At 42.7% G+C, this 112999-nt stretch overlaps 4 protein-coding genes across 6 annotated transcripts; 2 read left to right on the top strand and 2 right to left on the bottom strand.

The window, feature by feature from the left end:
• Positions 1-4521: 4521 nt before the first annotated feature.
• BROX (BRO1 domain and CAAX motif containing) lies at positions 4522-22100 on the bottom strand. 2 transcript variants are annotated; one of them, XM_084202409.1, is made up of 13 exons: positions 21894-22100; positions 19884-20014; positions 19153-19259; positions 17553-17649; positions 16162-16257; positions 15444-15516; positions 15001-15106; positions 14344-14433; positions 13525-13610; positions 12139-12220; positions 10955-11105; positions 9372-9531; positions 4522-8907 (listed from the first exon to the last, which is right to left on the bottom strand). In XM_084202409.1, exons 2-13 carry the CDS (start codon positions 19982-19984, stop codon positions 8821-8823), a joined length of 1236 nt encoding a protein of 411 aa, XP_084058535.1. In that variant the 5' UTR covers positions 19985-20014; positions 21894-22100; the 3' UTR covers positions 4522-8820. The 2 variants fall into 2 exon arrangements, with proteins under 2 accessions (XP_084058535.1, XP_084058534.1); XM_084202408.1 differs by lacking the exon at positions 21894-22100 and adding an exon at positions 21465-21552.
• Positions 22100-51329, top strand: AIDA (axin interactor, dorsalization associated). Its single transcript, XM_084202410.1, has 10 exons — positions 22100-22339; positions 26002-26071; positions 32609-32662; positions 34624-34678; positions 40069-40132; positions 40565-40671; positions 44531-44653; positions 46834-46956; positions 47751-47868; positions 48748-51329. Exons 1-10 carry the CDS (start codon positions 22230-22232, stop codon positions 48842-48844), a joined length of 921 nt encoding a protein of 306 aa, XP_084058536.1. The 5' UTR covers positions 22100-22229; the 3' UTR covers positions 48845-51329.
• A 678-nt stretch (positions 51330-52007) lies between these two features.
• MIA3 (MIA SH3 domain ER export factor 3) lies at positions 52008-79706 on the bottom strand. Of its 2 annotated transcripts, XM_084203153.1 has the most exons (29): positions 79537-79706; positions 78731-78864; positions 73414-73500; positions 68880-71817; positions 67704-67991; positions 66013-66074; positions 64712-64843; positions 63450-63471; positions 61392-61480; positions 61166-61243; positions 60960-61070; positions 60056-60127; positions 59728-59832; positions 58814-58936; positions 58604-58721; positions 57860-57915; positions 57689-57779; positions 57441-57579; positions 55736-55837; positions 55578-55638; positions 55425-55460; positions 55266-55333; positions 54912-55009; positions 54664-54795; positions 54389-54457; positions 54187-54263; positions 53971-54042; positions 53193-53358; positions 52008-52829 (listed from the first exon to the last, which is right to left on the bottom strand). In XM_084203153.1, exons 1-29 carry the CDS (start codon positions 79703-79705, stop codon positions 52585-52587), a joined length of 5940 nt encoding a protein of 1979 aa, XP_084059279.1. In that variant the 5' UTR covers position 79706; the 3' UTR covers positions 52008-52584. The 2 variants fall into 2 exon arrangements, with proteins under 2 accessions (XP_084059279.1, XP_084059280.1); XM_084203154.1 differs by lacking the exon at positions 53971-54042.
• A 3472-nt stretch (positions 79707-83178) lies between these two features.
• Positions 83179-96224, top strand: TAF1A (TATA-box binding protein associated factor, RNA polymerase I subunit A). Its single transcript, XM_084202273.1, has 10 exons — positions 83179-83465; positions 84951-85120; positions 85945-86058; positions 87024-87222; positions 87933-88063; positions 89542-89700; positions 90770-90836; positions 91942-92062; positions 93204-93364; positions 94556-96224. The coding sequence occupies exons 1-10, from the start codon at positions 83327-83329 to the stop codon at positions 94696-94698; spliced, it is 1404 nt and encodes a 467-aa protein (XP_084058399.1). The 5' UTR covers positions 83179-83326; the 3' UTR covers positions 94699-96224.
• Positions 96225-112999: the final 16775 nt, after the last annotated feature.

Raw genomic sequence — 112999 nt, 5'->3', positions numbered from 1 at the left:
GGTTATATTGAGATTACTTTCCTACAGCCACATTGATTTCCATGGAATAATTCCTTATTTGTATTCCTGTAATCAGGTCAGGAAGAATCAAATGTTCCATTTAAACAATTTTTTTTTCCAGTCAGTGGTAAGTTTTTCATGCTCTTCTGCGTCTGAGTTCTGGACTAACTGTAAGTGAGTAAAGTAAAATTGTGAAGGAAGAGAAAAGAAGACCTGCTTTATTTATACCAACTCATTAGCATTAAAATCAGTCGTAGCCGAGACTTTTTTGCAACATGCAGGGGGAGCATTTTCAGGCCAGGTCCCTCAGCACTTCTGTGCATACTCAGCACTGGGTTCAAAACTTTTCATTGGCATTCAAGAGTCTGTTAAATTTATCTCATTTTATTAGTATTTATTTATTAACAATTTGCAAAATCAGTTGTTCCTGCACTCTCACTATGTATTATTTACCTTATCCAAAAGAAAAGCTGGACACATGAAATCCTAGGGAAGGTTTCCTCCTATAGCACCATTTAAAACTGCAGCCCCAGTGCAGGTTTCAATCAAATGCACTATTTTTCCTTGAAACCTGCCTGCATATACATCCCAACTCTGTGTGGCAGTGAGGAGCAGTCTGAAGGTTATTACTGTAGCTATGGAATATCAATACCTTCATGGCCACAAATGCAATTTCTATTTGTTTTTTAAAGCACCTAAACCCCCTATCTTTTACTTAATTATTAATTCTGTTCTGGTTATCTCCAGATATTAAAAACAGGCAAAGTGCATCCATTGGGTAGAAAGAGCCAAGTCTGTGTAAATTGTAAATCAGAACTCCCCACAACTAAACAGGCATAGGGGAACACAATTATTTGTGTCTCAGAATTCCTGCAGTAGGTGGATGCCCTTGGTTACCTCCACAGGCCACACTGCCCATGTGCACTTGGTCAGGATGTTCTCTGAGATGATGGAGGGGAAGGGGTGAAACACAGTGACAGTCCTTGATGGCTCATTTCAGGCATGTCACTCAGTAACTGTCATATTTACCTGAAACTCTCTCCAGAAAGTGTTTTCTTACCAAGATTTTTTCTTTCAGCAGGAGACAGAAGAGATTGTGGAAGCTGCAGGGAGATTTTTTATCTGCCTTGCCAGTAGAAAGGCTTACAGCATGGAGATTTTTAAAGCTGTGTTGCCAAAAGCAAATGGTTTGAATTTTAATGTGTGGCTTTGAGTTCAACATTTTCCCCTTTCTCTGTTCATTAATTTCCTCTTATATTTCTAAGAATCTACCATGTATTACAGTACTTTTCACAGGAATTCATGTAATGTGATTTTAAGCTTTATGTGGATTCTTTTTCTGGTCAATTCATTAACACTTAAAAGTTTCTGCAGTTTGAAATACAGGAGTAAGAAAGTTCTTGGTCAGGTTGACTAAACCTAGTGATACATGGCTCAAATTTAAAAAACCTGGCAAGAATGACGACCTTTCTTGGTCCACCCTTGATTAGAATCATCCACTGGTCTAACTGTGAAGTTTGCACAAACTTCATACCATACCTAATATACCACACACTGATTGCTGTCTATCTGTGTGATAACCATGGTTTTCTGCTGTTTTTATCCACAAAGGCTGCATCTGGGCATGCAAAAGCTCCTTTGTGGGTACAGTAAAGTGTAACCTTTGGAAAAAGCTGATGGGCTGATATTATGCAATGTATTCTGAATTGTATTGATAGAGTTTGCATCATTTGAACAAAAGAAAATAGCTAATTTTACAAATCATCAAGGGTTTTAAATCCTAGTGATAATCCCTTCAGACACCACCAGTAAGTATTAAAAGAAGGAGAAAAAACAGCAAAGTGCCAGCTTTGTTGCTTGAGTAGTGATTGCGTTCCAGTTAATCCATCCTTAAAGTAAGTTAATCAATCATATTAAAATTTAAAAAAAAGGAAAAAAATCTCTTTAACTTCCTAAGGAATTCAATCATTGCAATTCAAACTGTCCCAAACCAGAGATACAGACTCCAACTGTGAACTAAGGAAACAAGAGGAAAGCTTTGAGCATAAAAACAAATTAATCTGTGAAGTTGTACCAAACACAGTTCTGTACCATTCAGCTTGCAAGATGATCTATCACCTTGCAAAGAAAACCTGTAGCCTCTTTTAATTGATCTCCTCAGACTGGCTAGATTCAGCTAATGTACTATTCACTTTAAATAATCCTGCCATGGGCGGCGGGATTTGATAGACTAGTATGCGACAGCCATACACTGAGTTTGGTAAGAACCAAGTCTTGGAGATACATCACCTATATCCTGTTTGCCAGTTTGTCAAACCAAACAAGACAAAAATGGCAAAGTTCCATGTTTTATCCCACAAATTCACTACTCCGTGACTGAGCTCTCCAGACAAAAGGTTCACATCAACCTTAGTTGTGTCATTAAATGTGGCTACAGGAAGGCTCACTTGGCCGTCTTTATGAATACCACAATTCCTGTATTTGTGACTGTCTCCATTCTTAATACTGATGTTTTCCTGTGTGGAGATTTCTTGTGACACTTGTGATTTTTTTCTAAACATCCACAGCTAAAGCTCCTGTTTCCTGCTGCAGTCCTGATCGGCAGACGCTGCTTGTGTCCCACCATTCAGATGTTAATTGCACAGGGCACTGCTCTTATGGTTTTACAGAAGTCTGTCATTATTTATTCCTGCTTGGCAGCTCAGCACCACACAGCCACTCACTCACTTCCTAGGCCTGAGGGAGAGAATCAGAAAGGTAAAAACGCTGGTGGGTTGAGATAAAAGCAGTTTAACTAAATGAAAACAAAACAAAACTAAAACCAACCAAACAAAAAAAACCAAACCAAATAAAAAAACACAAAAAAGAGGGAGAAAAAACCCTTGAAACCCAAGAAAAACAACAAACTGAAGCCCAGCCAGTTTCTGAGCCAAGGGAGCCCCTGCCAACCTCCATCCCCATGGCTTGATTGCTGAACATGGCATCACATGCTGTGGGAAATCCCTCTGGTCACTGGGGGTCAGTTGCCCCGCTGTGTCCCCTCACAGCCTCCTGTGCACTCCCAGCCTGCTGGGGCATGCTGGCAGGGCAGTGTGCAGAGGAGAGAAGCCTTTGTTTCACATTTCCAGCTGCCCAAGGCCTCATCTCATGGCCTTTTCCCCACAGCCATGAGCAGGCAGCTGATGGACACAGCTTTGGCCAGCAGTGGCTCTGTCTTGGGGCTGGCTTGAATGGGCTCTGGCCAAAATGAGGTCGCTGCTGCTCACAGAAGCTGCTCCTGCAGCCTTCCCACTTCAAATCCTTGCCACAGAAACCCAGCCCACAACCCTGGAGAAACCCCAGAGACGTACACAGCATCCTCTCCCAAAGGACAGATGCCCTGGAGAGGCTGCCAGGCCCTGGGACAGAGCAGCTGCTGGTACACAGGGCAAGAGATGGTCTGTCTGTCAGTGCTCCTGCTCCATGGCCTTGGCAATGTACTCAACGGAGGGGCAGCTGCTCTCCTAGTCACAAGCATGCACGGGCTTCTGGATGCCCCCCAGTCTAATTAGAGAGATGTTCCACATGAAATGATGTAGAAGGTGTAACTTGTGACACCTCTTCCCATTTTAAAGCTGCAGTGCTGTTCTTGGGTGCACATTGTGCTGGGCAGCTGTGTGGAAAAACTGCAGGAAAATATGAGGTCTTCTGCCCCTTGGTGGCCATTGCTCCAGCAGGGTCCTGTGGAATTCTTTATCCATTCGAGAGGACTCTGTTGGTGTTGTTATGCAAGTTTTGACAATGTTTGGGGAGAAAGTATTGACTAAGTGGTACTGGCAGAAACTGGGGAAGCACGGCCAGCAAACAAAAGGGTCCAGGTGTCACAGAGGACAAGGTCCCTGACCTTGTGATTTGAGAGCAACTCAACAAAGCAAGGGCAGCCTTACATTCCAGGGGTCATCAACATGGACATTGCAAACGAGTCCTTCTTTGGGAAAGCCAGACAGAAAGATTGGAGGCATGAAAAAAATTATTAAAGACCACCACATGGCTCTGAGAGACAGATGGGACTCCCAGACACAGCAGCAGATGCATGTCTGGTTCAGATAGGGAAGACCGAGCCTGCTGTGCTAGTGAGGTTTCATCCAGAATATCTGAGAAGTTATTTCCAAATAACCTCCTTGACATAGTATAATAGAACATCCCACAATGTTACAGATCTTGGCAAGTACTGGGATTTTGCACAGCCATAAGAAATTCTGCCTAATCACTTTCTTTTTTTCCTAAACAAGAATTTGGAAAGCCCATATGCTCTCTTCCTGCCTCAGGACTTGACCTGCTTCATTGTAGCTACTACTTCCATAGGCATCCAATTCATGGATCTTCCTTATTTAAGTCTTCCTATAAGCAAGGATTAAGTATTCTCTATAATAACAAAGTTGCATTAAATTGCAGAAAGTAACAATCAAGACAGAGACTCTTTCTTGCTACCGTATGTAAAATTTTAAACAAAGAAATAAACATATTTGAAGATTGTTTATTTTAAATGGCATTCTGAAATTCGTGGCTATATACAAATTTTCCAACTATGGAGCTTAAGACTGCATGGTGACTGTCTTCAGAAAGTAAGACTGCTTGGTCTGTGATCTCAGAGCTGATTCCATTGAAGTGGGATTACTCAAAATACAGCATGACTTCTGGAAGCTTGTAATCCATGAAGAAACCAACACCAAAATAGGGAGGTCTTCCTACATAAAAAGTCAATCAAGGATACCTAGGTTGCCATGGGACCTTTGCTGAATTTGAGAGCATCACCACCAGGGAAAGGTCTGAGATAAGCCAAGGGTCACTGTTGAAAGGCCTCTACACTGCACTCACAATTTGGAGACAGGTACACACTCCAGGGGATTTTCCATGCCAGCATACTCACTGTGCTTTATTCCTCCCTCAGCTGGGCGAGTGACAGGAAAAAAACACAGAAAAAGGAAAAGAAAAACCATCTTATGCTCCTATGGTAATTTAAGAGTGATCTTTGGAGACAGAATCTTTTTAGGGATAATTAACAGGCATGAACAGGATTTATGTTAATGCTGAAACATCAGTTTAGATACCAGACACAGGGGTGGGATGAAACGTTTCACCCTGCAGCCAACATACAGAAAGTCTTCAGCTCCTGGAATTCCCATGGAAGACAGATGAGCTGCTGCCCCCTCTCATGTTCCCCAATACTAAAGGCAGAGATATGCTTCATGAGTCTGAAGCACACACAGACAATTAAAAATACATTTTAGTATTGTTTCCCATTCAAACCTTACCCATAGCACACTACTGAAATCAGTGCAACAAAATGACAGGAAGGAGTATTTACAAGCATATTGTATTGTACCAAATTTGCAAGACAAGCAAATTCTAAAGTGCAAAGTTGTCTCTATTCTACATAGACACAGGGATCTATTTTCCTGCTCGTTGTACAAACGACTACCATTGTTACAGACACACCATGGCTCCATGCTGAAGACCAGACACCATCCCTAGGCTGACAGGCAAAACTCCTCTACCAAATCCAGTGAGAGGCAGACATTAGCATGGGGCCAGGTTTAGTCCCTCAGCTGTGTGTCACATGCTGGATGGAGAGTAACTACTGAAAACTAAGGAACACGAAACATGGAAGAAGTGTATTTAAATACATGGAGAAAGTATAATTAAATACACGGAGGAAGGTATTTAAATAGAAATCCTACAAAAAGCTTGATGGTTTGGTTTACAGTAGATTAAAGACAATCACTGCTTTTCTTAAAGCACAAAACAGAGGGCCCAGCACTCCGTGTTTTATTCAGCAGGAGTTCTGTCCTGCTTCAGATGGGGCACAAATTTTCAAAGATTATTTACACCAACAAGATTTGCAGGCTTAGCCATGAGAGCCTCTAAAACCAGAGAGAGGCCACAAAAACAGGCTCTTGCATTAGAATATTAAAAAGTCACCATTCAAAATACCTCACTCTTAAAAATTACTACAGGGAGCTGTAAGAGAAGGAACGCGGCTGCTAGGTTTCCAGATAAACTGAAACTCCCAGTTCATTCACTCATATTCTTAAGCATATTGGACAGTTAATGTATATCTTATTTACAGTAATTCTTGCTACTACCCAACAGAACCAGAAGAGAAAGCTGCTCATTGCCTCACAGCTCTCTCTTTGCAAACTAAACAGTCTCCAGCTTCTTATTTTTTGGCAAAACCATCCAATGTTTGCCACAGGATTTCAGGTACAAGTAAACAAAGTTTGTCTTGAAAAGCAACACATGTTAAGTGAATTAATTTGTTCCATTATTCTATTTTTAAACTACTACATCATATTTACTGAAACAGCTATGGCACAACAGGTTACACAGCTAGGCTTAAGTAACGTCATCACCTGACACAATTCACTTGTTATGCCCCAAACTATTTACAGTGAACTTGATTCAGACAAACAACTCAGTTTGAGAAAGTGTCCAAAGAATTCCAAGTCCATAAAATAATCTTTCCTACCAAGATGTTTGGGAACAATTTAGTCATGATTTGTTAATTTGATTTAAAGATATTCCTCTATAGGAACCCACCCATGGGTAAAAGCTGCATTGGAAATGAGTCCCAGGACTGACAAGTGCATTAGCAAACAAGGGTAAGTCTGCACCACAGTTCGTAGCAGATGGAAGGGAAAATGAGGGGAGGAGGGAAAACAGGATCTAGTCTGCACAAAAAGAAAACTATTTCAGTAGAGATGTGTACATATTGACAAAGAATTCTGAAAAACAATGAGTAGCAAAAAAAATTGTGATTATGAAACTGAGTTAACTGTATCTTGATCCTTAAAGAGGGCAGGCTGAACAAATGTTGATGACTACAGCTAGAATACAGTTTTAGAATTAAAATCTACATAAGAAAACTAACTCCACACTCTATTCTGGAAAAACCTAAGCTGGTATTTTAACAATGCAAGAAGTCTAATGAATCAGCTGATCAAGTTAGGAACAGATTTGAGTAACTCTTCATGAAACATACACCAGGTCCCCATGCAGCACCAGAAGAAATTGAGCCATTTCAGGTATGTATTCTTCTTGATATTCATTATCCTCTAGGCTCTTGCAGAACAGAAATTTCTTCCAGAGAAATTCAGCTCACTTTACACTTAGTTTTATGAGCAGAACGGACAGAAAGAAAGATCCGTCGTGGGAAGCAAGGAGGTCTGCATCTGATCAACCCATAATAGCCAGCATTAAAAGTCTCTTTGCCTTTTGCATCAACAAATTTTGTAATTTGGTCCAGTATCTCAGGAAGAGTCTTGAGTTCCCTATTAACCTCCTTGGCAGCTTTTGTTCCACAGGCCTTTAAGGAGTTACACACTTGCTCTCTAAGTCTCCAAGCCCCGATAAGGATTTTAGAAGCACTGCATCACAGCATGGTGTAAAGCGAACAAAGAGTACAAAGTGAGGAGGAATGTGTTTACAGTTTACATCACGCTAAGTGCATTTGCCATCATGTTTGCTGGAAGGGTGAACATTGTCAGGCTGCTCAGTTTCTTTCTCACGTCAAGAGAAGTGCAGGAACTGGTATCCAGGGATTGCAAGGCTCTAACTTCAACACATGCATCATATGCCTTTGCATTTGCAACAAATCAGAAAGATGTTTTTGTTGTCAAGGGCGTTTTGCAGTGCTCAGCACTAAAGAATGCTGTCACATTTTCCACAGCAGGCAGAAATGGAAGCAAGTTCTACAAAATCCTTTCTTTCTCAGCCTTGACTGGGCTTGGCTTCTCTCAAGTTTTCTTCAGAAAGAGCTGATTTTAGTGCAGTACTGCAAAATCTGAGAAGCAGCACTGTTTACACAGGGCATAAAGGAAATCTAGAGCTTGGCTTCCCAGCTGTGCCATCAGCTCTTCAGCTCATCTTTCCTCCCTGGTCTCCTGACAGCTTCTTATAGACATCACCCAGATGGAAATACAGCAACTTACTTCCAAATCCATTACCTCAGCATGACAGTTTCAGGAATTCCAGTGCCAGGAGATTAGAACTGTCTGCAGCCTTCAAACTTAACAAAGCTTGAAAGATTCAGAAACTCTGAATGAATGACACAGGGATGCTTTGCTTTGAAGTGCTTCCATATTGCTTGCTGCATCACTTTCAGATACACTTTGATACTCAAGGATTTGGATTAAAGGACAGACAAAGCTAAGGTACCTTACTACAAATTCTGATATAAAAACCTTAATCTATAGAGGAAAGAACAGAGACTAATAGTTTCAGAACATAAATTGTGCTCCTGTTATGCAGAACTTGAGGTTTCCCAAGTTCTATGCAAGTCCTGTGAAATACCATATGACCATTACAAATCAAACCCAGATTTTCTTCCCTCACTACAATTAGGTGAATTCAGACACAACAAGGTGCTAAGCCTGAATGACAAAACTTGAATAAATATAACTGTTCATGCAAACTTCTGTTTGCCGAATTGGACATGATACAGCATATAAGGTAATGGAAAAACCCTCAAGCATTACAATCATGATACTTCCTTTGCTATTTGTGGGTAAAACTAAACCCACAAAAAGAAACTCTCTAGAGGCACAATAGGAACATTTAAGCCCACTCATTCTATGATATCCCACTGAAACCAAAAAAGTCAGATATAAATAACCTCCTAGAAATCCACCACAATCTTAAGCAAGATAGACACATATTAACAAAGGTAAATTAAATTAGCCTTGTAAATGAAAAGAGGAGAATCAAAAAAAGGAGATCAGAACAAAAGCCCCAGAGTCCTATGAATAGAGTTTCAAAGTGAATTCAAAGCACTTATGGCATTTAAGAAATCTGGCATCCACTGTCTTTTTGAGGCTTTATATTTGGTTCCTTCAGAGGTTTTACTTCTTCATCTGGTTTTGGTTTAGCCTGCAAATAAGAAGAAAAAAAAAAACCCAACTAAATACCACAAGTAAAAACCACTGTGTCTGCACAGTATTTATGCACAGCTAACTTTACATGTTACAATCTAAGAGTTCCCACTCTTTTCAAGGCTGAAAACTGAGTAACCCCCAAGCAAGAGGGAAAAGACAACTGTTGCAACTGTTCTCTATTTCAGCATCTTTAAATGAATCCTCTTCTAAAAAAATAATCTTTCTCTAGCATCCTGTAACGTTACAGGACTTGGTAAAAAATGAGCTGATTTTCCAGATGCTGGCAGTGCGGCAGAGGTTAATTGACTTCCCCTGGCACAACAGCAGGATGAGTTTGGGTGGTAGCCTTATGTCTGCTTCCTACACTGAGCTGGGGAGTGTTATGGAAGAGCGAAACTAACTCTGTATGATACACAGAATAAAGTCAGAGAGAAAGAACAGCACATGGGATTATCTTACAGCATCCTCCTTTGGCCTCTTGGTGAGATCAAATGCTGCAACTGTTTCAGGAGTCCAGTGTGCGTTCAAAGATGGAAACTCAAAAGGAACAGGCTCTACTAAGCCATAATTTGCTTTCAATTCCAGCTGGGGAGCCTCTGCTGGCACCTTCTGGAAATAGCTGGAACAGAATACAGAAATGAATTTAAAATACAGTGCACCATCTCTGCAAGTCTTGTTTGCAATTATAAACAAAACAACCTGAGTTTTCACAGTGGCAAGCACTGCCGCTCTCTTCCATTTCATTAAGGCACTGCCTAACATGCATTCTGCCAGCAAGGTTCACAAGAACAAAAGCAACTCCTTCCTAGTATCGTTGTTTGTTCCCTAATTGTGTGGCGCGTTTTCTCCTACTTTTTAACCATTATTCCCAGTGCTTTAATGAGAAGAGCATCTTTTGTCCAAAAAAAACCCTTCAAAATACAAATGAGGATTTAAAGTACTTTCCAAAGATGAAGAGGACAGTTCTTTTCCTTAACAGTCCTAATCTGCCATAGTGGATGATGGCAACACAGGAGGCCCCCAAAGACTGGCTACAGAGCAAAGCCTGACCCAGGGTGTCCCTCTGCTCTTGGCAGGGCACAAGGAGCTCACACACTGACACACTCTACCTCACTTCCTGTGCTGCACAGAGCTCTCCCAAAACAGTCACTGCTTTCTCTTTCCAAGTTTTCTTCTAAAGGGGACAGGGATGTGCTGAAATCTCCAGTATGCCTTTATTGTAAGCTCTGACAATGGGTATTTGAAACAAAGCAGAGCAGAGCACTTCTCTTTCTATTTGCAGTTCACTTCGATGTACTTGACCATCCTCTCCATTTAGTCAGTTCCCCTATTATGCAGGCCTTTAAATATAATAAAAATTAAAATAACAAACCTATTATGAAATGCTAAATTGTAATAGGAGGGAAGGGGATAAATAAATGAGCAAAAGAACTCTAAAGACAAACTAATCTTCATTATTTTCAACTGAAATAAAAAATTGGTATTTCCAAAGTCTTTTTGGAAGGACATTAATGAACAGAAAGCCCTATTCACAATATTAACTATACTTGGACTGCTAAAGCTTCTAGCACACTAAGTATGATCTTCACTGAAGGCAGCACTGTATTTTGACTTCCCTGCTTGCAAAGCAGAATCGTCCTACTGGTCTTCATCACTGCCCCCTCTATCCTCTTTTGCCTACTAGACCTCAAGAGACAGGAAGAGAGCGTTAGAGCAACACAGCAACTTCTGCAGATTTTGTCCTGTGCAGAAGGAAAAGTAACCAGGTGGCTGAGGAATGAGGGAAGAAAACTGCTCAACCTCTCCAGATGTCAGTCCAGCCCACCTTGCTGAACTGGCACAGGACACAGAGTGGGACAGCACAGACCCACTGCAAATCTGCCAAGAGAAAATTACAGAATTGCAAATTTAGCTTTAGTTACATGCCACACCCTAAAGGAATATAACAACTGGAGAGTAAAATTTACCATCCCATCCTGAAATAAGGCAAATGACATAATAACACTTCATGTAAAGTGCTGTACCAACCATGAGTTACTTACATAAATCCATTCTCTCTCTGGCATTTTTCTAATGTGTTCCTAATCAAATTTCCTAATTTCCTAAAGAAAAGATGTCCAGAAGGTTTGGCAGTAGTCCCAGGCCCTTTGGTTTCTCCATATTCTTTGCACAACGCTTCGGCCTTGGCAAAAACTTTGCAAGAAAGAAAGGAAATAAAAATTATTTACATGACCCTCTTAAATCATGGTTCTGCTCTACAGTGCTTCAGTCTTAGAAGACACCATAATCCAGTTAGGCCTTTTTCTTTTTAGAAACAAAACCAAACCAGCTCAAAGACAGTCAAGATTTATTGCATCCAACAAGTGACTAGGAACAAGAAAAGAAAAAGATAGCTTTTTGGGTGGGAAGATGCAGGAAATCATTCTTATGTGTGGGGCAAAATGCAACAATAAGCCCAAGAACTGTGCCACATGGTAGGGAAAAACAGAGGGTATGAAGGTGTCCACACACAGCTGATGCCCCAAACCAAACAAGAATAACTGATATGGAGTGGGAGAAGAAGCACTATTCTCTGAACAGCCAAACAGTATTTGTTTTACTCCAAGAAATACAACTTAGTTTGTTCTTAATAAATTTCTGATTTATTTTTCAAACTAATATTGAAGTTTCCACTTTGAAGATTTGAGCATTTTTATAAATTGCAGTAAAGTTATGCAGTGCAGGCCAATGGGGTACAAACAGCTTTGAAGAGAGAAGACTGGGCAGAAGACCTTGAACTACTGCTAACTTCCCTGAATATACCTTTCAAATTAATAGAAAAGAAATAAGTTACTGAAATCTGTTTAAAAATAAACAAGCAAGATCTAGATTTACTATTTAACCTCCAAAGCAGAAATGGCTGCACTACTCTAACACATAGACGAGAAAACAGGATGACCAGAGCATTATGGTTTTTTATACTGTATATTGCAGGCAGCTCAAAGCCAGTCTTTAAGCCAGGCTAAGAAGTGAAGAAGAAAATTTTCTGCAGAAATGTTATGGAAGACAGTATTTGGTAAGACCATAAAAAAAAAATTTAAAAATAGTCTGTCTCTATTCAAATATGTGCTGGATTTCCATCAGGTGACAGATAAAATCTTAATGGGAGAGCAAATTAACAAAATACAGCAAAACAGAACAGGCATGGCATCATCAGACCCTGTACTCCAGTCTCAATCACACTTACATTTTTCTGATTCCTGCAGAGATCTGATTGCTTCCCCGCATTTATCACTCGCCAGCAAAGTCTGGCCATGGTAACAGTACGCCTGATGGAAGAGGACAAAATCATTACCAACATCCCTGAGCACTGCCGGAACCAATCCCCTCCTCCTGCTCCCTACAGAAGCTGCAGCTCTTTGAACTGCCATTCCCTGCAGATAGTTGACAGCTGGGAAATCCAAGTCAAAGCACCATTCACTGAGCCATTAATGCAGTTCAACATGAACACTGTGAGCCAGAACCATAAACACTTAGTATGAACTGAGCTCTCTCAGCTCTAGCCAAGAGTAACTGAACTGCACAGAGCTGTTTGACCTGAATCACTGGCACACAGGCCAGTCCAAGTTCTCACTGTGGGCAGTGTGCAGCATCAAGCCCCAGCACAGAAAGAGAATGAACCCCAGGCAAGTTTACATAGCTAAGACTGAAAACTAAAACTACCCGAACACTCAAAAACTCCATCTGTGACAAACATCACTAAATCTGGAAATGATGCGGTGTTCTGCTGTCTGAGATATTTTGTCATAGTCCAAATAACTTTTCCACCCCCAAAAAGTCGATTCCTTAACACCCGTGCTTTAAGCCGGTATTGTATTCCAATTGAATTGCCTATTATCAGGAGCTGAGTTTAACTAGTAAACACAACAGGTGAAGGAACAATCCCATTAACAAATGCCAACCTTGCCCCCCTTCCTTTAGCGTCTGTTCTCACAGGACAAATCTATCTAAATCTACCACTGCCCAGATCACTCAAATTTAAAAAATGGAGAAGTACCACAACTCTGACCCTCCCTCACCTCTCAAACCTGCTAACAAGGCAAACAAATTTTAGCTACAGGTTCAGCCTAAGAGAAAGACAATTATGTAAACTGCTTAGCTTGGGACTTTTGTACAGTATAAAAAAGACAGATTACAGGCTGTGGCAGGCTACAAGACACAGCAAATTGAGCAGCTGAGGATCTCAAGGGCACTGCAGTACTTGCTAGGAGATCCATCAGGCAAATAGGGACAGGTCTTGGAATGGTACCTTTTGGTACTTAATGCAGTTTCTTTCAAGGCCTTCATAAAGACACTCAGCTCTGAACTGTGCCTAGGATCAGACTGTGATGTAGACAACAGAGAGCACCATAATGCTCAGCCTGAATGGCTTCAATTAAAGATCTGTGATCACAACAAATCCACACTGCTGCTATTTCACCTAGATTCACAAAAACAGTTCAAATGTCGCTGACACTGTACAATTTCTCTTCACAGTATGCGAAGAAAGTCAAGGCAATACTTATCCCCATTCCCTATGCAGCCCTTGGCAGACAGACAACAAGATGTGACTGCTGCCACCCAAAGTACTTACGTAGGCCATATAGAAACAGCTCTTCAAGTTTAAGTACTTCCTCCATTTACCTGCATAGGCTGGATCCAAACTGGATAATGTTTGATCTGTGAAAACATAGGTAAAGTTATTCTTAAGACATTTCCAAAAAGAAAAAGCCCAAACACATTAAAAGACCAGAATTCTTAAACTTAGCACTAGATCCTAACTCTAAAATATCCAGAGACAAGGGACAAAAATTCCTCCTGCAAAAGCACAGAAAAACCATGAGAAAACCACCAAAAATATACAGCTATCATGCAGATGTCCCTAGAATTCCTGAAACTGCTGTCCACTAAGTCTGGATGGCTAATTCTCTAAGTATATTTAGGTAGCATTTCAAAACTTGCTCCTAGTTTAAGTTGCAGTAGTGACTCCCATACTTCTGCAATTCTCCCACTTGCCTCAGTAGGCCCAGAGATCTTACTTAGCTGGAAGGTGGTACATAATGAACCCACTCCACTCTCCATGCTCTGCATCATGATCTGCTGCCCAAAGGCGGCTGGAACACACTCCACTGACATCAGGCCTTTTGTCTGCTCCTAGTCTGTTTTCCTTCACTAAAGTTTCCTACCATCAGGTACCATTTCCTACCATAGAACAAGATTCCCACAAAACCGAAAAGCCTTATCATAATACATGCTGATAACTGAAGCCTTAAATGTGCTAAATAAAAGCTAAATACACACTCCATATCCACCGAGAACAGCATTAGTATTGCAATTTATGGGTAGGTGAAGTATATCTGCTGGCAAGAGTGCACTAAATCGAGTCACTAAGGATACAAAACAAGACACTCACCAGCTTTTTGGTAGAAGTTGGCTGTTTCATAAGCAAGAGCAGCTATTAGGCCTGGATTGTGTTTCAGCTCAATAGCCCGAGCAATTGTCACTGAAAAATAGTTCCACACCATGGTTTAAGTTTAATTGAAATGTCCCATCACATCAAATCAGCAGAGGCATTTAGGACTTTAAAACCCCTGCATGAACAGAAAATAGATGTTGTGCAGTCAAGCAAACAGCAGAATAAAGACAGATTGTTTCTTGGATAGAATTATTCCAATTTAATACAAAAACTGAAGGAATGTTAGCCTTAAGATTAGCTAATAAACAGAAGCTGCACATATGTTAAAGTAAAAGAACTGGGAATGTCTGTTAGTCAAGCATGGTGGTGAAAAGGTTGCACAAAAGGAAGAAATAAGAAAAAGAAGTAGTCCCACACACAAGTTCTTCCGAAGTGAAAGATATTTCATATTACAATTCTAATATCAGACTGATTTTTGGCATTTCCCTTTTATAATTGTAACATAATTTTCTTTAAAAGCCACCTGCCCCACTATGCCACAGTACTTCAGGAGAATAAAAAAGCCATGGCCTTACTGCCAAGCAGAATTCATGACACCAAAGTGACCCACAAAGAGTCATTTCCCACAGCCAACCAATGTAAATTTGAAGATACCTTCTTGAGCTTCAGCTTGACACTGTATGATGTAGGAGTCTATAAGTCGAGCTTCTAAATCTCTTCCCTTTTCCACAGGTGTAATCAATTTTGGAATATGACTTTCCTAAATACAAAGCAAGTCTCAGAGTTAGTTTAGGCCCAATACCAGTGCAAAACAAGTGCTTCATTCCTAAATGGATGGGACACACTGAGTGAAGGTCCCAAGACAGTACATGACAGCACATGCAGCCCATGATATGGGCAGACAGACAAACCATTCTTCCAGTGCCACTGGGAATGAGTTGCAGGATTGAGTGGTACCAAAATACATTAACACCCTCCTGTTTCCTGCATCATTCAGGTGCTCTCAGGTAGGTGTGTATAGCAAAGGCCTCTCTAAGACAAAAAGTCAAGTATTTGGAGACACCTTGAAGAACAGACAGCAAAGAAAGTCCTTCTACCTTCAGGTGTTTAAAAATCCCAGCTGCTATCTTCAGGCTGCGGTGAACATCTTTTGCTTCATCCTCTGTTATACTGAGAAAATAGAATGAATTGGTAAAATCCTAGTTAGAAAGGGACTCTAAGTGTCATTTAGTACCACCTCCTGCTTTGGGGCACCACATTTCGCAACAGCAGATCAGGTCAGTTATGGCTTTGTCTAGCTGAATCTTAAATCCTTCAAGAATCAAGAGTCCGCTAATTCCTAAGTGACCTATCCCATGGCTGTGCTACCCTCAGGTAAAGAAGTTTCTTACAGTGTCCAATCATGAAATAATCGTATAGAACTTGCTTGAAAGAAAAGAAATGTAAGATCCTGTGATGACTCTCAAGTAAAAGGCAACCTCAGTGTTAGAAGCCAAGGATTTAGAGGTCTGTAGGGTTAAACATCAGCAGAGCTGTGATGTTAAGAATCTCGGTTTTCTACCTGGGCATTTAGAGGGGGACTGATGAAGGGTTTATTGACAACTGACACTTTCTCTGTATCACAGTCATGTGGTACTACTGCACTCGGTTTACAGAGGCAAGAAGGGATTGAAGTGCTTGTGTGTAAAGACCAAGTGCCTCCTGGAACTCCTCTGCCTGAGCTGGACATTTCCTATAGCAGGCAACCCCAGAACCTGCTAAATATTTGGTGGAGTATTGCTGCAGCAGAATTGTTAAGAAAAGAAAACCACTTACTCCTCTTTTCCAGCGAGTCTTGATGCATATTTTGTGTACCACAGAGCTACATTAAATGCCATGGAAACCAGTTCAAACACTGCATCCTGCTGGGCACTAAAGAAAGACAGACAAAACCCCCCCCCAAAACTTAATGCATTCAGTTTTGTTCTCACATCTCTCTCTGCTGATACTTCACATAGCAAAAGTCAACACTTCTCTCCATAAAACATTTTTCATTTAAGATGTCAACAATTTCCAATTCTGAACCTCCTACTTTGCTGAACTGCCTAAGAGAGACATAATTTTTTTTACTTATTCTCTTTAAGAACTCAGAATCTACCACATTGAGATGCCTATCCTTCCCTTTTGGGAACTTTTATTTTAAAACTGTAACTTGATATTTGTTTAGCTTTGGGTGTGGCTGACATTTTGCCATCTCTTTTTTTTCTTTTTTCAGTCACACTGTTGTGGAAAGCCTTGCCCTGGAATGTCCACTTTAAAGCTGTACTGCTAAGTTAATAAGTCTGTTACAACTCTCTCAAATGAATGTTATTGCAATTATTTATGTAACTGCAGACAAACAGCACATGCAAATAGCAGGAAATTTCAAAAGGTAAAAACAGAGTCTTTGAAAAGACTAAACTTGCAATTCCAAGCTCAGTTTAGCTTAAGAACTAGTAAACCTTTTAAAAAGAAAGATGTGGGAGTGGGAAGAGTAACGCTGGAACAAGTACAAGTGTGCATGACCGTGAGAAAATTAATATAAAGTCCTAATCAACAAATTTTCTTCCATGGGGAATTGAAGCTTTGAGGAGGTCAAGCACTTCTAGCTAAAGCTTGACAAATTTGTAGGCATGATTATACAACACAATTACCTCCAATAGCAAGAGACAAGTGAATAATTCAGAAAGTTACAGATCTGTATTCCTCCCAGAAACAGAAGATTTGTTTGTTTGAACCAAGAGGACATGTACTCAGAGCTTCAGAGGACAAGAACAACATCAGATCTTCAGCAACACTGGAACCTCCAAACACACAGAAGTTCCTGGTCAGGCAATAGTGCCAAATTAAGTTTTAAACTGCAGTGAGCTTTGTCACCATGCTCAACTCATCAATACCCTCAAGGCAGTTTGTTCTTTGTACTGGCCTAGCTAACTGTTCAGTTTGTAGATCAACTGAGACCTAACAGATCCTTCTACCATTATTGTGCATTCTCACAGCTTAACATAAAGGCCACTAGGCACACTTCAGAACACCTAACACAGTACAGGGGTTAACAAAAACACAGCAACACCTTTTTAGAAACTACTTTGAGTTCAAGACTTTGCTGCATTTCTGTTTCCCTTCAGGCCTGTGCACGTGTGTAACAGAGCAGCAGAGAGCAGCTGCATACCTCACCCCACACGCACCTCGGGACTTGTCCTTGTAATGTGTCTGTCCACTTGAAATTCTGAATATATCTCAACTTGCACTCTTGGGAAGAGTCATCCAGTGAAAGGATAAAACCTATGGAATAATAAAACAGGCAATCGCAAAGTAAGAAGCAGAAATGAGTAATGAAGGAGATGGATCAGTATGAATATAGACATAGATAAAGCAATGTTTCTTGCTGAACCCCTCAAAACCCCATGTTACTTCCTGGGGTTTTTATTCCTCAGTATTTTGAGAACAAAATGTGGAAAAAACCAACTGGCTACTCCAGGAAACTGCTTGCCTAACATGTTACCAACTCAATTCTGAGATTCTTGACTGTTCAAGGAAAACCTTGCAGATGTCTGCACATCCCATACGGTGACAAGTTGGGAGTGAGACTGGCCCAGGTACAGGATGGCTGAGGGTCTTTCAAGCTAAGTGAGTGGCTGTCTATGCCACCATAGTGCCAACCAGGAAACTCCAGGAAAAGCTGTCTGGTCAACAGGGAGAGGGAAAAGGGCTTCTAAGCATGGGCTCACCTAGTCATCATCTATCTCCAGGGTTACAGGAAATTGGTTATGTCCAGTAGCCCAGAAAACAGCCCCAGTTAGCGGGATGAGGCTCATGCTATGGGATGTTCAAATCTTAGCATATGAAGGCCCAGGAATTTTTTAGTGAGGCTGGAGAAGGGCCCTGCTCTGATCAGGCCTTACATACTTTAGGAGGTAAAGAGCTTGCCATAGCAGCTACTGGGGCTATACCTGTCAGTGTGTCACATATTTATAAAATCAGAAAATACTTGTTCCTTTCACATGCAGGAGATTTTAGTGGCCAAGCATGATATTTTCCTGAAGAAACGATCCAATTCTTGGCTGTTGCAACAGGGACTCTTATTTGACCCTTAGATGTGACATCAGCCTACACCCTCCCAGGAGCTCATTAAACCAATGTTTACTTCCCACAGACTAAAAGATCCCACTTTCCACAAATCAGCTGATTCCTGAAAAGTCAGTCCTAAGAAACCTGGCTGAGCACCTGACTGCTAATAGAGAGTTACACAAATATTGGCAGAAGGAAGGTTTCAAAGGATTATGTCAGCATAGCTGAACCATCTACTGAAAATGCAAGATATCATGATAATGAGCACCTACATATATACCTAAGCAGCAGTAGAAGGTAAACTTTCAACAAGTCTATGGTCTAGTATTAGACAAACCAGCAGTTTACACTGAATACTTAATGAAATAAACTAATCAATGGACTCAATTTATACTTAGGGAGCAACTCACCACCCCCTAAAAGACAAATACACGTTTTCTCCTCCAACAGGAAGCAGAATGAGGTTAAAGGCAGGAGGGCAGGGCTGCCAGCACTTAGTACTGGCAGGGTCACAAAGGATACTGAAACTTGGAGAAGGGGCCTGGTGAGCAGTCAGCACTGGTATCAAACACAGAACCCATGAAGGTACTCTCCTTCCTGAGAAGTGCAAAGCTTCTTTACAGGAGATTAGCACAATTAACATTCTGAGAACTGCCATTAAAATTGAACTGATACTTCTCTTGATGAATTAGTAGTACTGCTAATAAATCTCCCTACCTTGCAGGAGTGAGAAGTACAAGTCAGCTGCATTCTTCATCATTTCTGGATTACAACTTGAGTCTGTAAACAGCTCCAATAGCCGTGTTCGAGACAACTGCAAGTCACTAAATTAAAGGAGGAAAAAAAAACTCTAAGAAATCCTATTAAAAATGTACTAATACAGAAAAATCTTTCTTTCTCCTCTGGATACATATGACTGGACACACAGCAGTGGATAATCAGTACTCAATCTACTGTTCTTACACTAAGTAAAATAACTGTGCCTTTACCTACGAAGAGGTTGGGTGCACAGAGAGGAAAGGGAAGCAACATTCTTCAGGATGGAACATTCTTCAACATTAGAATGGGATGATGAGATGAAGAGATAAGAATAGATCTCCAAAATAGGCTGAGATCCCTTTTCATTACATTCCTATCCCCAACAGAACAGTCAGGCCCTAGGCACTTATGGACATTAAGCAATATTCTGCAGAGGAATGCACAGTCATCAGAAAGACAATGAAGTGTTTAGTCTTTTGCCTCTGCATTGTTGTAATTGGCCTTGCTGTGCACTCAGAGACTGGAGAATTCATTCTCTGTAAGCAAATGTTCTGTGTTAGCAGTGTCTTACTGCCTCCCTGCCTACAGATCTCTAGTCTTCAGCTAAAAAACTGAAGAGCAACCATTGCTTTTAAGGATTTCTTCCAAACTGTAAGAGGCAGAGTGAAGCTAGTCCCAAGTATACTTACTTGCAAACCTTGGTTGCAGCTGGAGTGGTGGCTACCCCATAATAATTAAATGAAATGGGAGCTGTAGCCTTCAGAGGGTTGCGATGGAACCAGTGGGTCATCTTCTTCCTGCAGTGTTGTTTATGCCAAATCTAAGGAGTGGAAAGGAAAGACCAGCTGCAAGAACAGGTACAACTGAGATGCTGCCCATGTCCTGGTCCTCTGCTTGCAAAAAGATATTCCAAATGTAAACAACTAATTTGAAAATAATTTTTTTTTTCCCATTTGAAATGCCAAGCTTCCATGTGCCTCGTGCTCATTATCCAAGCGCTTTGTGTGAGAATTACACTCCCTAGAAATAAAAATGCCTCAGAAAGCATTTGAAGTTAGGCAAAAAGCTACCAGCTACTTTCCTCTATGTGAGCACACACATTGCTAGGAAAAAAACCTCCACATTTGTTACCTCCTGCATAAGGCTGAACACATCTGTAAATTACATTAGAAGTATCTAAAAATCACAGAATCAACTGGGTTGGAAAAGACCTTGAGATTACCAACCTTTGTGAGAACATTACCATGTCAACTAGACCATGGTACTGAGTGAAATGTCCAGCCTTTCCTTAACCACTTCCAGGGATGGAGGTGGGTGACTCCATCACCTCCCTGGGCAGCCCATTCCAATGTTTAACAACCCCTACTGTGAAGAAATCCTTCCTAATGCAAAACCTGAACCTCCCTCGGCACAGCCTGAGGCCCCTTCCTCTCATCCTGTCACTTGATACCTGGAAGAAGAGGCTGGTCTCCAACTTGCCACAACCTCCCTTCAGGGAGTTGTAGGGAGTGATAAGGTCACCTCTGAGCCTCCTTCCTCCTTTCCAGGCTAAATCTCAATTCACTGAGATCATTATACTGTGTCTGGTCCACCTGTGGATAGCTTGTATTTGGGAGCCTTTGGTATACATGAACCTGCAACCACAAACCCTGACTGAAAACATGGATCTATTTACACACATGTATCAGACCTGGAAGGTTGCGAGGGCAGAGATAAACCCGACTCTTTCTTTTCTTTCGCTTCAATTTCAGCAGCCAAATATAATACAAGCATTGCAGTGAGTTTTACAACAGCAGTGCAGGGTGACGGAATATATTGGACACATCCCGAACATGGGAGGGCCCTACTGGGTAACACGTCACCATGAGGGCAGAAAAACCGAGAAGCAAGTTGTGCATTCTGCATCTCAAAGGTTTTCCAGACATCACGGGACAAAGCCCCGAGTGCCTGGTGTGACCTCGGAGCTGCATCTGCTCTGAGCAGGACGCTGGACCAGAGGCCCCCTAGGACCTCCATCATGCCGTGGTCCTTTTGGAATCCCTTCAGTTCATCCCTATAAAAACACTCTGCAGCTTTGCTGAGAAACGAACAAAAAACCAAAACAGACGCAAGAAGATCTGCCAGCACTGATTCCCCGGCATTGCCCAGATCCCCCAGCCCGAGCAGGGGGTTCGTTCATCGCGTCGGCACCTATCGCGCCGTGTTTACCGCGCCGGCACCTCTCGGCGTTTGTCCGTCAGGGCAGCGGCTGTCGCGCCGTGCCCACCCACCTGCGCAGCGCTGCCGTCCCCGCGGCGTCGCGGCCCGGCCCGGCCCGGTCCCTGAGAGGATCTCGAGGCCGCGCTACCCCGGCCCGGCCCCGCCGCTCCCGGCGGTACGTCACGCGCCCGCCGTCGCAGGCAGCGCCAGCCGAGAGCCGATGGCACCGCCCCATCGCGGCCGATCGCATCGACCCCGCCGCTCGCCCTCCTCCCCACCGGAGTCCCCGGGCCGCCGCCAACAACAGCCCTGTGGCTTTAGGGCGTCCCCCCGGGACAGCGGCCGCCGGCGCGGCCGGGGCCCACAGTCCTCCCGCGGGAAGGAGCCCCGAACGCCACCAACACCGGCAGGAGTGGGGACGCCAGCAAACCAGCAACGGCACCGGCCCTCCCGAGGGACGAGAGCCGTCTGCGGTGCTGCACGGGGGCGCCGGGGCTTACCTGGGGGCGGGCCTGTGGTGGCGGCACGGCCGGGAGCGGAGGGAGGAGCGAAGGGAGGAGCAGAGCGACCCCGCCCGGGCCCCACCCGTGCGCACGTGACCGGCGCCATGACAGGTACCGGGGCGGAAGTGGCGCCCTCGCCTCGGTAGCGATGGCGCGGGCGGGCGCGGCCGGCGCCGCCTCCGCGGCTGGGCGGTGCACGCGGGAGGCGCCGCCGCGCTCGGGTGTCCCGGGGCCGTGCCGCGCCGTGCCGGCGACACGGGGCTGGAGGGAGCGGCTGTACGGCGCGGTGGGTGCCCCGGCGCGGGGTGAGCATGGTGCCCTAGCGCTGGGGCTATGTCGGAGGCGGCCCGCAGCCTCCTGCAGCGCTGGGGCGCCAGCTTTAGGAAGGGTACCGACTTCGACTCCTGGGGGCAGCTGGTGGAGGCGATCGACGAGTATCAGATGTGAGTGCGGGCCCGGCACAGCCCCGGAGTCCCGGGCGAGGCGCCGGGGTGAGGGAGCGGCCCCGGCTAGGGCGGGGCAGGGCAGGGGGGCCCCGCCGGGACCAGGCCGCGGCCCCCTCGCCCCCGGGACTCCGCTGGCGGCTCCGGCCCTTCCCCAGGGCGCGGGGCCAGGTGCCGAGGAGTTCCCTCAGGGGGTGCCCGGCCGGGGGGCGAGGCGGGAGCCGGCCGTCCTGCTCTCTTGGGAGGGCGGCAGCGGCCGGCGTGGAGCTTGGAGCAACCTGGTTTGGTAGAATGTGTGTCCCTGCCCATGGCAGTGGATGGAACGAGGTGATCTTTAATGACCCATCCCAAACCAGGTTGTGGTTTTGAGAGTGTGGGCTACCAGAATGGTTCGTTGGTGGAGCCCCCGATGCGCCATTGGACCGGGATGCCGCTGTCCCATCACCCTGTTTGCCGTGGCACCATGCTTCTGGCAGTGCAGCAGCCTGGCAAATGGGCTGCCTAAGTATCAGCCTTAACCAAAAAAAACTCCACACAACCCATCAGAATGAAAAGGGGTCCATCACCTGCTTCTGTGTTGTGTCCCTGATGGTACCAGGGTGGGAGAGTGGGGAACCTGGCAGCCCCAGTCAGGTTGGCTGGCACAGGATGTGACCGCACCATCCATGAATCCTGTGGCAGCAGAGGTGTATCAGCTACAGGGCACTGATGATGGACTCCTTGGAAATGCACCTGGTACCTTTAGTCAGATGTTCTTCCCTACTACTCCATTTGCCATGACAATGAAAATTATTTCTTTGTGATTCAGGCCTGGCTTCTCCTGGTGAATTTTCTGAAAGGTGACAAGAGGGTTCACACTTGTTTGCCAAGAGAAAGTCAGCTGAAGAGATGCTCCCTGAGGGGTCCTTTAGCACTGTTCAGGACTGGTCAAGTTGGGTTCTAACCATGCTGGTTGCCAGTTCAGTTGTCATTCAGAGTAACTGGTCTGCTGGCCACATACCAGGTGGTCAGGAGAGGCTGTAATCTCATAATTTCATTCACTCACCAGGAAGGATGAAGTGTTACTTGTCACTGCAAGTTCACTGATACGCAGTTTGCTGATGTCCTTTAGAGTAGGGCAGGCTGTTACTCTACAAACCTTGGCAGAGAGAGGAAAAGAAGTTCTCTTCCAAATCTGTATCTTAGCAGAAAAAAAGAATCATCAAGAAGTAAAATAAGATATTTTTACTAACTGCTCTTACCTGAATGTCTACAAGGAGTCCAGTAGAATCCAAATGCTTTAAATTGTCTAAGCAGTCTGAGCAGTGAGTTTCATATAATGATGTTTCTTTGGAATGAAAAGTCTCTGGGCTCTCCTTCTGAGCTCTCTTCATTGAGAAGTGAGGTCACTAAACATTTGCAGACAGTCCAGTTTGAGAATTGAAGTGCAGCTTCTGTTGCCTTCCTTACTCTGTTGCTTGTGTTGGACAAGAGCTGCGATGATCTCCACACCTTGGTTCTGTTCTGACCTGGGAGCAGTGTAGTGTCTTTGGAAGGAAGCTCCTCTTGGGTGGAAGCTGCTCTTATCAGTGAGTTTCTACTAAATAGTTGTGAATAGATGAACTCTGTGGTCTGAGGAGTAGAAAGGAGAGAGAAGGTCAAGGGATTACAGGGAGATATTTCCTAGGGAGGAGCAAAACCTTTTCTGTGTGTATATTTTCTTTAATTCTGTATCTTTAGGAGGTAAATAAGTAAATAAATAACAATACCAAGCTGTAGGACAGAAGTTGCAAACAAGCAGCACAGGAAAAGATACCAAACTGTAGTTGTGGACTGACATTGCAGGATGGGTTTATGTTGTTGCCTTCTCAAAGGCACCTTGAGATGGGATGAATAGGTGTGGTGCTGCTCTTGTCCAGGTGCTGTGAACACCAGCACAGTCTGTGCTGATCCACACAAGCATCCTGGAGAGAAGCTGCTTACACAAGGCTTGCTGATGCTGAGAAAGCTTGGATTTGGGAAAAATCTGAGTCCTGATGGCTGTTGATGTAAAGCAAAATTATGTACCTCCTGTGTCTATCTGCTCAGGTCGTCATGTTATCCCTAGAAGTACAAGAAGCTTGGTACAAAGATTGGCCCTCAATCATTTGGGTGATTATTCAAGCAGGAGCCCTTTGAGCTGTCAGCAGTGGCTTCTTTGTTAAATGTCCCCATCATGGAACTTGGTCTCATCTAACTTTGAATGAGCTTCAAGGGGAATGCCAGATGCATTTATTTGGATTTGGGTGGATTTTTTTGTATTAGTGACAAATGGAAAGAGAGTTGTGTTAGTGGTGCTTGCAGAAATGTTCATGCTGTGTTGCTGCCTCTTGTGGATGGCATATTGCTGTTATGATAATGTTTTCTTAAATCATTACTTTACAATGCTCTTTCTCTGTGTCCTGTGTATCATATGGCAGGGCAGTAGGCAAGGAGTGTACTTTTGGGTTCAAGTATGTTTATGCTTTTTGTCTTTTCTCAGCCCCAGTCTTTCCCCATTTTTGAAGTGGGACAATACCACCAAGTTGTGCAGTTACCTCATCCTGTTTGGTTGTGTTTTTCCTGGTAAGGGTTAAAAGTTACAGTGGCCTCAATCAGTATGGGCATTTTTTGAGAGCTGATTTTGAGGAAAAGCAAAGAAGTTTAATTCTGATTTTTGTTCCTGTGGCTTTGACAAGAATCTGTTCTGCTGGATGCATCTTGGTGTATATATTTTATAAACCCCTCCTACAGCTGGGCCAATGCCCACAGTAGTGGTGGAGGGAAGCAGAGTCCCTTTCACAGTGCAAACTTGTGAGGTTCCAGGAGGAAGCCTATTGTGATGTCCCTGGGTTTCCCCTCAACCCCTGTCCTCCCTCTGCCTCTACTTGTAAAAAAAACATTATTTACAAGGAATGGCAACAATTGTCCAGAGGTTTTGCTTGTTTAATGTTCTCCTTCCTCCCAGGACGGAAACTGTAACTCTTCCCATAGCTTCCCTCCAGCTTCTTTTTGCTTTCTCGAGCTTTTTGCTTACTGTTACTTTCCAAACCCCTTGGTATTCCTGCCTTGGTGATGACAAGGGGTGAGGCTTGTGCTCCACCAGTGATGCTGACAGGCCCAAATATGAGTGGATCCACCCCAGCAGCCCGGGCCAAGCTGCCCTGTGCCTGGCTTCCAGTGCTGGGAGAGTGTGTGCCATGGCTTAGGGTGCACTCATCTGAGCCCGCCAGCATGTCACTTGCCTCAGCCTCTCCCAGGAAATGTGCGTGGGACTGCACCACAGTGGGTGTTCGCAGAGGCTGTGGTTTGTTATTGTAAAAGAAGGGGACTGTGAGAGAAAAAAAAGTCAGTGCTCGTAAAAGGGGCTGTTGACTATAATGACCCTCTTACCTGTTCTCCTTTCATGATGCATTAATATTTCCTGCCTAATGTAGTTGCACGCTTAGTCCGTCTTCTGGGTTTTTTTTTAAAGTACAAACTACCATGGGTATAGAAAACTTTGTTTCAAAAGACAAAAACAAAGCAAAAACACAACAGCAAAACCAACCCAAACCTCTTTGGAGTAGCAGTCTGTGAACCTTTTGGCTGACACATTTTCTGGAACTGGGGTGTGTGTGTTTGTGTTGTGTTCCCGCTTTACAATTTTCTTTTCCCCCATCCAGATTAGCCAGGCACCTCCAGAAAGAGGCACAGTCTCAGCACAACAACTCGGAATTCACAGAAGATCAAAAGGTGAGTACTGCTGTTTGTTCAGGCAAGGAGCTTGACTCATAGATGTTGATGTGTGTTATGTTTTTTTATCTTGCAGGCCAGAGCCTTATGAGACCTTTTTTTCTCTCTCAATGTACATGAACAGCAACAGAGCCCAGCGTGGCTAAAACGGTTGCTGTCATTAAATGTGAGGGATGCTCTGCTGTGCAATTGAATGTCAGGCATGCCTGGATGTTTCTCTTTTTTTTTGATTAATGTTTGATAACTTACTTATTCAACATTAGCACAATTTATGTCGTGAGTTCTGAATGCAGAACTTCTTGAACTGCAGATATTGAAGGTGTGTGAGAGGGATGAAAGCTTAACATGTTACACCTGACAGGGAAGGGTCCTGGCAGAATACTCCTTACCAGTCTCTCAGAAGGTTATTTGTTTATAATCTTTCAAAATATTGAAATTACTTTACTCCTCCCTCTCTCCCCTCAGTTGAAAAGGCTGTTTCTTGTCTCAGCAACATACTACTGCAGTTCTGTGATGGGATTTAAGTGGACTCTTGCACCCAAGCATTTAGTGCAAAATAAAATCTTTTGAGATATGAGGCCCTACTAAATTTCCTTGCCTTCTATAAAGGCTTGTTTTTCTTAGGAACAAAAAACTAGAGACATGTATTTCCAGATTTTCATGTTAAAAAAATCACTTGTTTGAGCAATGCTGTTACCTGAAAATTGAGATTTGCTAGCTCAGAGTCTCACCAATGGTAATAGGGTGCAAGAGCAATGGAAGCTGTGCTTAGGAATGTAAGTCCTGAAAACAAGTGCTGGCTACAGAAATTCGAGATGAGCTTGATGTGTGTAAAGAAGCTCAAAGAAATGCACCTTTACATAGACTCTGAGAGAGGTTTGTAGCTGTTTCCTCTGTGTGTACCAATATGAAAAGCAAAGACCTGGTCTTCCATGTTCTGCTCACCTTCTGCAAAGATCATAAAGCTCATGATTGCCTTAAACCATAATTTTAGAGAAGAATTTGGTCCACTTTTCGTGATTTGTAAGCCATGAGAGCCTTGTTAATGTTGGACAGCTGTTTATTCCTTGAATGCTTCTGCTCTCCCTCTCTTGCTGGTAGCTTTTGCCATCGTTCTCTGCTAGAGTAATCTTTACTGTGTGTTTCCCCTCTGTGGAGACTTTTGAAAATGTAGTTGCTTCATGAAGGTGAAGCTGTTAATTTCACTTCTGGAGACATCATCTCCTGTGAGTATGGGAACCAGAACCACACAGGGCTTTGCCTCCAGATGTTCCCTGAGTCTTATGAAAAGGACCTTGAACCAGACTGTGGAAGGGAATGAGGTCAGCCATGAGGGAAGGCCTGGGGGGCTCAGGAAATGGAGATAACTGACCTCAGATGTTTCATGCACAAGTGCTGTCATATCTTAAGGCAACGGTCTTCTGAAAAGAAAAAAGTAATGGGTGGTGGTTTTACATCCTAGCAGAGTGATACCCGTTTCTAAAGCTAAATAATTTATAAAAGAAGATGGCATTTTTATCACTTGCTGGTTTTTGCCAATCATTACATGGCTGATGCACTGAATCTTTGAGTCTGTTTATCAAATAGCAGTGCCTGTTTCATTAGCCACATGCACAAACCAATTCCCCAACATTTTGTTTTAAGAACACTTTATCTGCTCTACCATGAGGAATGCTAGTCACAAAAAAAAAAAAAAAGTGAGTGAAGTTTTGCTGTTCCTTAAAAAAAGCACTTAAAACTCTGCACAGCAAAATCTCTGATGTAAAGCTCCTTGCTGTGCTTGTCTTCCCTATTTCTGCAGGAGCTCATCCAGTATATCATCTAGCCAGTATGACCAATTACTGTCATCACTAATATCATTCACATGGCATGTGGCTGGAGGACTTGGTGCACACTGGGTTTGTAAGCAGTTTGATTAAATAGAAATGTATCTTCTTTCCCCCTGCCCTTCTAAAAATCAGCTACAAAGCAGTAACTTTTGCTCAGCTGTTCTCCTGCCAGTGGACCCACCAGCATGCTCTTTCCTCCTGGTTCCCAAAAATCTCTTTCCCTAATATATTGACTTTCTGAGGTTCTGTATGTTATACAAGAGCCACTTTTTTGGGGTTTTTTTTTGGTTTTTTTGGTTTTTTACTGTGGAAGAGTCTGTAACCTTCAGGGTTTGCTTATCTGATGTCACTGGCCAAGGCTATGTGCAGAATTTTGTAGATTTAAAGGCCATGAAGCTGATTATGATTATTTCCACTTGCTTGATCTACCCTCAGTGCACTTTTTTTGTAGATTTTCAAGTCAGCTGTTTTCCAAAGGACCATAAAAACTGCCGAGAATTGTTGTGAGGCTGTTGTTTCTTATTTGACCTACTCTGTGGGGAAAATGGGTTTCAGCAGTGATTCCTCTGTAGCAAGGGGATGCTACTTTCTTTACAGCTGCAGGGAAAGACTAGGTTCAGATCCTCATCCCTATCTGTCTGTATGAACTTTTACCACATTTGGGTTTATTTCATGCATCACAGGTGGTGCTACAATGCAGATATGGCCACACGAAAATTGACGGTGTGTTACTTGCTAATGTAATCATACAATCTGTTAATCTAAGAACACTTGACAGTTACCACCAGTTTCTTTCCTGGTCATCCTGTGAGCCAGTTATCATTTATCTTCTAATGCATGTATTGTTTATGGTAAGAATTCAGGCTTTTAAGTAGTTGTATCTCCTATTTTTACTCCTAAAGAATCAGTTTTGAAACGCTATATGCTACTTGCCTTGAAAGTGCAGCCTACAGATTTTGTTGTTCACTCCTGCATTTTCAAATTGTGATGGGTTGTCATCTTATAACTATTGCTGGATATAATTCTGTATTTTTTGTTCTCTTTCTTGACTTGGGTAGTTGACAGTGCTGGACTCTTCATTAGTGATTGTGAATTTTATTGAAGCATTTCTCTGCAGACCCTGTAGACAGCAGATCATTGTGTTTTGTCTCCCTTCAACAGCTATAAAGAGGCTTTGCAACAGTTTTATCACTGAGAGGCAGCATGTGTGGAATACCGAGAGATACAGCTCCTGGTGAATTTACCTCAGTCTTAACATTTTGAATACTGCTGTTCACTGTTTTACCTCCATTCTCTAAAAATCCCATCTTCATTCATGATCAACCACTGTGTTTTGTGATAGGAATCGTTCCAGATAGGTTTGGCTATGTCTGTCAGCTTGCCTCCAGCTACAGTTACTCTCACCCAGTTCTCTGTGCAATAAATGTGACCTTTAAAGCCCTCTCCCAACCACAGTTGTTGCTTCTTGTGTAACTATTTCTGTGCTAGGCTGAGTTTTCATCAGTGTTAGAAAATCCTTCTTTTGAAGCAATGTTAACTTGCTGAAATACAAGCACTGTTGAACAGTCTTAGCATGATTCATTAAACTACTGGTCTTCTAACAGCCTAAACTCTGGTTAAAGCCAAGCTCTGCTCTGGCTCTGTGTTTGTGCAAACATCTTTCCCTGCATTAGTTAGCACAGTCCTTACTCACGCAATTCCTCTGAAGAAACCTTGACTAAACTGACTTTTCCCCATTCTAATCACGAGTTTACATAAAACTGAATCTAAACTATTTTAAACTAGCTAAGTTAATTATGACTTCAGTCTTTCTAATGAGATGCAGAATGTTTTTCCGGCTGCAAAAAGGAGCCTTTGCAGCAGGGATAGTTGCAGCTGAAAATGATAGCAGTGTTTAGCTGCATTTTTAACTTTTGGGTTGGGTGTGGTCCCTTAAAGAAATAGTTATGAATAATGCCTGCTGGGACCTTGCCATATTTCAATAGATTCCATATAAAAACTATTCTTTACTATTTTAAGACTCCCAAACTCTCTTAAATTAATCTGTTTCTAGAGCCAATATTGCCCTTCAGCTCCCAGGAGCCAGAGGACACACATTTTGTATTGCTCTTTGTTCTGTGAGGGGGTTCCTAGTTCAGGCAGTTTTCAGCACACACAGTTATGAATCTGCAGGATGGGGAATAGTGGAATGTTGGATTTACTGATTAATTGACACAGGAGATAGGGGCTGAGCAGTGCTTCTGAGACCTCATTTATGGTGTGGGCTTAATGAGAGACCAGGAGGGGCAGAGCCAGGTGAAAATCTGTTTACATGTTCTGGTTCTGTGGTGGGGCATGGAGACTGTGTGCTGTGTGCTGGTACCCTGCAAACTTATAGCTCTCTTTCTGTTATGCAAGTGGAGGAGTTTTGATCTCACACAGAATGGACATGCTCTTTTCTCAGTAGTCAACACTCAAACCATTGGAACAGCCGGACTTTTGCAAATGCTGGAGCTGTAGTCAGACCTCAGAGATTCCCCTCCCTCCCCTAGGGAATGTGTGGACTCATTTCTTTTACCCATTATTTCACACCTTCCTCTTTAAGAATCTACCTTTGCAGATATATTTTTCCAGATGTTCACAAATAGAAAAAGGAGTTCCTTTTGTTATACTGCAGCTGATTAGATGGCTGTAGTGTGTTCTTATTCTAGGGACTGAGAATCTGCTTCAGCAGTGCTACTTGGTGTTCTCCCACCCAGCCTGGCAGTACATGTAAACAAATCCACAACACCCACGTATGCAGTGTTGGTCTGAAAGTCTCAAAGTGATCTCAGGACTCCGTGTGCTCTTTTCTGTTTCCAAATACCTGTGTTTTTTCAAGCTGTGCTGCAGATCCAGTCATGGGTCTCTGTTGCGTAGCAGAATTTATTTTGGGGAGGAGGGTGTTTGTTGACTGAACAATATGTCCTGTGTTAATAGGCATCACTCGCTGCTTTTTGGGAAGGTGCTCAGAAGAACTAAAGTTTTGAAAGTCTGCCATACAATGGACTGTAATAAAAAATTATGGAGATGAAAAGTCTGGCCCAGTGCCATGTTCTAACAATGTTAAGGGGAGATGCCAGCTGGGGAGAAATGGCTTCAAAAACTTTGATGAGCCTGTGGTGGCAGATGAAAATCAGATACCTGAGGCTTTTGAACGCTCCAGCTGTTGGCTCTGCCCTTGAGGTATTGATGTGTGACCTACTTATGATTCAGTTCCTGAACTCTTTCAATTTTCAGTGTGGCCTAGGGTGAACTGAAACTGCAGTCAGTTTCTTGAAATTACTGGGGGCCTAGGAACAGATTGAGAAGGATTTGTGACACCACTTTGGAGGAGAACCAGAACAGGTGATTGGGGAGACACCTCTGAAAGCATGTGTAGTTTTTATCTGCTGTTACCAGCCTCTTGGAGTCCAAAAAATATAAGCCTCCTTTTGGACTTGACTGACACTGCATAGATTGCCAGGTGCCCCTACTCTTGAAGTTCTTTGATGCTAGAATTGTGCTCTTGGAAATGCTCTTTTCCTCCCTTAGCATCCAGCTTGTGGAGAAGCTGATTTTATACTGCCTGATTTAAAAGGAGAAAATGAATTACAGGTGTGTATTTCAACTTTAGTCTTTCTTCTGGGGGGAAATATAATTTGAAAATAAACCTCTTTTCTTTGTAGCTTCATTGTTGCTGGTTTTCTTGCCCTGTAAATGTTCCATGGAGTATTTTGAGTTTCTATCTAACACTTAGTTCTGCACATTGTCTGAGTTTTTCTTCACAAAAAGGTTTTAGTCAATGAAAAAGCTTGTGATGGTCAGGAAAAATACACTGGGCAGTTGTGTCCTCTTCATGTCACTAATGGAAGTCTTAACTCCTCATTTCAGCTGGTAGTAACAGAAACAAATGTGACTTACTGGAGCATCTTACTTTGTGAGACATAAAAGCTTAAAATTGTCTTCAAAGCAAGACTCCTTGCAATGAGCTATTCTGAAGCCCTTCCCTCTCTTCTGCAGTTTTAAATGAAAATGAGAAATTACTTCACAGTTCTGCTCACAGATATTTTAGATTGCTGACAAGTTTGAATTCAGGCATATATTCCATGATTCACTCACAGTTTAAATCTCTTAAAATCACAAAAATACAGAGTTAGAAAAATAATCCACCTTTAGACTTCCTCTCCCACCAAAACCCACAGGAGTGGGCTGTGTTTTTTTAGCGCTGAGATACTGGGCTGCTGTAATGTCTGATGTGGGTGGACTTGGTCTGCTGAGGTTGGGAGCTGTAGGCCTGACTCCTAAAAGGGCAAATCAGCACAAACCACTCAGGTTCTCAGGAGGTAAAGGCTGCTTGGCTTGGGATTTTTTTTTTTTCATCCCCTATCACCTGAGAGCAGTTGAGCTTATAAGCAGTTTATGATGTGGTAGGCATTATTACAGTTTCTGCAGAGTGAATGACCCCCATCTGTGTTGTTAGGCTGTGGGAGGGGAGTTAAGTGGCAGATGTCTTTCATCTATTGTGTTTTCAGTAAATCCTGCTTGCCTATAAAAAAAGCTTCTGATGCTCAGTGGTCTGGTACTGAACAAAAGACCTGAAACCTCGGCAAAAAAACCAACCAAACAACTGTTTTTGTTTACTTTCTTTAAAAGTGTCAATGTGGGCAAATACTAGTTTCAGTACTAAATTATTTTTTTCCCATTTCAGAAAACCATAGCTAAAATTGCAACATGCTTGGAACTGAGGAGTGCAGCTTTACAGGTATAGCTCTTTTTCCTATCTGACTTCATACTTTAGCAGCAAATAACTGTAGAGCTTTTTAAAACTTGTTTACTGTCTTCAGAAATACCCAAACTTCTGTAAATGGAGTGAACACTTGGAATTTCCAGGCTGTCGTCATGATGGCCCAGGTGATTGCCTTAAGAAAGGCTGTAAGTGCTTATATGAGCATCTATTGGTGCTTGTACAGGAATTTAACTCCACATTTTGTGTCTTTGGTTCTCTGCCTCAGTTTCATCCTTCTGAACTGTTTTGTTTCTCTTCCTAACCTGTGTGCAATGTTAAAAAGATCACCAGAATGACCCTTAGACTTACTCAGCTGCTTCACAATCATAACAGACCACAAAGAAGAATGTGTGTGTAGAATGAAAGTTACTTTTTAGCAGTCATGAAAACTGACAGTGTTCTAGGAAAATGTGGGAAAACAATAATTTGTAAATTACTCTTTGGGCTTTTTTTCTGGACTGAAAGTAGATGTAATGGGACTGGATATCGTTTTTTCTCAGCACATCCTTATCCCCAAAACAAAAAACAAGTGAGAGAAATTTCCAAAAGGCCATGGATGGGGAAGGGATAAATCAAAGGCTGGGTTAGTGGATTACCTCTTTGCCAAGAAAGAGTGCTGACAGGCAAATTTTGCATCAAGTTACTCCCAGGACCACTAGCAAGTACTTCATGTTGCTGGACAAGGTGCTGCCTTCAATTGTCTGAAAGGCTGGTTAGAGCATGCTGGACTCATGAGGTGGGGGCTAACTAGTCTCGAGGCTGTGTAGAATTCAACAAATTATTTGTTTACCTGCCATTCTATTTTGATCTGACCTTGGGGTGTTTGAAGAATGTTTCATTTGCTTGGAGTCACTGTGACTTTGAGGAGAGCCTGCATGTTCCACTATGGAATAGCTTTGTGGGTCAGATCTCATCTGGAAGCAGCAGTAGAAGCTGCAGCCATGTCATAACCTGCCAAGCTAGAGAGATGGATGTTATGCAAGACCAGCCTTCCTTGCTGTTGATTCCCCAGCAGTAAGTGAAGGATTTTGCAACCTTTTGAGAGGGTACAAAAACTTCTTGCCCGCTTCACTTTGGGGAGGTTATGGTTTCTTAGCAGAGGTTAAAGCAGTTAGTGAATGTTCTCACCTTTTCCCACTCTCCTGACACTAAGGGTATAGCTGCCTTAGTATCTTTACACAGTCTTGCAGACAGTACCTATTCACTCTTGGACAAAATCAAGAAAAAAAATCTTACTGGACCTTAAATGTTGAAAACAATGGGCAATCTTAAGGGATGCCAAGAGTGCAATGACATAATAGGTAAGACCTGACCATCCACTCAGAAGTGAACATCCCGTGTCAATCCTCTTATTTCTACTTTTTATGCCAGCTCTGCCACTTGTCTCAGAAAAAACTAATCTTACCAAACTGTGGGTGAGCTACCTCAGAATTAAAAATTAAGAACTTCTCCGTTGAGTTAGTCAGATAGGCCTACTGAGAACTGTACATGTATGTGCCACAGACAGAGGAGGAAACCATCATCAGAGCTGGAGAAAAGAAAGATGGGAATTCCTCTTCTATTTTCAGTGAGTTCTTGGTTGAGTTTTTCAAGCTCATCCTGTGTACTGTAATTTCTGCTAGTGTCACAATATTGGACACATGTCTTGAAATGTGAATGTTCCTGTGTGCAGTAAGGAAGAATTAATAACAAGTTGGTTTAAAAATACTTATCTTTCATTAGAGCTTAGAATATTGGATAAGTTTGTTCTTAATAAGTGAGAAGTAATGTAGTCTCTGCCTCACCTGTGAACCTGCCTTTTGTTGTGGAGATTTTCTGGGGGCATGTAGCTTTGTAGTAACTTGGTGTGCTTGAACACAGGAAGCACCTTGCATCTTATTCTGAGATGAGGAGGGTGCATCTGAAGATCTGACTCTTTCTTTTTTGTACTGTCCTAGTCCACCCAGTCGCAGGATGAGTTTAAGCTTGAGGATCTGAAGAAGTTGGAACCAAGTAAGTGGTGTCTTTGTATTTTGAGTGCCATTTATCATGACAGGGGAAAACATGACAGCAGCAGGGATATGACTAACCGCACTGCAGTTCAACAGTGATGCTGGGTTTAGGTGCTTATTCCAAATGTCTGTTACCACACAGAGAAAACTTGATGTGTATTAAGGAATGTAACGTGAGTAATTTTAAAGTACAGTAACCCAAATGTTTCAGATAATATATTCATCTTCATTTTCAAACGAGCAATTTGGGCACTGCTAATTTTTGCACAAAATAGTATTTTAAGCTATCAGTAGTACATTGTATAATTTACCTGCACATTTCTTATTTGAACTATATTTCACCACTTTGTGGTCTTCCTTCTTGCAGCATGACATTTATTTTTTTTCTTCTAAAAATTTTTAACTTGTGCTCATGGTAGCCTCCTATCACCTATCACCTATCACCTCCTACTGTAAGGCTACCAGACCAGTGAAGGTGAGAGTCAAAGTGAGGATGTGAGTCAGTCTTTGAAGGGTTTTGTGTGATGTTATTTTTTTCCAACTGATCCTGGGTCAGGTCTTGGTATGTCAATCTAGAAATAACTTTTTCATATAGGAAGTATCTATTTATCTGCTTCATTTTCCTTCCTGTAACACTGGCTGCTTTGTTCTCAAAGCATCCTTATGATTAGAGCTTTCACATCTAAGCAATATTATCCTGAATGTTAATGTTTCTGCAATTCTCAGGGAACAGGAAATGTGGAAGAACTTCTTTCATGCTGACTGAAGTTGGTTTTATTTTGCTTATGACACAGTTGTTTCATTGAGCAGCATGTTAGGGATAAATACGATGGGTAGGCAAATGTTTCCCCTTCATGAGTGGGCTGAGCTTCTCTGCACAGGATCCTACAGGGGAGCTTGTTAAGAAGAGGAGTATTGAGCTAAGCTTCCTAGTATCTCTACCAAAACATAGAGTCCAAATGCTTTTAAACTGTTCCTTGAATGTGCAAAATGAAGGTGTGTTACAAAACTGCTGGGTCTTATGGGTGAAGACCATAACTCAGGAAATTATTTAACTGTTTGTTGGAATATTCAGTCTTCCTCACACTACATGTTGTATGTCTTGCCTCTGAATTCTGACTTAGGATTTTTTTTGTAGATTTTGCTCCTCTCTGTTTACAAAGTATTTAAAATGTTGTAATCATTGAATGACTGTGGATTTCAGACTCCATTGTGCAAATGCCCTGTGAGTGACTGAATGATGGAAGAGAGATGGGAATCTTGTCCAAAATTTAAATTATGGTGCAACAGTCCTGTTGTTTATTTTGCCCTCCATCACAGAATTGATTTTTAGCTGTCAAAAAAACTGCTCAGCAGTGTGAAGTGCATTCAGCCCCTACCTCATACAACAAGCAACTTTATTAAAAACTGAGGCAGAGTGTGTGGCCATCAGTTTTCAAATACACTGAGTTATTTTCCTTGGAGGAGAACGGGTGCTTCTACAACAACAGTTGAACTTGATGTTCCTAATGCTGCTGTCTTACTTGGACAGGTCTGGCCTCTTTCTTTCTGAATTGTGCCTTTGTTTCGTGTTTTTAAGTATATCTTGAAAAGAGTAAATCTTAATCAGGCCAATACCAGCCATTTCATAAAATCCACTGTGAAGTGTTTTAATTCGTATGTTGTCAATTTTCTTTTGCATCCCACCAGAAAAAGCTAAAAAATCTGGGCTGGCAATGTAAATAAGTGATTCCTTTGTTAGGTCAATCCATTCCATTAGGGTGGAACAAAACAGCTATTCATACAAAACAGCTATTCACACAATTTGGCTTGTTTTAATTACTTTTGTGCCTGAAGCTGTCAGAATGGTTTTGGTGTTGTTATAACAACCAGGACCCCTAGAATTACTTTTTTCTTTTCCCTTAATCTTGTGCTGTTGAGTTCTAACTTTTCCTACTTGAGCTTGCATTTCATGCAGATTGGAAAGTGAAGCAGTTAGCTACTTCTGTTTGTTTATAGGATTTGTCACTGAATAGTTTGTGCTGGAATAATGCTACAGGAGGTTCCATACATACAAATGGCTTTTTTGAGTGTGCGCTGTGTGAAGTCATTGTTAACACACTGGATTTCAAATCCATTTCTTTGTGGAAGCTTATACCAGTCTTAGAATGCACAGTATAAATGGATGGACTGGGGCATCCCTTGTGCCTGGGTGATGATTATAAGTAGAAACTGGGTTGTAGTGGGGAGCATGGTGTCTGAATTATTTTATGTTGTTTATTTAAAAAAAAATAAGTATAGGTATCAGAAAAAATCACTGTCACAGGCAATCTAAATGGACAGTGGTCTTTACCAAGTTAATGTGTCCTGATCTTCTGGCTTATGTTGATAATTTCTTTTGAAATCTTTCAAGAAACAGCTAACTGCTGATAAAATCAGACTATGAGGATGGTGAAGGGCCTGGAGGGGTAGCCTTATGTGGAGTGGCTGCAGTTACTTAATCTGTTCAGGCTGGAGGAGACTGAGGGGAGACCTCTCTGCTGTTACAACTTTCTCATGAGGGGCAGACGAGGGGCAGGCACTGATCTGTGCTCTATGATGACAGTGACAGGACCTGAGGGAATGGCCTGAAGTTGTCAGGGGAGGTTTAGGTTGGAGATCAGGAAAAGGTGCTACACCCAGAGAGTGGTTGGGCACTGGAAGGGGATCCCCAGGGAAGTGGTCACAGCACCCACCTGACAGAGTTCAAGAAGTGTTGGGACAATGCTCTCAGGTTCATGGTGTGATCCTTGGGTTCTGTGCAGGGCCAGGGGCTGGACTGTGATGATCCTTGAGGGTCCGTTCCAGCTCAGGAGATTTTGTGACTCTATGCAAATCAAAGTGACACTGTCCAAAGTCGCAAAAGAAAAGGCAACTTCTGTACAAGAGCCTGCAGAACACTATTTTAAAAATATTTCTGTTGGAAATACAGCAGAGATGGAGGCTGTGATGCTGGGATCTACCCATTAGTTGCACTTGTGGAGAATTTTCTGGGAATCATGTTCTCAAGCAGCAACATTACAGAGGGGAAGAGCTTTTTTTCCCAGAAGTGAATTGTGTTTTTGAAAATGAAACAGAGATCCAAAAAAAGCCCAAACCAACCTTTTAAAGCTTGGATGTCTTACGCAGCATTACAAGGGAAATTCCCGTTAATATTGCCTATTTTTTTTTCCTGTAGTCTGATAATTTTATTTCAATCAACTGAAGTTCATACTTATGGCAGATGCAAAGAGGATTTTCCTTTTCCTCAAAGTTTTATTGCTTAGCTTTTTCTCAGTGGCTTTGAATAAGTATATCACCAGGGTGAGTGCGGTGGACCTGTTGCTTATCCTGTTGATCTTTAAAGGAGCACTTATATTGCTGTTACAACTTTGCAAAATTTTTTGCTATTGGTGGTGAGAGAAGAATTGAAAACTTGAGCTACAGCTTTGTGCAGCAAAAGGCAGGAGGTCCTGCTTCTGAGCTGAATATTCAGCACATTTGTTCCTGGCAGGACAGGGGTGCTCAGCCTCTGGCAGCATCGGCAGGATTTTACGTGCTGTAGAGCTCTTTGCCTCTTGCCTGGGCTCATGTCAGTAGAGCTCTTTGGGCCCTCTAGTGATGCCTGAAGTGAATTAGGAGGAAGGGTTTTTTACTTATAAGGGGACCTGATTACTAGAAGAGGGGAGCCTAGCACTTAAGGACCTTTGGAAAGTGGGAGCAGAACTACTGTGCCACCTGTCTCTTCTGTTTAATGTGCCTACGATCTGTAAAAGATCTCACTTCACTGAGGTTTTCCTCCTGGCGTAGTTTCACTTTCTGTTTCTGATGTGATGTATCTCTCTAAGAGCTGGGGAATTCTGAGAGTAATAAAAATCCCCTTCTTTTCCTGAACCTCAGCAGCACTGGAAGATGACTGTCTGCTGTTGATCAGCTGCTTTTTTGATGGGAAGTGGCTGTGATTCTTCAGATTCATGTTGAGGTCTGCATTACTGGTCCCGCAGAGCAGAAGTCTTTGGAGAGAGAGGCATGGCATCAGTTTGTTCTCTCATCAGAGCTCTGACTGAAAGCACTTTAAAACTTTCTCTGTATTTATGTATTGTGATTGGCTGGGATTAGGCACTGATTAACCTCGCATGTTGTAGGACAAAAATCAGTATGAGTGAAGACTGGAAAGACTTTTTGATTTCTTTATATTTCCCAGAGGAATCATTTCTTCTTAGAGCATTCAGATGGTGTCTGGTAAGCTAATGCAGGAGCCCAGACTGCATGGGAATGTGAAGGCAGACAGGGAAGCTGTCCTGCACTGGCTAGTGTGCTCAGAGGAGCCTGGCAATGGCTTCTTAAGCATAACTGGTATTTAAGTACCTCTTGGTATTTGTGTAATCTGAACGTTGTTTGAAAAGAGTTTTGTTTTCATTCAGAAGTCTTCAGGGGAGAATTCCTCTGCTCTGAGAATGCTTATGGTGAAGTGAAGCTCTCTGAGGAGAGTCAGGGGTTTTTCTCTCTGTTGCCCCTACCAGTCTGGGATATTCATTGTCTGGTAGGAGAGTGCCTCTCCCTGCAGGTGTCCTCTTGTAAATTTTTAGACCCTTTAGCCATCATGAAATGCTTATTTCTTTCACATGTCTTTGGAAGTTTCTCTTTCACTGGTAGTTTTGTTTGGAAATGGCAGCTAAAGTTGGGATTGCTAAAATGTGAGTAAATTTCCAATGTAAACAGCAGAGCCATTCTGCCTGAAATTCTGGAAGTATAGGTGATGTCTCTGGGACTTGGTGCCCAGATATTGTACTTTATCTCTCCTGAATTTTACCAATCTGCCCAGACATATGAGGGCAGATAGAAAGAAAACACAAACAAAGGCATCACCACCACCAAACAAAAACCCCAAAACAGATGACTGAAGAAGTAGATCTCACCAAGGCTTTGTGCTAGCAGCACACTTGCTCTCCCATGGTGGCTGCCTGAATGTGTATTCACTTGTGTCAGGTCTGGAGATCTCAGTGTTTGGAGCTAATGCCAGTAATGCCACCACCCTGCTCTCAATAGCCACCAAAGATTGCTACCCTCACCCCAGGGGCTGTAGCTTTTTCTCATGAAGATTTTGGTTATTGCCACATTTATCTTCTCTGTCTGTGTGGGTGTGGTAGTAGTAAACTTGTAGTGCAGTTGCAGTTCACCTGTCTGAATGTTATAGTGATAGAGGTTTGATCATAGCTGTGCTGCTGTTTAAAATACGAGAGAAGAGGGGTGTTTTTTGTGTGATCTGAGTATTTTAAGAATTTTAATATTATTATTGTGTGAAGATGCTGTCAGAATGGACATAGCTGTGCAAAGTAGTAGAGTTAATGCTGGCTTATGAGTATGGATTTTTATTTTTTCTCTTCTCTTCAGTCTTAAAGAATATCCTCACTTACAATAAGGAGTTCCCCTTTGATGTTCAGCCTGTCCCACTCAGGTAGGAGATAACTTCTTGCACATCACTTCATGTACAGATACGTACTTGAAAAGGAGTATAGCCTGGGCCTGGTGTGTACCTAAAACACATTTCTAGAGCCATCTGCTTGCCAGACTGCTTTGTATAAACTGGTTAATAAAATACCTTTTGAACTCTGTTTGTCTAGGTACCACCAAAAATCAAGACCATACTTTTGGTAAAATCAGTACTTGGTACATCCCTACATCTCTCTGAAATTTCCAGTATCATGTCCTGTGCTTTCCATTGGTCGGAACTCCTGCAATCTCTGTCAAAGTCTGTAGGCAGAGGTAGAAATTAAGAAGTATGAAATGACATTAAAGAGCATTGTCCATGCTCAAGTGCTGGCTTGTGAATTGACAGCCAGGTGATGAGTGAGTGTTGGTCTCATTTCTTCTTTCTTGTGTTTTACAGGAAGATTTTAGCACCTGGAGAAGAGGAACACTTGGAGTTTGAGGAGGATGATGAGGAAGGAGGAGCTGGAGCAGGGTCTCCAAACTCTTTTCCTGCTAGAGTTCCAGGTAGGGGCACTAGCCTTGCCATGCCAGCCTCTGTAGCACTCTGAGCTCTGACTCTAAAAAGCTTCTTTTTCCACCTGTGATTTGAAAAGTTTGGGTGGGAAGCTACAGGCTCATGTAAACAAACCCTAATGCTATACTGGAGAACTAGAAGGGTGGCCAGTGAATTTTTTTTCCAGCAAACAGTATCTTACTGTGAAACAGTTGTATGGAGACCCTGTGAGGGTACCATCTACCTCAAATAATGAGCCTTTAATCCTGACTCAGACTCAATATTTTTATCCTGGTGCACTTTAACTATGTGAAGCATTTCAAATGTGTTCAAATGCAAGTTGTAGCAATGTTTCTCCTGCAAGGAGCAGCACATCTTTCTAGAGATGTGAGAAGTTGTTGCTGCTTATTTTTGTGTTGCATTGTTTGGTGAGACAGTGGCTTAGAGTAAAGCCAGGCTGTGAGAGGAGAAAGAGGAGGTATTGATTTTCATAGCTGAAGTCCTTGCCCATGTGAAAGTACTTTGTAGAACCAACAGATCCTAGAGAAGGCCTTCCTGAAGCTTCAGGCTTTGACAATTTAAATGTTGTATCAGAGGTTCTTTAATGTTCCTGGTTTCTTTAGTTCCTGGTGTAATTTCTTTGCAGAAGAAACAAGTTTCTAGTTTCAGAGCTGGCTGGCAAACTTTGTATTTCAGGAATGAGATAACAAGTACAGAAACCAGTACTGGAATGATGGTCAAAAGAGCTGGGGTGTTGGATTACTTATACGTGGAGAAAACAGATGATATTCAGATGTAATCCCAAGCACAGTGCTGAGTATGGTTCCTCCAGGCTGACCTGATGTGGACATGCACAGTCTACAGCTATTCATGCCAAGCTCCCAAAAAGGCTATAATATATTTGATATTGATGGCTAACATTTGCTGTATTGATCCTTGTTATTCACCATTATAAATCAATTTATGGAGATGCCTTCTGTCTGTCCCAAGTACAGCAGGAAGACTCAAACAAAAGCAGTTTGCAGCCCTGGGGTGAGCTTTATGAGCAAAGTGAATTTCCCTATCTGAAACTGACAGAGTTGTGTTGCACTCCTTGCTTTGATGTGCCCTTAATTCATCCAGTACTAACTGATCATGGTCTTGCCTTCTTCATGTATGACTTCATCATTATCACATTGCCCCATTCATCTAACCCAGGAGCCAACAAAGGTATGAGAACCTTTTAGTACATACGGTAATTTCTGTGCTCATGTTCATGTAGCTGTGGTCTTCTTCATCCAGCTCTTACTGCCAATCCTCGCAACACAATTTTTGGTAACAGTCACACTACTGGACACCTATCTGTTGGTCTTCATTTGCCTTCAGTAAGGAGAAAAGGGAAGGTCATGTTTGTTGATTCAAACAGCTCTTTAGAGGTCCTGTTGTACTAATTAAGGGATCCTGGGTTATGATGTAGCCAAGGGTAGGTGTAGCTGGATTTTATTTGCTGGAATACACCTTTTATGGGAAATCTTATACAAAGAGTATTTGTGTAGTTAGACTTCTGTGCTGTGTGGAGCTGAACTGACCAATGGCTTGCTGCCTCTAACAGCAAAGGTTTCCTGTCTTTCTCCTGGTTATATATGACTTTATTCCAGTGCTGTGCTCTTCTATAAACCATTTCACTTTGTGAGCCCAGCAGCACTTTTTTCCCCTTTCTCTGAACTGGGATTTGAGAATGGAGAGCCTGAATGCCCATGTCTTGGTGGCAGTGGGCTGCTGGCCTGGCTTACTGTCCCTGAAACCCATTTGGAGGAGGACACTTCATTTGCAGATGCTCCCATCCCCCTCTGGCACAGATGCCCTGTGGTTGTGTCTGGTGTGGCTGCAGCTTTATCCTGAAAGGCCTCAGTGTGAGCCTGCTCAGGGGCCCAGGCTGTGGTGGTTGACAGGGTGATGGTGCCCAGCCCAGGAAAGCTGTACCACAGAGAGGGCACTGACCCCTGCTCTGGCTGCAGAGGCTCCAGCATAGCCCTGCCTGGGGCTGTGGCTCATGTGAGACAGGTTACAGTCAGCTGCTCTAGTCCACTGTTGGCTTGGCTGTTTCTCCTGCTAAGGGCAGGAAGGAAATAGTGTTCCTTGGATACTGTCTGTCCTACTGTTCTCTTGTACCCTGGCAGTGACTTTGACCCTTCTGTCCATTGCAACTCTGCAATGTCACACATTCTGGAAAGCATTCTTCAAGAACAGATTAATTTCTCTTAAGCCAGAATTTTTATGATAAATACCAGGCTGAGGCATCTTTCAGGTGATTAATCTGTCAAGTGGATGGAGTGATGGACAGGAAAGCTGAAGGCTGCAGTCATTCTGGCTCTCAGGGGCCATGCTGCTTTTAGGAGACAACTGACAAATGACGGAGCAAAGGTTTGAGCCAAAGAGAAGACAGGCTTGCTTCTTCCTTCACTTAGATTGAAATAAGAAACCTATATTTGAACATCTCTTTGGGAAGGAAACAGAAAGATTAACTAGAGCATGAGCTGCTTTGCAGAAATGAGGGCTCTCTACTAAGTTTGCTCTCTAACATTACTCCCATTGCACTCAGAAGCCTTTCCCATTGCCCCGAACACTGGGCTGAGTTCTGCTGTGCTGTGTTGAGATGTGTGGACACGGTGCTTTGGAGGCCCTGAGTCTCCTCAGGACAGGAAATACAGAAACACACAGCATCAGAGATGGAAATTCAACTCTTGCACATGATTCTGAGAGGGGGATTGGATGCAGGAATGTTCATGAAATCTTGCTGAAGTTCAGCCTGTAGTTCTCAGAGCAGAATGCAAGGTCCCTCTTGCAAAGCCAGTCTTTCTTAAGACAAAATCTTTGTCGTTCCACAGCTCCTCAAGCAGATGAGAGGAAAAAATTCTGTCAAGAAAACACCCGTATTGGACTTGTGAAAGAAACTTATTACATTGTTTAGATCTCAAGCCTTAGGATAACTTCTTTTTATCATTAGAAAACCAAAACTGTAATTCAAACTTGCTTATACTTGCTTGTAAGTCTAAGTATTTTCCATCCTGGTGCTTGTTTATCCAGTACAGGAGATGGGCTTGAAGTGTGCCTGTTTTTGCTAAATTCAGCATGAAGTAACCTATTCCATGTTTGATGACAGATATATTATGACTTTTAGTGAGTTTAAACAGTCTGGACAGCGGCAATGTCTTTGTCAACACTGTGAGGATTCGTTTATACTGACCACCGAGTTTTGATGCTAGATATTCTTAATGCAGAGCTAGGGACTCCTTCCTTTAGGTAGAAGGGAACTTGGGGGATGCAAACACTCACATTTTCCCCCTCCTCTTTTAAGTAGAGGCCAGTAGTACTTACTTAAGAATCAATTTTCTGGTTCCCTTATGTTCTGTGTGATTTGCAACAATGCCATTTTCCTCCTTAATCCCCCAGTCTAAATGTTCAATGTGAAGCCAAGTCATGTTCAGTGGGGTAGGACTCCTGATCAAGTGTCTAAACCTTCTGCAACTGCAGATTGAATTCAGCCTCCCAAATTTAATCCTCAAAAATGCTATCAAGTGAGTTCCATGAATGGTTATTCTGTGAAATAACACTTTAAACAATGCTCCCCTCTATTTTTATGGCGTTAGTTTTTTATCGGTTGATTTGACTTGAGGCAGTCCTGGGTCTTTTCTGGGGGGCTTTAAAATCTGTCAAAGGATGTTGTGTGTCTGTGCACAGACATTCCCAGAGTGGTGTGTACTACTGGGATAGGAATCTTTGGAGTTTCAATGCCCTAAGAACAGCATCTTCCATGAGAGAAGATGGGATAAGTGAGACCTCTGCTGTGAGATGACAGCAAGGGTTAATAATACGCTTTACTCTTTCCAGGTACTTTATTGCCCAGATTGCCATCTGAACCCGGGATGACGTTACTCACCATCACCATAGAGAAAATTGGTCTGAAAGATGCTGGGCAGTGCATTGATCCTTACATCACCGTCAGTGTAAAGGGTAATGATTTCTGTTCTGCCTCCTCAGTGCTGCTTTGGAGAAAGTGCATTTTCTGAAGGCTCCATTGATTTTTCAATAGAGCTGAGAAAAACATTTGTTGGCACTTCTATTGTAGATGTAGGGCTTCTGCTTTAATCAAGGGTGAAAAATTCTGTATTTGACAGCTACTGAGAGGTGAATATCTGCAGGATACAGTTCTCTCTGTGCACTCAGGGGTGGCTTGTCCATGCTGAGAGCTGAGTGACTTTGCCCTACTTCTCCATCATGGCTTCTACAGGTGACTCCTAAGTACAGATCTGCTTGGACTGTGTGTACTCCCCACACTTACTGGTCTCTGGGCTTTCTGGAGGTGGGGAACCACAGCCCACTGACTCCATTCTTGCCCTCTTATTAAACTAATTTTGTAGTAATACAAATGTAATCTTACCAGGGCTTGAGGTTTAGAGGGATAGGTATGAAGCTGGGAAACAAAGCTTACAAGTGAAATAAAATAAAAAATGTGTTAGCCTGGCTTGTGAAATGCTTCAGCCAAAACCTGATGGGCTGAAAGGCTCCATAAATCTGGAAGAACCTCTCTCTCTGTTAGTCCAGGATAGGCAACATGAGGATTTCTCTGTTTCAGATGGTAGCATAATTCGTATCTTTTGAGGCTAAGATTTTTGATATTCCCACTCTTTCTAATGGGAGTATCACTATTTTGCACTTAGCAGGAAGCCTCTGTAGTCAAACCTGCTTGCCCTTGCCTTATGTTCTGCTTTACTTCAGGTTCTTTTTACAATCTTTAAATGTAGGCAGAGGATTTTTTTTTTTGTTTATCATGTAAAAATCTGTAGCTGAGTCTCTTGTTATTTTTAGTTGTGATAATGACCTTGTATGTATCCTCTTGAGATGTGCTATTGGATACTAAATGTAGGATGAAACACTTGTTGGATGTGTGATCAGTGCTTCTTCCACCAGACATCCTCTGGCAGGAGGAAGGTTCACAGCATCAAATATCCCTTGAATACATACCAGAGCTTGTAAAGCAAACATTTCTTGTTCCTTGAAGTATTTGTCTCATTGTACATTGCTAAAACTGCTGCTGTAGCTCTCATTTCCCTTCTGGAACTAAGGGAGACTCTCTACTGCTGGGCTTGCTTTTCCAGCAAGTCTCTGTTAACATGATGCTCCCTGTTTCCAAACTCATTCACCTATAAATGGTGGCTGCTGAGTATTGAGGTAGAAAATAGGATCAAAAAGTGAGAGTGTGGGCAGGATATGGATGAGTCTGCTAATGGTGTCTTTTGATACTTTTATTTCCCAAGATTTTTGGTTAGGCAAACTCTGAGGACTCATTTTTTCCCCGTTAGGAGTCTGAAGACACTTAGTAGCTGATTTCCTTGGTTTTAAGCCAAGCTGCTCTTCTGCAGGTTTGGAGAGAGGTTTGTTCCTGATGCAGCATTGGCAATCCCAGCCCGTATCATGGATGTAGGGAATCACTGGTGCTCCAGGGCCTCAGCCTGAGTTCCAAGCACAACATGTGCACTCCATACCTGTAATCTTGGCCCCATTGTTAGCAACTTCCTCTGCCAGAGGGAAAGGGATCAGGAGTGAGAGGAAAGACAGGACAAATATACCCCTGGAAACAGCACAGGCTTAGTGAGAAAAAATATTGGCTGTGCCAGAGCAGCAAAACCAGGGGCTGGTGCTGAGAGCTGGAGTCCAACCCACAGCCCTACAATGCCACTGTGGAAAACCCAAGAGGAATAATGCTTGTTGTGTCTAGGGACAAAGCAGGGCACACTCAGGATATTGTGAGCTGTGCCCTGCAGACCCTATGTGGAGGGCTGTCGTTGGTGTGTATGCCACTTGGGCTGGAGCTCTTCTGGAGTCCTGTGTGCACAGGGAATGGAATCTTTTGCTGACAGGAGAAAGAAATGCACTCTTAAAAATAAAAAGAGGGATAACTACAATTTTTTGTCTGAAATACTGCTAGAACTTTAGCTGCTTTCATGTTGTACTCAGAAAGAAAATTAACTGATTGTGAAGGGGTATGATTGCCCCTTTTTTAGGTTTTGTAGAAACATCCAGGTGTGGATTAATTTTTTGTGGCAGGATTAGGAGACACTTTTAAATCTCTTAAAGCTGAACCTTGAAGTCTGAGAAGCTTCTGCCATTCTCATGCTGTTTCTTTCCTGCAGATTTGAATGGGATAGATCTGACTCCTGTGCAGGATACTCCTGTGGCTTTGAGGAAGGAGGACACATACGTCCATTTTAATGTGGACATTGAGATTCAGAAACACATTGAAAGACTAACAAAAGGTATATGGTACCATGTGGGCAATGGAGAGAGAGGGGGAAGACTGATTTGGTGATCAGAATCCAATTTCGTTGTGGGATACAAACGCTTAAATATTATTTCAGGGAGACTAGTAATGTGTACTACAATTAGGTTAAAAACATACACAAACGTATGCATATAACAACATCTCTTGCTTTCAGAGTTTAATGGGATTTTCTTTTTCCAGAAAACTTGTTTGATTTAATTTTGTTGCAGTCTAGGTCTAATTTTCAAAGTTCCATTTGCTTTTGCCAAGGCATCCTGTTATCAAATCTCTTATGTTAACCAGGTCCAAAGTCCATAATCTGTCTTGTGTCCCTCAACATTCCAACAGTACCAGAGACCCGAAACAGGGCCCAGGAGCTTTAGGAGCACAGACACTGGGCTGCTCCTGGGCTGCTGCTGCAGGGCTCAAGATCCAGACAAAGATAAAAATAGACCTTTGCATCCTGTCCCCTTCAAATTGGTCATTGGGATGGCTTGCAGGCAAGGGAGAAATGATAAGAGATAAAAACAGAGCAGTCTGCTCCGCTACACAGGTATTGAGCTGCTTTATCACCTGCTTTGTCATTGGTACCTGGGTGTGAGCAATGGAGTGAAGAATTTGAATTGTGGAGTGTGATAAGCATTTTAAGAAGACGGTGTAGCTTTTGAGTAAATAACAGAAGTGTGGGAGATAATTCCCTTCAATTTAAGTAGAGCAACTTAATGGCAGATAATTTTTCAGATAACTCTTAGCCATAATTGCTAACTTTTCTATTCATTTTCCCTCCAGGTGCAGCTATTTTCTTTGAATTCAAACACTACAAGCCTAAGAAAAGGTTTACTAGCACCAAGTGCTTTGCTTTCATGGAGATGGATGAAATTAAACCTGGGGCAATTGTTATAGAACTGTAAGTGACTCACAATTATGGATGACAATGACAGAGGAAATGAACCAGCCTTCAGTTACAGTGTGTGGCTTGTTGTATTAAGGAAGGTTTATTGGACTCATTAGATTTGCTTCCATAAGGAATATTTTATTTTCAGTGAAGAGGGGAAGATAAAATGCTTTTAGGCAAGTAATATGGTTAGAGACTCTTCTCAGAAAGTAGACCACTATTTCCAAGTAAAATACTGGTGTTTGTAATTAAATTTTGTATGAATTTATTGACGCCTGTAGGGGAGATTTTAATTTGGAGCTTAGCCTGACTGTCAGATCAGCTATATTTAAAAAAAATAATCAACTCAGTCTTTTGGTACAGAACTTCTGCAAAGGAAATCTGATTTGAGGAATGAGATACCAATTTGCAATTAACTTTGTGAACATCTCAAAGCAGTATTGAGTGGTTATGGTGTGCATCCTCTCTTTGCTGAGCGGCTGAAGGTGTGAGGGAGGGGCTTGAGGATTGGGGTTTGGTTTTTGTATTCAAGAAGGTGAATCTTGCAATTCTTGGAAGAGTACTTAGTCTGTGCTAGTTGGAGTACTTCTGAAGTACTGAGTTACTGATACTGGGTCTCTCCTACAATCCAGAGTATTATGTTGGGAATCTTCTTATAAAAATATTACATTCACATAGGTATTGAAATCTTTCTTCTACAAAAATAATCATCCAGAGAAAATACTGTTTCTTCCTGTAAACCTACTCATTACTGTTGCTTACAGCAAGCCTTGTCAGATGTATTTAAAAGGTGAGGGTAACAAGATATGTACACGATGAGCTTTCTAGTTTGCTTTCATCTTCCTGCACAGCCATTAGCGCTTGGATTAATGCACTTTCTTGTGGTTACAGGTACAAAAAACCCACTGACTTTAAAAGGAAGAAATTGCAACTGTTGACCAAGAAACCACTTTACCTTCACCTCCATCAAACATTGCACAAGGAATGACCCCAGTTTTGAGACCTCTGTGAACTGAACCACAAGTCCTGGTAGCTGTGTAGTAGCTTTAGGCTCCAAGGGGCGGGAAGATGACTCTGTTCATGCCAGTAGGTCACATGAGACCATCACCCACTGCACAGCGCTACTTCAGGGGCAGGGATAAGCCCGCCATGAGAGTGCAAGATTTTTTCAGTAACTTCCAGCTACAGGTTTTTCCAAGAGCCCTGGTAGAGGTTGACTGCTTTTCCTAAGTTTGCTGTTCATCACTTTTTATCTTTAACCATTCTCATTTTGCCTCAAGCTCCCCCTGAGGATGGAGAGTGCCCCTTTGTCAAACCTGCAGCAATAAAGATGTGGCAGGCCTACTAACTGTTTACACGGCTGTGCTATTGTAGTTCCTCTCATCTGCATTTCAGAGTCCTCTGGAGTGAGTAGGGTGACAGAAGACTGGGAGAAGGATGAGGTGGGCTGGGAAGGAGCTTGAGATACTGCATGTGCTTTGAAGTGAGGGAGTGGAGGATGGGGGTCAGATGGGTGGCCACGAGTCCCTGTGGTCAGGTCAGGAGGAGGACAAGTGCAGATGAGAACACTGAACTACGATTGAACAGCCTTGCCTGAGTTTTGAATACATGTTACAATCTTTTCAGTCACTGTTACTCCCTAATAGAGCTATTCTTTTTTGTATCTTGTCGCAGAGTGGTTTGCAAAGGCAGATGGGGGATAAAGAGGCCTTCTTCAGGGCTTTCTCCTGGTTACAGTGGGCATTTTGCCATTTCAGTGACAGCAGGACAGGCCCTCAGTGCTGAAGTTTCATTTTTCCAGAGCTTTCTATAAAGTAGGTCTGGCTAGCAGGCTGACCCACCTTCTACATGAAACTGCTGTTCTTATGAAAACTGATTGTATGCAGTTTTCTTCATATTTTGTGCAAGTCTGGAGACTTACTAAAAAAATTGCCTTTTTATGTAAGTAGGTAGGATTATCATTTATTTTCTGTACTTTTTATTTGGTGCATAATAAGCTGCAGGACATTGGCTTATTATGACACACTTGCATTCACCTTTTGACCCGAAAAAGGGAAAGAAGTAGAACCCAATCAAATCTTTCATATATTTGCGTGGATATTTAATATGATACTTTATGGTTTGATAAACTTCTTGCATATCTAACTAGTGCCTGAATACTCTGCTATGCTAACTACAGGCCCAGCTCCCAAAATAGTGTCAATTATTTTAAACAGCCTGGATGCAGGTGAATCATCCATTCCTCTTTTCTGACACCTCACCCCAAGATGTTCCATCATGTAAGGGAAGGGATGTTACTTTTCCTTGTCCTGTTTGTCTGTGTCTACTCAGCTGTTTGGCATTTTTGGCTTTACCATATTGATTAGGATAAAAAGCTGGTTTTGAATGTTGTTCAATCTTCTTGCCTTTCTTTGCTCTGGTATAACTAGGAATGACATTATTTAGGTGTTACAACAAAAGTCAGCAACACTTTCCCAAATTCCACTGCTGGTTGGAGGGGAAAAAGGGCAGTTAAACTGTCCTGTTTATGGATCTTTACAAAATCCCACTGGTTTTAAAGCTGATGGGTGATCATCAAGATATCCCTGTGAGTTATGGAAACTCCTCTGAATGCAGCATTCTGGACACCAGACTAAAGGAGAATACCTATACTGCTGAAAACCAAATACAAATCATCCTCTGAACTCTGCAAAAGGACAAAGCAAAACATTAGTCTGTGGTTGCAAGTAATCTGAGCTTTGTCCATTTACCTGTCAGTGGTCCCTGGCTGGCTCAGGACTTGTTCTGACCAAGGAATTGCAGGATCTGAGTGTCTCTGAAAGGTGGAAAGGTTGGTCCTGGAGTTCGGTGCAGCTGCCATCCAGCACTGCAGTTGTGTGTGTGTGTGTGTCCAAGGTGAATGCTTGTGCATAGAGAGGGAGATTCCATCCAACTTTTGTTACTGTCAGCTGGGATGGGCAAGGGGGGAGACACTGAGTATCACAAAGGTTTGTATGGGGAAGGAAAGTTCCTGGACTTGGAGAACTTGACTTTTAATCATGGATGTTCATCAAAGTGTGTATCAACAGCCACCCTGCAAACTGAAATACTGTCCCTTGACATACAACCCCATCGTTTCTGCTGCTTACTTGGACCCTTCCCCACCTTGTAGACGTCTGTATTAATGCCAGTTATATGTAATGTCAACTTTGAAGTATTTTTGTTAAATACACAAGTAGAGCTTTGTATTTAACTGTTTGTGAATTAATGTCTGTTGAGCGTGAAATACTGTTTTTAAAGTTGCTTCTAGCCCTTGCCTTTTTTCTGTGAACTGTCTCAGTGCCAGGACTGCTGCTGCACACACCACAAGCTTGGGGATTGTTTTATGCTTCAGTGATGTTCCAGCTGCAATCTAAAAGTTTTACACTTGTACTGTAAGAATGTAACACCTAGATGGCAACTTTAATGGCTGCTTGTACTCTGGCAGTAAAGCTGTAATGGCCTCCCAGTAGGGTTTTTTATTATTCTGCATTGTTTTCCTTTTTTCCTCCCTCAGGCTTGTGAGAAACTTTACTCACTGAGACAGTCAAAAACCTACTATTCCAAATGCTTGCACTAACACTTGACCTGCCAGTGCAGGGTGTGTTTTGAAAGTTGTTCAGTGGTGGTAGCTGCAGTAGATGTTTACATGGTTTACTTACTCCCAACTCTGCTTTACAGAAAGCTGCTTTCTTTTTTGATGGAAGTAAAAATAGTTCTCCATACCCAGCCTTCTTTTTAAAGAAGCTGAATTGCTCTTAACCCTGAGGAAGATGAAAACTCAGTTCTCAAACTTCACTTGATGCGGTGAGGTGCTCTTGAAAGCAGAAAGCAATTAGGGAAATTCTAAGTTTCTCTAATGGAGAGGCACTGTAGTTACACAGGTCAACTCCACAACCTCGTCAAGGTTTCCAACTCTGGAAGCTGTATCCTCCATGGCCCTCATTACACAAAGCAAGTCCATATTGTGTCAGAGTAGATCAGCGTGAAGGTAACATGGTCATTACTCTGCAGCAGCATTAATTTGGCCTTGATTCAATTCTTGTTCTCAGAACTGTAGCATTCTCTGTCACATTACAGAACCAATATCCTTTCTGAGCAAAACAAGGCACTGAAACAAAGCCTTTGGGGTTTAGCAAAAGGAATTTTGCTTTTTATTATAACTTTCCTTTGAATACAGTGTCATTTGTGCTTCTGATCTCTGACCAGACATGTTTTTTAAAAACCTCAGAGTCCTCATGTAAACCCCTGACCTACAGTAACTGCAGCTCAATGATGTGATGGAGAAGGCAGGTTGGATAGCATTTTACTTAAAAAATTATTTCCACAGGAAATGATTTGATATACATTTTTAACGAAATTAGTTAATTCGGCAACTGGTTACAAAGGCTACATTGAATTAAAACTCTCCATACAGGTACTTCCTTCCTATTGCACTTTTAGAGTAGGTTCAAGTCCATCACAGAAAAGTTCTTGCAGCCCAAGTGGATGGATGAGTTTGTGATCATAAATGCATGTAAGACATCTGTAGCAAATGGTTAAAAATTAATCCTGCAAAAGCTGAGATATACTGAAATGAGACCAATGTCTTCAAACCAAGAGCCATTTCCTAGAGTTGTGCACACAGGAGCCGGGTCCGTGGGGCTGAGTGGGCGCTGCAGGCAGAGATCCTGCACTGGGGATGTGCGTAGTCCTTGGGGCCAGCTGCCCTCAGTCCCTGGGTGCCGACGGAGGCAAGTCTCTGTTGGGAGATGGAGCATAGTCCCTGGAAGCCTGCGGGGGTAGCCGAGGGCTTGGAGGATAATCCCTGGGGCCCGGAGGGCCGAGGGGACGGAAGGGAGGATGCCCACGTGCGTAGCCTCTGGGATCAGGGGGAGGTGGGAGTGGGCCAGGAGGCAAACATGGACTAGGTAAGAAATCTCTTCCAGCTGGAGGTGGCAAGGGAGGACCACAACCTAGAAGGAAAGGAAATCACGGCGTTAAATCAAGTCTTGCTTTAACCTAAACAGAGAAGCTCCTGATTAGTTCCTCAGTTTGTCATTTTCTGGAGCAGTTCTGGAGTGGATCACTGTCACATGCAGGACTTCAAAGCCCATAAATTATTCTAGAAACTTTTGGCTGCTGGTTTCCATTTTAGAGTAAACAAGGAAAAGTACCCTGGCATTAAGGAGGCTTGAGAAAACCCACCCAGTCCAAGCTTACTGAGCCAGCTAAAGCCTATGAAGCATGAGGAAGCCATATGCTTAGGAAAAGCAGCCCTGGGTCCTGCAGTCAGGCTCCAGGAAGTGAAGTGTCAGCACAGGGCACTGCTGCCGTACCTGGGGGCCCAGGGAGAGGCCGAGGCCTGAAGTGCCCCCGTGGAGGAGGAGGTGGCGGTCCTGGCAGTCCGTAGCGAATGGGTGGTGGTGGTGTAGGCCCCATCACTGGAGAGCTCATCACAGGTGTCCCAGGGAAAGGAGAGGGGCCTTTGGCACCAGCGTTACCCTGGGCAAGATGAAGTTACACCTCAGTGAGTTACTGCAGCAGACAAACACTGACACTGCTGCAACCCAACCACTCACGCAGAAGCAAACAGGTACAAGGGGGAGAGAAAAGAAAGAAAAATTACCCCAACACACTCCAAACCACATTAACCAGGCAGAAAACAGGGACAGCTACTGCACCATCATCATCCCTTCTCCCTGCTGGCACTATCCAGGAGTGAGTGGTTTAGAGAGACAAGTTTGTTTAGATGAAGCTGTACTAAAGAAAAGTTCAAGCCCTGTTGAGGTGCCTTGGTAGAAACCCCTTTGGTAAAGGACCTGGAACTTTGAATGATATATGGAATTGTGCTTAAACACCTCAAGTAAGTCAGCTACTAGGATTTTTGTTGTAGTCACTCCAAAGTGTTTGCCCACAGTCCTTAACAAGAAACATCTTATTGCCTCAATCCCACAAAACCAGAGAGCAACTGTTCATTAGAGAAGCCCTTTGAGACAGAGGGACCAGCCCTTGGTTAGTTCCACAGAGCAGTTGTTATTCAGCAGTTCAGAACACCACACCTGTTACTCCTCTCCACCAAAGCAAAATCACCATGTCTAGCCTTGGAATACTCACTGCAGCTAGTTCCATGGAGGAAGGTGAAGCTGTAGTTACACTGGGGGCTTCAGACTCTTTGGGAGAGGGTTGCTTTTGGGGTTTTTTTGAACAGCAAATAGGGATAGTGAAAGGATACAGACAAGACAGAACACAATACAGTTAAAGAAGCAGGAGGAAGTACAGTGAATCACATATTAAAAAGGCTTCCTGAAGGCTGAGGTGTTCTCAACTCACCACTCCATCAATTGTTGTGGAAGGGGAAGAGGTTCTTGGCTCACTGCTGATTAGGGACGACACAGCAGGCCCAATATCTAAAAAGAGAGCCATGAATAAGTGTCCTACCATGCCAAGGGAAGGGAAGGTGGGCTTGAAATTGCCTTTTTGAAGGAAAAGAGTAACGAGTAAGTTGCAGTTGGTTGCAGACTACGCAACTTACCAGGAACAGACATCCTTCCAGGCAGGTCTGGAGGCCTTCGTGGGGCAGGGGGGCCATCCACCATTTTACCTTAACAGAAACGAGAACCCCAGAGACCCTAAATAACACAAGCCTGAGCTATTTCTTATTAATAAAACCCTACCACCAACCACTCATTAGTGTATTAATAAAGTAGCTATTAATACCAACATTCCTAGAACCAATATCTGACCTTAGTGTTTCTGGGTTTGTAACCTAAGAGGCAGTTGTCAAAAAAGGGGAGTTTCACTGCTTACCAAATTCACCCCTCACACCTTCCCTTCGAGGAGCAGAGAGGGGCCGGGCAGGGACATCAATCATCTGTGTGGGGGATGGATTTTCTCCACTCACGGGTGATGGGCCAGAAGAGCCATCTCTGCTTAAGGGCCCTGTGCCAAAGAAATAAAACCACTCGATTTACTTTTCTACAATTTAGCACAGCCCTATATTTTTATGATGTACTGACTCCAAGACCAAAGGTTTTGGGAGAACCAGCAGCATTTACCTCGTCGTGCTGGGATCTGGCAGTCAGGTCTGCCTGGAGTTGGCTTTACAATGACTGGTCTTTGAAGCATGATGATTTTTTGGTTTACCTCTATTAATCTGATTTTGGAAAATAAAGGTCTCTTATTATTATTCAAACAACACATGTGAGTTGTATGTATTATAATGTAACAAGACAAACTGCATTTTAAAAGGTTACAGCTTTCACCAAGAAATGTTAGTTTAGCCATCAAAACAGTTTAACAGTAGTTAAAATAAGTAACTTAAAAATGCACTGCACATTCTGAGCTTCCCCCCCAGGCAACTCCCAGCATGTTCAAAGAGCAATAATAGAGAGGGTCTGTTCTGTACTTACTTCTGTCTCAGGTTGGCTGCTTCTCTTTTCTCTTCAGCCAGAGCTCTCTCAGCAGAGCGGGCAATGAGCTGGGAGGGAAAATTTTGTCAACTGCATTACTGGCACCAATGTGACATCAAATATAAACTGTTGGCATCAGAAAAGGACAAACATTCTTACCCAGTTGTCATGTGCCTTTTTCTCATGAGAAGCAATCTGAGAAGTAAAGAAGCCATTTAGTTTTTATCTAACTATCAGTATCTCCAATAACTCACCACAGAGCACTGGAATGATGCAGAAAAAGATAGCACAGCCAGCAAGTAAGAAGTTTACCTGGTTTTTGTAAGATCGCTCTGTTTTTTGCAATTCTTCTTCCATATCTTGGATCCTTTGTCTGTACAAGAGGAAAAAGGGGGAAGGAGAGATGTTTGAATAAATTTTCCTCAGTAGCTGAAATAAATGGAAAATCGATCTTCAGAAATTCAAGTTACTTGTAAACTTTCACTTCCTCGATGGCCAGCACGGCTTTTTCATCTGCAGCACACAATTTCTGCTCCTTCTCCTGACGCTCGTACTCTTCCTGGGTTAGTTTTCTGCATGGGAAAAAAAATGCACCATATAGTCCAGCATTCTCCATCTATTACAACTCAAAATCCTGCCAACGACAACAATATCAAAATCTACAATAATGTAGATTTTGATATGTAGAAATCACAGAGACAAAAAAGGGATTTTTTTAGAAAGATAGACAGAAATCCTGTCTTTTGAAACCAACAGACAAACCCTTTGTGTATAAAACCTTAAAATTACAGAGTTGACTAGAAAGTTCTCTCAGCTTCTGAGGATCTGTCAGAATCTATCAACTGCAGACAGTTCATCCCTTCAGATCCTGTAGTTTTCCTAGCAATGCCACATATTGCAATCCAGATTTACAAGGTACAAATAAGGAAATCCACTGGACTGACACCAACCATAGGAAATGAAGAAATGGATGTGTGGTGAGAAGGGACAAATTTAGGGCCAGGTGACACATTCAATAGTTATTAACCATGTGGGAAGCTTTTTCCAAGTATTCTCCATACTAATTCACTGCACAACCAATTTCCAGTTGTTTTATAACCTCATGGTTCAGTATTTTTTGATTTTTGACATTTTTCTGGAAGTATTTAAAAGGTCTATAGTGTGTTCCTAACTTACAAGAGCTACCCCACAAAACTGGAAACATTTAATTAATAGCAAATGAATTATTGCTAATAGCCAGTTCAACATAATCCATTTCCTTGGCTAAAATTCAAAGCAGTTTTCCAGAAAAAAAAATTGCCAGAAGTTCTTCATTCTAATCAAGAAGTACTAATAGGCAGTGTAACAGTCTCCTGTATATTTTGGAAAGAACAGAAATTCTTCACAGAGGTCAAGATGAAGTTTTCCCTGAAAGGTGGGTTACACTCCACCTCTCCCTTCTAAGTTTATTACACATAGATCCATGGAAATTACAAGGTCAGGCAGTTTCATTATAGCCTCATTTCCAAACCTGTGCTTCCCCAGGCCAACACACTTAAAACCATAGGAACTTCGACTGCTTCTCCATCATAATTTCAGCTTTTCTACAGAATTTAGCTGAGAATGTCCCTGAATCCTATTCTCAAATTTTCCCCACAAAACTGAGATGGTATTACAGACATTTCAGTAAGTAAATAAATTAATGAGGAATGAATACATACAGAGCAGATCCTCACCACTGGCAATTCATTCCCCTCAACTGCCATCACGAATTCAGCCTTCATTTAGCCCTTTGAGAACGCAAAATGCTCACAAGGCTGAAATACTGAAGTTTCTACATTATGAGAATTAGAGTCACCAAAGAGAAGTCAGAGTAACAGAAATCTTAATGGCCCCTATGTTCTCCTTGACACTTCTGGATGATGCAACAGAGCAACCACAGAATTTGCAGACCAAGCCACCCACTACCCTCTCCAGAAGTTAAAAAGTAGAAAGCAATATGGTGTGTGCATACTGACAGTCTTTTTAGAATCTCTGGAATGGTGGCAGAAGTAAAGAAAGGATGCCAGCTTCAGCTGTATTGAAAGAGTTGCCATCACTCATTCCAACCACAACTTCCAAGTTCTTTGAGCCTTCTGAGTGAAAAGCATTTGGGCAGTGCCCATGATACAACAGACAGAGTAAGGAAAGGCTTACTTCTGGAGTGCCATCTCCTTCTGCTGGTACAGTTCACCAAGTATCTCCACTTTCTGCTGAAGAGTTTTGCATTCATTTTCCAGTTGAGTTTTGGCTGTATGCAGTGAAGAGGAATCGTGTTCCAAAGTTTTTATCTTCTCTGTTGGAGAAGCAGTTGCAGTAAGAACCATGATGGCCACTTACACACTCTGTTTTTTTTTAAGCCACCAACAGCACTTCATCCTAAGCAGTTATTTTGCTAAACCTACCTTCTAGCTCGTGCCTTGCTGTTACTTCATCATTCAGTTTGGACTGCAGAAGATTTCTGTCCTCTTCAACTATGGATAACATTGTTTTGACCTGAAAAAAGGAGCAGCGAGTTTATGATCATAGGAATAGCAGTAATGTGACTGCAGTAATTAGATACTTGTACAACATACCCTGGAGACATCCATCATCTGCTTAATCTGAGTCCTCATCTTCTCATTCTCAATATCTAAAAGAGGAAAATATCTTTGTTTTCCCTGTTTTTTAATCATGAACAAGTCTGTGGACAACTGTTTAAAGTAACACTCCCTACACTTTAACCCCTACATCCTCATATGGTCAAAGGAAAAAAACCACCAAAAATCACGAAGTGTAAATTTCCAACCCACATACACTTTATGTGGAAAGAAGGACCCAAAAAAAAAAAAAAAAAAAGAAGGAAAAAAAAAAGGAACAAAAAAGGTTTTCAAAACCAGAGATGCAGCAAATACATGTGCAACATCACAAATGACAAACTGCCTCAATAGCTTTGAAAACATCTATTTTGGTCTTTCAGATTTAAAAAATGTGATTACCTAAATTAGTTATTTATCTGGAGGCAAGCAGAAAGCTCATTAAAAATTCATCTCAAAAATAAATGTACCACAACAACAAAGCTGAGACTCTCAGCTTGAGGAATGTTCTTAATTACCAACCTTTATACACAGTCTTTACAACTGTGTCACTACACTCATGGATTACCTAAAAGGTAATCTAAAAGCAATTATTAACCTTGTAGCCAGTTCCTCCCTTCAGTTAGGGACATTTTGTGCTTGAGGATAGAAGCTGGCAGCTCTATATGCATGGATCCCTCTTGTTCCCTCTCTAATATGCCATGAGCATGAGCACCACATGATCCTCAGGTGGCATAACCATACCTGGCAACTCTCCATTGGCCAGATCATCCTCTGGGCTCCACTCATGCCCTCTGTCATCCTTCTTGGTCTCTGAATCCATGTCCAGCTGCTTCAGCTGCATAATGCAATTGGTTAAAACCTAGTAAAGAAATCAAAGGTTCAATTGCCCTGCATTTTGTGAAGTTTGACAGAGTATTTTATGGTTGAACAAGCTGACTATAGAGAACCTACTTCAATTTCATTTTCTTTGTAGGCAAGTGTCTCTTCTATGTCCTTCTGAGATTTCTGATACAGCTGAATCTGCTCGCGGAGCTCAGAATGCCTCTCACTCCAACCTTCAGCTTCTTTTAGCAGCTGTATGAAGCACCAAGGCAAGATGATTATTTGCTGTATTTTTAGTGAATGGTGTATGCAATTAAAGTCTACTTTACTACCAGTTCTGGTGATAACTGATCACCATGGGTTTACCCTTTATCATAGATAAAGGGTAAACTTCAGTTATCAGGCTCATGGCTGTTCCACTGGCAGAACTGGATGCTGGGAATCTTTCTGCAGTTTATTATTATATGGCTTTACAAATCTGACATTTTCTCAGCTAATATCCCAATATCAAACTGCTCACACACCTCAAAATATGAGGAAATTAGTTGCAGTCCAGAGATAATCAAAACATATTTCTTAAAAAGCCACATACTTCACACATGAAGAAAGAAAACAGATATTTACAATCATTTGAAAAATAACTGTCCTGATATTCCAGGGCTAAAACTCCTCCCCATTATCTTTGCTTTCTGAAATACTTTCTGGCAATTCTTCACTGTTACCGCCTTGAGCCCGGATCCCAAGTGGCAATATCTCCATCAGGCCTTGACAACCACCTCAGCACAGACTTTCTGTGACTTTGCTGACAAAAACTGCATCAGGAGAACTGGCAACGCCTTCATACCAGAGATGGGGCTCAGATACACAAACAGCCTGTGCAAGCAGGCACAAAGCATTTGAATTTTATCATGGTAACAGAAAACATGGAATTCTGCCATGTTAAGAAAACAGAGACATGCTAAAGCTACACTCAAAAAAAACTAGGAACAAAAGCCAGATATTTTGTTTGAAAGACAAGGTTGCCTGGCCTGGGTATAACTTACCTGCTCCTTGCTCTTTTTCAGTCTAGCATTCTCTTCCTGCACATGATGAAGCTCAGATTTCACCTTTTCTTCACTCAGTTTAGCTTCATTAAGGGCTATCTGCACCTACAGATACAAAACAAAAAGGAACAAAACAAAAAGGAACAAGAAAATTAAGTCAAACTATAGGGGAGCAGCAGCTACAAAAAACCTGGTTAAATGGAAAAGAAAAAGGTACATATGCACAAACAACCTGCAACCTGCCAAGCCAGCATTTTCAATTCCATAGATAAGAATTTTCCTGGTACAAAAACCTGTGACTCTTGAGAGGGTGTAAATAATTCTTTACCTCTGAAAGCTCTGCAGAATGCATAGTGATAGCTTCCTGAAGCTTCTCCAAGGACTTCTGGGTTTCAGAGAGCTAAGAAAAAGATGAGCAGTGACTTAGTGTTATCCTGGCACAAACCTCAGCCTGAATAATTATTTAACCTGTGTCTTCTGGAAGCATAAAAGCAAAGTCAAAACATGAACAAACTTCTATTTCAAGCATGCATTTGCTGGCAGCAACATAGCACTACCTTATCGATAAGGTAAGGAATAGAAACACTCAGCAAATTCGAATCAACTTCTACCTCTGACTTTGCCTGTCTGTGGCCAGGAAGTTCCCTGTACACCTGTGCAGTCCACAACGAGAGGAACTGCTATCATTAGCAGCAACCTTTGACCAAAATAAGGCCAAAGAGCTTGTTGATACAGAAAACTGGGCTTTAAAATGAAGAAGGAGAAAACAAATATCTCTGGACAACAAGAAAGAGGGGCAGTTCAGAGATCTTCACACTTACTGTAGAACTAAATGCTGCTCTGAGTACAAGAAAATGTCCCTTCCCAAATGGAAGCCTTCAGCTTATATTGCCAAGGAACTTTCTGGCCATCTAGGAAGTATTAGATTAGCCCATGACTTGAATGCATCTGTTTATGTGTGAAAGCACATAACCACACAAGTCCATCAAGATCTTAAAAAAAACCCAACAAAAACAACAAACCTACAAAACCCCAAAAAAACTCCAAACAAAAAAAAAAAATCAACAGATTAATCCTTTGATCTTGGGATAAACCTAAAATTTAATTTAATCTCTCTTTTTTTAGGTGGGTCACCTTGTTTGTTCTACTCTATCTAATCCATCATGTCATGACCATGTTTTAGGGCGTGTCAAGCTAATGACAATGTAAGACACAAGTGTAATTGTTCTAACCTTTTTCTGTTTCTTCTCATTCTTTTTTCTCTCTGTTTCAAGCATGGTGTGCAGATTTTTCACTTTGTTATCTAGCTGCTGATTTGCTTCTTCCAATTCTTTTACAGTGTCCTAAAAAAAAAAAAAGGTGTAAAAGACCAACCTAAAGCAAAGTATTTTTATTTGTATTGCTGCTTTCAGTACAGAGACAGTTAACTTTCTCTTACCTTAAGCCCTGCAGTTTCATCTGAGAGAATGTCCTTTTGTTCTTGGGTCACTTTCACAGATTCCTTTGCTTCCTTTACCTAAATACAACAACCACACAGAACTGAGGAAATTGTCAACATTATATGCAGCACTAATAGAAAATAAAAATGTATTAAATGTTGCAATGACTGTGTAATTAAAGCAGTAACAGAAAATTAAGAAAAAAAGGACAACTCAGAGCAATACCTTTTGATCATATTCTGACAGCTTTTCTAAGATTTCTGTTTTTTCTTGCAGCAGGGTTTTAATCTTTTCAGCAAGTTGTTCTTCAGTCACTAGGAAGAAAAAGAAAGCTTACAGTAACTATACTTTATACACTGGGGGAAAAAAATCAGCTATCATTACTACCACTTCAAGGAATATTTTCAAGTAATAACTAAAGCATAAATTAGGAGAATACTAATTCCTTGGCAGTCAGCCCTTTCTGCATCTCCAGCTTTCACTTGAAGTTAGAATTGAAAACAAGACAGTACAGCCGACACAAAGCACAAAGCTCCTGCATCCACTTCACAGAAGCTGCTCCCAGAACCCAGAGCAGAGTGAGATGCTGGCTACACACAGCTGAGGAAGAGTTGACGGTGAGGATCTCAGAGCAGTCTCAGACACTCAGGGAGATGCCATACCTTCCCTAACAACCACCCTTCTGCTCTATTGAAGCTGAATGTTTCATCAGCAAAAGCAAGAGGATGAAAGCTCTGAAAGATCTACTGGGAACACAACAGAAACAGCTGGGAGACAGCACCAGTAGGTCTTAAGGAGCTGCTCTGCTTAGACCTCAAAAGGGCTGTGACCAAGCAGCAGCCTTCAGGCATGCATTTGCTTTTCACTCTAAGCAAGCCACCAATGAACTCTTAGGACTCAATGAAAATCATTAACATACTTCAATTATTTTATTGGAAGTTATTTAAAAACCACCTAATTGTTGTTGTTTTTCAAGTCCTAAGCCACCTTGATCTGGATCTGACTGCCTCAAGCACCATTTGCCTCACAGCAAACTCTGCAGCACAACAAGGAGCACTGGTTGTTCTAACTGCATCCCACAGAGTGCAATGGCAACTGCTACTCCTCCTTTCCCTCCCACACGAGCGCTCCTGGGACAGTGAATTCCAGGCCTTTCCTACTCTGTGAAAAGAGACAGCGAGTGGCTGCCAAGGTTCAAGATAGCTCTCAGCAGTTTAAGGGAAGCAGCAATCCCCACATTAGCTTGCCCTCCCAATTATGCTGTCATTAAGAGAGGATAATAGATTTTTATCCTTGGGACTCCAAATGTAATCTATGTTTTAAAGCATTTTTGTCACTGTTAGTATTCCTCTATTTTGGATAAAGATTTTAATAACAATGTGGCCTGTATCATGCTTGAAGAATATCTATTCGTTCTGACCTTTAGCAGTTTCTATAAAGCATCAAAAAGAAGAGTATTTGGGTGGTGGAATTAAATCCATGTTCCTAGATTTTTTAGGAAAGTAATTTCTGCACCACCAATACCAATATTCTTCCTGCACTACAGAAATCACCTCAGAGATCTAAGATGGGCTTTTTTCAGCTTATTAATTCTATGCTGTGTAGAAAGAAATTGCAGTATAACCACAATGAAACTAGAGAGAAATGACTGGTAAGTAAAATGTGAGGGAGGAAGAGACAGAGTTTCTATGAAGACAATTCTTCCAATTTCCATTTTTTATTCAATTATGAATTCCAGCAATCACCCTACTTTGATTTTTTTTTCTATTCAGTACACTTTAATTTTATAAACCTGAAGTTGGAGAAAAACTCATGTAAAAAGTGATGTGCTGGCCACAGGAACGCCTGCATTTAAGAGTGTCTCTTTGCAACTGCACAGCAGCCAGTTTCAGACTCCCCTCAATCCAAAAAACAAAAGGAACTAGCTCCTACTTTCTGAGCGAAACAGCAAGCAAAGGCAGACCCACTGCTGGTCAAAAAACCAAAACAAACTCTGCCCCATGGACCAGTGGTTCACATTTATGTTGAGCAAAGTGGAGCTTTTCCTTGCCCTTTACTTTACAGGTGCAAGTTGCTTTGATCAGGAGAAACAATGCATTATCAAATGCAAAATTTAAACCCTCAGATTCAACTAAGTATCATCTACTGGCCAAGCTTATACTGTAACCTTGGACTGAGCATTCTCCTTGAAAGGGAGTGAAGATGGATACTTGGTCCTCTGAAACAGTATAAATATTCAAAGCTAATGCCTAAGCATTAACTACACTGAAGAGAGAAACTTACCTTGATATATTCTACTCTTTACCTACAGAAGAGAACAAACAAACAAAAAGATTAGCCAGAAAAAGTGATAAGTGAAAAATGCTATTAATATTCCCAACGGAAAAAAGTGACCACTTCCATGCAGGTTAAAGCAGCATATGGAAAACACACCCATCACTGCCAAGGAGTGTTGAGTAACACTACAAACAAGCTTAAGCTGCTTTCTAATAAAAGCTCCCAGGCTAAAGCCCTGTCCCAGAGCCTTAGTAAAGGTCTGTTTACTTACTCACTAAAGGGATACCGGCAACTGCCCACAGCTAATTTGCACAGAAAATGAAGCCATTTTGTATCAAACCACAAACTGGCAAGCAGGAAAAAAAAAAAAACCTTTGCAAACCCCAAAAAAACCCCCAAACCCTTGTATCCCAGTTGTGTACCCTCTAAAGCAATATGTTTACATGACAGGTGCTTGTTTCGAAATTAACCCCATAAAAGATGACTTTCAGAAGCTTTTTTACACTGTTCTATTAACACTGGTTTTTGCATTTGAAACTGACCCAGTGTACTCAATACCAAAACTTAGCAAGGGAAAAAGCTATCAATATTGTTACAGAAAAGATGTAGTTTTAGTTTATTTTTGTCAGGCAAACATGAAGCATTCCACAAATTTCTAGAGCATATCATGACTAAACTGTACAGCTATAAAATAAATTTGCCTATTTGATTCTCATCTCTCAGCTCCCAAGGAAAAGCACTGCTATAGTTGAGAATTGGTGATAGACTTCTTGCTGCACAGAAAATTATCCATGTAGGAATGAGGACAAATGGAAGAGGCTCTCCAATGAGAATTAATATAATGGTTTTAGGTTTCTAAATGCAGCACCTGCAAGCAGCAGGACAACATGAAGTGGGGAGGATTAACTGTTTGTTTTGGATATAACCAGCAACATGTTTAAGCAGATGGAAGGCTTCTCATTTCAAAGATATGCTGACCCTTTCCACAGCGTTCTTTATTTGCATCATACTCCTCTATGTTGCTTTCAAAATTACCTCTTACTAAGCAATCTTCGATTACCAGCTTATAGAAAATGCTTCTTGGTACTGCAGCTTACTTTAGCTATTCAGCCCAGCATTTAGTTCCCATTAATGCTCTAAACAGAAAAAGTAAAACACAAAAGACTACATATTGCTTTGACTTCAGTAATGCTGAAACAGTTTAACCATACAAAGGACCATTCAGCTGGTGAAACATCAGCAGGCTTGCAAGCACGAAGTATACTCACTGAAAGGCAGGTTCTCCAGAAAAATATAGCAAGTGTGACAATTCCCACTAAGGCAGTTATAATAACGGGCTCCCATGGAAGTCCGTGGAAATCAGGCCCAGGACGCATTTCCTCAGGCAGCGTGGCGACAAACTGCAAACCGACAGCAGTGACAGTTATGAGTGTGCTTTCATTAAATAGGGGGTAAAACAAGCAGCCTGACAGGTGCCTTTATTCCCCTCATAAAACCAGAGAACCATCTGGAGGTTTCTTGTAATTTTTCTGCAAACTGAAAACCAAAAACGAAGAAAACCACAGAGCAGCCTAGTGCTCATACTTCAGTGCAAAACTCTTGAGTACCAGTAGGACACCTGACAGTGCCAGTCTGCCGGCAAAGAAGAGCCACACCAAAATGAGTACACACTGATGTGCACAATTTGCGCTAGATAGCACTGGTAGTTATTTGACCTGTTTCCAAATAAAGCTATAAGGATGGAAAACTATAGAAAAAAAACCCAAACAGTTTTACATCTGGACACCTGTACCAATCCAGTGCAAATGGCTCAGATCTTCTCCCAGCTGCTGCCCCTGTCAGAGGGTCATATGACGTGAGTCTCCTCCTCTACCTGGAGGTCAGAGAGCACCTGGGGAAGGTGCGAATGCTTGGTACTCGTTAAGGGGCTCACAGTGACATGGCATGGCGCTCAGGAAACAAACTGTGCGAGCCACACGGAAGCCGCTGCCTTCTCCCTTCCTTTCCTCCTACTTGCCCCCTCTCTCCCTACCTTCTCCACAGCCAGCAGAGGCGGGGGGAACAGAAAGGAGAACGCACACCTGCCCCTGCAGAACCCGGCCGGGGGGCGAGCTCTCCCCGCCATCCGGGGAGGCCGGCAACGATCCCTGACGCCAGCGGCCGCCTCCGCTCCCGCGGGATTGCCCCACATTACGGGCCGGGGGCGCGAAATGCCAGCCGCCCTCACGGCGGGGTGCGCCGGTGGGACCGCCTCAGGGGCCCGCCTCGCTCGGCGGAGGTGTGTCACCGCCCGGGTCGGGCGGCCGAAGCACCTGCGCCGCTCCTCACGGCCCGCCCGCCCGCCCGTCCGCCCGCCGCCGTTTCCCTGCCCTCACCTGCAACAGCCTCCGCCGTCCCGAGGGCTCCACCACCGGCCACCCGCTGCCGCCCGCGGGATCCATGGCGGCCCGGCAGCGCCAGGCACACGTCAGTCCTCCTCCCTCCTGCCCTCCCTCACTCCCTCAGGCCCCGCCCCTCGCGGCCTCCCCGCCCCCGCCCGCGTCACTCGGCGCGCGCCGCCGCCACTCACTCGCCGCAGCAGCTCCCGCGCCTCGGCCAGGGCCCCCCGCCAGGCGGCGCCCGCATCGGTACCTGCAGGGCGAGAGGGGAGCGGCGTCACCTCACGGGGCCACACGGGAGCCGCCTCGGCCGCCGCGCTGGAGCACGGCCCCCGTGCGCCGGGCCGCTGGGGAAAAAGGCAGCCAGCCCTTGGGAAAGTGCGCTGATACTCCACAGGCGGCGTTAGGTGGGGTGCCGCAGGACAGGACACGGCTGTGCGGCGGCATGGTGCTGAGCCTGCCTCAGACAGAGCATACCCATCTCCAGCCGTGAATCAGAGCAGCACACACTCTTCAGTTCCTAACCGCGAATCCTTCCGATTAGTTCCCGGCAGTGTCACAGAACCACAGAATATTCTAAGCTGGAAGGGACCCACAAGGACTGTCAAATCCAACTCCTGACCCTGCACAGGACATCCCCAAGAATGACACCATGTCAAATACTCCTGAACTCTGTCAGTACTCTGTAAGTATGGCAAAAGCTTTAAACCATCTCCAGCTCTGCCGTGTCCTGAATACTGCCCTCTCCTCTTGCGCCTTCTTCTGCCACACGTCCAGGCCAGCAGGTTCCACAGCCACCTGCCCAGCCTGTTTTCACATTGCAGAACAGCCTCTGTGACCAGCCATTCTACCATCGTCCACCTTGTTACTTCCCAGCACTTCTACCAGCCCTCCTAAGAATTCCTGCCAAGCAGCATTTAACCACAGTTAAGGGAAAAAAATGGAAAATGGTCTAAAATACAGCTGAACATCTGACTGCTTAACCAGTAAGTTATCCATGAGCCATTTAAAATTCCTTAATTTTCTTGGCATTCAACCTAGAGCTTCCTTCAGATCTTAGAAGCTGCTCAAAAGCACTTGGCCCTGGAGATGGTACAGCACCTCAGCAATGTACAAAAACTAATGAAGACGTGCCTGGATTTTCCTAAATGCTCAGTGGAGAGAGAATTATTAAGCATAATCAGAAGTGAAGGAAGAAAAGCAAACTGAGAGTAGCACTGAGAATACAGTCAAAGATTGTTTCATACCGAAACAGAACCAGGAAAGATGGATCCCTCCTTGGCATAACGATGAGACAGCACTCCAGTTCCAGAGGGATAAGGCCTCAGCCAGAGGGAGCCAAACATTTCTCCTACTCCAACACACAGAGACATTATTGAGCTGCCTGAGAGGGAAGCTACACACCACCTTTCCTGGAAAATAACATGGACCAGAGACATGGGCTAAAAAAGAGGGCACACTGTTCTGCGAGCTGTTCTGTCTATAGAAAGTGACCTTTATACTGTCAATCCCTGCAAAAGAGGATGAAACCTGGCCTGATGGTGTGCTTCCAGGGATTTCTGCTTTCTCCACTACCATCCTGAGACACAGTCCAAAGAGCTCTAACTCTGACACTCACAAGAGCACTTTCCTTTTTCCTACACAGCAAAACCATAGTAGAAAAACTGCTGTGCTAAATTTTGTACAGCCATTGTACATAATATTGTACAGCAATACAGTACTGCCACTAGAGGGACTGTCACCAATCAGGGAAAGCCATGAGGATTACAGCAACATAAAATGAAAGTATCAGTGAAAACTCCTGCTATTTGTCTAAAAATCCTTTAAACTATGCATGTCTTCAAGAGCAAAAGAACAAAATAAGCCAATTCTGAATGGTTACCTTCAGCAATGTGTTCGCTGGCACTCTCTCCTGAATCAACTGACCCAAAGGAAGTATCTTCCAGGAGTGATCCTCTTTCACTATCATACCCTTCTTCAGCTTCTCCATTATCTGAGAAGTTGGCCTCTTCATGCTTAGATGGAACATTGACAGCCCTCTCCTCCTCCTCTTCAATAGGCTGTTCTGGCCTCTTATCTTCAGTGAGCTGCAGAAATTCCTGATTGCCCTCATCAATGGTATTTGGGTTTCTGGTGGAAACACTGTCATATTCAGCCTCTTTTGCACCATCTGTGACAGAGAAGGAGATATGAATTAAGCACAGAGCTAATGTGTATTATTTACTCTCAGCTACAGTGAAATGCTGCCTGTAACCAAGCTTTCGTGACACTTTTTAAATATTTCAGCTTGTGTATTACTTCCAGTATATTCTCAATCAACTTTCAGTAATATCTAATTAAATGTCTGTATGAAATTCATGCAAGATATCAACCACTGACCTTGCAGTGAAACACTGCAAGGTGAAATATTTGCATCATTCGTGACCTTATCAGAAATCACATACTTAACATGTATTACTGTAAGAGGAGCCTGGCTAAAAGTGTATCTTAACCCAGTAAGTTTGCAAAAGACTCTACCTCTGGTTCTTGCCCAATCAAAAGATGTTTGTTTGGTATTGCTACTCATGCACTCTTTTATGAATGTGGGCAAAAATATGATTATAAGGACATCCAAGACTTTAGGTGCCTGGATTTAGTACCTGAACTTTGCATTAATGACCAGATCTCTCACAATCAGGTGATAATTAGTTCAGGGGGAAAAAAAGCCCTCCAAAAAATTCTGCAGGTTAGTATATGTGAATCCCTGTTTCTTAAGGAGATACAGACTTGTCCCGAATGGCTCCTTACAACCATATCCATGCATGGATCTCACTTCTCTTACACAGAACTTGATCCATAAGAACAGGTGTGCTGAACTCAGTATCTTCCCTTAGGATTTGTCCCTGAGCCACTCTCATCACAATGCTAAAACTATGCATCAAAAATAAGCAAGATGCCAGGTTATTGCACAAGACCTCTTTAGATTCTACTTGCGCACTCTCTTCTTAAAGTTTCTCTGTGTTAGTGCTGCTGCTAGTACTTCCATTTCATCTATTTATTAATTGGTTTAACCTCCTACCTTGAATGTGCAGCTGGTCATCTTCCTGTTCTGGAGGAGAAGCAAGTGGGACACTCTCACCAGCAGATGAATATTTACTTCTTAATGAATATATTAACTCTTGAATATCATCCATCAGTGCACTCTCCTCATCATACAAATCCATCTCCTTCACCACCTCCTCCTTATTTTCTACCACCCTGGAATCCAGAACTTTTCCTACAACATCCATAATGCTTGATTCTGAAAACTCCAGTATCTCGTCCAGAGCTTTCTCTATGTCTTCATTATTCTGGCTCGCCTTCTGAGCAAGCTCCATCTCCACCGTCATGTCATGGAACATGGCTTCAACCCTAACCACGTGTTGGAGCCCAAGGTACTTCTGTAGGCGCATCACGCGCTTTTCATCCAGGAACTCTCTCATTATTGAGAGCTGCTTCACAGATTCACTGAAGTCTGTTACCATGTCACTGGTGGCTTCTAAGCTATCTGCAGGGCTGGGGACATATGCAGATTGCTGGTGGTCGTTTCTTGTTTGCTCTAAATTTTGCACCTCTTTTGAGTCTTTCTGTGAAATGCCCTCTGGGAGAAGATCTTTCCTTTGGTCAAAGTCATTGCTGTCTTTTGTGTGAGGAGATTGGAAATTATGTTCTTCCACAGCTGATGGTTCCTCAGGTTCAGAAGACTCCTCATCAGCTTCCGTGACATGCTGCATCTCATCCAATTTAGCATCTTTTCTTACTGATACGTCAACTTCTTTGTTCCCAATCTCACTTGCATTTTGCATGCTGATTGTTCTGTCCTCCTTAGGGAATGAGTTTGTTTCCTCTCTTGTTTTGTAAGTAGGATTTGGGGTTCCTGAAACAGCTTTGCTGAGTCCTTCTAATTCAGGATTTGTATTTTCACCACCTAGTGTATTACCCTGGGCATTTGCAGCCCTTGCTTGTGACAACTTTGCACTTGCTGCATTCTCATCTTCCAGTAGCTCATCATCCACTTGTTTCAGGTCAGGGTCATCTTCAGCATCAGATTGCAATTCTGCTCTTTGTGTTGTTTCTTTAGCCAAATCTTTGTTAAGATTTCTGTCTGATCCTGCATCCTCAGGATGAGCAGTTCCTTGATGAGCAAAATTATCTGTATTAGTGTTCTGCGTAGTGCTTTTTGATTTTTCTTCAGGAGAACTTTTCTCAGTGTTTTCTTTAAATGCTGGCATCTTGCCAGGATTTCTTGAAAGTTTTTCATTCACATCTGCCTCTGAATACTCAGTCTCATTTTCCCATGGCCTAGGTTGCTCAACAGCTCCACTATAGCTTGAGTCTCCTTCCTTTGCAGGGGTTTCTTTCAGGTTTCTCTTTTTTATTTCCAGTTCTTTGTTAGAAGAGGCAGGATTTTCATTTTCATGATCAAATTTCCCTGCTTGTTTTACATCTTCTTCATGTTTGAGAAGTTCTTTTTCCACAATAGGCATTCCACGCTCCACTTTCTGTCTCAAGAGGTCAATATCTCCTAGGTCATCTTGAGGTGCATTTTTTACTTCTTCCACTGGTTTGGCTGGAACATCAACTGGAGGTTTGTTCTCAGCTTCTCCCTTCTCCATTGTTTTCTCCCATGGTCTTTTGTACTTTAAATCACTTTCCAAGGACTCCTCCGAGGTATCGTCCTCAAACTGTTTCTCACTTTTCTCTATTGGAGCAAATGGAACTCTTTCATGACTTTTGTTGATATCATCATCAGATGGTTCTGAAGCATCTTCCTTGTTTTCAAGAAATGATTTGGACTCCAGAGCACTGCCTGGAGTAGGCAAAGCATGAGGATCAGGCACAGCTATACCTTTCAGTGCTGCAGAATGTGACTCTCTTCCATCAGTGAGCTGCTCTTCCAACTGTTCAGTTTTGTTGGCTTTTTCTTTTGAACTCAGATCACCTGTACCCACAGGTTCCTTTCCAAGGAGTTCTTTGGACACATCCTCAGGCTGAGTTGTTGCTGGTGCTTCTCTTTTACTAATTAGCACCACCTCCTCCTGTTTCTCTTCTGTTTGTTTAGATTCAGACCTGTCTACACTTACACTACCACCCAAGTTCCTGCTCTTACTGAAGGCATCCTCAAGAATTAATGCATCTGAATTGGTTTCCTCCTCATTGTCTCTTTGGTTATTTAGCTTTGTAGCACCCTTTGCACCTTCATCAGGTTTGTGATTTTGTGACTCAACGTCATTGTTTCCATCATCTTCTAAATCCACAGGGGATGTAATTTCATCCTCTGCCATAAAAGACAGCAAAGGGATTTCTGCAGACTGATCTGCAAACTCTGGCTCCTCCTCTTCATTGTGAGGATTAATGCTCAAATCTTCATTTAAATCATCTTCCAGTGATGTAACAAGGCGAGTCACTTCATCATCTGATACAACAGCATCAGCAGTTGAGCCAAATTTTGTTTTTAAGTTCATAGAGAGCTCTCTGTTTAAAAGTGTATAGGCATTGACTTCAGTCTCTTGGTCAAGTTGGCTGGTTTCACCCTGAGAAATACTAGTGTTTTTGGTGTTTTCACTTTCTAGCCCTTTTAATTTTCCATGTAGCATTCCTTTTAAGTGCTCATGTGCAATTTGATCTCCCTGAGAGTTTTCTTTGTGACTATTGACACTGGAGTCTTCCCCAGTATTTTCAGTTCCTTCTGTATGAGAATTGTCAGCTTTGTCTGTCAAGACAAGGTTTTCCTTTTCTTCTTCAGCTCTTCGCTCAAGATTGTCTGTCTCCAAAGCACCAAGGGACTTTCTTCCATCAGTCTGTTCAGCTTCTTTATCCTTCTCCATTTCAATTCCTTCAGCTGGTTTTGTCCCTGGATCACTCGGTTCAGTTTCCCCTTCGTTTGCTATTGTCTCTTGCAATGACTTCAGAAGTTCATCCACATTATAATTATCAAAGTCATCCCTTCCTCCATCAAAGCAAACAAAGTCTGTTTCCTGAAATGAAAAACAACATGCAGTCAAAAAATAGTATTTTCTTTATAGCAGTAATGAGACCAAAAACATTTACCTACTTAAAGAGAGATGCAGCAGCAAAGTAAATTATGTTAATCACATAGAATTAACCCCTTAACCAAAGCTCTCTCTGAACCAGTGGAGGTTTTACCCAAGGACTCATAAAAAAAATCTAAAGAGATTTTGCAGGAACAAAGTGTAGGGCAGCAATGGAGGTGGCAGTATTACACTACACTCATCACCATATGTACTGAATGAAGAACAAGTATATTGCTGAATGCCAGTGAACTAAAGAAAACAAACGTTGCTAAGCTTGTGTGTCACAACCTCTGTTAACTGCTGTCCCCTTAAAGGACCAAGTCCTCCAAGCAGGAGCTCCCTGTCACACAGTTTCTGAAAAATAAATAGAAGCAGTACGAGACACAGTTTCATAGAACCATAGAATGGCCTTGGGTTGAAAAGGGTTTAAAGGTCATCAAGGTCCAACCTCCTGCCATGGGCAGGGACATCTTCCACTAGACCAGGTAGCTCAGAGCACCCTCCATCCTGCCTGTGAACACTTCCAGGGATGGGGCATCCACAACTTCTCTGGGCAACTTCTTTCAGTACCTCCAAAGAATTTCTTCCTAATATCTAATCTAAACCCGCTCTCTTTCAGTTTGAAGCCATTCCCCTTGTCCTGTTACTACATGCTCTTATAAAAAGTCCCCCTCTATCTTTCTTGTAGGCTCCCTTCAGGTACTGGAAGGCTGCAATTAGGTCTCTCTGCAGCCTTCTCTTTTCCAGGCTAAACAATCCCACATCTCTTAGCCCTTCCTCATAGGAAAGGTGCTCCATCCTTCAAAGCACCTTGGTGGCCTCCTCTGGACTCATTCCAAGAGGCTGATGTCCTTCTTGTGCTGGGGACCCCAGAACTGGATGCAGCACTGCAGGTGGGGTCTCACCAGGGCAGAGCAGAGGGGCAGAATACCCTCCCTTGCCCTGCTGGCCATGCTGCCTTGGATGCAGCCCAGGATTCGTGCGGCTTTCTGTGCTGCAACACACAGCATGCCTAATGCTACAGCCTCAAAAAGGCTTTATTGACACAACTCTGGAGTTGCTGCTATTAGTGCATGAAAGCCAGTCACGTGTGAAAGGGTTGCAGGACCAATTCTAGAATCAAAGGGCTGAGTGTACCCAGTTTTGTTTGCTTCTGACAGTACTTTAAACTTGGAAAGTTTGGAAAAGAAGCCATTTTGATTACACACCAGAAGGCCTATGCACAAGCCAGCTAGCAGGACATATAGAATTCAATCCAAACAGAATTCTTTAGAAGAAAACCATAACATTTGAGAAAAGGAAGGTCAATGCCCACATTTTGGGCTGATGCTTTCACACCCATCCACATACAGAGCTGCACAAACATTCCACCCCAATACATACATGTGCACCTCTGCAAGTATGTAGCTGCTTACTAACAAAAAGTTACTAAAAATCACTAGCATCCCAGATTTCTTCCTTGAGAATTTTACTGAATGCCGAGGTAAGAAACAGTAAAACCCCAACTGAAGAAAAAAAAACAGAACAACTAAGACTTACATCTGTTGGTAATTCTAGCTCCTCATTGGAATAGCTATGATTTATTTCAAGTAAATCCTTTGGAAAATATCCAAAATCACTTCCAACCTGCAAAAAACCAAACACGAATGCAAATCAGTAAAGAAGGTTTACAAATGACATGACTATGTAAAAAATTGCAGACACCAGTAGCAAATATGTTGAACTGACTCTCAAGTATTCCAAATACAGTTTAACACAGCGAATAAAAGAAGACCAGTGATGCTTTGTTTATGCCAGAGTTTTCACTGAGGTTTTACATTTCACAACAGCCTTATGAAGCTGGTTTAAGTTTTACTGTTCATGTTTTAAAGCCTGACTTACAGCAACTTATTAGGAGAGTTGGGAATAAATCACAGGCCTTCTGACTCAATTGCTTTAACTGCTATTGTGCAGGCACCAGAGGCACCACACATACCTCAAGGATTTTCTCAAGTAGCAAGCAGAAGAGGATCTTTGACTAATAAGATTTACATCCACACACAATATTATAGCCCAAAATATGCTCAACTTGGAACTTATGGAAAGAAATTCTTAAAGCAGATTGTAGGGAAATGCAAAATTGCATCATTTTAACATACGGAATTAATAATTTAAAAACCTTTGTGGAAAATACACCCCTCCTCCTCTGTGAATGCATTGTTTCTCTTCAGTGCCTGACACAACCAAAAAATCAGTCACAGAATGGTGATTTTCAATGTGCTAAGGCAAGTCAAACAGTGGAAGACAAGAATCTCTCTTATCACTCACCAGATATGATCTACACAGAGTAATGCTCACACTTAAGAGTTCTGAGAACAGCTGTCAAGAAGCCAATATTAATAGCATGCAATCACTACACTGATTAGATAATTGAGGTAATTAGAGTCTGGTGGAAACACCTAGAAAGGTACAAAGTTCCTAGACAACCAAAATATCTGGGGGAAAAAAATAAAGTTGGTCATTTCCTCGATCATTTGTTACAGGAGATGACAATTGCCAATTTTCTTGAAGAGTTTGTGTGGAGAGAACAATCAGCTGAAGTTCAAACTAAAAAAGAAACTTGGTATGGGATATTAGGGATACACAGATTTATTGTTACACTAATAGCACTGAAACAGGTTAACCTTGCCTGAATCTTTCTGGATTTACAATGGTATTAAAAAAAAAAAGAAGAAGAAGAAATTAGTATCTAGTAATTAATATGTCCTAATAAGGACTTCCTTTTTAAACTACTTCTCATTCAGATCTTACCTTCCATAGTTGATATCTCTGAAGTTAGTTACACAAGTATTAAGAAACCCCACATTGTTCCCTCCCCACCTTTTGTAAACACATATTGCTCTCTTACTGAAAACAGATCATGTATGCATGATTATTATTGGGAATTATGTTTACTATTGGGAATTACCAATGGGAATGGGAAATTCATTTAGACAAATCAAAGTAAAAGCTTGTCTTTGTATAGTACACTAGAGTTTAACTGTAAATTAGCTTATTTCTCTCTCTAAACTTCAACTCCAGTTTTTAATGATCTTTCTGAAAACAAAAGTTATAGCTTCAAAGCCTCCTTACAGACTAATCTCTGTGACAACCATTATAATTAGGCATCACAATTTGAAACTCCTTTACTGCAATCTAATCTGCTGACCATACAAGTCCTCTGCAGTGACCCAGTTTGCCACTTCTGTGGTTTATAAGCCATATGGAATTTGCCTGCCCAAAATTTCATCTGCTTCTCTCCTTACAAGTCCTCTCTTGTAAGAGGGAAAAATGCCTCATTGTGCGAATAAAGGAAACATTCATTCTCTACAGACATGACAGAGGAAAGGCATTATCAATGCCAAGTGTATAAGGGAGAAATAACCACTCTCTTCCCAGCTAAAAACTTGTGTATGGACAAAACATGTGGCTATGTGTACAGCATCTGGCCCCCCGGTGCCCACATGTCACAGGCAGCTGCTGCAGATTCACTGAACAAGAAGTGACACTCTCACATCATCTATCAGAAAACAGACAGCTGGGGAAGATGAAGGTCAAATCTTTTTAATCTTAAAGCCCACATCCCTAAAGCACAGGCATCACAGGTAACTAAAACTTCAGAATACAGGGCAAAGAAGAGCTGGTTTGCACCTGCTGAGCATTGGCAGTGTTAAGGAAACATAGTATTGCCCTGACCCTCTGAGTTCTCCAGAAATACTGCCTTCCTGTTTCACTTAATTTTATCCATCCTGTCTTCTTTTCTATTAACCTATGTACAAGGTTTGAAAACAAACAAACAAAAACAAAGCAAAAAACAACAACACAAAGAAGCCACAATCTGCAGTTAAGTCAATTTCTTGTAATATGAGGCCAGAAATGTTTTTTTCAACCTTGAATTAAAAGTATTAAGTTAATCCCTTTGCCATAAGATAAAATATTCTTAAAGTATCTTTCACAAAATGTTTTGTGAAAAAGCAGCAGGTTTTACTTGGAATGATCCGAAGTACTTCTGGATTTTCGGACCCTGCTAAAGCGAGGGCAGAATACAAGAAAAATGCACAGGAGTCTATACAACAACTTGATGGTGTAACCAACACAAGATTGATACTGAAGAGGAGACTGATTTACAGCAGAACATTGTGCAGAGGACAACAAGAGCACCTGATATGCTCTCTCTTTTGGCTTTGGGGGAAAAAAATCAAGCATTTTCCTGCAACTGATGTATTAATTCCTAACATAAAACTACTATTAAATAATGGTCATAGAGTATTTTCCAAGCATTTGGCTTTGCTTTACTATTGAGGTTTAGAGAGCTCTGCTAAAAACTACAGGCCATATAATGCATAGTATACATATTACAGCTGGGTTCCAGAATTTTTTCACATGCAAAATACCCAGTGACATAGTGTGTGCTCTGTAAGCAATTTAATATTCAAGACTGGCATCATAAAATAAAGGAGCTATTTTGTCAAAATACAACATGTTTGCTGGCACAGGGCAAAAAAAAATCAACAATGGCTTGAAAAGGGTGGAATGAATTAGAAAAGCAAAGGTAAATAAAGCCTAGTCCCAACTGCTATAGATTTTTCAGCCTTGGTGAAAGGCTTATTAGATCATATCTGTTTGGGTCAGAAATACTATTGTATTTCTCATGCCTCCTTCAAATTGATTTTGGAATTAGAATCTGTATTTACGACTTGTTTGAAACAAGCCCCAAGTTGCATTAGTTGAAGCTTCTCATACATACATTCCCTTGAACTCTGCTCACACTTCACAATCAGAACTCCAGTTAGCCCTTGATTTCATAGCTTCTATTCTGCCCTAATAAACCCTCTCCCAAAAAAACCCCAAACTTTGGGGAATGAAAAAAGGCAGCAGGGTACATGGATGGGATCAAATAATGCACACAAAGCCCACATGAAGTCATGCAATGAGATCCCAAAAGGGCCATGACAGAAGGTAGCATGCCTTCCATGGCATTGGAATTCTTTTAATGGCAGACCTCACTGGGTAGCCTGGTTTGAATTAGCAAGCAGCAACAGCTTCCCCCTGGCTCCAAGACTTCACACAGCAGACATGGCTGGCCTGCATAAATCAAGCTGTCCAGCCAAACCTGGCATGAGAAATCAGGCTGCCCAGCCAAATCTGACACAGGAAGTCACGATACAGAGATCCCAGTGCTATCTGTGAGTCAGGGACAGGGGCAGCTGTGCCAGTGCCCTACTCAAAATGCAAAGGCAGGCACCTCTGACCCTGCTGCAATGCTTCCATGCTGGTTGTTGCAGTGTTAGGATTAATGCAGCAGTAGTCAATCCAAGAGGAAAAGAAATAAAGGTTATAGCCACTAACCAAAAGGAATCAGTCTGGCAGCACTGCCCTAAAAGGAGCACTGAAAATCGTGTAACACAGTTGAAAAATGACAAAAAATAAAATGGAGCTTGGCAATTCTTCCCAACCTGCCAACTGCAGCTTTTACTTTAAACTCAAAGCAAACATCCTTTTAACTTGGAGACACACCTAACTGTTGCATGAGCTGCCTATCAGTGAATAATTAAACTGAATATTAACAAAGCAATTACCTTAACCTGCTGTCTGATCTTGCAGCCTACATTATGCCTTGTTAGAGGATGCAAAATCGGCCCCACGCTGCTACTCTGCATCTTGAGAACTGGCAGCCCTGGAAACCTGTACCAACTAATTACCCAGATTATTTATGGTACAGTACATGTCAGAAGGGAATTACCAGCATGATAGAATTATTAACTCTTTAACCACGTGCTGCAGTTTTTCTGTTCACTTCTGTATCCTTGTAATTGGATTCAGCTCCTACTGAGAGCTTGGCTGTCCACGCCCAGCCTGAAGTGGTTACAGAAAGTGATACATTCTGACTTTCATTAAACCACTGGCCCTACAGTCAACACCCTGGTGTTTCAAGCACCCGAGACCACTGTCAAAATTGTTTATCCTTTGCAGAAAACTAGAGTAAGCAAAGAGGTTGAAGTAAACAATTTAGACACTAAAAAGGATGTAAGGGAAACATGGGGAGGAAGCAACAGGGACTAGGTCTAAGCAACCTCTGGACTGCCAACATTTTCAAGGGAAGCCCAAAGAAACTGCTCTTCCTCCATGGTATCTCAGTTCTGCCTGGGCCAGGCAAATGAGGTGCTTACAAAAGTCAAGAGGAGCTTTCTATGAAGTAACTGCAAGTATGGGGATGTTTCTTCCCTATTAGCAGAAGCCTCTCAGATTGTCCAAGGATGCTGACTCAGACAAGGCCACTACTCTGCAAGCTACAGCAGAGCTAAGAGAGACAAACCTTTTAGAAATCAAATTTACCCTAATCCTTCCTAGTTTTACTACTTATTTTCCCTCCAACTCTGCATGCAGCTTAGATAAAAAGGGGAAGAAGGCAGATGAATATTAGGATGAGAAGCACAATTAAAACATGCACATTCAGTGATCTTTAGCAGGATTACAGAGTGCAGGATAAGACCACGTCATGGGAAAACACAAGCACAGGCTTAAGCCTCCCTAAATGGGAAGGGAGGCTTAGCTTCCAGGTGGCCCTGTTGCCACCACCACTGACAGTGCTGTAATAGGAGGTTTTCAATACAAAGGCAGTTTTCTAACAGTTTTTAGACACATTAGAGTTGCCCATTTTTCACAGCACTCAAGGTTTGATCAAACCTCATCCCATTTCCCACTAGCCTCATGACAAAGCAGCATTCACTGTGTTATTTAGCCATGTTCAAAACTCCAAGCATTCCCTTACAAGGCAAAAGGACTGAAAAAAGATTACCAAGAAGAGCAAACAGAAGAAATGTTCTACAGTACTTACGCTTCCAGCCCAAAGCTCAGTGGATTCTCCTATTAGTTTATAATATACATACACTGCTTCTCCCTTCTTAAAATTTACAAAGCGACAATCTGGACCTTTAAAATCCTGCACGGCCTTCCCTCGGCACATTAACACTGTCCAAAGAAAACAAAGAGAGGAGTATGACTTAAAAAATTATTTATATTAAAACTCTTTGCTAACTGGCAGTAAACAAGACCTCACATGCACCACTGCTGTTTTCTAGATTGGGTCAAGAGATAAGAAAGTAAATTGAAAGTATAACTAATAAATTAATAAAAATATAACTAAATTGAAAGTATAACTAAGAAATTTTTAGCTATAATTAACACAAACAAACAAGCCAAGTTATAACTAAAAAAAAAAAAGGCAAGTTATAGCTAAAAAAGTAAAGCAAGCATTCTAGTCAAGACAAGGGTTTGACAAAGCACGGGAAAACTACACTTCAGGGGTGAGCTATGAAGCTGATTATTAATGGTAAATCAGAACGATGACATCTGTGTCCCAGCGAACCGGTCCTGAAATTATCCCAGAGAACACCCAGAGAGCGGGTTTATCAGAAGAGGGCTCTGCAGTAGGGGGAGAAAGCCACACAGGGAGCTGCGGGGATCTGAAAACTTGGCCAAGCAGAGAGGGACGGCGCGCGTGGGCGTCGCGTTCCCGTTTCCCCGAGTCTCCCCAATTTCCGTGCCAGAGCCGGCGGAAGGAAGGAGCTTAGGGAAGAGCGTGCGGGAGGCATCTTCGCCCACAACTCCCTGCCGGGGCCGTGCCCGCCGTCCCCCACTCACTGCTGCACTCGAGGTCGGCGCAGCGCTTGCGCTCGGCGAAGCGGCGGCCCAGGCCGGCCGAGGCGGCGGCGGCGGCGCAGCGCGGGCTCGGAGGCGGCGGCAGCAGCAGCGGCAGCAGCAGCAGCAGGGCGAGCAGCAGCCGGGGGTCCGGCGGCGCGGCTGCGGCCATGTCGGAGAGCGCCGCGGAGGGAGGGAGCCGGGCTGGGAAGGAGGGAGCAGACACGTCAGCAGCGCCGGCGGGAGGGCGATGTGGCGGGGGAGGGACAAGCCCAGCCCCGCCGCCGCGGGAGGAGGGCAGCACACTCCCTGCTGGCGGCAGGATCCCGATCCCAATCCCGGTCCCGAGGAGGCAGCACTCCCGACCGCTGCGCCGAGCAGGAGTCCGGCTACCTTTCCTGCTTCGCAGGCCTGAAAAGAAGAAAGGTCCTGCCCCTTACTTGAGCGGGTTTCTCCAGCTGAGGATCGCTGGAGTAACAAGAACCTACAGAAAGGTTGTAGCTGCCGCCCTGTAAGGACACGACACATCCGAACAAGCACTTGGCTGCTCTCCCTCCTGCCCTGCTGAGCAGTTATTTTCTCTGCTGGAGAGAAGCAGCTGCCACTTTCCCGGTGACCTCCCGAGAGTTTGAGGTTACACCTGCGGTGCAGCGGACGGAGGACCTCATTCAGCCGTGATCCCACAGGGGAAAGTGCTGGGTTTCACAACGAGCAGCCGAAAGCTTCCCCGACAGGCTATCCTTGCCCTTCTGTAGCTGCAGCTTCCACTTGATGGTATATTTGAAGTGTTGAATGTTTGCAAGCCGAGCTGCTCACAAGTGTGCCTGTGCTTACCATTGCCTTTTCTTCACATCCATCACCTTAATATTGCCTCAGAGATCTAAAATGGCAAAATGACAGCAGAAGTTGCAATGCAGATGAACAAAACTTCTCTTTTCTCCTTTTCAGACCCATGTTATTTGTTCAGCACAGTAGCCTGAGTAGACAAAAAGAATAAAAGATGCAGGTAAGAAAGGACAGGTGATGTAAGAGAATCCTCTTGCTGGTGAATCAAATGACTACATTTTTTGTATTTTTTTTCTACTTTCCAGAGCAAATTCTGAAGCTACTCCCAAAATGAATAGGCACTCACAGAACCGATAGTCAAGGTGAATAATTTTTTTTAAATTTAATGCGTGTCAAAGCAGTGGAGGGTTTTTTCCAAGAGCTGTTAAAGAGCCCTTTTAAATGCTACATCTCAAGACTTAGCAATCACTGTTGCTATTTGCATGTGTTCCTCTTGCACCCTCATGCCTATTGATTTTCGCTCCAGACTCTCATTTCCAGAGTTTCATTGTACAAGGCCTTAGATCTAGGCTTAGTTACTGCTGTGTAATCTCTGAAAAATGTGTGTTTCATTTTCAACCCCCACCTAGAGCACTTTAATATTTTAATCACACTATGAAAAAGAGTCAAGGTAGAAACAGGTGTTGGTGCCTCTTCGCCCAGCATCCCATGGACACCCTGGCATTTCTTACAGTCCTGTGTATCCCCAGGAACCACATGCTACAGGAATGCAATGATTCATTCACCCAGAGCTCACCTGTGTTCTCCAGGCCTAGCGCAGCATAGGGGCTGTAGCCCTCCTGCAATTTTGTTGACATTTTTGTGTTTCACATCTTAGAGAATGAGGTGATATCTATTTGCCATCACTGATGTTGGCTGATTAAAAGCTCTAAGAAAGCCTAACTCAGAAAATCTAGAAGTTTGTACAATTTACAATATGGAAGTAAATTCAATCAAGTCACATTTTAGGATAATTGTATGAGTGAAAGATAAGCATTCTTTCCTCAACATTAATATTTCCTGTTGTGTAATGCTCACAGTATTAGATCCCATTTCTTGTGAAGAAAGACCTGTTTGGTTATTTTCCATCAATACAATTTATGAAACTTATCTTTATAAAAGACCAAGATAAAAGGTAATTGTGTCTGTGGTTGTAAAGACAAGGGCAAGTAAGGGATATGTGAAGAAAAACAAAATCACATACTTCCTGTATAAATCACTGCCTTTATTGTACAATACTGAGCAGCTTGCAGTTGATACATATATACAAATTTACCACTGCAACTGTCAAGTAGTATTTCAGGCTAATAATGTAGCCACTTATTAACAGACCTAGCTTTCCTCAATGTGTGAAATAAAAATATTTCACTTAGTTCAATTTAGATATTTCAGGCAAAATTTCCTTCCAGTTTTCAACCCCAATCTTGGAAATATGTATTCAGCTATGAGTGTAGTCCCACTGTACATGAGGTATCTAACATTCACCTACTCTTAAAAAGCGGTTCTCCTATCTCTTCTGTGCTAAAATATCTACTAAAGTAGCTGATACTCATTGACAAGACCAGTTGGCTAAGTTTACCTAAGGATTAGGAAACACTCACTTATGTATGACATAGGAAAATAAAAATAACAAGCCAAAACTAAATGTTCTTGCATGCAAACATGAGAACTTTAACCAAAAAATGGGGGATAAGTTTGATTCTGAAATTAGAATACTGAGCTAAGAGAAGATCAGGAGTGTTGTAGGAAGTGACATCAAACATTGGGGAACACCAGTGATCAGAGAGGCACTCACACAAGGTACAAATTATAAAGGACAGTCAAAGAAAATGGCAGTGATAAAGATGTGGTGTTATATAAAATTTTATTGTCATCAATCAAGTAAGTTAATTATCCATTAATAACAATAATTATGAACTGAAATGCTGGCCTTTATTGGAAGAACACAGAATTAAAAGTAATGAAAAAGCAAAGGGAGACTTCTGTTTTCCTCACATTGATTTATTAAATACCATATTAAGGTATGATATTGAGCTTTAAATGCTGTACACAACTGTTCTGCCTTGCACTATTGCCAACACTGCTTATTGATCACAGCTGAACCAGGACACTGCATCACAGGAACCTTTAATCTGAGCCAGTTTATTATTTACTCACTCTCCCATTCCAGGACAGTTCTGGAAAAAAACCAAACAAACAAGTCTCTGAGCTCTTATGCGGTAAACTGGACTTTACACACATCAAAACAGTCCGGGGCAAACTCAGTTCCAAAGTGGTTTAAAGAAACAAATTCCAGTACAGATTTGTATAACTCAGATGCTGTGGCTAAGGCAGACCAATGCCCAAAATGCAGCAGAAGCACAGGTAACATCGTTGCTCTACAAGGCACCGGATTTTGATTCGGAATCTCTTTCTTCTGTAGAACGTTATGAGTTACAAAGGAACAGGAAAGTAGCAGTACAGCTAATGGAAAGGGTGACAGGAGGAGCTCGCTAACTTTTCTTTGTAACAACCAGCGCATTAGCCGCGGTTCTAGTCGTGCTCTGATTGCGGTACATCTAGAAATAAACACCTCTCTGCTACACCCCTGCACAGACCCAGCTACCCGCCGTGCTCCACCTCATCTCTCGTGCTTCACCCTTGTCCCGCACGCCTCATTTCCCCACAGGCGGGGGAAGCACCGAAACACCGCAGGCACCATGCCTCACCATGCCTCCCCTCCCCTCACGGCGCCCGCTCCGCCCGGCCCCCTCGGCGCGCATGCGCGGGGGCCGCTCCCGCCTGCGCCTCCCGGGACGCGGCGCCTGCCGGGATTTCCTGTCCCTGCTGCCTACGGGAGGTGCCGGCCTGATGGGGCGGCCCGGCCGCTGCTCGCCCGGTCCCGACTGAGCCGTGCGTTCGGCTCGGCCGGCGCCTGCCGCCCCCCTGAGCTGCAAGGTGAGGTCAGAGCCCGGCTGCCCGCGGCGCCATGGACAGCTTCCTGGAGGATTATGAGGAGGCGCCATCGTTGGTAGTGGGGGCGAAGAGAAGGAGGAAGAGGAGGAGCCCCGCCAGTCAGGCGGCCTTGCAGCCGCCCCTGCAGCTGCCCTTCCTGCCGCAGCAGCCGGGTAAGGGGGGAGCGTCTGTGCGTTCTCTTTGTGAACTCCTTCGTGCTGCCCTGGGGATGGTGGCAGAGTTTCAGCTTCTGTCCGCCCAATCGTCTGCTCGCGCCGGGAAAGAGGTTCGAAATAACCGTAGTTATTTTGTGAGCCGGCGGTGTGCCCTTGCCGGCAGCAGGACCCATGGTATCATCGGGAAGAGCAGTGCCAGCAGGTCGAGGGAAGGGATCGTGCCCCTCTACTCAGCCCTGGTGAGGCACATCTGGAGTGCTGTACCCATTTCTGGGCTCCTCAAGGCAGGAGAAACATGGAGCTCCTGGAGAGAGTCCAGCGGAGGGCATCAAGGATGATTCGGGGTCTGGAGCATCTCTTAGGAGGAGAGACTGAGGGACCTGGGCCTCTTTAGTCTGGAGAAGACTGAGATGGGATTTCATTAATGCATGCAAATATTTCAAAGACAAGGGCTAAGGGGATGATGCCAGACTTTTCAATAGTGCCCAGCATCAGGACATGGTGCAGTGGCATAAACTAAAGCACAAGAAGTTTCACCTCAGCATGAAGGAGATCTTTACGTTGAGAGTGGCAGGGCACTGTGCCAGCTGCGCATGGAGTTTGTGGAGTCTCCCTCTGGAGAGTTTTTCAAATCCCACCTGGACACCTTCCTGTGTCACCTGCTCCAGGTGACTCTGCCTTGGCAGCTAGTTGGACTGGATAATCTCCAGAGGTCCCTTCTAATTCTGATGGTTCTGTGGTTACCTGACTTAGCCATTGTTTGAGTTATTCCTCTGCCTACAGCATCTAGATAGAAGGTGTCTTGGTGAGCTCTTCGTGTGCCTTGCAGGTGGCTTTTTCTGGATGAGAATTGTTGTAGGGTCATACAGCTGTGAGCTTTAAACACACTTCATAGGAATGAAGTTTAAGTTTCGTGCTGATTTCAGTATAAATTGAACTACTATTGATATAAAAAGACCAAGGGGCCTCTTTGCAGCCTTGTACTCAAATGAGAATAATTCTCTACGTTTATCTTTGTGGGAATTGTTTAGCCTTTGGTACTGGAACAGTATGTTTGTGTGCATGCAAATCTGCAGCACCGTGGCATCGCAAACTTAAGTGATGACTAATAAGTGAAGAGAATAGCCCCCAAAATATGACAAAATGTACTGTGAAGTTATCAAAGCACCATGGCTCCCTGATTCTAGTAGGGCAGTAGTGTGACATAATTGGCTATTCACTGTTTCAGGTGAATGGAAATTTCAAGCACAGCTATGTGCTGCTTATGGAAAATGTCATTCCATATCACATTTCCAGCTTGTCCCATAATCTTTCTTCCCTGTTCATCTTCAAAACCACAGAGCTTAAGATGACTTTCTGTAGTGTCCATACAAGAAAGATGCTGAAAGGGAAAGCATGTGGCTATCTGAATAAGGGCTGTGACTGCTGTGGGCTCAGTTGATTTTTTTTTTGTTTGGTTGGGGTTTTTTGTTGTTTATTTAGTGTCTTGCAATGAACACAAGTTAAACTTCAAGAAGAGCAAGGAATCATGTTTAAATTACATTCAGGATGCCTTGCTACAAAAGCAGTGGAAAAAGGCTGCAGAGTTCCTGACATGCTATGTTGAGTCACTAGAAAAGGACTATTCCAGAGAACACATTGGTGCATCAGAGGTAAGCCCATGTTCCTTATCGGAATTCTTTTACAGTTGAAAAAATACTTGCAAAGCAGCATCCATATACATTAGGACCAACATCTGTCTTAATTAGCTAATCACAGGCTTGATTTTTTTTTTAATAGATCCTTGTCACAACAGAAGAAGATTTGGCTTGGTATAAGTGCACTCTATCAGCAGTGTATCTATGAAAAGTCAAAGTAGTCCTCTAAAATGGGAAAGCGATAAATGTGTTTGGTTCTGGCATGTCATCAGTCAGAATTTGTTTGCAAGTTGGTGTCTTATTTAGGTTGTTATCGGCTTTTCCAGGAGCTGCAAAACTCCTTGCAGGTGTTGAGATGGAAGCAGGTGGATGGAAAAGGATCAGAGTTTCAAATAAATGGAGTACTTAAGTATGGCTAGCTTGCAGACTTTGGAGACAGGTGCATGCAGTTGGGGAGCTACATCAAATTGGAAATAATATTTGCTATTAAGTTCAAGGAGTTGTGTATACCTGGTGTCTTAGTAGGATCATATCAAAAAAGAACATAACTTTTCAATGAGGGGAGGAGGAACACTCTGGCATGCAGTTTTCATAAACTCTTCTGGAGTGCTGCATTTATAATGAGTTATTCTGAACCACTGAATGACTCTAAAAGTCCTACTGGATGAGTAGGTACGTTACTATCGCAGTAGATAATGCTTTGTAGTATTTTTTATTTGCAGCTCAAATGTACATTTTTCATGTTCTACAGTAACTATAAGTTTAGTAAGACTATATGTGATGTCTGTTGCCATTTTTGTACTAAGGTTGGTTTTGATTTTCTTTCTCCCCATTAACAGATGATTTGGAGAATAGGAACGGAAATTTTGTGGCATCATTCCCAAAGCAGGATGAAAGAGTTCAACTGTTTCATGGAACAGATGAAAACTTTAGGAGTAAAAAGGTACTTGAAGGTGAGTGTACTTAAAGCAGCCCTGATGATTTTTCACATTTATCTGAACACTTACTTGAATATTAATTTCCAGATCTCTTTTGAAATGTTCTACTGACATTAATGTCAATAAAACTCAAACCCAACATTTGAATTACCAATTGCATCATATTTTAAGGTCATTTTATGCCTAACCTTATCTCATTTGGTCTGTATGTTTGATCACAGATGTATGTTCTCAGTCCTTAGAAATGCTTAAAAACCCTTTAATCTTTTAATTTCAATTTGAACCAAATCCATTTTCATGCATGTCCCAATGACATATAAATACTGCCAAGTTTTATTTTCAGCTTTTAATTTGACCACTGTGCTACTGACTAAACTTTTGCACTTAAATTTTGCCTCATTACCCTCTCACTTTTTGAGTAGCTAATCTGATTATAAAACTGTATGTTGTGCACACCTGTGTCACACAGTTGTGGGTTTTTTTTTTTTTTTTTTTTAAGGTTTTTTTTCCCCTCTGGTGGCTCATTCAAAACTATATTGTTGTTTTCCTTGGCTGTTGCGCACTTGGGATGGTGCTTCTGTCTTTTATACTGTTTTTAAAGGTCTTCAAAAGAAGTTCCATACAAGAGTTTTCTGGAGCTAACTGAAGGTTTAGGCTTTTATCTTATCATGCCAAATCAACATGGTAGGATGGAAGGACATCCATCTTTCAGGTGCTCTGAAAAATAAGCAAATGCAGCCCAGCTGGGTTTCCTCAGGTCATTTTTAGATCTTCTAAAATAGGTACAGCACATGCTAAAGACAAGCAGGTTTTTGAGACAACATAAATAATTTAAATTCTTCATTATGTGTCTTGGCAATATTTTATGCATGTCAGCAAATCTCCTCTTTCTCTGCACATGTGTGCAGAACTTTGCTGTATTGCTTAGAATCTCTGCATTTGAGTGTGGAATGCTGTGTTTTGGACTGTTTGGGTTGTAGGTCTGCTTGGAGCATGTCTTCCATCTCCTCTGTAATGGGCAAATAGATGAAGCCTACCAGAACCTGTCCCTGGCAGAAAGCTGGAGGTTTGGAGAGCAAACAGCCATTCAGGATAAGGAAATTAAGCTGATTCAGGCTTACAGGGGACTCTTGGACTACTGTAGCTGGTCTAAGCAGAAGAAATTCCTGTTAGAGCATGGTAAGTGTTTTTTGGATTGAGCTGTAGCTTCAGCTTGCTCATGCAGATGCCATGGTGTGCAATGACATCTTTTCCTTTACCAGACTTCAGTGTGTGATGGTGTGTCTGGTACAAAATTCTGCATCAGCAGTGATGGTAGTGTCAAATTAGCACTTTCTGAAGTGCCCTGAAATGTTGTTCTGAAACTCTTTCTCCCCATGTCCAGCCAGCATCACCTAAAATAATGATCAAAGGAATGCATTCCCTTAAAGCACTGGTTTAATAGGTGTGCAAGTGCATGATTGCTGCTGGAATGTTGAGTGATAGCAAAACCCTCAACACTTCTGTTTGAATTTCAGTTTCCTTGAAGATGTGAAAGTTGCTACATGTGTCACATGTGGTTCTATGTATGCCTACTGACAGTGTTTTATCACTTGCACTAGATGTCTGTTTCTCTGAAAACCAGATGTTGAATTTGGCTTATGGACCTGGTGCTGGTAGCATCTTCTCTTGGCCTCCTACTCATTGTGCTCCATAAGTTGAAACTGATTATAAATTTGAATGAGGAACAGTGAAAATGTCTTGTTTCAGTACTGAGGAGTCTTTTCTTAAAAGCTCTCCGACTGAAGTCCTTGCTTAGCAAAATGCGATCATCCCTAAGGTGCAGCACTTCAAGATCCCTGTGCTTGGCAGAGTTAATAACTTTGTGACCTTCCTTTGTGTTTTGGTAGGTGAGGATGGATTTGCAGACTTGGCTGTTGAGCAGGAAATGCACGGTTACTTCCGGAAAGCAGCAGTGAACTTGAAGGAGATTATTAAAATACCTGGAGTCTGGGATGTCTTTGTGAAATGCTATGTGGATGTAAGGGCATGTTTTACAGATGGCTTTCTTTTGTGTTTCCCTGTTTAATTTTCATTAAGATGCCCATATGCAGATTATTTTCAGTGTGTGTGAGTGAAAACAAGTATTTCAAAAGCAATACAACAGCGTACTCCTGGTAGAGCTGCAGAGCCTGAGCACAGTCCAAAAATAACTTTTATCTGTTCATTGTCAAGAAAAAGAAGTAGACAAACAGCTTACATGTTTTGTTTTTGTGGGGCTGCAAAAATTGGAGCATAGCTGCTTTAGTTCAAATTCCTGAAAACACTTTGATTTTTGGCAGAGCAGTATTTTCTCTGGATACATGAAATGTTAGGGATGCCAAATATGCAGCCCCTCTCTGTTCTGCTTTGGGTTTTTTAAATACCTACTTAGGATTTGTAACCAAGAATTCGTAATTTTAAAGAGATCTTTTACTTTTTGTGAACACTGATAAGCTCTGACTTCTCTAAGCACGTGTCTTGGTTTGGAAAGACAGGAGTCTGCTAAGGAGGGCAAGAGCCTCCCTTGAAATGGAAAACGTAAGCTCTCTCTCTCTGAATTGTTATAAATTTGAAATTAAGGGGGGTTCTCAGGCAAGATATGAGAGCAGGAATAACAGTTGTTTATTAGGGAAGAAAATAAAAATAAAATAAACAATGTGGTAAATCAAAACAACACTGACAGAGTGAGAATACAACCTGACACCCTGTTGGTCAGGGTGTTGGTAGCAGTCCAATTGGAATTGTGGCTGCAGTCCTCCTGGAGTGTCATGTGTGGTTCTGTTGGCGCAATGATCCTGTAGAAGGGTGTATTCTTCCTCTGAAGACTGGAATAGGCAGCTGTTCCTCTGGGAATCCAGTGGAAAGGCTGTTCTGCTGTCCCAGAATCTCAGATTATATCTAGTTAGGAATGCTTGGCTCCTTCCTCTGGATGGAGCGTCTCACAATGGGATGCTGTAATTTTATCAGTCATGCAGTGACAGTCAATGGCTCATTAACAGATGATATCTCTCTGGAGGGAGGATGGGTTGTGGAAGAGATAGGAAAACTGCCTAATTAACAGAAGATAACTGCCACACCTCTAACACGTGGCACATAGATTACACATTGCTTGGCAATCTAGGACATCTCAAGATTTTTCCTTGGTGCTGGCGTCTGCCAAGTTCTGTCTCTAGAGATACGGCAGGTGCCTTCAGCATCTCTTTCCAGTGAGCAAGGGATGATAATCCTTTGACAATTAAGTAGGTATTAAGGCATTTTCTCCTAGAGTAGCTTCTGTGTGTGAATTCTTGTCTCTCTGTCCTGGGAGTAGCAGTAAAATTAAGATGGGCGGGTATGTAATTATCTAATATGCATTATCTAATACACTGCGCTCTTATATACAGACTGTGCTACTGGATGGCTCTGTGGCAGTCCAGAATTAACTGTAAGAGTTTGGTTCCCTGTATCTGACAAACTAATGACAGACTTAACTTCCAGTTGCTAGAGTTCTATGGAGATCACAATGAGGCCCGCCAAGTGTTAAATGAATATGCCTACAACTCCAAGTTCCCTGCTAACCCAAATGCCCATGTCTACCTCTATCAGTTCCTCAAGAGGCAGGGTGAATCAAAGAAATCCCTCATATCTGTTTTGAAGGTAGGTATCCCTTAGGAGGAGATACAGTCTGGGTCAGTCATGGGGTGGTCTGACAACTTGCTTGAGCTCTGTAACGTTATTTATCCTATTGTATTTGTGGGAAGTAGTGGGAAGTTAGTGGAAGGGAGGAGAATCCTTTACTGTCCTTGAATTCCAGTTCTTGTTTTGCTTTTAACTGATACATCATATCACTTAAAGGCAGTAAGCAAGCTCAGAAAACATGTTCACATGGTTTCAGAAGTCTGTATCAGCAAACTTGTGCATAGCATGCATTGATTTCTCTTACAGTTTGATCTTTACAATATTATACAAATCATTAAAGGCCTCTTTCACCTATTGATCCTGTCTAGCAAGTAGTTTCTTTGCTTGTTTTCAATGAGCTGTACATTAAAGCTAAAAGTGAATGTATGCTGGTTGTTGGCAGACAAGACCTTGTTGGGTTAAGCTTTTAAATTCCTGCTTTCCTTGCCCTTGGTACTCCTTGCAAACCATGCTTTGCCACTTGATGGCACTAATGTGCTTTTGTTAGTGCAAGTGTTGTTTAAAAACAGGTTTGTAAGGCTGTTTTGTTTGTTTTAGACCTTGAAACTGTAGCAGATTTGCATGAAATTCTCCTCTGCATTTTAGCAGTGCCTTTAGACATGAGTGTCTTAGAAAACAGAGATAAATCATAGAAATGGTTTGATAAGTCCAGAAACTGATCCAATGCACAGAGCAGTGTACAGGGGAGCTAGAACTGTCCTAGGGAGAAAATTACATTGCCTTCAAAAAAGGGGACACTGGATATGGATTTGGGCTGCTCCTTCAGAATGTTGTAATTGCCAGAAGCAGTGTTTGTCAGCAACCATCAAGGTATTTCATCTGTGGTATCACAGAGCAGTGTCACAAATGTGCAAAATGGACCTAGAAATCTATTCTTTATATCAAAGTACCAAAGTACCAGATTGCTTAATTTTCTGAACTAAAAGCGCCCAAAGCTCTGAAGCCCATGCTTTTCTTGGCCAGGTAAGAGTCTTCAAAAGCTTTCACATTAAAATCACCTATCTGGGTTTTGTCTTTTATTTTTCAGATCTTGCATGATATTGTTCCTTCTCATGAACTAATGATAGATTTTAATACCATGCTTCAAAAATCAAGTAAGTCTTTACCCTTGTTCATTTCATTTATAGTAATTTCAGAGAACTATTCTGGATTATCCTACAGCCTTCTTTCTGCTTTTGAAATGAGTTTTGTTTCTTAAGAAATAATCCCAAAAAACCAAGTCAAATGCCATCTTTTCAATCACCATAACCTCTTAAGATGGATGTATGAGCAGTCATTTACAAACTTGTGTAAACAAATGCCTTTTTTTATTTTAAAGGCTGAGCAAAGCAAGCAGTTGGAAGGCACAGGCAGGATCTCAAAAACAACTTAAGTTTTTTTTAGGCACCCTACTCCGAATTCCAAGGTCTACATTCCATTTTTGGAATCTGTATTTAATTTATTTTTTTCTTTCTTGGAATACATCTATTCTTTAGTTCATTGTTAATGATCAAACAACAAAATTTTCCTTGTCTTTAAGGGAGCATTATCTTCAAGCTGGTAGAAAAGTCTTCTAATCTGAAGACTATTTTTTTTCCATGCTGATCAATTGTATTCCAAGCTGTCTCTCTTCTTGTGGCTTGGTATGTCTCAGCAGATCAACAGATTTGTGAAATGTAAATGAATAAAGATTGTTCTCTCTTCTGATATGATGAGGGTTAATGGTTTCAAACTGACAGGGCGGTTTAGAGGAGATTTTAGGGATAAGTTCTTGATTGTCAGGGTGGTGAGGCACTGGCACAGGTTGTCCAGGGAAGCTGCGGATGCCCCGTCCCTGGAAGTGTTCAAGACCAGGATGGCTGGGGCTCTAAGCAACCTGCTGTAGTGGAAGGTGTCCCTGCCCATGGCAGGGGGTTGTAACTTGATGATTTTTAAGGTCTTCTCCAACCCAAACCATGATTCTTCTTTGGGAGGGGGAAAAAGAGACCTTTTGTCTGAAACCTCCCTTTTTCAGTTCATGTGTGTCACATATGCCAACTTTTCATAACTAATGAGAACAACCTGGAGTTTTTAAAGAAATTTATACCAATAAACATAACTTATGTCTAAAGTAGCAGCATGGGGGGGGCGGGCAGAGTGGAGAACTGTATTTCACTTGTGCCATACTAATGAGTTCATCCTGATCTGTGCAATTCATTAATCAGCCTCATCTTTTTCCAGAGAGAAGAAAAAAGCGTCAACTGGGCCTAGAAGTTATTTTTGCAGCCTTGGATTATGCTGGCTGGAAAGAAAACGCAAAAGCATGGAGCTGTTTGGCAAGACAGGTGAAACAAATTGTAATGTAAGTAGCTCTGATGCAATGTGTTGAAACAATTTGTCAAGTCTCTACCTTTGGGCAGTGGGCACAGTGACCCTCTGTGCTCTAACTTTACCTTCATTTTTGTCTTTCATACACAACTTCAGAGTATCTTGGAATATACTGGGCAGTTTGATCACTGTGTGGGAATGTCCCTTCCCTGTTGTAGATAGTTTTATAGAATCCTAGAGTAGTTTGGGTAGGAAGGGATCTGAAAGATCACCTTGTTCCAGCCCCCCTGCCATGGCAGGGACACCTGCCATTAGAGCAGTGTATTGGGCTGGATGCCAGGCACCCACCAAAGCTGCTCTATCCCTCCACTCTGCAACTGGATGGGGAGAGAAAATATAAGTGTTCATGGGTTGAGAGAAGGACAGGGCACTCACCAAATACTATATTGGGCAAAACAGACCCAGGGCCTCACCATCAGAGAGAAAAATTTCTTCCTAATATCTAATCTAAACCTGTTGTTTGCCAGTTTAAAGCCATTCCTGACCCAGGGCCTCACCATCACAGTGAAGAATTTCTTCCTAATATTTAATCTAAACTGGTCCTTTTCCAGTTTAAAGCTGTTCCTCCTTGTCTATGTGTACCTTCCCTTGCAAAAACTCCCTCTTTGTGTTTCTTGCAGGTTCCCTTGAGGGGCTGGAAGGAGTTTGTGTTGCTGAAATGCTTGGTTTAAGGGTTTAATTGCCTAACAGTAATAACTGTTTGGGACGAGTTAGTCTTTGAGTATGCCTGGAGTAACACAAACCTTTCCTAAGGACAAAGCAACCCCTTCATACTACTCATTTGTTGACAAACCTGGAGAAACTTCCATATTACTATTGACAAACTGGCAGACAAGTGAAAGGCTTGCTTAATTTCAGACCATAATCTGTGCTATTGCCAAGGCTTAATAAAACTGCTAGAGTTCACTTCTAGCCTCACAAGTGTTGCGAGGGATTAAAAAAGAATTGTTAGTTTTATATAAAAATGCTTGTATTAATGTTTTGGCATAAAGTCAGTGAGTCTATGTTGGCAATTTAGGAGATTTGTAGCAAGCTGATTATAACATTCACTGTCTCCTAATAATCTTTCCATTACATTTTAACCTCTTCTGTAATTTGTTTAACCTTTTTTTAAGCTGTGAGAAGCATCTTGACTGGATCAAGCAAGAGTGGAACTCCAGGAAGGACTGGTGGCCAGACTTCCATTTTAGCCGTTACTTGGCAAAAAGGAATTGGCAGGAAAATAAAAGCCTTTCGTATGAAAAAGCTCTGGTGGCTGGAATTCTACTAGGAAAGGGTATAATTTTTTTTTCTTTTCACTTCATGGAACAGAAATAATGTCTAGTTCTAGCCCTGATGACATGGGATGCAGCTGCTCTGCTGCCTGGAAGAAATACAGTTTCTTTCTTTTAAATAAGATTCTTGTCTTTGAAGCTGAGCATGAAAGGTGTTTAAGTTGGTTTGATATTTAACATGAGGCAGCTGGTCTTATCGTGGTTTAGAATTCAGTTTTATCTAGCCTTGTTGAGCAGCCACAATACTATTTGCCTTGTTTGACCTTCATACTATAACTCCAAAAAATGCACAACACCCTCCTTAGGGAATATTGTGAGGACTGCAGGGAGTTTGCTTGCTGGATGCCAGCCTGGGAAGTGTCTCAGCAATACTGGGTGTCAGCTGGTCTTTAAGGACCATGGGGATGTTGTAATGCAGGAAAGAGGAGGGAGAGTCTGAATGAAAAATATCATCTATTTGGTAAGAAGGTGAAGATCATTACCTCTTTAGTAGCATTATTTGAAATGCTGCCAAAACAAGGGGAGGATCAGGCCAAGAATCAGCTGCTAAATTGAGAATGGGAATATGGTGGAGACAATGGCTTGTGGACTGGTTTGAGCTTCTGGTTGGTGGGCAACATGTTCATTGTCAGCTTTTCTATAACTTTTTCTTCTGCACTTCATAGAACAATTTCTCATAGAACAAACAGAGCTTCATGTTGGAAGCTCTTTGAATATTTTTTGTTTGCTTTCCGTAGGATCAGATACCTCCCTATTATTTCGAGATGACAAATAAAAGCATTCCAGTTCAGATTTTTTTTAATGAAGTTTCAGTACTTGTCTCAATGTGAGCTTCTGTTTTCATTACCTAGCATAATAAATTAATATATGCTTATGTATGATAATGTATGATATCAGTGCTGCTTTACACTCTTGAAATTTTACTTTCTGATCTAATTTGCAGAGCAAAAATGAAAAAAGTATTGTGCAAGATAACAGGCATTTAGATACATTTAGAATGTTTGCTGGGCTAAGTGAGGATAGATTATTTAATGCTGCAGTTATGTCTCTAATGAGCATGTCTTGGATTTTAATACCTTTGATTACTGAAAAAATTCTTAGCTGTTTGCATATTATTTAAACAATGAAGCATTTTGTATTTGCTTGTATCATAGTGTAATGTAGTGTTGTGGTTTTTTTTTTTCTTTCCTTAGATTGCAAATACTTCAAATATGTGTCACACCAAGGCCGTAAAGCTCAACTGAAAAGGTTTAGGATGCTGAAGAAGTTTGTGACTAGGCACAATTCTGTCTACCTGAGAATATCTGGTCCTCCAGATTCCTCTGTTCAGCCTTGATGAGAAGGTGTCCCTAAGGTTCTTAGTACTTTTTCCTCTCTGTAAAACTGACTTTTGTGTTGGTGGTACTCCAAAATCTTTAGTCAGACCCTCTTGACTCAGTACTAGACTTTTTTAAAATATATTTATGTAAAACCATTTTGGTTAGTATTTATTTTATAATAAAATGAATGTAAATCAAGTGATAATGTCTGAAGAAAGAATTACAGAAAGAATTTCTGTAATGTTACTCTAATATTTGTGTGACATGGAAACAGTGTTGATTTCAAATACATCTTAAAAGAGCGGAGGCACAGAAATACTGAGAAATTCTCTACCTGCTGGAAGAGACTTATTTTTGCAGTCATGCCCATGAGTTGAAATATGCAGTGTTGCTGTGTCTGGAAAGCAAATGTTCATGTGTTATCACAAATGAGAATTCCAGTTTGCTTGAAAACAACCACAAAATTGTTTCCAAATACTACTTGTGTTTTAATGCTGTATCTGTAGGATTCTGGAGGGTCAAGTGCTTGAACCTCCCTCTGGGATTTTGGTCTGGGTTCACATGGGTCTTGTGAGAAGTGCCTTAAGGCAACATGTCTTAAACATTAAGTGAAATACTTGCTGTAACTATGTTTTGTTAAAGGCAATTACTCATCATTCCCAACCTTAGCGCTTGTTTGCTTCTGACTCCCTAAGAATGCTGCTTCCTCACTGTGTAATGGTCAGGGGGTGTTAGGTTGGATGTGGGGCACGGGGCAAGGAGACAGAGAGACAACTCACCCCCGATGTTCAATGTTCATGTGGCACAGAAGAAGTTTATTTTCCCAGGCTACCCTTTATAAAGACTCTTAAAAGTCTGGATATTCTCATTGGTCTGAACTCCATGCCCCCTCAGGATCTGGCCACTGAAATGCTTGCAGCTTTGTAAGAGATCTGATTGGGAGAAGCTCCTGTCAGTTAATCATGGGACTTGGTAGCAAGCTCATATGTGACATCCGTTAATATATCGCCCTTCTTTGTTAAATAAAATTTGTAATTTGTTTTCTGTTACCCATCTGCAAGGGCCCTTTACAAACAGGACAACAAAACAGCAATAGCATGGCCAAATTTGCATGGAAGCTGCAGCATTTCTGTTCAGTATGTGTTGGGAGAGAACTCAGGCCACAGGCACAATGCTTATATGTTACAACTTATAAAAACCAAAACCCATTCAACCTTTAACCCATTTAACCCTTATAGAAAAGCCCAGCTACTAAAGACAACCTTTAACCCATTTATCTCTTGAAGAACCCCACACCCAGAAAACAATCTGTAAACAGAAAAGCAGTTTGTAAACAGGAAGATACTTGGTAAACAATTCAAGTCCTTGTATTGACTGTCCATGAGGTAGGTAGTCATTTGTAATCCATTGTTCTGTTGAAGAGACTTCAGAATGCTGTCCACTGTCCTTTACCTTGGATTTCATAGGAATATTGTACTGTTCTATGACTTATTATAAAACATAAGAACATGACACCACCCAAAATTAAAAAGGGGGGGTATGACATCCTTTCAGTGTCTTTATATTAGACTTTTTGTAACATGAAAACCTTGATTTATCAGGAGGTAATGTGGTTGTAATGCTTGTAAGGAAGGAAACTTGGTGATTGTTTGCCTCTTCACCATCCATTTGCTAGCAGCTGCTGGCTTGTCACTTGTCTGGGTGACTGTGTCTTGACCTCAGCTGCTGAGACCTGCAACGTGTGTGCTTGACTCCATCTCTTTGGGCAGACTTGACCGTCTCTGACCCTGTGGTGCTGCACTCCCGCCTGTCTCCCTGCACTGCCTTTTTCTGAGCGGCATCTTTGCAAAGGCTTCTCCCATGCTTTGCTTCTGAGTTCTGCAGCCTTCTTTGGAGGCAGGCTCGCTGGGGCTCTGCTCCCTCCCGAGGTATGGCTGTGTTCCACGGAGGCTGGAACAGGGGCAGGCCCACTCCCTCTGGAGGTGCGGCCAGGCTCCACACAACCTGGCTGTATTCCACAGAAGATGTATCGGGGTGGGCCCCCCCGATGTCAGCTGGATGGCGGGCACTGCCTGGCAGGCCCCATCGACCACCTGGCGCGGAGTGATGGCTGCGGGACTTCTCTCGCTCCCGAGGGCTTGGAGCGGCCGCATGGCCCAGCAGCCCTGGGAGGGAAGAAGCGCCCACCATGTGGTCTGTTCTCCCCGAGCAGGGCGGCATGGTAGCGCCTGAAGTGACTGCATTGTGATTACAGCAGTCTGGGGAGAGCTCACGGCATCTTGGAGATACCGGGGCTGTGGTGGCTGCCATCTCTCTACGTGGCTGGATTTTGCAATCCATCCTGCCGGCTCCCTGGAAAATACCGGCATCTGCTGAGGTTCTCCCACTCCCTGTGGAAACAATCCCTCTTTTTTGAAAGAAGACAATCGGTACCTTCATCATGGAGTCTTCTGGTCCTCATATCCAAGCTCCCATGGTCTCAGTTGTGATCTTAGTCCACAAAACCGGTTTTTAAACCCTTGAAGCACTTTCTGCTCTCTGCTGAGGGTTTTTTTAATCACTGTCTGACCAGTGAGTCCCGGTTTTTCACCAAAAATCCAGTTTTTACGCCGGTCCAGCTTTTATGTCATTCCCAGCTCTCAGGATGTATTATTCCAGGCTTTTATGCCTAATAATTCCCACTATTATGCCTGACAATCTGGCTCTGAACACTGTACCAGCTTTTTGCTGTCTGTCTCCTTTGCTCTGTGCCAGGCTATGGCTGAGTCCCAATCACTTCAGAGGTCACCATGTGTAGCTTCATAAGAGATCTGACTGGGTGAAGCCCCTGTCAGTTGATCCTGGGGCTTGGCAGCAAGCTCGTATATGATATCCAGCAACAAGGGGGTTGTGTTGGGGATTTTCAACTGGGTTTGGACTATTTTAATTTAGATTGTGAAGCTTCAAAATGTCCTTCCCCAGCATCCCACAAGGTGTCCCTCAGCCCTGGGAAGCAACTCCTCCTTAGGTGAGAGAGATGATCTAGACTTGCTCCAGTGTCCATCTCACAGGAGTTCATGCCTGAACATGGGTCTAAAGCTGTCCTGAGACAGCCCTGGCAGGCAACCAGGTGTCCCTTCCCTGGAGTCTTTATTTGGCTTCGTGCCTGTTATTGTGCCCCCTCTGCTCCCCTGAACTTGGGAAGATGGATTTTGATGGGCTGGTGACTCTCCTGTGATGCCTCTGAGAGCATCCCAGCAGGGTGTTACTTGGACTTCCCCCTTCCATTATCTGCCTGTGTTCCTTTGTGAGTGTGAAAAACGCTAATCACTTGTTTTTAAAATTTTAAAAGTTTAATTGTAATAAAATGGTTATAAAAATAGTAATACAATTAGAGTAATAATAATTTGGACAATTTGAATTAGGACTATATGAGACAATAGAAACAAAGAGTTATGGACATCTGGGTACCTTTTTCTGGGCAGCACAAAGCCTGAAAAAGGGTTAGTATTTCTCGGGGGGGCAGTGGGGGAGATGAATGTGTGTGAATGAGGGGCGGGCTGGTTGTCCCAGACCTGCCAAGTGAGCGCGGAGTCTCCCATGCTGCGTTTCCGTCTTTTCACGAGAAAAGCAGCCAGTAAAGAGATGAAGCGAGAAATAAGAGGAGTGAAAGAATCCCCCGGGGCAACTGGGACTGGGTCTCAGGGAGGGGTTGGACCCCTCGGAGGTAGGGAGCAAGGTTTCCTAGCCCAATCCCCTAGGAAAGGGGCCCCTAAAAACCTGCTGGGTTGAGGAATTTACATTTGAAGAGCATCCAAGAGCAGGGTTGAGCAGAATTCTGCCAGAGTGAGGATATACCCAAGAACATCCAGGGCTGGACAACACAGCTAGATTGAGGGATGAAAATTTTGCCCAACAGCATCCAAGGTTGGACAACACAGCTAGATTGAGGGATAAAAGATGCCAAAGAACATTCAGGGTTGGACAGCACAGCCAAAAACATTAAATGCCCAAGAGCATCTGTAGGTGTACCATACCACTGGGTTGAGGGACAGAAAAATGCCCAAGAGCATCTGGGGCTGGACAACAGGGCAGGATTGAGGGAAAAATACCCAAGAACATCTGGGGTTGGACAACACACCTGGGTTGAGGAATATCCAATAGCACTGGGACTGGCCAGTAACACCTAAACTTGTAATAAGTGATGTGAAAGTAAAAAGTACCTTATAATTGTCTTGTTGTGTGAGTCACACACAAAATCAGCCTCAACTTCCCAGGCAGGTGGGAAGCGGGGGGCAGTGGAAAGAGGAGTGTGTGACCCGCAAACCAGACTATTGTTCACGGGCAGGTGGGGCTTTGGCTGAAGAGTGTGAGTGACCTGCAAACCAGGCTATTGTTCCGGGGCAGGTGGGGGCTTTCACCAAAGGCTGTGTGTGACCTGCTGTCACAAGCTGACCTTGTGAACGGGTTTCGTGATGGTTCGTGATCTCAGAGTGCAAAAAGAACTGACACGGTACAAGGGCGTTTGCGGTGATAATCAAAGCAAATGCACTTTTATTAAAATAACCACAGCAAAAATGCCTTGAGAAAGGATTGGAGAAAAGGGAAAGAAAAGGAAAAAAAAAGGGAGGAAAAGGGTATATAGCTACCAAACGTGGGAATGGCGAAGGTCTTTCGGTGTCCAGCCGATGGAGTTCACCAGTTCACGTCCAGGGAGATCTCAAAAGTGCAGCTCATCAGGATCCTAATTATACACTTTTTTGATGGAGGAAGGGAATGATTTTAAAACTGAATCTATTGTATTGGGAAAAAATGGTATTGGAAGAAGGGTACACACAGTCCATATCTCAGTGGGCAAGAGCCATTGTTTTCATGGTTGGTTGCTTGCACCTGCAACATCCATCTTGCTTTGGTCAGCTCGCCTCCCCCCGCACACCTATCCCGGGCTGGGGGCTTCAGTCCCAGTCCTTGGAAAGTGTGGGAGGGGCCTTTTCACATGGGGATTTCATGTCTCTGCTTTTCTCTGGTTAGGTGGCTTCCTACATCTCAGTTTGTCTGTCATGGTGGGTGCAAACGGACAGAAGGGGTTTTCTTCGAGGGACCACTCCTAAAACTCAGGAAAAGTCCAGCCAGTCCTAAAACTGGGGGAGGAAAAATCCCAGAGCTATTGTTGCCAAAAGGTCAGAATGTCCTTTTCTTCTCCTGGAGCACAGTGTAGCATGCAGCAAAACACACACCTGTGACAGTAGTAGCTTAGCAATGCTCTCCAGTCATCATGCCCTCCTGGCTTACGAAGCCCTGTGGACAGGGGGATATTCAGTGGTCTCTCAATGACAGTTGTGAGGCAGTTGAAGGATATTTCGGACAGACTCTCACACCTGCAGACCAGGCTATTGTTCCCCAGCCAGATGGGGGCTTTGGCCAAAGGCTGTGTGCGACCTGCAAACCAGGCTAGTGTCCCCACGGGCGTGTGAGGGGGCCGTGGCTGAAGAGTGTGAGTGACAGGCAGACAGCCTCACAGGTGAACGGGCGACCAGAGTCAGGGCCCTTCCAGGACGCCCGGAGATACTGAGACCCGGAGGCCAACCCCAAGGTGAGGGGGGCCACAGGGACCCGAGATTTTCCGGCAGTAAGGATCCACTTCGTGTCTTGAGGGTGTGAAGGAATGTGTGCAAGTGAAAGTGAGTGAATGTAGATGAATGAAAGTATGGGTAATGTGGATTGTGCATTTTAAGCCTTACCATATCTCCTTGGAGGGACGTGTATTGTATTGAAAAGTAGTGTGAGAAAAAGGGTTTTTTTGTGTGTAAGTAGCTGAAAGAAAAGTGGTATTTAAACTGTTAGTGGAAGTGAGAAACAGAGGCAGGGGATGAATAGATAAGATCTTGAAAATGGAACACAAAACCAGTAAGTTGGATACAGGGGAAAAGGGGGGAATAAAAGCATACTAGAAGAGATATCCCCAAGATAACCCTTTGGGAGTTAAGTTAGCACACAGAAACACAACTCCTTGCAAAATACAGGGTATGCAGAAGTTGATGAGAGAAACATGCATACTATAGAAAAAGGGAAATTAACCTTAAACTAGAAGGCTCAAACTCGTGAATTTATATATACTTTAAAAAGAGCACTAGAATATTTAACACAAAAGAAAGGAGTTATATATCGATTCAAGGTATGCCTTTAGAGTAGCACATACCTTAAGAAAAATTTTAAAAGGGAGATTACTTAATTCAAGAGGAAAAGGATTAGTACATGAGAAACTTAGAGGTTTTAGAGGCATTAAAATTACCAAGAGAGATAGCTATAGTACATATTAAGAGACACCAAAAGGTAAAGACCCCCGAAATAAGAAGAAATAATCTGGCAGATCAGGAAGCTAAAGATGCAGCAGAAAATGAAGATGAAAGAGTTAATATTAACTCCAAATGAGGAAAAATTGGAAATTCCAAAGTTTAGGGAAGCAGAGAAAAAGGAATTAAACAAGATAGGTGGTGAACAAGATAAATCAGGGAAATAGAAACATCTCGATGAAAGACAGTTAATAAAATGCTTACTAGGGAATATTAGAAGACATGCATCAGAAAACCCAGTGGGATACTCAGTTAAAGGAACATAGTATACATACAAGGATACATAGTTTAAGGAACTATGGGTGCGCTGAGATTTTTGGAGTAGAAAAAAAAGTAACTGAAAGATGTATAATTTACCAAAAGATAAATAAAAGGGTGATGAGAAAAACAACATGAGAAGGTCGTGAGTTAGCTCGTCGACCATTTCAAAGTATCCAAGAAGAAGTTTAGATTTGCTAAATTCTAGATTTATTTCTAAAAAGCCGTTTAATCCAGAAGAAAAAGAATATACCACATGCTGGGGGGGACAGAGACTATTAGAAAATAACATTTTTAAAAAGCAATAAAAGAGAAACGGTGAAAGAAAAAGGCTGGGAACAAAATATTACCTCATCCATTCCCATTTGTTCCCCCCACTCGTTCGCGGCTGCACCCCCCAGCCCCTGCGCCGGCTCCGGCACTGTCCGTCTGTCCCAGTCCGGCCGCCCGGCCCGCGGCCGCTCCGCTGGCCGTGCCAGCTGGGGTGGCTGTTATGAACAAAAAAAAGGTTATACGTTTTTTTAATTGCAAAGCTCACAACTGAAACCAAAAACTGCCAAGTGGGAGTCCTAACTATTCATGTTTTAATGTTCTATTAACAGTATACTTTTAACTACCTGTTCTCCAAAGCTGCTGGGCTGCCCCGGAGTGGTGGGGCCCGACCCCACCTTCGGCGCGGTCCCGCCCGGGCCGGGGATGATGCGGGAGCGGGGGAGCGGCCCCTCCCCAGCGCGGGTCCCGGCGGGGCCAGGGGAGCCCCCACGGGCGGTGTCAGTGAGGACCGGCCCGTCCGGGAACGGCGGGCTGACCCCCCTGGGGCACGGGTCCCAACTGAGCCGGGGAGGGGGCACCCCGGGGATAGCACGGGGGGCAGGGACCAGCCCCGAGCCCCTTTCCTGCAGGGACAGCTGCTGGGCATAGCCCGCTGTTTCCCGGGAGATGGCACCCCGACAGATTGGTATGCCAATGTAGTTGTTAACACTGTATTGTATCGGTATCAGCCTGCCTGGGACAGGGAAATTACTCTTTCTCGGTGGGACGGGAGGGTAACATCAGGAGACATGTAAATGAATCCCAGACCCAGGGTGCAACAGGGTGAAAGCCCTCAAACTCATCTGATAAAACCCCAAAAGCAACGAGCCAAATCAAAATTGAGGGATTAGAGCAGGGTTGAGATGTCAAGAACAGAGTTCCGAGCCTGCAGGGATGCTGGAAGCCTCAGTCACCCCTCACCCTGGCTAGACCACAGCATGAATGAGGACCCCTGGACTGGCAGACAGAAGGACATGGGTAGATCCTAGTAGCCTCATGAGGATGGGACCCCCTGCTCTGCCCTTCAGGGGGCAAAGCTGCTGCACTTTCCTTCCCGTCTGAGGCATTCCAGGGAGCAGTGACAGTGGAGCCGTGGACCTGTTGGGTGCCCCCATACTGAGCTGATTGCTTTTAATAAAGGCATCAAAAGGAGAAAGATCTCCTGCCCATTCATTTTCGTGGCGGTCTGTCCTGCTGTGCGGACTGTGGTCACCGCTGGGGTGTCTTGCCGGTTTTGTCTCTGCCAGATCAGCCACCCTTGGCCATGCGGGGGTTATCCACGCTCCAGCTGGGTCTCGCCCGTCCTGCCCCGAGCTCTGCTCCCTCGGTAATCACAGCTCTGGCTGGTCAGGAGAACTCTCTAAAGGAATCACCTTACGAAACACTAAAAGTTCAGTTAAAAGAAAGCCACCTTCTGATTCTTCCTAAAAATACTGGAGAAAGGCTATAGAAGATAAAAATCTGAAAAGAATGAGATAAAGTGATTGGTCTACTTCCATTTAGACATGTTCCCATAGGAGGGGGCAGACCGGGGTTTGTAAATGCTCCTTAGACTTCGTCTGAAGTCAGAAATTTTAAGAAAGAAATAAAAGAGATATTGGAGGATCCCATAGGCATAGCTGAACAGTTAAACCAATTTTTAGGTCCAAGCATTTATACCTGAGAAGAGATGTGGTCTATAATGAAAATAATATTTTTCTTAGGAAGAAAGGCAATTAATCAGAGCAGCTGGAATAAAAGCTTGGGAAAAAAAGATAATCTGTAGGGACCCCCAGAGAAGACAAAATGCCAACTGTACCTCCTGAGGGGGGTAAAAATAATGAGGAGAGTAAACACATGAATAATTATCATAATTACATAATCAAGGGAATAAATGAGACAGCATATCAAAAGCAAAATGCAAAAAAAAGTTTCTAAGCTTTTTAGAGGGAAAAAAAGAAATTCCAACTAAATAGAGAAACAAACTTAAGAGAAATAGGAAAATAGTCCTAAGCAAGCTGAAGATCTGAAAGTCTTTAAAGAGATGTGCACAGAGGAAGAATAGGGAGGTCATAGGCTCTATTTTTTAGGAGAAAAATACCATCTGGAGCCCGTGATAACTTTAAAAGTGGGTCCCCAAGAAGGAGAATTGGAATTTGTGATAGACACAGGGGCAGAGAGAACCTGCCTGTTAAATGTTCCAAAAGGCTATAGTGTGAGCAAACATACAGTGAAAGTAACAAGAGAAAAAGGAGAAAGTTTTACAGCTCCAGTCATTGAAGATGTGGTAACTTAGGGAAGAAACTAAAATTTAGAGGAGAGATGGTCCCAAGGGCAGGTAGCAACTTATTAGGAAGAGACTTAAAAGTGCAATTAGGAATAGGAGTGTTATATTTAGAGAGAGTTAATTCATGCTATTTGTATATATATATGTGTGAGTATAAAATATTGTAAGAATCCAACTCATGTCCTTGACCACCCTGGCTGGGAGCAGAGTCCTATTTCTATTCAATTAGTTCCCGGAGAACGCTAAAGATAATATCAAGTCCATTAGCTTAAGAATGAAGTCTTCCCGCACCATGAACCTCGACTTCCCAGAAATGCTTAAGCCTCTCACGAGGACCAGCACCGGGAGCAGATTACATCTGTCATCTTGAATACTGGCACCACTCGATTACATGTGAAGGAAGGAAATCCAGACAGCCATACGGACACTGGGACTGGCTTTTGCATCCATATGGACCCAATGATACATGTGAAAGAAGGCCATTCTGGAGAAGCTCAGTCAGTCATTGGGACACCTGGATTTGCTTTGTATCCATATGATCCAGCTCCACATGTGAAGGGACACAAAGGACATTCTGTCATTCTGGCCCCATGGCAGAATATACGGGATATAAGCTGGCTGTATGAGACAGTTGGGGTGAACCACTGGGGAAACGCTGGCACTCTGTCAGTTGGATCCAGGTTCACCCAGCACCAAATTCTGGAGTTGACGCTGTCCTGGCTGTGGTGGATTTTTTTATTATATTTTGTTATTGATCCAATAAATCTTTGTTAAATTTTTTTAAAATTTGGCTGCAGATTTGATCATTTATAACAGGAGTTATACCAGAAAATGGGAAAATGACAGCTAGCGTTTTAAAATTAGGCCAAGAAGATGAAGAAAAAAATCAACAAGGAAGTTTGGGCTGGGATAGGAAATAGGAGAGGTATAAGTATCGACCCCATAAGGGTTACAATTGAGAGAGAAGATTGTCCCATACGTGTACGTCAGTAGCCTATATCTTTAGAAGGCAGGGAAGGTTTGAAGCCAATAATAGAAGGACTAGTAAAAGATGGGACATTAGAACCTTGTATGTCTCCTCATAATACTCCTATTCTCCCAGTAAAGAAGTCTGATGGGAGTTACAGACTAGTACAAGATTTAAGGGAGGTTAATAAAAGAACTTGGACTTGCTACCCAATGGTACCAAATCCTTATACTCTTCTAAGTCCCACCCTAGCATCAGTGCTTTAGTGTGGTAGATCTTAAAGATGCTTTTTGGGCTTGCCCACTAGCCAAGGAGAGCGGAGATATTTTTGACTTTGAATGAGAAGATCCTAAAACTGGGAGAAAGCAGCAATTAAGATAAAGTTACCACAAGGGTTTATGGAATCCCCAAACTTATTTGAGCAAGCTTTAGAAAGAATACTACAAGATTTCCCTACTCCTCCTGGAATACAAATTATCCAATACGTAGATGATCTTTTACTATCTGAAGAAGCTGAAGTTGAAGTGAGAGAGGCTACTATACAGCTTTTACATTTTCTTGGAGAAAAGAAGACTAAGGGTATCAAAACAGAAACTGTAATTTGTAGAACCAGAGGTAAAATATCTTAGACACTAAATAAATAAAGGTAGCTGGAAACCCAACCATAAGAGAATTACAGGAATTTTATCCCTTCTCCTTCCCTTTTCAAAGAGGGAGATCAGAAAATTACTTAGATTATTGAAATATTATAGATTATAGATTGAAGAGTACACACAAGCAGTAAAATTTGTGTATGAAAAATTGACAGAGATGATATAAAACAGACCAAAGAAGATATTGTTAAATTAAAAGAGTTAAAACTAGCCTAAGCACCAGCTTTAAGCTTACCCTTGTTAGAAAAATCCTTTCTAATTTATACATAAATACAGAAAATAGAGTAGCTCATAAAATTTTAATTCAGGAGTGAAGAAGAGTAAAAGAATATCTAGTAGCTTATATATCAAAGATGTTAGACCCAGTAAGCCACAGCTAGCCAGTATGTATTTAAGTTATAATAGCTACTGCAATCCTAGTAAAAAAAGTTGTAAGCTTACTTTTGGAAGTAAGTTGGGTGCACCTCGTACCATCTGAGGTGTGTTGAATCAAAAAAAAAAAAGTAAGAAGAAAGAGAGAAGTTGAAGTAAGCGGGTAGTTAGCAAACTCTGGGATGTTGGAATGTGGAATGATGACATCTTAGTGCTAGAAGTGAGCAGAAATGTGAATGTGGGGGTTTTTTTGCATGAAAGGCAGGGAAGTGTCTTAACACATGGTTGTTAGGAAGTTATTCGATGTCGCACCGGAGTCCAGAAAGAGATTAGCAGAACCGGCCTCCGGCCTCCCTTGAAGAGAAAAGAGGATAAGTTGACTATAGAAAGAAAAAGATGTCAAGAGCACCTGAAGACGCGAGTTGTCAAAGCTGGGAGGTGTCTGACCGCTCCCGTACGAGCGGCGGGGTCTCAGGGGCTGTGGCAGGGACCGATTCATGGAGGTGACCCAGCGGCAGTGCCAGGAGCAATGACACGGGTTTGCCGGCCAGGAGCGGGCCGGCTCAGTGCCGGAGCTGCCGGGGTGGATCCCAGACTGTCAGGGTCCCGAGTCCAGGATGGCAGCGTCGGCCCCGGTAAGTGGGCTGAGAGAGAGAAAGAAAGAGAAAGAGAGAAGGAGAGAGGGGGCAAAAGGGACTCAGGGCATGCCCCAAGGGTCCCCGTGGCTGTTCTCCCCTGCTCCCACCCGTTCTGCAGTGAAGGGGCAGCAGTGAGGGAAGGGAGAAGAATAGCATTGACAGCAAGGCTGTGAAAAGAGGGGGAGGGGGCTAGTGCTAAAAGATAAAATCAAAGCAGAGATTGCTGACTCTCCAAACCTCACAAAGTAGTTTGTTTTTCTTGAGTAAGAAGGTTTTTTTGTTTTGTTTGCTGTTAAAAAGAAGAAGTTTTTTTCCTGAAGAATGGGTTTGTAAAGCTAAAACAATTAAATGTTGCCCAAAAAGTAAAAAGTAATAGATGTGATACATCTCGTGTTAAAACTGGTCTGTCCTCTGGCCTCTCTTATTTAACTAACTGTAACTCACAGAAAGAAGAATTTGCCTCTGCAGCTATTAGCACAGCTGGATATAAGAAGAGGCTGCTGTGGAGAAAGCTTTTAGCTAAACCCAGAAAGTTTGGAAGAAAAGCGAATAGTAAAAGTTAATGCAGTATTGTCTTTCTTTTATTACTATTGTTGTAGATATATGGTTAATTCATGCTATAAGTAAATATGTGAATGTATAAAATATTACATGAATCCACTGCATGCCCTTGACCACCCTGGCTGGGAGCAGAGTCCTATTTCTGTTCAATCAGTTCCTGGAACATGCTAAAGATTATATCAAGTCCTCAGCTTAAGAATGAAGCCTTCCCGGGCCATGACCATCATCTTCCTCGAGATGATTCAGCCTTTCAGGAGAACAACGCCAGGAACAGATTACATCCGTTGTCCCGAAGCACCGGCACCACCCGAGTACATGTGAAAGAAAGCTATACAGACATCGAGGCACGCCTTTTGCATCCATATAGACTCGGTTATACATATGAACAAACACAAGGGACATCCTGTTATTCAGGCCTCAGGGAAAATACAGGGTATATAAGCTGGCTGTACGAGATGGTCGGGGTGAACCTCCAGGGAAACGCTGGCCTCTGTCAGTCGGATCCAGGTTCACCCAGCGCCAAATTCCGGAATTGATGCTGTCTTGGCTGTGGCGGATTTTTGATAATTTGTAATGAATGTAATAAATCTTTGTCAAAATTTTTTAAATTTGGCTGCAGATTCAATAGTTTATAACACTATGCTATTAAGAAGTCCTTTCCAGGTACAATTGAAGCAACAATCCGAATCACAAAAAGAGGGTAGATTCATGCCAGCAGAATCAAAGGACTTGTGAAAGAACCTGAGGAACAGACTATCACATTTAAACCGGGTGATACCGAACTGACTTTCCAATGGAGACTGGGAATATATAATGACATTTGCTAGCAATAAGGGTTTATGGAGACATTGCCCAGTGAGGACGATTGTGAGAGACAACTGCTCACTTTAAAAATTTTAGAAGGTTTAATAAACCTTACCAAAAATACAACAAAAGAACTAAATAAAGAAAAATTTTTAGCACTGGGAACTGCTTTTGCGGGTGCCTACCACAAGGCCAGTTCGTCTTCAAGGTGGATGCTCATCCTGGGGGGGTGCATCAGCCAGCCCTGGCCCCTCCCACAGTCTGTCAGTCAGCTCATCTTTGCCATTTATTGGTGGAGACTGTTTTCTTGTGACTTGATTGGAGGGTCAGGTGTTATCATGCCACGCCCCCTTAGCCACAAGCTTTTCCCCTCCCAACTTCCCCAGGTAAGGGGCACACCTACACGCCTTCTTTCTACTTGTTTGAGAAACCTAAGCTGTCTGATTTGCATATTAGTACTTGGTGCGTTTTTTGAAGACATGCATATGCTTTTGAGAACACAGGGGGTTAAAAAGCAGAGAACTTTCTGGAGAACTGTTCTTTTGCTTCTGGTCAGTTGCAGATGTTATAAATGAATTGACTCCGCAGCCAAATTAAAAAAAAAATTGACAAAGATTTATTAATTACAAATTGAAAAAAAATCCGCCACAGCCAAGACAGCGTCAACTCTGGAAATTGGCATTGGGTGAACCTGGATCCAACTGACAGAGTGTCAGCGTTTCCCCGGAGATCGCTTCATGCGGCCTGCTTATATACTCTATATTCTCCCCGAGGCCTGCATAACACAGGATGTCTCTTGTGTTTGTTCATATGTAGAGTTTGAACATAGGGATACAAAGATTCACTCCCGGTGCTCCTACAGTCCTTTCGGTCCTTCCTGGATGTTCTTTTCACATGGATGACCGAGTTCCTTCGAATGTAATAGGCGTGCCTCGATGTCTGTACAGCTGTCTTTCACATGTATTCGGGTGTTACTGGTGTTTCACCCGATGCAATCAGCTCCTGGTGTCCCCTCGTGAATGGCCGGGGGGAATCGGTGTTCGGGAGGCTCCTTTCATAAGCTAAAGTCTTGATGTTTATCTGTAGCATGTTCCGGGAACTGCTTGAATAGAAATGAGACCCTGCTCCCAGCTGGAGTGTGCAAGGACCTGTGGGGGAGCAATGTAATATTTTATACATACAAATATTTACTAACAGCATGAATTAATCACTCATATATAACACAGAGGTTGGATCTCCCCTGCCAAGCCATGGGCAGGGTGGGGGCGGGGAAGCCATGTGGCTTCGGTGGAAGTATGTTGGAGCTTTGGACAGAGAAGGGGAATGAAGGCCCCTGCAGGACGGAGGGGCAGGGAACTACTGAGATGTTTTGGGCAGCTCCTGAGAGAGAGCACCCCCCCTCCAGAGAGAGAGAGAGAGAGCCTGCCGCCTTAAAATTTGATACCATGTGCTGGCAGCATGGCCGCCCGAAAAAGAGAAGGGGAGGGGAGGGTGCAGGGAGAAGGTGGCCGGCCACTGTGGGAGTTCTGGGTGGCCAGACCCCAAGATTTTAACCCTTTTCTTGGACAATAAAAACTTTGCAGAACATTAAACCCTCCTAGAAAAGAGACAGACATAAAATAGAACAAAATGGGCAAGTGTGATGAAGGTTTGAGCAAATGAAAGATGTCAAAAGAATTTGAGAAGGATCCTAGGTGGGAGGAGATGATAGAGTAGCCTTTAGCTAGACTCTTTCCTTATATAGCCATAGACAAAACCATTTTCCCTGTAACACAGAAATTGCGTTTAAGAGGAAGCAATAGCCTGGAGCCAAGAGAGTGCAGTAATGTTATATGAAAGCGTAGCGCGAATAGCAGCAGATGAGGAGGGTGTAGGAGTGCCCTCTGTCTTCAGTGAAGAAGATCTCTGTTCTTGAGACACCTCAGCCCCAAGGAGTAAATTTGAAGGGGACTGGTGTCCTGAAAGTGAGAAACTGTTGTTTTTTTAGAACTAGACAAAACATCCTTAAAAGAAAAACCCTAGAAGCAGCTCTAGTCCATGTGCAGTAGTGAGAGCACTAAACACAGAAAAAAGAAATCACAAAGGCAAATGTTTTCTGAGTGGTGCCATGTGTGACATGAAAACACAAGAAGTTTCAGCTGTGTTTCCTGGAGAAACCTTTAGTCCAAAAAAATCTCCTCTCTCCTTAATAAACTGAGAGTTGATTATCTAAAAAGTAGTAATGAACTAAGAGTTGATTATCTGAAAAGTGATAACTAGATTGAGAATCTGAAGTTTTCTCTCATTGTTCTGTGTAGAAATTAGAAAAAAAAAAGAATATTTTAAAAAGTTTTCATTCTGAGTTCTGTGTGTGTTCCTTTTTACATATTGTAAGTTAACAAAGTTGTTTCCTTTATTCCTAAGCTAAACCCTGCTTTGCTCTATTTCTAGTCACATCTCACAGCAGCCACTAAAAAATATATATTTTCATAGGAGCACTAGCATTTCACCAGTGTCAAACCATAACATGCTGGATTACAAATTCTACAGAATCAAATGATAGGGGAATTACAGGGAAAGTGTTTGGATCTCTGGACTGCAAGGAGGATGTTTTTTCATTGTGTTCCTAATGAGGGTGCTCAAAATGCTGTGCTTGTCAAAGTAAAACAAGATTTCCCAGGCAGTGGTTGCATACAGCTGCTGCAAGGTCCCAAGGCTGCAGTCACAGTGTTTTCCCCACTGCCCACCTGGCTCGTGGAAAGTGTGTGGGGAGGAAAGACCAAAGGCCCTTTTCTGCCTGAGCTCCCCTGCATCCCTGGAATCAGAGGGCGGGACTCACCTGCCTTTTTAGCAAGTGTTAGTCACACCAAGCTCTACTCACTGCATGCCAAAACACAAAGCAGCCAAAAGACACACTTAGTCTTTTCTAAAACCATACAAAACTCTTGTAGTTAATATTACCTGAGCTCTAAAATGTTATTTATGTGCCAAAATGTTACCACTCTTTTTGGATACTGGCAAGATTCTGGCAAGATTCTCCTTGGGGTAGGGGATACACCTTTTCAGCACTAGGGCTGAAAAAAGTAGCAGAAGAGTTCTCTGTTATTTTACAGTTGGTAAACCAGCAAAAGATATGTTATAGATTCTAACAGAAAAACTGGGGTTGATGTTGTAAGCATTTTTCTACATGGTTCAGGTAGAAAAAACACTATAAAATTACTATTGTTTCTTTGATTCTTCATTCTGCAGGGTATAATGTAATTTTGCATTTGTTTTAAGTGCATTTTGTAGGGAAAAAAAAAACAAACCACCCATATTTTTTTACAGCTTTTCAAAGTTTTAAGCTATTACTCCTTTCCTGTTTTTTAGAGTAAGATTGCTGTTGAATCTTTGAGGAGGAGTTGTGACTGTGATATGTGTTGCTCTCCCTGGTCAAGTTGGTAACAACCACAGAAATGAGACTGGGTTCTCTAGCACATACTATCTGCCTGTTGAATTAGTCAAAAGAGCAAATATTTATCAAATGGTTTTGCTTCAGTGAAGTCACTTTGCTGGTTCCCATTGCTGCTGAACTCACATGGAAGGGATGGAATTCCATTCTGCCACCTCCACAGCATCCTCCTAGTTTGGAACAAAACAAATTTTAAGAAAGTGCTGTAGGTGCTTATTGATAAACCTGAATAGTAGCTGCTCTGATTTAGCAAAGACAGCATTTTTGAGGAGATCAGAGCAGTAGCCATGTGTGGTAAGAAAGCAGCTCATTCAGTCAGGTATTCCTTCAGTGCCAAAACTTAGTAAAAGGCAGAGAATCTGCTGGCAATGAGGGGGTTGCTGAGTGTTACCCAGAGGAAGCTGGGTTCACTGGCCCTGCAGAGCCCAAGAAGGAGGCCATGGAGTTCACCTTACCCTGGCAGTGCAGCTCTGTGCTTCTTAATGGTCATCAGGAGATTAATCAGGGATGTGTTCTGGATCGCAGATTTGCTGCTAGCACTCTAAACCAGATAGATTTCTCTCAAAAACTAACAGGTTGTGAATCGATATGTGGAATAAATAGACTCCACAACCCGATGTGGTTATGAAGTGGGTATGTATGTCAGCACCTGGCACAAGTGAGATAGCTCTCATGAGAACTTGTGCCCCAAGCCCTGGTCTGAGCCATATCTTTATTCACAAAGGTGTTTCATATACATTACATTACACAATACTTTAATGCATATTCAACCCCTGGCCCCGCCTGTCCTTGCCTCATACAGTGATTAGATCCACGCCCTTCTGAGCATGCCTTGTTTGCTGTGGTGATTGCACGGAAGGGGGGTCTTTGGTGGTCTCTGAGGCCAAAAGTTGTGGTCTTCCTCACGATTGAACTTCTGAACTTTTCTCTTTTGCACGTGTACTGTGGTCCCTTGGTGCTTATCTGAGTATGTTTGTCAATTTTGATCAGCTTGGAGACAGAGGAGCTCCTTTATCTAGGTTTCCTGCATCCCTTGGTCTTCTCCCAGTATTGTTCTTTATTGCAAGAGGCTTCAGAAATTTACATTTTCCTATGCTCTTTGTACCATGGCAGAGGTTTCTTAAGTAAAAGGTTAAAATTCAACACATCATTCTACAAGCTAAAATTTAAATACTTAATTCGTATTGCAAACTTAAGCCATCCCCCAAAGCCTCCATTTCAGTCCCTGTCTTTTCTTAAAATACATTAAATTCTTTTACTTCAGGGGCCCTGATCTAAATTCTGACCTGCTATCATGACAGTTCTCCTTTGGCAAGACTCCATGAGTTCTAGAGAGAGAAGTCAAAATGGCCACATGTCTCAACATCCTCCAACTCCACATGAGTGTTAAAATAGACCTCATTAAACTTATAGCAACTAAAATTAATAAAACTATAATGGGGTGACATAAAGTATTCATGATCCCAGTTGTGGTTGATGACCATCTAAATAGTGCATCCCACCAGTTATGACTTGTATCTTGTTTTACTCTTTACAGGACTCTATTTCTGTTACGTTGTGGTGGACAGTTACTAGAGTTCTCTGCCCATTCTTTTGAATCTCTTTTACAATTTTGCTTAGATCCCGATGTTTCACTATTTGTTTTACTAGGGTTAAATTCATTCTAATGGGTGTGGGGGGTAACTTGTTGTATGTTGTGTAGCTTGATTTTATTAACTGGTGGGA

Source organism: Fringilla coelebs (assembly GCF_963513975.1).
Source record: "Fringilla coelebs genome assembly, chromosome: 3".
NCBI lineage: Eukaryota > Metazoa > Chordata > Aves > Passeriformes > Fringillidae > Fringilla > Fringilla coelebs.
This window is presented reverse-complemented; position numbering and strand designations above follow the sequence as displayed.

Coding starts and splice junctions, on each gene's coding strand:
- AIDA (XM_084202410.1), top strand. CDS start 22,230: ATGTCGGAGGCGGCCCGCAGCCTCCTGCAGCGCTGGGGCGCCAGCTTT. Junction 32,663..34,623: donor TGAGGAGTGCAGCTTTACAG/GTATAGCTCTTT, acceptor GTACTGTCCTAG/TCCACCCAGTCGCAGGATGA. Junction 40,133..40,564: donor GTTCAGCCTGTCCCACTCAG/GTAGGAGATAAC, acceptor TGTGTTTTACAG/GAAGATTTTAGCACCTGGAG.
- BROX (XM_084202409.1), bottom strand. CDS start 19,984: ATGACCCACTGGTTCCATCGCAACCCTCTGAAGGCTACAGCTCCCATT. Junction 15,517..16,161: donor AGACTCGCTGGAAAAGAGGA/GTAAGTGGTTTT, acceptor CTATTTTCTCAG/TATAACAGAGGATGAAGCAA. Junction 14,434..15,000: donor TCAAGCTGAAGCTCAAGAAG/GTATCTTCAAAT, acceptor ACTATTTTTCAG/TGACAATTGCTCGGGCTATT.
- MIA3 (XM_084203153.1), bottom strand. CDS start 79,705: ATGGCCGCAGCCGCGCCGCCGGACCCCCGGCTGCTGCTCGCCCTGCTG. Junction 73,501..78,730: donor CTGAGCTTTGGGCTGGAAGC/GTAAGTACTGTA, acceptor GGTTTTTTGCAG/GTTGGAAGTGATTTTGGATA. Junction 55,838..57,440: donor AAGGAGATGGCACTCCAGAA/GTAAGCCTTTCC, acceptor TTTCCCATGCAG/AAAACTAACCCAGGAAGAGT.
- TAF1A (XM_084202273.1), top strand. CDS start 83,327: ATGGACAGCTTCCTGGAGGATTATGAGGAGGCGCCATCGTTGGTAGTG. Junction 85,121..85,944: donor AACACATTGGTGCATCAGAG/GTAAGCCCATGT, acceptor CCCCATTAACAG/ATGATTTGGAGAATAGGAAC. Junction 93,365..94,555: donor TGGAATTCTACTAGGAAAGG/GTATAATTTTTT, acceptor TTCTTTCCTTAG/ATTGCAAATACTTCAAATAT.